Genomic DNA, 141964 nt, shown 5'->3' with positions numbered 1-141964 from the left:
GCGAGCGGTCAGATTGTCTATTTCATTTCCTCTCATAAGCGGAATAGTTTGTTAATGTGCTGGTGCTGTTAACGAGCTTCCGAGTAATTATGCCACCGCAAGGAAATTGGCAACACCAAAGGAGTGAGTAAAGGGTAGCAAGCCATCATCTGTTGGACGGCATTATGCTGTCAGTTCCAGCAAGGAAGTAAGACCTCTATCAACACATGTCAAAAAAGTATAATTAAGAACATGTAGAATGAGTCTATTGAGGGGGAGGCTTACCAACGCACTATCGGTGTCTAAGCACCCTTGAGAAGGAATTCCAATGAGAGAAATGGGAGATATTTTTCACTTCAAGGAATGTTATTCTTCTGAAGGATTTGAAGGTCCCAGCATAATCCAATTGCCTCAGTATTGGGACATAATGAGGAAGACAAACCCTCCCTGAACAGGCTGTTAACATGCTCAGCGTTGCACCTAAGCCAGCACTCCTCGGACAAGTATGCCTAAATTTACCCAAGTGGTCCTAGCAGTCATCTCAACTGATTGATTTTGACGGCGATATGATCTCACCGGTGCCGAGTGTTCTTAGCTCGATCTGCTCTCACACTCCACACACACACACACACACACACACACACACACACACACACACACACACACACACACACACACACACACACATGTGCAACACTCTCCAGTCCTTGCCACCTTAGGTTTGAGCCCCTTGCCTGAAAGAGAAATAGATAGACAGATCCAAAGAGAGCAAGAAAGTGAGTGAGACTAAGGGAGTGAGTGAAGGGAGGGGGAGACAGAGAGAGAGAGAGCGAGAGAAAAAGAGAGAGAAAGCAGAAGTGCAGCACAGAGCACAGGCTGCTCTATTACAGTTATTATAATGGGTGTCAGCGTGGCTCTTGAGCGTAATGGTGTGCCAATGTGACAGCTCCGATAATCCCCGCGAATGGCCTCTCCACGAGCGGCCACCGCCGACAAGGGCTCTCGCCGGCCCGCTCCCCGGGACGGCCACCGCGTGTCAAAATAAAAGCCTGGAAGATGAATAACCCCTGAGATGGAGTAGTGGCACTTACGGTTGGGCTGGAGAAAGCCCCACAAGTCGTGTGAAATAACACATTTTAAGAATTTTTGTGTGCTCTTGAGTGGAGCTTTTGCTTCTTTTTTTTTGGTCTTTATTTTTTAAGAGATCGCATCAAATTGGACATTAATCCTGTTTTTTTTTTCTCGCCTCCCTATTGGATTCATCTTGTTCATCTTTATATGAAGTCTTCTCTGAAGCCTCTTTGAACACACATCAGCTGCATCAACAGCAGGAGGTTCACATTGATGTGAACTGTGATGCTGTGTGAACACTATTTCTGTATCTTAAATAATTTGCTAAGTGTGCTCTGACAGCCAGTCTCCCCCATACACACACACACACACACACCCTCTCTCTCCTGCTCTCTCCTTCTCTGTCTGTCTTTCACTCTCCCTCACTCTCCCTCCCGCTTCCTGTTTCTGTTTCTGTTTCATTCACTCTCCTCACACACTCTCTCACACTCTTTCTCTCCTTCTCCCTCTTGTTCATTCCCTCTCTCCCTATATCACTCTCTCTCTCACTCTAACACTATCTCTCTCCTCTCTATCTCTCTCTCTCTCTCTCTCTCTCTCTCTCTCTCTCTCTCTCTGTCTTGACTCTTGACATTGGGCAGGAGAGACAGAAAGGCGAGGACAATGGCATGGGTATCGTTGCGCAGCGCGGCATGGCGCTTACGAGCGCTTCAGTGGGAAAAACACCAAGCCGAGCAGCAGCCTGGCAGCCAGGGCCATTATTTAAGCGCCGGCCGAGCCGAGCCGAGCCGAGCCGAGCCGAGCGATCCGCCCGCCAGCCTCACGGCTCATTCGGCTCTGCCGCCTCTCCGCCGCGTAGAAATTCACCCACTTTATTAGATGTTTGCAAAGAAGAGGACGAGTGTCCTTGGCGCAGCATCGGGGAATTTCGAGCTGTCTGATTAGATATTGGGAGTTCAACTGAATTAGAGCGCAATTACTGTGGCATCGGACTGTCCCTTTTGCCTTAAAAAGCCAGCAGATTGGCTCCATTAGGCCTTGATTTGAAGCCTAGTACAGAGAGGGCCCTCGGTGGATCCCTGGATTGCATTGATAAGAATGGGGAGGGGAGGAGAGAAAGGGAGGGAGAAAGAGAGAGAGAGAGAGAGAGAGAGAGAGAGCTAAGCAAGGCACTCAATATTGCAAATACAGCAGCTACCCCTGGCTGTCTAAGCATCTATTACACCTTACTAATGTTGTAATCAGCTGAAATGACCTGTAATGGGGGACTGTTGAGCCATGTGTTTATGGAGGAAAGGGGACCATTGGTGGGCTATCGATTTAATGTTGGTGCGGTGCAGGTGAAACTTTTTAACCGAGGCTAAAGAAGAGAGGCAAATGAGAAGATAAGTATTATAGCCTCAGCCTCCCATCACCGCTCCCCCCTGCAGAGGAGAGCTGATTCATTCGCTCATTGATTATAGCTGACTGTAAAGCACAGAGGCGTAATCGTCCCTAAAGGGCATTCTGCTCCAATGCACACACTCAGCTAAGCTTCTCCAGGGCTTCATGTGTTGGTGGTGGCAGTGATAGGGCCAACACCAGCTAGCACACTGTATGGTGGTGTATCTCCCTATATGTTGTGTGAACCTATATGTTGTTATTATTATCGAGTAGTCCCTAGCAACCCCAGGAATTTGAGCACCTAGCAACCTCAACAAATAGATAGAAAGTATGTGAACTAGCACTACATTAAAAAACAGTTACCACATTGTGGTAAAAAAAAGTTAAATTCGCTGTAGGTATTAATGATGTCAGAAGTCAGTGACCAGGCTTTGTTGGAAATATAAGCTTTAGATATATTGGAAGTCGGAAGTCAGCTACCCAATTGTGGAAAAAAATGACATTAGCTTTAAATACAGTGAAAGTTGGAGGTTCACTGTCTCTTCACTCAATCTAATAGCGAAAGGCATAAGTGTGTAATAAGGCTGTGTGGCTCCCTGTTAGACCCCTGTGTGAGAGGGGGCCTCCTGGGCTTCCTGACAGACCCTCCGGCGGACGCTCGGCCAGGCCTCCCCAGGACTGATTGCCAATCAAGCGCTGACAATGGCCACCAGGAGCAGGGCACGGGGGGGGCATGGAATCACTTAGACTAAAGGAAATGAGAGAGACGGCTCTGCCACACACCACCCGTCTCTACTGACACCGGACACACACACACACACACACACACACACACACACACACACTCTCTCTCTCTGTCTCTCTCTCTCAAACACATACACACACACACACACACACACACACACACACACACACACACACACACAATCTCTCTCTCTGTCTCTCTCTCTCACACACATACACACACACACACACACACACACACAGACACATACTCTCTCTCTCTCTCTCTCTCTCTCTCTCACACACACACACACACACTCACAGGTCAGAAGGAGAGGAGGTGGACACTAGTTCTCTCCTGGTCCACCCCTCACCTCTATCTGTGACCAGGTGAGCCTCACAGCTCTCTCTCTCTCTCTCTCTCTCTCTCTCTCTCTCTCTCTCTCTCTTTCTCTTACATTAAGCTCTGCTTTTTTTCAAGAGGCTTTAACTGAAGTCGTAGTCCGAACTCTGTTTTTTTCCTATAGAACTGAAACGGCGAGCCAGAATAGCTCTATTGAGGAAACAAATGAGCTGGTGCTGCTGCAGGGCGGCCATGCTCTGCTTCCGCCGCCCCCCCCCCCTCCTCCTCCTCCTCCTCCTCCTCAGCTGATGAAGCATAGCTTTAAGTTGAGGGAGCGCGGGGCGCGTGCCGGGCCCAAGGCCGGGGAGTTTTTATTACCGTGGGGATGAAGTACTGAAAACATTTTATCGCTCCGGATGTCTCTCTCACACCCAGAGCGATAGTTTTCTGGGGGGAGCTTAAATGATGGTGGCACCTCAGTTTTATCCTGTCAGGTGCTGTCTGCACCAAGGACATTTCCCAGTGTGCGGGAGCCCTCTCTGTTGGACACTGGTGTAACTCACTGTAGATGACGCTTACATTTCTGTGAGTCTCTTCCACTGGGAGTGGATGCCTCAGGGACAAAGAGTGATCATCCACCCTCTAGCAGATGAGTTTTATACCATACTGATGTGTATTCATACTACCATATTATTACACAAAATATACATTCATTTATAAATATCTTCAGTAATTAATTTATTCAGTGAGTCCACATCTAAAATGTGCATGTATATTTTCCTGACCTCCGTGTTGTAAAAATCATGTTCCCATACATAATCTATATGCAGTATTTCTGGGTAGGCAAATTAAACAATAGCTTAGGCTGATGTGCAGTTGGTCGGGGGACAGATAGATATGTAATGGTGGGACCTCCTTCCCCCACTCCTCGCTTCATACCATAACGTCTGACAGAAAGGCCACCGCACCCATGTTAACACTATGTCATAATGTTATGTAGTGTGCCGACAACCAACACTGCCAGGCCCTTTGCTAATAGTCCTCAGTGAAGACTCTGTCACTGCAGTGAACCAATCCTAATCACACACTGAATCTCCATATGATCCAACCAGGCTTCTTTCCTATAACTCATGATATCTGCCTCTGCATATCCATATCTCACAAATGTTCTGAGAGCCCTTATTATAGACTAAGACTTATTATAGTGCTATAGTTCCTCCAGACCTGTGTGAGCAGACGTGTGAATGCATGTGTGTGCGTGCGTGTGTGTGTGGATTGTTTGTATATGTTGGCTGGAACGTGTTGCAAGTATATGTGTCTGTATTTTATACGCGTGTGTGTGTGTGCGCGCATTCGTCAGGGGCTGGTATGGCAACGGTAGGCCCACACGCTGGCATGCTGCACTAACAAACAAAATTCACATCTACACCCGTCGTAACTGCCAGCAAAAACGGAGGAGGAGCCAATTGTGTTAATATCAGGACTACTCACAATGTGCTTAGTTTCAACCCTGAAGTCCGCGCCCAAAACTGCGTTATTCATGTGGTTGTGTCTATCAGCACAATGTTTGTCAGGTGAATCATAACAGGATATTTGGATGCCGTGTTGTTTTAATCAGTATTGGTCATTCCAAATAAAATAATCATGTGTGTGTGTGTGGGGGGGGGGGGGGGGGGGTGAGTGACTGCATTAACTGCATGGTAGTGAATCATTGAATCTAGCATTGGGAAACAGTCGGTGAGCAAATTAGAGTTTCTCTCTCTCTCTCTTTCTCTCTCTCTCACACTCACTCTCTTTCTCTCTCTCTCTCATACTCACTCTCTCTCTGTCTTGCTCTCTTTCTCTCTCCTGCCTTCAGTCAGTGCTGAGAGGTGGGAAAAGATGGCTCACAGCAGAGCCAAGAAACCTCAGGAGAGGCTCCACTCGCCCGCAGGCATACTACAAGAGCCCGTCTCCAAAGAGCAGTTCAGACTGGCTTTAATGAAAAACTCACCTCGCCGCTTACTGTGCTTAAAGAAAGATTCACTTCACTTCAGCACTGCAGAGAGGGGAGAGAGGGAGAAAGAGAGAGAGAGAGAGAGGGAGAGGGAGAGAGATGGGAAAAGAAATACAGCCGCTGGAATGTTTCAGGTCTCTAAAGCTTGCAAATCAAATGTGTCATCCGGCTTATTCAAGTGATTGTAATGTGTTTGCATGGAATTTTCCTGGAGAGCACGGAAGAAAGTTTCACCTGCCGGAAAGTAGGCCGGTGATTGAGCCTCATCATAATCATGTAGAATAAAAATGTGAACAGTCTATAATTTGCTGTCGCCTTAAGAGGTCATTTATAACAACGGTGCCACTATGTCCTCCACCAGCTCTGAACTGTATACATACAGACACACATAAAGTAATAATACTATAATCACTGGCATTGCATTGCATTGCACTGTTGTTTGGTCATATGTATAATACCATATGAAGATTGTAGTTGCTGCCATTTTTGGAATAGTCATGTAGAGTTTCTGGCACTCACGTAATCACAGTGCAGTTCATCTGTGTGTAGACTTCAGAATTGACTATTAGCATGCACAGTCATGAATGGGTCCTTTATTTAGAAAGCATGGTCTCATAAGGATGTGTTCAGTTGGAATTCATTGTGGCTTATAGCAGACAAGATATCCTTAAAAAGGGCTACAATTCGCTTAACCTTCTTGAAGCCTCTTTCTACCGGTAGGCACATAGACACACACACACACACACAAACACATACACACACACACTTCACCACCGAGAATTTTGATTCTCTCAGTTCGCTCAGTAAAACTCCTGAAACGAAAGTGTTTGAGCGCTGGTGCGGACGCTCCAGCAGTGAGAGTGTTTCAGGCCCGTGCTGGTGCTCTTTGAAGGCCCGTTATACCGCAGCTCACCCGACCTCAGCAGCTCAGTGGAGAGGGAGAACCACTCTCCTTCAACTCCATCCTCTGCTCTTCATCTCTCTCTCTCTCTCTCTCTCTCTCTCTCTCTCTCTCTTTGTCACTCTCTCTCTCTCTCGGTCAGACTCACCTTTATCTATCTGTCTCTTTCCATCTCTCTCTCTCTCTCTCTCTCTCTCTCTCTCTCGGTCAGACTCTCACCCCCTGTATCTATCTGTCTCTTTCCATCTCTCTCTCTCTCTCTCTCTCTCTCTCTCTCTCTCTTGACCAGTCTTTCACCCTGTGTATCTATCTGACTCTTTCCAGCTCTCTCTCTCTCTCTCTCTCTCTCTCCCTCTCTCATTCATAAAAGAGCTTGCCTTTACGATAATATCCCGATGGACTGCAAGGACTTTTCCATAAAGCAATTTCACGGGTGTAAATTACTGACTTTTTTATATGACGTTGACACCCCGCCACACACACCCCACTACTCTCACCCCCACCCACCCGCCACCACCACCCCCTTTTCCCCCGTTCGTCACCAAACGGGGGGCACTTTGGGTAAAGGGTATCTGAAAGGTAGGCGCCATTATGGAAGGGATCCAAGTGATTAAAACAAACTGAAGGACGGGGTTGGAGGAGGGGTGGAGGTAGAAGAGATGGAGGGGTTGGAGGAGGGGGGGAGGTAGAAGAGATGGAGGGGTTGGAGGAGGGGGTGGAGGTAGAAGAGATGGAGGGGTTGGAGGAGGGGTGGAGGTAGAAGAGATGGAGGGGTTGGAGGAGGGGGGGGAGGTAGAAGAGATGGAGGGGTTGGAGGAGGGGTGGAGGTAGAAGAGATGGAGGGGTTGGAGGAGGGGGGGGAGGTAGAAGAGATGGAGGGGTTGGAGGAGGGGTGGAGGTAGAAGAGATGGAGGGGTTGGAGGAGGGGTGGAGGTAGAAGAGATGGAGGGGGTGGAGGAGGGGGTGGAGGTAGAAGAGATGGAGGGGTTGGAGGAGGGGGTGGAGGTAGAAGAGATGGAGGGGTTGGAGGAGGGGGGGGTGGAGGTAGAAGAGATGGAGGGGTGGAAGTAGAAGAGATGGAGGGGTGGAGGTAGAAGAGATGGAGGGGTTGGGTTGGGTGTACGTCAGGGAGGGAAGCCGTGCTCCAGGCTCGCCTGCGGCTGCTTCACCCATCGCCAGATTAAAGGGGCCGTATTCCTTTTTAAGCCCTGGTAGAAAAAAAACACACACACACACAGAGCACCTCTCCCCCCAAACACACACAGACACGCATACACACATACACACACACACACACACACATGCACACACACACACACACACACACACACACACACACATACACACATACATGCATACATACATACAATACACACATGCACACAATACACACGTACACACACACACACACACACACACACACACACACACACACACACACACACACACACAAACACACACACACACACACACACACACAAACACAAGTTGTGCATGAGGAAGAGACACGAGGGGAAGAGCAAGATGGGAAGAGCAGTGAGATGGTGGAAGGAGGAATGGAGAAGATTGGAACAGAGAAAGAGCGAACAAGATCAAGCGTCACGTAGACAGGATTAGGAGACAAGACAAGAGAGAGTGAGACAGCACGAGAATGAGAACAAGAGAGAGTGAGACAGCACGAGAATGAGAACGAGAGAGAGTGAGACAGCACGAGAATGAGAACGAGAGAGAGTGAGACAGCACGAGAATGAGAACGAGAGACAGACAGGAAGGAGAGAAAGCGAGAGAAAGACTGGAATGCGAATGCGAGACAGAGAGAGAGAGCAGGGAGGATGAAACATTAACACTTCATTAACACGAAATCAATAGCGCAAACAGGGCCTTGATTGATTAAATGGCACGGTAAGTGAGAGGGGTTAAAAAATAAGGCACACCTGCAAAGGCCCAGCGTTGGGGGAAGAGGCCGCGGTGGAGGGGTATTGATGGCAGTGCGGATGCGAGGCTCGTCTGACAGTGGGGAGATGGAGGGCTTTGACTGCTGGATCTATAGAGCCCTGGCTAAGGCAGCCAGACAAGCCAAAGGCCCACAGAAAATAGGCAGAGCCAGAATTCATCAAGATCTTTCAACCAGACCGCACTCAGTTTCCAGGGAAATACATACAAATCTCTTACTGCACTTGTCTTATCATTTGAGTGTATATATATTATACAATATTATACAATTTGCTCGGTTATATACATGACATTTAAGTATATGTTTTGGTAACTTTTCTTTATTATGTCCCAGTTATGTGTTTATAATTTAGGGGTCAGAAAAAAATATAATGTAAATATTTTTGCCCATTTAATGCAAGTTTAAACAGCTAAAATGACTAGTCTTTCAAGAAAATGATTTTGAAATAACCCAGTCTAAAATCCAACAGTAAATAAAAAGTCTGCTGGCCTCTGAGAAACCAGATGCACTTCTGCATTTATTTTCAGTGCTTTATGCCAATTTAGTAATATTATATTTTTTCCATAAAGAAAGCAAGCCAGTAAACTACAGTCAATTATTTTAGCCCTTGGGACGTCTCCTTAAACAATGCTATTAGTCCCTAATAGTTTTAATTACTGGACTTCTTTTTCTATAAATCACACTGCTCGTAGAGCTCTTTTTTATGGAAAGTGCTATTTGTAGCCGTAATTAAACTAAGAATTTGAATTTACTACCTCGTTTGGACTCTGACTGTTTCTGTTTTAGCACACAATGATTAATGCAGATACATATTGGTTGAGATAGCCGTTTAGCTGTTAATTTAGCCAAATTTATTGCAGCCGCTGATGTGTCTTCACTCCAGTGGACCCGCACAAGGGCATTCCACAGAGGCTGAGGGGGGGGGGGGGGGGGGCACAGACATGGCACACAGGCACAGTGCCCTTTGCTGGTGTGTTGTGGCCACTGCACCAGACCTCATGCAGCTGGCCACGACAGTGTCTCTCTCGGGCTGCCCGGAGTGGGGTGACACACATTGATGCAGCTTACTTGAGGCCTTTTAGTTAGTCCTCATATGATGCTCTGAATCCACACTGAGATGCATTTGAAGATTAGAAAGCCATACTTTTGTCCATATCAACAGTAGAAGTATATTGTATAAGGTATAATAAATATTATCAGGTATCGGGTAGTAGAGAGAGGGAGAGAGAAAGGCAGTTCTCTGTGCTTTGGGGCAGGAGGGCTGCAGATGGCAACTCGCCTGCGTAATGTATTTTGACTTGACGTATCCCATCAGCGTTGTGCATATCACCTTTTAACCAGGATTAGCACCTTGGTCTGACTCCCCTTCTCTCCTCCTCTCCCTCCTTCAGTGATTAACAAAGGCCAGTGTGTGACCAAGTACTATCGCTGGATCCAGAAGAACGGCGGCTACATCTGGATCCAGTCCAGCGCCACCATCTCCATCAACGCCAAGAACGCCAACGAGAAGAACATCATCTGGGTCAACTATGTGCTCAGGTAAACACTCCAGACTTACCCAACATGAACTCATGTTTGACAGATCTGTGTGTGTGTTGTTTGTGTGTGTGTGTGTGTGTGTGTGTGTGTGTGTGTGTGTGTGTGTGTGTGTGTGTGTGTGTTTGTCAGCTGCTGAGGAATCCTCTAGCATTTAGCAGAACGGCGGCAGCCGATATATTTATCTCCTCCTTCCCCCTAACCTCCCTTCCTCCTCCCAAGTCCTTTGCTTAATTTCCTCAACCTTTCCTGCACTGAGCAACGGCTTTGTCAGAGATCATTAGAGAGGGGATGTTCTTTTGGGAGCGGCGGATCAATCCCAGTGTGAGGAGAATAAAGAGTCTGTCATGTGCTTCACACCGCTGCCCACAATCTCCCGTAAATGATTTTCTATCGGCAGCGCCAAAGACCCCCTCGTCTCCCCCTCATTTGTGTGTGTGTGTGTGTGTTATTTGCTTTTGTGTTTGTTTGGGGTTTTTTAACTCTGGTTAATTGTGTTTTTCTTGCTTTTCCCCCTCCATTTTCTTAACATCTTGCAGCAATCCGGAGTACAAAGACGTGCCCATGGATATCGCACAGCTCCCAAACCTCCCGGAGAAAGCATCCGAGTCTTCCGAGACCTCCGACTCCGAATCCGACTTCAAGGATAACTCTGGTACCATAAGCCTCTCTCTTCCTGTCACCCTGGCAACCCCCAAACTCTAAACAACTCTATGCCCTTTTTAATACACACACTGCAAAAAAAAAAACCCAGTGTTGCGCATGGGAACGCGGCATTTACCAAACAAGCGTCAACGACAGCTGTGCAGGGCGTGAAGGCTCTAATCGGCTCCCCGTGTTGAATCAGCAGGTATTAGTGGGCGATAGCTCCAGAAGCTGGGTGAAGACGTCTTTTTTTTCTTCTTCTCCGGGTACACCTGTGGGGAAGGTGCCAGCGCATTGTCCACTGGCATCGTTGGCACATGGCCTTCCGTTCCTTCATGCCGCCGCGACTCCGTGCCAGTCCGTGTCAGGAAGAGTGCGGAGAGTGTGTGTGTGTGTGTGTGCGTGTGTGCGTGTGTGTGTGTGTGTGTGTGTGTGTGTGGCGGTGCCAGCTGCAGCCTGGCCAGAACGATGTGTCTCTGCGCACAGCGGTAGACTGGCAGCCTGGCAGAGCTGCGCGCTCCCGGGGGGCACGAGTTGCCAGCGCCCAAATGAAGCTGTACAATTAGTTCCTGATGAAAAGCGCAACAGTGCACTACAGCCCTGCAGTGTTACTTCCAGGGGCACCGAGAACGGGGGGTGATGGAGGGAGGGGGGTGGATATAACTGTGCACACTCCACTCCACTCCACTGATACAGGCAGATAGAGATAAGGATGGCACTCAGAGATCTTTAAGATTACAATTAACGCAAAGAATGGCATATATATTGGTCTGTTAATAAAAACAAAAATAATGAATTTGTTTCTGTGTTACTAAAAAATACATGATTAAAATCTGAACACAGTAACAATATGTGTTTTTAAGTTGACTCATTTGAGCCAGTTTTGTTGATATTCCATTTCAGCCATTCATTCCTAACGTTCTCCCTCCTGTTCTTGTTTCCAGAGGACAACGAGAACTCCAAGTCGGACGGCAAGGGCAACCAGTCGTCGGAGAACTCTGAGGACCCCGAGCCGGAGAGCAAGAAGCAACCGCGGCAGCCGTCGCAGGAGATGCGGCGCCAGGAGGAGGGCGACAGCTCCAGCAACCCGGAGAGCCAGGACAGCGAGGACAGCCTGGAGCCGTCCGACTGCGAGGCCGACAGCAAGGAAGGCCGCCTGGGCCGTCTGGGCGGTCTCCACATCAAGGTGGAGCACTACGGCGACCCCGAGGCTTTGGAGCTGCACGACTCCAACTCCTCGTCGTCTGAGGAGGAGGAGGAGGACGAGGAAGACGACGATGACGACGAGGAGGAGGAGGACGACGACGAGGATCCCCACACGGGGCTGAGCCCAAAGGATTGTGGGATGGGCGTGACGGAGCTGGCCGGCTCGGCCGCCAGCAAGCACCAGAAGCGCAAGAAGCGGCGGAAAAAGCAGAAGTGGAACGGCGGCGGCCGGAGGCAGCGGCTGAGGCTGACGTCCGACGACCCGGCGAGCCCGGCGGTCATGGAGCCCGGCGCGCTGGGCGAGCAGCCGCCTCTGCTGCCCCCGCCGTCGCCCACCAGCGCCTCGGTGCTCAAGATCAAGACGGAGATGTCGGAGCCCATCAACTTCGACAACGACAGCAGCATCTGGAACTACCCGCCCAACCGGGAGATCTCGCGCAACGAGTCGCCCTACAGCATGACCAAGCCTCCCGCCCCTGGCGCCAGCGCCACCGAGCCCTTCCCCTCCCCGCAGGGCTCCACGGGGCTCCAGGTGACCATCCCCGACTCGGTACTGACCCCGCCGGGGACGGACGGCAGCGGTGGCGCTCGGAAACAGGGCTTCGGTGGCAGCGGCGCCAACGGCGGCACCCCCAACTCCACCTCCAGCGTCGGCTCCAACTTGGCACCGCCGTCCAGCTCCTCTTCCTCCGACCCGCTCTCCCCACCGCTGTCGGCGTCTCCGCGGGACAAGCAGCAGGGCGGCACTCCCACCACCTCCTCCTCATCCTCCTCTGGTGCCGGCAACGGCTCCCTGCTCTACAGCGGCGACCTCGAGGCCCTACAGCGACTGCAGGCGGGCAACATGGTCCTGCCGCTGGTGCACCGCGTCACGGGCACCCTGGCCGCCGCCGCCACTAGCACCGCGGCCGTGTCCGGCGCGCCGCGCGTCTACACCACCGGCACCATCCGCTACGCGCCCGCAGACGTCACGCTGGCCATGCAGGGCGCCAACCTGCTGGCTGCGGCCACGCCCAACGCGGCGCACACCATGAACTTCGTGGACGTCAACGGCCCCGGCTTCGCCATCGACCCCAAGACGCCCATGGAGATGCTGTACCACCACGTGCACCGGCTCAACATGTCGGGCCCGTTTGGCGGCGCCGTCACTGGCGCCAGCCTCTCGCAGATGCCCGCCGCCAACGTCTTCACCACGGCCGAGGGCCTGTTCTCCACGCTCCCCTTCCCCGTCTACAGCAACGGCATCCATGCCACGCAGACTCTCGACCGCAAGGAGGACTGAAGCCCGCCCTTCCGAGACCACCTTACTGTGTTAACGTTACTATTGACTGTGTTACCAGACTCTTTTTCCAGAGAGAGAAAAAAACGAATACAAAATGAAAACACGAACAAAAAATAAAAGACGCAAAACTGTGTTTTGAAGCGGGAGACTGTGAGAACTGTAAAAGAACATTTGAAATCATTTTAGCACTTTGAATTTCGAGCAATTGCGCTTGTGGAATTGAAATGTATGGTCCCACTCCACCCTCTCCCTCCTCTCCTCTCTTCTACTCACTTCACATCTTTTTCTATCTTTCTATCTCCCATCTTTTCTCTCTTTCTAGACCTTCTCTTTCTATCTCTTTCTTACCTCCCTGATCTCTAGGTGTCAGTGACATTTCCTCTGAATGGACTAAACTGACCCTTCCTTTCTGACTTCAGAGAACTCTCTGTAGGACTTCTCTGTAGGCAGAATGAGGTGTACTTTTTATTTGAGTCGATTTTGTTGCATCTTTATTCAGATGCCTTGTATATTTAAAGGTGACTGAAGTGGATCAGCAGAAAAAAAAGAACACGAAACTGTGATTGTTTCAGAACCATATCTTGATGTGATCAAGGTTGATGATGACAAAAAGGATGTTGCCCTATTTGACCTAGTTGAAGGGGTTTATGATTCTTTCTAAGTGAGGGAATTAGTATTTTAGAAATTAATGTTTCCTTTTCCTTTTTTTATAGTTCTGATTTAACTTGCAAATCATACATTTACTAAAAAAAAAAAGCAATTACAGCCGGGTATTGACCTGTGAATAGAATGTTACTGCAACAACAACAACAACAATTACAACAAAAAAATCCCAGGACTTTGGAACAGGTCAGTACATGATATCGTATCTCTCAGTTCCATTTCCTCCTTTGCAGATCCATGGTGCTACCATCCAATGACCCTTCACTCATCTGACCGGTGTAGGCACTGTTCCAGGGCTAGAGATGTAAGGAGTTTTAGGGAATGATTAAATAGTACAGTCTAAACCTCTTGACCCCGATATTTTTGTTTTCGATCCCTGCTACCTATCCCAACATTAATCTCATACCCATTCCAAGTTGATTGTCAGCTGAGCTCAATGTTATCAGGCATTAGAAAGACAAAAGGAGCAGGTTAGGGTTTTTTTCTTTTTTGTTTAACGTTTGAAGTGAATCACTTTCTCTCTCAGTCTAACTGAGGCTAATGAGAATCATAGACTTGAAAACGAAAAATGAATGTTAAATATAAATAAGGCTTTTTTCCCCCTTCTATAATTAAGATTCGAGTATTTTTTGCCTTTTATCAAACTCTCCCTTCATTATCTAAATCTTAGCATCTCTGCCAACGTCCCAACCAAGCCGTTTACTTCCACTGTACCCTCAGACTCTCTGAAATCACATATCAAGGATGTTGATACAAGGACATGCATTTCAGTCAGAAATGTAAAAAAAAAATCTTTGATTTTGTTTTTGAAAAAAATATATCACATTCCTATTTTTTCCCACCGTTGCCAAAAAATATATGATTTTTTTCACAGATTGGTGTTAAAACACTGTGATTTTTTGTCGTTTAAGAGAAAAAAAAAGAAATGATAGTAATAAAATTTAAAATACTGTCACTTCATCCTTTGGCAGCCATCCATCCAGTCATCTATTACCAAGCGTGAAATCCGTAAACGTGTACAATGTGTAAGTGTCACTGGCTGTCAGTTTCCATAGCGATTTCAGTGTGTGTTACTATATGCAGTATATACCGAGCTGATGTAGCTGTTTCGTCCTTTGTCTTCTCTGTGCTTTCTCTAGTCTGGGGCTGGCCACGGGGGTCAGGCGGGACCGCACTGGTCCCCCTGCCCTCTCCATTCCCCTCTGCAGTCTTAGTGAACCAGTTGAGGTTAGTGGATTTTGTGTGGTGGCCTTCCCAAATGTAGTGTCACCTTTTTTGCTGCTTTTTCTTTCCTCTGTACTCCCTTTCTTCTGTTCCTGCTATTGCTTTGCTGTCGTGTAGTCTTACAGACCTCTCTTTCTCTCAGAGAAAAAAGACTCTTAACTAGCTCAAAGGTTTATGGAGCCATTTTTTGCCACTGAGGAATTCTGGGATTGCAGTTTCCAGCTTGCATTTATTCTGAAAAATTATGACAAAAAAGTAGCATTTAGATTTAACGACTAGACTGGAACCATACAAGCCTCAGTTGCGAACACATTCCCAGAGTCCCTTGTGCTTCTTGTATGCATTGGGTGTATTTCATTGGTTTCCACCAAACCTGTTGACTTCAAGGACCCTGCAACTCACAGGAATTAATAAAAAAAAGTTCATGGTAGTATTTCAGGACAATAAACAATTTTAAAGATTTCTAAAGAGATGAAAAAAAATATTTCGCACTATAAATCTATTTTTATAGGTGTTTTGAAATTGCATGTTTACTAAGTTGACTGTTTGGTTTACTTGATTTTGTTCGGTCCAGCAGCTTTGTCAAAGTTAAGTGTTTTTTAGTCTGTCCAGCAAAGGGAGGGGATCCTTCGTCTTTTTAACCGAATCAGGCTTTGCTCATCAGGAATAAAAAATTGTCTGTGGTTTGTTTCTGTAAAGGTGTTGCTGTTAACTCAAACCCAGGTCGTGAAATAAATGTTTTTTGACAAAAAAACGTTAAAAAAATGTCAGGGTGGATTGTTACTTTACAGAACGGTTGCAGGAGGGCTTTGGTGTCACCAGACCAGAACGAAAAAAGGGATCCTATAGCGTTCTAGAATTTTCTACGTGGCAAAGCAATGAGGGGTGTTGGGAGATGAGAGAGGGGGGCAGCTCCGAAAACAGACATAGTGGGCCAGGAAATACACCCATATGTTACAAACAGAGCAGCCGGACGAGCTGCTTCAATGTTTTTCTGTGTTGTGTCAAAAATGATTGCTGGTGATTTAATCTTAAACTAATCTCAGCTGCTGTCAGATAAATAGTGTTTAAAAATGACAATATGAAAAATCACTTCATTACCTGTGACGAAATGTGTCTGTGTTTTTAACTATTTCTTGTACAATTATACAGATTCTTTTATGAGGAACTTGGTGCCAAGTAGGAAAAAAAACTATGGGAGAAAAGGGGTTTCTCTTAGTCTCAATGTTAACAGTGTTATAAATTCTAAAAAGCGAACAAATTAAAATATTAAAAAAGAGAAAAAAAACTATGGTACATTTTTATTTTATTTTTTATTTTTTTGTTTTCAGAGGAAAACATGAACTAACTGAAGCTAACTTTGAGTGCCTGGCTTATTTTTTGAGAAACATCTTTTTTTGTTTTCTTTTTTCGTTTGTTTTTCATTGACCATAAATAATGCTGCAACTCAGAATTGTACATACTTCATTTTACAACAGGGTTATTTTATACTTTTGTAGGTTTTCATTCAGTTTCAAAAGAAACATGTCATACATGGTTGTCTTTCTGTAACACGGTTTTTTACCATCTTACAGGTGCCATATTCATAATAAACTTCTCTTGGATTTGTCAAACTGGCATCCTTTCTTTTGCATTCAACCATCCCAGGCAAACGCCACACACTCTTGTGACTGGCAATATTTTTCTTTCTTTCCTACTTTCTTTACCTCTTGCTTTCCCTCCTTTCTGGTTTCATTCTTTCCTTTTCAATTTATTTAAATGTTATGCGTTTCAAGAGGAACTGTACTCCTCCTGATTTCTCTGTATCCAACGCCCTGGCGTTTTTTTTGTTTTGTTTTATTTTGCTGTCCTTCCATGGTGGGGCAAACATTGAGACATATCCTCTCTTTTAGGTACAGTTTGATTACTATGGACAGACAGAGGGAGGAAGTCTGAAGTCTGTGGCTGACCTCAGTGATGCCTCTCCTCTGGTCTCTACTGGTTGAGGTTCACCAATGTCTGTCTGGGTGTCCACTGGCCCCCTCGCCTCCCACTCGTAGTGGTGGGGATGTGTATATGGAGGGGAGAGGATGTCACAGCGACCAAGGGGGTGAGAACTTCAGTGAGGGAAGCACGGGTATCTCTAATGCTACACCATACCTCTTGATAATCTTAGCTAGATTTTTTTTTTTAAAAAGACACTGTGCTAATCCGCCATGCGATGTGCACCGTCATCCCGTCACCATATCATACTGACTCCACTGTAACTCTTGCGGCAAAGCTAAATAAACGGGGAGAAAGAAAACATACCATTTTAGAAGTGTTTTATTTTAAATATTTCATGTTTGTCTGTAGGCTGTATTTGAAGTACACGCACGCACACATGTAAAATCTATACATATTTTACAGGTGATATTCCTCCATTGGTTGCTTTGAAAACCAGATTCCTGCCCATTTCAGGATTTCTCCATACCTTTGAACAGTGGATTGTGTCTTTGTTCAAAGGCATACAGCCTTACCCACCAAATCTTTTTGCTCTTTATTCTGCCTCTTCTCCTCCTTCCTCCCCTGTCAAATTCAGTGCAGCCTCTCTCTCGTTCCATCCTCTCCCCTGGCTCAGAGCGTGGAGGGGAGGTCACCGCCGAAGCCGAATTCAACCAACTTTAAATATTTTACGCAATTTTAAATGAAGCCCATGAATGATAGATCACAGGACAGAGGAGGAGGGAGAGAGAGGAGGAAAGAGAGAGAGAAAGAGAGAAAAAAACACTCAAACCTGGAGCCGGTCTAATGACCTCCAGCTGTCTATCTCCAGCTCTGTGTCCATATTTGGAAGGCGAGAGAGGTGTTTACGGACCACAAGGCAAACTCATTAGGTCAGCTCTGTTTTTTTCTCTCTCCTGGGTCCTCACCGGAGTCATCATGTGAATACATGAGCACCTGGAGATTTTCTAGAAAAATATTCAGAAATGTTTCATATACACTTGTGCGATCAGAGGGATTTTGTGGTATATGCCGGTAGTTTGAGTGTAAATTGTCAATCATTTCATGTCAGCCCCCATGGCATTTTAAGATTACATTTATGACAAGATTAAATTATGTCATGCTTTTTTATTACACTTGCTACAAATACAAAACAATGAAATTACCTTAAAGGTCAAGTTTGATATTTCTGTTGCCAAAATATGTACACTTATTACACACATATATACCCAAACAATGACAGTTATGCTGAAGTTATTTTGAAAAATATGTCTCCTTCTGTTCTTGGTCATTTGACTAAATTAGACACAAGCTGCATGAATGCACATGAATACTGGTCGATTTTTCAGCCAGGCCTTCATAGGTAAAATCCTCAATGTATAGCTAGATGCATTTATGCAAATATTCTGCAGCAAGGACTGAAAACAGTGAGTTTTAAAAAACAAAAATTCCAAAACATACATAAAGTTTTTTTAAAACCTCCATATCTCCGATCTATCGTATCGTAATCGTATTAACCAAAGACTTTTACATGCGTCACCTTCAAGGTTCCAATAAAGTTCCTGCACATCCAGAAACATTTTATAGCCAGAGAACCCTGTCATCTACAAGCTGAGGCAGTTCTGAAAGTCAGGCTCTCCTCGGAACTGGTTGATGAAATTCCAAAATTTTTGATAGAGAGGGAGTGACACCTAGTGTAGCAGTTTGGAACACACAGCAATATATATATCCCTTTTCCTTGAAGTAGGCTATAAAACTGCCACATTTTAACCTGTTTCCTATTTATTTAAACTATGAGGAAGTAGATGCTAATAATTTTATTTAATATAGATTTTATTAAACGAAGAGATAAATGCATTTCTTGCATTTGTAAATATTCAGTAATCAAACAAAATATTCTTAGTTGAACTCTACATTTCCTTATTACCTGAATTGTTATTATCTATACAGTGTTATTTATGAAAACCTATGTGTACATTTGTCTGTGTGTGCCATTTGTCTCAGCCTCATAATGCAGTGTGTGTGTGTGTGTGTGTGTGTGTCTGTGTGTGTCTGTGTATTTGTGTCTGTGTGTGTTTGTCAACAAGCGATGTTGTGTTTAATTGTCTTTTTTCACATTTCTTATTTGTATTTGATAACACATATTAGACACACAATAGGCACATTTTTCCCAAACACTACTTTTATTTGTCAAATGCAGAAAAACACACACACCCAAACACCAAACAAGCCAAACACCAGCACAGCATTGCTGACCTGCATGCAAGCTGACTCCTGGAGCCTCAGTGCATTATCAACCATGGACGATAGCGGTAGGAAGCAGTGTCTCTCTCTCTCTCTCTCTCTCACACACACACACACACACACACACACACACACACACACATATACACACACACACACACGCACACACACACACACACACACACACACACACACACACAGATTTTGAACAATATCAGTGGTGGTTATGACAACAGCTTTCCGTAACACACAGTGGAGGGCTGAGGGATTACATGATTATAATATCTAACCCCTACGTAGGCAAATCATGTCAATTAGGTAAACAGTAAACAGAGCTGGTCACTTAAACCAGTGATTTATCAACAATCATCATGGACTGCACTGCCAGACAGTGAGAAAAACAAAGCAACAGAACAAAATCAAATAGGCAATACCGGTATTAATATGTCCTAATGCTTACGTGTCATTTTGACACTTTGATTTTGCAGGCTGCATTAACAGACGCCATTACAAACTTGCAGTGCTTATACTAGATATACATATTACATATCAAACAGGACAAACATAAGTAAAAATCCGGGAGATAGAGGGCATTATCTCAGAGTTGATGCAAAATATAATTATTCAACATTAATAAAAGTATACACTTTAATCTAAATAGTGTTCCTTTGGTGTCAACAAATAACTGATAAAAAGCTAAATAGCATGGTTATGTTATTTAATGTGACCTTAATAACGGTCTATTTCATTAGAATAGACATTATGTACTCTTAATGTCCTTCATAAATAAACATTACATTACTGGAAAATTTTTCAAGGCTGTTTTTAGGTGCAGTGCACCATTTGTCATTCAGAGGGAGGTTTCATCAGCTCTGTTTTTTCAGAGCTTCAATCGAACAGTTCGACATGAAGCAAAACTTACAGTTTCAATTTGTTAAATCCCAATAGATATCACTGTTTAATGTAAAATTGAATGGCATGCTAATACATACAAGACAAAAAGTAAGTGCCAGTCACTTTTTGCAGAGTAAGTATACTATTAATAAAAAAAAAAAATGAATACCCTGTTTGAAAATGTATGTGTGTCATTCCTTTCGCTCCTTCCTGGGGGAGGAAGGTGTTTGTACCATAATGGGGGTGGGACAGAGCACAGAGATCAGGACAGACTGGGGGAAGAAAACTGAGGGTCTCAAAGACCCTCGCTGACTTTCCCCACTTTCTGATCCAGAGAACAGTTGCACATGTGGCCACTTCAGTCCACACCGGCATCTGTGGATCAGGGTGTGATGCCATCCTGCCCAGACGAGCCTGGAGGAAGAGGTATCCATAACGCAGAAGTTCAGTAAAGGAAGATCGAACACTCTACAAGTCCATCACAGGAAATGAATCAAATCAACAGGGCCATCACAGGAAATGAATCAAATACATTTGACAAAAGCTAGAAAAATAGAACAGCAGCATCAAGGGAAGTTGGAGAACAATGCAACGATTGCAGCTTAATTTGTTGCATTGTTGCAAAACATTAACATTCTGATATTTATCCAAGTATTATTTTAGATTTAAGCTCATTTAAGCATTCGGCGAATGATCAAAGTCACTCAGTCATACCTGTTAAGTCTCTGAATCTTCTTTTTGCTGCAGCCCTTTCTTCGGAGTCAAAATACCACACAGTGATTGCATACCTGTGAAAGAAAACATACACATGTTTGACATACACTCTATTTTCAAGCCATTATTTACAAGCACTGATATGAAAAACATTTAGTGTAATTATTTTGAAAATAAATACATATATATATATATATATATATACATAGATATACGACATAGGCTACTGCTTATGAAAACTAGATATTTCATTGGTTCTCTACTGTAAGTTCAGATATGGATATACCACTTCATCAATGTCAATTTCAATGTTATATGTGTCTCTGTTAGAATATTAAGGATTAATGCTATATATGTTCATAATATTTTGGTGCATTGTTTCAACCACTTCCTAAAAATAAATAAGACAATAAAAGTGTTGACACCAACGTATGAAAAGTACGACGGAGTATTAGGGCCACATATGAAGAAAAAAAATATTTTTGCCATGGTGAGATTAAACTCGACATATTGACTTTAAAGTCGACATGTCGACATTAAACTCGACATTTCGAGAATAAAGTTGAAATGTAATGTCGACTTTAATCTCGACGTGTCGACTTTAAAGTCGCCATGTCGACATTTCGAGAATAAAGTTGAAATATCATATCTAGCCTACTTTAATCTCGACGTGTCGACTTTAAAGTCGACATGCTGACATTAAACTCGCAATAGGCCCTACCGTTTAAACATAGCCTAAGCTATGTAGCCTACACTAATAAACAATAGCCTATGTTACATGAAAAATGTATTATTTCAGATAGATTGCTAGATTGCAGATATTCAGATAGATTGCGTCTTGTCTGTTAACTCATTGCTGTCATCGTGAAGTGCTGTCTCGTGGTTATGGAAATACCATGCACTATGCCGTTTAGGCTAAATAGCTAGACAAATATATGTATCCAATGATATAATGTTTCTATACAAAATGTTATTTCACTCTGTTTTTACGTGGGTAAGGCCACTGCACATCCAAATAACTGCCCTTCATGACCCACAGGCCATCACTCTCCATAGGATAACATGGCAAAACTCATTTTTCTAAAACTGCTTTTCCATGTCTCACCTGCAATACGTAGCCTATAGGAGGCTAGAAACACAGGTATAGCCTAAGCATATATACTATTTTGATCCCGGGAGAGAATATGTGTGCATGCACTTTATTTATGCACTAGGCTGTGCATATGTGTGCATGTAGGGTACTAGCCTACATGGGGTGGTCGGGAGGACAGCTTCATTCGTCCCTCCATAGACATTCAGCAATAGGCTGTTTTGCATCCATTACAAACAAGCAACGTGAAAGTCTAGGATTGGGGAGAGCGCCTAGTATGCAGTTGAACCTTTAGATGAAAAACAACACTTTAATAATGGGCCTACAATAAATAAATAAACCGCTAATGACGTTTAGGCTACTTTTGACCATCGCATGTATCGCCTGTAACTCCGTGATAGGACCTAACAGCAAAGTAGCCTATTTGGCTGAGCAAAGTAGGTTAATATGTTTTGTCCACATGATATAGTCCTATGTCTAATCATTGTTGCACTCGAACACTCTGAATCATTGTTGCACTAGTTGCATGTTTCATTCGTCCTCCCTTTCAATCGTCTCGAGCGGTCGTTCTCTCTCCAAACTAACTTTATACTCGAGATTACGTCGAGATTAAAGTCGACATGATATTTCAACTTTATTCTCGAAATGTTGAGTTTAATGTCGACATGGCGACATTAAAGTCGATACGTCGAGATTAAAGTCGATCTTACATTTCAATTTTTTTCTCGAAAAGTCGAGTTTAATGTCGACATGGCGACTTTAAAATCGACATGTCGAGTTTAATCTCGTCATAACAATTTTTTTTCCCCTTCATGTGTGGCCCTAATACTCCGTCGTAGAAAAGAGGGTAAACAACCAGTGGTGACATAAAAATGGATGCTATCTGTAATGCCACCAAAACGTCACTAAGGGGCAGTATACATACAAATAACAACTAAAATGGAACAGGTTGTGCACTGAAGGTTACCCCTATGATTCCAGTTGTTTCACTGTATTTTTGCAAAGGTGAGTCCAATATAGATAATGCATTTAATAAGTATAATAATAATGTCCTATAAAATAGTGCAGCGTTGTGATTCCATTAAAATACATTTACAATTTGCAAGTACTGTATATTGAACATCTTTTGTCAACAGGTAGGGACCAGCTTTTCATATCTATAAATACCAATGAAAACAGTGTTATGCAGTCTCATCTTTCACCTGTTAATGTGCATTTACAGCATAACAACTTCCCTGTACTGATATCCACTATGTTTCTTTGAAGAATTTATGTGTTTATGATTTTGGCTGCCCACGCCAACACTGACACAAAACAAGGGTCATGTTGGCTTTGTTTACTAGTGGCCACACCTGCTTTAGGTAAATTATACAAACACACCTATCAACAACCTATACACTGGCCAGCATGATTGTCAGACAATAACTAAAATACTGCAGAATGCAACTAAGATTTCAAGATGACCATGAGAAGCCATTCAGTGAATCTGATCTGCCCTAAAGTGTATTGGATGAGAATCACAGACTCTACCTTTAATGTATTATATTTATACCACCCAAAATAAATAAATATCAAACATGGGAAAGTGCTTAAACAAATCCTTAGAGAGAGCACCCCAATCTGTGTCAATAACGTCTGGCAAGGAAGCTAATTATAATCTCCAGCCTTGACTTTTAAGATGAAAGATGTAACATTATCGATGAGCTTACAAAATTCTTAACACATTATGAAAACATGCTAAATCTTTCAAGTGATTCTTGAACTGGGAATGATTTAAGGAGCACAGGTAAACTTAAGACCATAAATTATTCTGGACTTGGGAGTGATATATGTTTTTGTGCGAGTCCCTTCTAACCTTACTAATTGAATATTATAGCAGAAATATAGTACAGCACAATTAATGTAAAATTATAAAGTATTTTAGTTTTAGTAGATTCTGAACACCAATGTCAAGGCTTGATTGACATCTTGAGCATTGAGTAAATACAGGTGAGTCACAGGTGAGATCCATACCTTTGAGCATAGGACGGCTGGACCTCGTGAGGGTTTCGGCGGTCTGACCAGAATAGAAGCAGCCGATCAAACAGGGGCTCAATGTCTGCCACGTGGGATTTGCCTTCTGGAAAGATCCGCAGGATTCCGCCATGCTCCTGAGGGGAAAAAAAGGCACATTGGCTCATTGTTCTAAAGCTTTGATATACTGTACACCAGTGTTTCTCAAACTTTTTCAGACGAAGGACCACTTAACCAATAAAAAACAAACGGATGGACCACCTAGCTAAAAAAAAAAAAAGATTAGACCTACTTCAACAGTATATTAGCCTACACAATAGGCCTACTCACTGAACCACCTTGCTTATTGTCTTTGCACTTTGCTTATTGTGTCAGAGGATTCATATGATTTAAACTGGCATATCTTACATAGACAGTGTTACAGAACTGTTTGAATTTACATTCAAGTTGGTTCAATATTGTAAACAAGTCATCTATATTATATTTTACCACGTCTGCTCGCGGACCACTTTGGATAGCTTGCGGACCACCCTTTGAGAAACACTGCTGTACACTATCATTCAAACGTTTGGGGTCACTTAGAAATGTTCTTGTTGTCCATAAAACATGAAATTAGTTGTTTTAATGTTCGATACAAATGTTTGTTTATGGATGTCAAAATAGAGGTTTTAAACATTACAGCAATCATGATTGGCCATTTTCATTGGAAAAATCAATGCAAACACACCAGAATAGTCGAGGGAAGAACTCAGAAATCTGAAATAGAGGTCATAGCTACCCACCTTGGCATTCCAGTTTTTATTCAGGTAGTAGATACAGGTAATACAGCGGCCGTCACCATTGGGGTTATCTACATGCTTCACATAACCAGAGCCATTTCCTGGATAGCAGGCAACCATTGCCTAAAGAACACAGAGAAACAGACATGGGAGTTTTTGAGTTTGTTTAGCGTACTTCATGCATAATCTTACATGTGGACCTAATGAAAGTGGTCCTAGTATCAGTTCCAAAAAAAAAAAAAACATTTGCAATGTGTCACAACACTGTAACTACTGTGAGTAGTTCAATACACAAACAAATGCCATATTGCCATTCTAATATTCTCATTTCTCATGTATAAAAAAAATGACGTGATCAACCATAATACTGTTTTTAATGTCATTAAATGGATTTAGCTAATGAAACCAGAAATGTTACTATGCAATGACATCCACATTCTTTACTTATCTTAACCCTTTTTAGATGCCACTTTACTCTCACTGTCTAGACTATATTAGTATTTTCTCATTCATTCACAGCAGAGCTTCAAATGAAGCCTGTGTGACTGTTACTCAAACAGAAAGGGAAGAGAAAGTAAAAGCAGTGAGAGGCAGTGAGAGCTCTTTTGGCTTTAGTGGTCTGAAAAAGAGGAAGACTGAGACTCACTCCAGTGACTCAAACAGAGAGCTCTATTGTATCTGGCACATGATGCAATGCATGTCATGAAAAACTGCACTGGGAACACAAATATCTGCACGTACACATTTCTCCTGGTTAAACACCGTGGGTTCCTAGGAAAGGAAAGCCAGGAAAACAACCGACCACATCATCATAAATCAATGTTTCAACAAAGAGAATATCAAACTGATAGTGCTAAACCATACAGGTCCCTGCATAAGACAAAAAACACTAAAACAAGCTTTGCTCTTATCCTTCACACTGATGAGAGTGCATGTGAAATAAACCGAGGGTCTTGTCTCCTGAGTCTCTAGCATCATGTACTGAAGGTCCCAGTCATATCCAGTCAAGCACTTAATATGATGACAATGTATGTGGGGTTAAACTGGCTAACCTGTGAACTGCCCCTTTAACTGGATTAGATAGTAAACTACACTCTCCAAGAAGACCCAGCTCTTCAGAGAGTATCTCCTCTTGTAGCACTACCTACAACTAGACTTACCACCTGACTAGAACTGACACTTGACTGTATGGAAGTAGCACTAACTTCTGCTCACTGCTGCACTAACTTGTCCTTATCGCACTCTGCCTTGATTGTTTCCCTTGCCGAAGTCGCTTTGTAGTCGGCCAAATGTAATGTAAAACCTTCCATATAAATGATACTTCCTCCCACATAGACCCATGATGAGGCCTATCCCATGTGCAATAACTAATCAGCACCTTTCATTTATTTTTCTCTCTCTCACACACACACACATACAAACAGGAAACAGAACTTCCTTTTCCGCACACCGGTTTGCAAGCTTTTTAACCGGTCCCCTCCCCACTGGGCCAGGGTCGGAGGGCATCAGATTAGCCGAAACCCACATCACTAACACGGCAGGGGCCGACACGAGACGTGCCTCATAAATCTGAGCCGGAATCTGGGCCTCTCGCCGTGATTCACAGGTATTTCCTTATCTGCCGACACAGCACAAAGCCGGAGACAAATGTCAGAGGGTTTGCTGTGCTCCTCTCCCATACAAAGAAAAAATTTAAAAAAGAATCTATTGTTAACTCTGTTCAGACCCGAGTGCTGTCAGCATACTGGAAATCATCTGAAATAAACATGGAGCAGAACAGGGACATGAACATGCATGTTAATCCTGCAACACACTCCAGTGCACTAAATGAATAACAAGCTGTTCTGTTGTCAGCTGTACACTGCACAGTAAACATAGCATGTCTTAACCCTTGCAGGAACTGAGATGTTTGCTTATTCTTATTCAAGCACACAACAAATATAAAATTGTCTAAACTTTGTCAATGATTTTGTCAACAATTTGACTTTGCTGACACAGAAGCAGTGATATTGGATTGGTGATTTGGAATAATATTCCAAACTAAATCCCTGGAGAATGTTGTGCTTCCACTCATCATTACTGTAACCCTACAATACAAAATTGGGCCATATTTACATAGCAAGCTGTCAATATATCTCATACATAATTGCATGAGACAATTTGTGAGATGATTTGTCTGACTATTTGTCTGCATTTATCTGACTACTTGTTTTACATCTACTGTGATAGATTAGAGGATCCGAGGGCAGGGTATAATGTGCTCAATTTGCACAACCCACGGTAGTCTTACAATGAACTGTGCAGACTTGCACGCAACCACCCCATAAACTCCCCAGATGTTCACGTCACTAGATGCAACATGGGACCGAGCGTGCGTTCGCCATTCAATTGTTCTCCTGTTTACATTTGTGAGAGGGGGGGATACACCACAAATCACACATCCACAATGAAGGCTGCATACGTGTGTGCTGTCGTCATGTCAGATTGTAAACTTGATGGGGGAGGGACTACAGAGAGAGGGAAAGAAACAGAGTAAAGGAGTAAAGGATAACAAAACAGAGAAGAGGCTAAAAGACGGTCCATTGAGAGAGAGAGAGAGAGAGAGAGAGAGTGGGAATAAGTGATAAAGATCAAGAAAAGCAAAAAAGATAAAGGCTGACAGAGAGAGAGAAGAGGGGTACAGGAAGAGAGTGGGAGGAGGTCTGGCTCATGGCCAGACAGATGAAGGTTTAATGACAGTGCTACGTGTTGAGCGTGACAGACTGTGGCTCTGAGCACATGCTCAACAGCAAGCCCTCTCATCACAGTTTTTTAAGCTGTTGTTTTTTTCACCATTTTCATCGTGGGATCTGTGTGTGTGAGTAAAATGGTGAACAATGAGTTATACCCAAAGCATCACAAACATTCATTTTAGCTGGATGTCATCCGTTGTAGACATGTGAACCGTAGATAGGCTAACTTTTTAGCGAAATTTAATGATCCGAGTGTGTAAAAAAAACTATGTTTTTCTAATTCTCCATCAGCTCTCAGGACTTGAGGTCACTGTGGCAAATTACTTTTAGTTTCTTTTTTGGGTCTTTTACATCAAGTAGGCTGTTCAGGCAGTCCAATGCTAACTGGCTTATTATTTGGATGTCCATAACAGTACGTATCTATTAATTAAAGTGATTTTCAGGGCAGTTAAATTGATGTAGCGAGAAACATGACACACTACTGCCAAATACATCTATATGTTACAGAAGTCAAAAGTAGGCTACTTTCTCACCCTCCATGACTTCAGATACACAATGTTTTGCCATTTTGTATTTCCTCCTTGCAAATAACTATTATACATATCTTCAAATAGAAGCTGATTCTATGATATCAGTATTTCCTTAAAGAAACGGAGATAACAGGCAATCGCCAAGAGATTGTTGAAGGATGTAAACACATTCAGCTCTGATGTTGATGTTATGGCCTATGAGGAAATACCCTGCAACTCATACTGAGAGAGAGAAACTCAAGATCTTCCTACTCCTGCCATAATTTGGACTTCCAGATCTCGTCTGTTTAGGAAGTCATGTAGGACTCTGAGGTCTGTTGTTCGTGGTTTGACAGGTCTTCATCCACATGCATCAACAACATGCTGTTTTTCTCAGCAGCACAGCTTTCATATCATGTATGGATCATGACACCCAAAGGCTGGATATGCCAGAGATATTAATGTGTCTCACTTCATATGGCTAGACAGGCCACTTCAGAATGCCTGTAGGCTACTTAATTGAATACAAACATGAGAAAAGAAAAGAGTGAACCCATGACAGGAGAGCAAAACAGTTTGGTAACATGAAACATGAGGCCAAATAAAACAGTAGCCTGCATGTGTGTGCCACTGTAGGCTAAACCAGACCATATTAACTTATATCACAAACAATTCCAAAAGTAGGCTTTCAGTATTTCTGTTCAAGTCAGTTGGCATAGTCGCAGAGATGATGCTCAGTGGCTTACCTTCGACCGCTCGCGAATTTTTATTCCAAGCTGTCTAATGCAAAGAGAAATTAAATTGTCGATTAACGTCAGAAGAAAATTGACAGCCTCGCATCCCTTTTCAGCTCCAGTAAGCCACGCAATCTTGTCTCCCCTTAAGTTTCTCTTGGAAACTCCGAAGCCTCGACGAGCAAGCTGTCCGTCTTTCAGAAGACCTGCGTGGTGGATGTTCTTCACTTGACCCAAAACAATGTGTCCAACGAACTCTCCCAAAAAGTTGTTAACGAAAAAGAAACCTTGGTCCAACAGCGATGGTACAATCTGGTCCACAACCAACTGCTCCAAATCTGAGTGCAACCTTTGTTGAAGAAATGGCATTTTCAGTCTGTTCTGTGATTCGGCGTCTGTAGTGTTGTTAACGTTGCATATACTGAGCATCATCTGCTACAATTGTATGCTATTAACAAATCTGCATGCAGTGCATAGCTAAGGCTCAAATTGAACCCAGTACAGAATGTTGCTGGACTTGAACGCGTAGAGATGTAGACTAATTATCAAAACACAAAGACCACCCATGGAGGATGCGAACACCTGCAAATCGGTGGAACGTGCGGGATGTGTAGTAGGCTAGTCTACTTCCAAAGAGGCGTGTTTAGAAACTCTTGCCAGAGCCGCGAAAGTGTGTTGAATGCAAGAATAGATTAGATATAAAATAGATTCAGAGCGAAAGTCTCACAAGCAAAATGTCTTGTGAGTTTCTGTCCACATAATCACAATAAAAATCACCTGAAAATCTATATGCGCATAACGTGCAAGTGTCCCGCCTGCACGCTGTAACACAAAGCTTACACTTTGTATTGTGTGTGGATGACTTGACAACAGTTTTACTCCCCTATAGTCTAAGCGTAGGCTATCATCACTGTAGTTGTTGTGCAATAGGAACCATGCTCAATTCTTCTGTAGCCATGGTAGATGAAAATAGCATAATGGTTGTGTCAAAAGCGCAAGGCGTGCCCACCGCCATTGAGGACTCCACTAGACGCATGTACTCCTCGCAGCATGCACGTAGCCTACTGTATGGCGTTTCAACATGAGCGCGGCACACTGCCAGAAATGCAGAAAAGAGTGGGTCCCACCGTTGTTTAATAGCCTATAATAGTCGGACAAGCAATTACGATTAACTTTATGCAGACCTATAACCTACAGTAAAAAAAAATCATATGATTTACACATCTCTGAAGGAGAAATGGGAAAGGATAGTCAAAATTAAATAATGACGTAGTTTCTGAACTGAACTCTGAAATACAATACTATTTATGCTAACAAAGCCTTCATAAAAAGTTAGTCGTACAAACAATCAACAAATAAAGAAGATTTTAGAGAAGCTTTTATATACAATACAATCCATACTGACCTTGTGTCTCCCTGTAATTTTGTAATTTCCCAGTCTGCCGTTGGCGTGCATGATAATCTTGTCCATTCTTGTTAGAAGAAACCCTATATTTTCGCATCCTTCTTCATTCCCCCCCACCCATGTAATTGTATCCCCTCGAATAGATTTGTTTTTGCGTTGAGTCTGACAAACTAATTCTCCATCTTGCATTTTCCCACCATGGTGAATGTTTTTGACTTCTTGTAGAATACGATCACCAATTTTGTTCCCGAGAAAGTTGTCCACCTTACAGAGGCCATAGGTGTTCATATAAGGTCCTATATAATGCAAAACTAATTTGTGGGTGTTAAGACGTTTGTGCTCCTTGGATTTTGGCCTGTGCTTGTAATGTCTCCTAAAGGGGCAATTTTTAACCCCACTCCAAACGTCTTCAGCAGCAGCAGGTTTCTCTGCACTCGCCGAGGTCAGGTCCCGGCCCCTGCTGTATCCTCTGCCTGTGACATCTCCACCTGGGTCAACTACACTTTCGTTCGATTTTGTGGTAACCCACCCTTCAAAGCCACGTCTTGTACACATTGTTTTATCTTCAGCAGCATATTCTGCGTTGTCTTTTCCACGGTTGTCGTCCATTTGGCTGTGGTGTTGGGATCAGCACGGCAGACTACTTTTTGGCAAGATAGCCCAACTTAAACTGAGTGCCTCCTGCGCAGCGCTACGTGAAAAGTGCCATGTTTTCTAGGCTGAGGACATTCAAACGCGCGCGCATCGCCAGTCGAGAATGCGCTCGCTGCTCGTTCAAGATGTGTAGTTATTAAGCTTACGAGTAGATTTCTGAAGATTATGTGTTTCATAATATCGGACCTTATGGAGTCATATTTACGTAGGTCTATGGCATTGCGAAAAGCTTACTCATCACTGCTGTTGACATCGGAAGGATAGCCTAACCCATCTTTATTGTTTCTAACCGTTAGACCTAGGATATTTTTTTTTTTTTTAGGTCTAGGAGAGACCACAAAGAGAGATTTTCTCTGTTAGGCTAAATGTAAAGATATACATTGTTGGCCAACTTGCAGTGTTGCCACTGCATAATGTAGGCTAATCTGAAATAGGCTACTGTAACAACTCAAGATATTCTGCCGAATCTTCAATAACGTTAAAATCCTTTCGGGGTCTTATCAGACATTACTAACAAAGCATATAGCCTATCCTATCTATGCTTTATGTAATAGCCCCATAGGCTAGGCCTACCTGATGTTAATTAGGTCGCGCGTGATAAACTACCACTTAATGAAGCCCAACAGTTAAATTATTGAACCAAAAGCTCCCTTTATTACTTCTGATGGACATATAATCTGAAAATCCTACTCACTCCATGGGCCATGTCGTCATCCACCATGAACAGACTGATCAATTTAAGATAAGTTTTATTCAGGGAAATAGAACGGATGTAGGCCTGGGCTATGTATACGTGAGGCACGCTACATTGTCCGCCTCATGGAGCAACTCAAAGGAAGCCGTCAGTCTACTGTTAAACATGACCGCTTGTAGCTGGGTGTTCCCGATGATAATGAGTAGAGCAGTGCTTTGCGATATTGGAACTGGCCAAAACATAAAACATCTAGGCTATGTTGTGTGTGTTTAGATATGACTTTACAAACATGATTATTAATCAAAATGTCGACATGATGCTTATGTCACTAACAATGTCTTGAAACCAACTGCAGAAAATGTTATAAAATAAAAGTAGCCAAAGAGATAATCAAAAGAAAACTAGAAACATTTATGTAAAGGCAATCCCTTCAGATAAGGACTAATTTAAATGACGTTGCCCTAGGAAACTATTTTTTTTTTTTTTTTCCTGGAGCAAATTCCAAGGCAGTCCTGTACATGAGCATACGTGAGCACATCCTCATCCCAGAGTTTAAAAATATCCAGCTGTTGGTTCAGTTTAGATCCAATGCCAGTGACGGTAGGTGTATCATAATACCTTTCCCTACCCCCTCCCAGCCAAATGCCAGTACAGATGGCAGTGTATAAGCAAGTATAAAGGAGGCATGGAGGTATATATGTAAGATTGTATACAGTGTTTATTGTAAAAAAAAAAAAGAAAAACGAAAAAAAAAGACCACTGTAAAACAAAACAAAAAAAAAGTTCTTCTCTGGAATGCATTGTCAGAAGGGGGTCTTTGCTGTAGTGCAACCAACTATTTGTGACAATAAACAATAAATATTTCTAAGGAAAGAAAGATACCTGCGTCTCCATATTCAACTTCTGGTCACAGCCTCAAACTGAAAGGTGATGGACAATACCCCTCATAACTGGGTATTTTAAATGAACAATAGGTCAACATTTTACACAATACACCTGAGAGAGTTTTAACAGTCTAGTTTGAAACAGACACATATTTTGTTTACATTATATATATATATTTGGGTGTACAGAGAGTGGGCATTAAACAAACAAAACAAATTCAATTAATAGTGACATTAAAACATGGTTATTTGACTGATAGCATCAAGGATGAAAAAAGAAAACATTTTCTTTCCAAAGTCACTATAAAACTTTACAATATGTATACAATTGTATATACACATATATATCAGGAAAAAATATCTGCCATCTTAACATATCGCTGCCAAAATAAACATCTTATACTCCATGAAAAAAAAAAATATTTAAAGACATTTGCGCAGTTAAAGTCACAGGTAAAGGGAAGGTGAATTGCAGCAAGACCACAATTTAAGCAGGACTGGATGGTCGGCCACAAGGCTGTGCTTGTTTCACCTTCTTCCTCCCGGCCACCCAAAATGACCATGCTCCCAATCATCACAGGTCCAGTGTTTATGACATAGTCCTCAGAACCACTCCTCTTTTGTAGCCGCAAGACAATGGCAGCAAGCACATCCACAAAGGCACAGAACAGACATCACTAAATCACTTCAAAGTAGTGCAGAATGGCCATGATGTGTTGGGGCATGAACACATACCCTGTGTACACTGCCATTCCTGCTACAGAGATCAAGAGCGAATCTGAGACATTGTTAAGGACAACACAGTGCCACAGAATAAAGCACATGCCACTGTTGTTTGTCCCAGGTAGAAGTGAGCATTGTCTGTGCACTTATTTGAGAAACAAAGAAAAGGCCTTCCAGTAAGTTGGAATAAAAGAATTGTGTAGGTAAATTGTTTTCAGATACGTAAACATGTCTCACCAACCAATAACTATAAATGTATTAGTAAGTAGCAGCCTAGCAAGCGCTTGTCCTTCACACAAACCGGTTTGACACCTGAATAAACATTTTACCTTTAATGGCCTATGCAGATTACACGATGTTTTTGTCTCCCACCATGGTCTTTCACGATTGACCGCGTCAGACTAGGCGATCATGGTGTGATCTTCATAGGCCAAGGCCATTAAAATTACATGAACAGGTGACGGCAGGAACAGGTGATTCTTTTGGGGCAGGGTGATGTAACACGAAACTAAAATTACGTTTGTTGGGCCCATTATTGAGCCATGTGTTATTATTTCTATGATGAGCTCTAACGACGGTTAACAAAGTAATTTAAAGGAACTCAGCTGGTTAACCTCACCGGATTTGTTTCTCCTCCCACAGACTGAAGGGGCCGGAGTAAAGCCGTGAGCTTTGCTCTCGCATGATTTAAAGAGCTAGATTCTATGTAAATATCAGGTAAATATGCAGTAGCCTATGAGGATAGCTATACCTTTGCTGATAAGCTAGTAGGCTAATGACGGAATTGTGGCAACAGTGAACTAAGCTTCACGAATGTGTTTATGCTACTCTATTATATTCTTCCGTCAGTATTAAATGATGGAGCAGCAGACGCAATTCAGATTTATTAGGTACCCTTTCTCAAGAAATCATGTTTGTCAGCGATAGTTGTTTATCGTGGTGAATCTAGCGCTAAATTAGACTTACTAGTAGTCGGATACCCAACATAGCCAGATAGCTTACGTTTACACGTTTAGAAGCGATCAATATTCACAGCATTATTCGGGTATCTTTAGTTTTTCAATGTGGGTAACGTTATAGAATAAATATACTGGTAAGCCTTTCACTGAACAAACAATCTTAATTGTTTGGCTAACTATTCTTGAAAGTCTAACAAGATAGCAAATTAGCAAGTACGAGTAGCGTTACATTCATTGCTTAACAATCCTGGAATACAGAAATACCGGTTTAAGGTTTTAAAGGATACTGAAGATTGTCCTCTCCCAGGGCTCCAGCATATACAACGCTGTGACGAGTAAATACTGGTAATAAAACCAAGAAATCTGTTTCCAGGCATCCCCAAGCGCCATGATTATGTTCGAGGTAGCCTTTCGTCTTGTGCTGTGCTCGGCTCCTCCTCAGCAGCTTCTTCCGGACTATTTCCTGGTAACAATGACGATACGCCTAGCGTCAGCCAATGCTGGCTCGCCTCAGGGGTGTGGCAGGACACGGGTTATGACCTCGCAGTTCAGGTGGTTCAAAGGTAGATCAGAATGTAGAAAATGCTTAAAATAATAGGGTCCCATCACAATATTATAATCAGAGGTGGAAGAGTCCAGCTTCAGAAACTAAAAGTCCAACCATGTATTGGTTCTACCTGTGCACTTAACACAGGTGATTTCACCCATTAGCTGATCCACCTGGCTGAAGAGAACTGCTCATTAGAATCAGCTGGACTTTTCCACCTCTTTATTATCGTTATAATATCAGTACTGCAATTCATAGGAATAAAAGTGTAGGGTTAATAAACCAAATGATTTAGTGCACATGTTGCTGGTATATGAAAATATGGGAATCAAAACTAAATACAAAGTCAACATGATCTCTGGGATTCAATTCAGGGATTCAATTTTATATCACATAAAAATGTACAGTACACTGCAGACAATGTTTTAAAAATCATTAGAATAACTAAACCTCTGATATTGCCCAATAGAAAAAAAAAACAGTCCAGCAAAAAAAAAACTTTCAACAAACTAAATGTTTTGCAACTCACCTCTATTAGAGGTAGTCTTAACAGACTGTTATGGTTTCAGCCTGTGAAAATCAGTTACTATGAGTTGTGACTGGTCCATGTACTGCTTTCCATTACCATTTTCACAAAACAGTCTTTCGGTGACACAGTTGTTCAAACCAGTGTTGTGATTTGATTGCAAGGGTATGAATTACATGACCAGACCTCAGCAAGTCAATGACTCATGAAGAAGTGTTCCAAATAGAAGTGCTCAACTGTGACTAGCCAGTATGTTGAAGAAATGGTAAACCTCATCCTTGTCGTACACAGCCACCTCCGTGGAACACTCTGTACACAACACTGGGTGGTAGATCTCGTCCTCATCCATCCCTCCCAAACGACTGTCTGTGGTTCCTGGCTGGGCAGCCTCAGGCTCTGTATCTGTCTGATTATGTTTACGTTTCTTCCTGGTTTGTTTCTGCTTCTTCTGTGGTGCTTTGTACCTCAGAATCTCCTCTTTGTTGACATCACAGTTCATTACAAACATTGCTCTGTACTGTGTCCTGTATTTTTCATGTCTGTGGTCAGAATAAGAGGGCATTTTTCAACAGGCTGATTTTAAACACCACATTGATATAATATGATATAAAAGTAAAATTACAAATATCTAATTGATTCAATAACACCAAGTTATCATATAATTGTTTTTAGTATCAGTGTTCCGATCACTAATAGAATATTCTATTAAGGTATAGAATATGAATCTTTAAGTATCAAGTATGTCTAGACACAAAACATAAATTAAGTAATGCAATCCAAACTGCTTCAAGTACATTAACAAACAGTAAGTTCAATATCAATTTCTTTAGACTTGTTGCTGGTATTAAATTAAAAATGTGCTTATATTTTCCATGAAATAGTCATATTTGTCATTTTCAAGTTGTCTAGCTCTCTTTTGCAGCTAAATGAGTTTATGAGGTTTGCAGATTATCACATTCTGTATTTATTTGCACATCGTCCCAACTTTTTTGGAAGTGGGGTTGTAATATAATTTACATATGTAAGTCACTTTGGATAGAAGCGTCTGTTAAATTAATACATCTAATATAAAGTAAGTAAAAAGTTCCAATTCTGATTAAAGATCTGTCATCTTTCACTTATCCTCTCACCTCTGACAGTCCAGACATAGTGTGGTCATGCATGAGGGGCAGTTCAGTACAGCATCACTGGAGGGGAGAGCCTGCGACCGCATCCTGTTCCTTCCCACGGTTGCTTGGCATCGGCTGTACCTGTTGGGAGGGTGTAAATGATTGGATTCATTTTAAGTTTGTGTGACTATAGGTGTGCATCTTACGCATGTGTGATAAGTTTCATGTTTATGTAGGCTGACCTTCTCCTCTTGGCATCTGCCCAAGCTTGATCACGGTCATCTTCATCTGGATCGTACAATAGCTCGTCATTTGTAGGGATGACATGCTGTTTCTTTCTCTGAGACTTGGAGCTTCCTGGGGACAGTCAACACACACTTACTAGTACCACAAAATAGTTGTGGGGTAGTGTAGAGGAATACGCTTGGATTCAGGGGAAAATAGGGCGGGGGGGAATGTCTCTGATTTCGAACAAAGCTTTTTTCAATAGCCAATCGCGGAGAGGTGGCAGACCTTGTGAGTATGCACATGTACTGGGTGTTTCATGAAAATACCGCCGACAGCAGACTAACAACCAAAACTATGGCGTTTAGTTTGCCTTTGTAGCCATCTCTGGCTAGCCTTTGTTTAGGCAAATGAGACATAACTTCTGCAGAGGTTTAAAGCAAATGTTTCTTCAAAAATCGGCTCTAAACACAGTTCAGTATATATACTATTTTGATCCCTTGAGGGAAATTTGGTCTCTGCATTTATCCCAATCCGTGAATTAGTGAAACACACACAGTACACAGTGTACACACAGTGAGGTGAAGCACACTAATCCTGGCGCAGTGAGCTGCCTGCTTCAACAGCGGCGCTCGGGGAGCAGTGAGGGGTTAGGTGCCTTGCTCAAGGGCACTTCAGCCGTGCCTACTGGTCGGGGTTCGAACCGGCAGCCCTCTGGTTACAGGTCCGAAGTGCTAACCAGTAGGCCACGGCTGCCCAAAAAAGTTATGCTTGTATCGCCAGCCATTTTTTACTGGTTTCGGTAGGAACTTTTCCCCATGAACACAACGGAAGTGAGATCAGTGGGCGTCTCTGAAAGTAGCTGTTTTCCTGTTGTGAAAGTTTTGGCCCAGATGTTCGTTCAGCATGATGCGAGCTTCTGGGTACCCAGATTAGTTGTGGGGTAGAAAGGCTACTGGCCCACTGGTTAGCACTCTGGATTTGCAACCGGAGGGTTGCCGGTTCGAGCCCCGACCAGTGGGCCGCGGCTGAAGTGCCCTTGAGCAAGGCACCTAACCCCTCACTGCTCCCCGAGCGCCGCCGTTGAAGCAGGCAGCTCACTGCGCTGGGATTAGTGTGTGCTTCACCTCACTGCGTGTTCACTGTGTGCTGTTTGTGTTTCACTAATTCACCGATTGGGTTAATGCAGAGACCAAATTTCCCTCACGGGATCAAAAAATGATATATACTTATACTTCCTGGAATGTCCAAGCAGTCATGTTGTAAATGACCTAACAAATGAAATTAACTGTGAATACACATACCTGCTTTTCCCTCCTGATCTGAATCAGAGTCAGAGTCAAAGTAGATGCTGTCATACACCTGTTGTGGCTGTGTGCCAGATGGATCGGAGCCTCCACTTGTTCCTGTGGACACACCAGCTGCACAGCATAATCACTGGTTAGTAACTATTGAAGGCAGTCTACATCTGAATAAAGGCACTCTTGGTTGGCTTAGGGCTTATTTCCACATGAGGTAATATTTACTTTAGCTCATGAGAAAAATTCTCGACCACTCTCTTATCTGTGTATGAGTGTGTGTCAACCTTGTCCAAGAGGAGCTGCCCAGTTGCCTTCGATAGAGTTCATGGTAGTAGTGAGCTCTGCTTCCATCTCTTTCTCGAATTCGTCACAACTGGAAGACTCGCTCTCCCCTGTAAGATATTCTCGAAGGAGCTTCTTCTTCTGTTCTGGAGTTCCATTGAGGAGAATGTCAAGTTCATCTTCAGAGCTGGAGAGACAAGACACATCATTCCTTGAGACGAACTCCATGCTTAACTCATATGGTGGGCTAATGATAAGATCTACTGACACCACAGCGTCGTTTTAGTGGTTGCGATTTCTCTTTAACCTTATCAAACGAATAACGTTACTACTGATAATGTATTTTTGCTCGTTGCAGTATACCATCAACCACAATAAATTAAATTGTTAATACAGTCTAACTTACTCAACCAGTAACTAGCTAGCTAGCCAGCTAGCTGGTGAGCTCGAAATCAAAACAAGTGCCCCATACCTGCTACTAGCTCTCTCCTCGTCGCTTGGCTCCTCAATTTCGTAAGAGTCATAGTCCTCCTTTCGATTCATTTTGTCAGGCAAGCAACGTTTGACCTAAAAGTCGTGCAATCAACCTAAATAAATAAATAAAATAAAAAAACAAGAACCATCTACCATACTTCTACCATCTACCAAGTTGAACTCCAAAACGCGCACGATGTATATAATCGTTTCCGGGTTACCCAGTGTGACAAAATAAAAGTCGTTCTAAAAAGGAAAATGAAACATTTGAGACTCTAGACCAGAGTATTAAATTGGTATGTTTATCTTAATAATGAATGAATGACTCAAGGGTCATGTATTTACCACAATGAATTGATACTTACTGTTATTATTTTGTTACACGTCACATGCACAGCACAAAATTAACATTCTAAAATGTGGTCGTGAATGAATGACTTCAACACCAGCTGCAAAATGTATCAAACATGTGTCCTCTTACCATACCGTCTACTATTATCCATGGTCATTCCGTAGTCTCATCGTTTGCTGCTTTTATTTAGGTAGAGAAATCCCAAATATAAGCCTATGAGGCAAATATACCTAAGAGGCAAAAGAGGGATACCTGGGCATTCTGAAGTAAACACTATCAATTGTTGTTATTTTTTCTTTATTGTTACTGTTTGTATATCAGCATTCCTCCATTTCAATTAATGGAAGCTTTGGTCACATAGTGTGAAAAAAACATTCATATACAGTGCACTTTTAAAAATATCGGGGGACAACAGAACAAATTTATCCATTTATGATTTTTAAAAACAATATCTGATAGGGTTAAATCTACAATTTAAGGCAAACATAATAATGCATTACTGCTATGGAATGAAAATAAACAGAAGAGATACACTTTATATGAAAATTTACTTAAATGTATCAAAACTATTAGTGTGATTATGATGATCATGAACCGTACAGTGAAAACTAATACAACATATACAAGGCTTTTTAGTGACAATACACTTTTAATAATAGTAACAATCAGCTCAACTTTTTTCTTTTTTTCTTTCGTTCTTTCTTACAAGGTACATGAGCAGCATCACAGAGAGGATTACCAAAACTAACTGCTTTGATGATTACACTAAGCAAACATAAAAAATGAAACAACAAAAAAAAAAAGGACAAAAAAATGACACCACCCCCCCCCCCCCAAAAAAAAAAAAAAAAAGAATGAAGGTGACATTGAGAACCAACCCCATGAAGAAATGACATTTTATAACAACTTTAAAAACAGACGTGATTAGACTTTTTTTTTCCTTCCTTGATAGGTTCTTGTGCTGTGTGGGCAAGTGGAGACTTCTCACCAAGGGCCTCCGCACTTTGAATAGGGGAATAAGTGGAGGGATTATGGTGTCTCTGGTAGTGGTGACTAACAAGACATCCTTCAGGGAAGAAGTGCCCTCCCTTATAAGATATGCTCTCTCTCTCTCTTTCTCTCTCTTCCCTCATCTTCTGGAGGGAAGAAAAAGCCAAAAAGCGGGGAGGATGCCTGCACCATCAACCATCAGTTCAGTCTTTAAGTATCTCCTTTTAGGACCCCGAGACAGCTTTGCAACAGTTGAAGATTACCCTGGTGAGGGAAAGAAAAACAAGACAAAACAAAGACATGGGAGAGAGAAAAAGCGTCATCACTGAAATGGCTCATAGGGAGTAAAATCAATTCAGTGTGTTCCAGGAGATATCTGTGATGTTACCTTGGCGTGTTTCAGCTCCAGCTCTGCCAGCTCCACCAAATTCTTCCGGAAGGCTGCTACTCGTCTTGTCTTGAAATCTATCAATTCTGAGTTTTGAAGAAAAAATATACTTTGCATAAGCTTCCATACAACGCTAATCAAGGAATGTAGAAGTCAGTGGTGCTTGGAAGTGTTACATTTTTATTTATAGAAGCAAAATTGCACCTTGTTTGGCTGACTCGGAAATTTTCTCAAATTTCTGACAGCACAACTGCTGGGAGGTTTCTGCTTGAAGAACATCTTTGTTCTTAGCCCTTGCTTTGTCGAGAGCTTTGTTTGCGTTTTCGTAATCAACAAGTGCCCTCCCCCGTCTATACAAAAGGTCCTGAAAGGAAAGAAGAAATACAGCATATGTATCTCGTCATTCAACCACCTGACAGTGTATGGAGTTACTCAACAGTGTCCTCAAACACATCTGTGTTCCACCTTAAATGTTGCATTACAAATGAGATAGAAGGTTCTCTATGTTTGCCCCAGGCGCTAACTTGAAATGATTATCTAAATGAAATCTTAAATTTAAATAAAGAAAATATAAGACATTTTACCTTTGCAGCTTGTGACTCCCTGAGGTAGTACTTCAACAGGTCAGCAAGTTTCAGGTCCTCATCAGCTGCTACACGCGCCTCAATTTTCTGCACATGGAGGGGCAAGGGAATTAAAGGGTGCATTATAAGGGCAAAGTGATGACTTACTCTTATTCAGCTGACAGTTCTTTCAATGTGGTCATCAAAACATTTTACTGTAACAACCACTAACTCACTAAACAGTAATGGAATGACTAAGCTTCAAATATTCCTAGATAGGTATTGGACAAGGCACAGGTTGAGGGCAAAAAAGGAAAAAGAAATCATAAACTAACGAACTAAAAGGTCAAATTAGAGCAGACTGTAACTAACTTAACCTATTTGGTAATGAATTTATAGCCTACTTTGTACTTGTTCTGGACCTTTAGCGAAGGCATAGCCCCCCTAATTAATACAACAGACATGTGCCTAACATAAACCAATTAAGAGTGGAATGAATACAGCCAATTATACAACAGTATTTAAACCAGTCAGCTTTGACCAACGTTTAATAATGCCTAAAATAAAATAAAATATTAAAAAGTAAATAATAATTTTAATATTAAAATACAGTAGTTTGATTGGCTAATGAGAGGAAACTGAAAATGTTTAACCTTGTAGGTAGCCTGAAGTTTTTTTTTTTTTCAAATGTAGAAATAATGTTTAAAGACAAGTTATGCAACAGCTGATGGGCATCATTTTAACTATCAGTAGAAACAGGTAATAGGCTATATGATTGTTTAAATTTTTGCAATGAGGTGTGTAGGGGTGTAGGGGTTTCTTCTTGTTATCAAAGGGGTGCCTGCCATAAAAAGTTCAGGAGCGACTGGCGATGATTTGTAACAGTAGGAATATGAAATGTTTTACCCGTGTTTTCTCAAAGAGCTCCGACACCTTCAGGAAGAATCTACAAGTCAAACAACAAATAAAAATACAGTTTCAATAACAGAAACTTAAAATGCAAGAACACTCAAGATTTTTGCACGATGAACGCACTTGCACATGTCTGTTGAATCCTGGGTCCCAATGCTGTACATTGCGGAGGCAATTCTGTTGATGTCGTCTGCGGCGCCTGAAAGGATCCAGATCTGTGATCAAATGCCTCGGAACAGACACTACATTAACATAAACAAAACATACATACATCTCGCATCCAAGCCAGCCATACTACATGCACAGATGCACCTGCTTGACTCATCCAGCCAACTCAGTCAGTGTACAGATCCTGTTTATTTTACTTCACCCATCAGCAGGACCTTTTGGGTCAATGCATCCCAATTTTTGTTTTAGAGGCAGGTATCATGTTTTATTGTTGTGGGAATCTAATAAACAAGACTTCTCTTGGACAAGACCATGGTCTACACAGAAATGACAGTTGACTATACAGAGGGCTTGAAGCTTGGACATTATGCTGTGAGTTTGCTGTAACAGCAGGATCTTGTCAAAAATGAAAGGGCCCTGCTTGAGGCGGTGGTTCAACAAGTCACATGAATTTCATAGCATTAAACAACTGGACAGTCAACCATCACTTTCACTACATTCAAACAAGCAGCCAGCCTTCAACAATGCCTCAGACATGACCAGGCAACGCCTTCTCAGATAATGGGACTGGCAAAAACAAAATTTAACTCACCCATTTCCACAGCAGTCAGCAAATTAACGTGAAGAAAAGAGCAGACATAAAATACAGTGCACAGTGGCAGACACTAAAAGTACACTTGCTTCTGTCAGCAGTAAAACATGATACGTTTCTGCCGGGAAGAGGCCTGATTGGTTCCTGATCAAGCCAATGAGACCCAATGTTATGAGACATTTCAATGGTAATTCCCCCAACTGAGACCAATGCAAAATGACTTGAATTGGAGTATGAGCATCCGTTTGCTTACCCATAGCCTGCCAATGAGTCGTTGGAGAGAGGAGACTTACTTTTGTGAGATCTGATCATTCTATCTGATTTCACTGAGGCGTCTTTAACCCGGTTATGGTATTCTATAAGGAATGTCTTCTCGTGCTCGAAGAAGTCATCTACGTCCTGCAAGATAGAGTGGATGTTTTCAACCAAAACAAAAAAAAGGCACCACTTCATATACACAGGTGTATAACAAGTCTTTTTATTGACATATGGACATTTTTTTTACTGATTGCTGACATAAAACAACAAAGTACTTTTATATATAAAAAAATAGTTCACCTCCTGTTAACCCTGTTGCCCTTCCCTCCACTCTCCCCACCCCCACTCGTCCACTGAACTCTTGTTCCTCCACCGCTTACCAGCCACAGTGAGTCACATGACGGTCACATGGTCACATGGTGGTGGTGGACCTCGCACAGAGGCGCCAGCTCCACCCCAACCTCTGCTCACTCACCTTCACTCCGGCCACCAACACGCCGTCTGCTGACTTCACCACATTCTTGAAGAAGTCCTCCAGCTTCTCCTTCTTGTTCTTGCCTCGTACACTCAGCTGAGAGAGGCAGAGAGAGAGAGAGAGGAGAGAGAGAGAGAGAGAGAGAAAGATCACATACAAGATCAAAGTCGATAGGTATCAAATGTCATGATATTACATATTTGACACTCAAATTCAATGGGTTTTCCTTTGTGGTACCTTCAAGTGAGACGTCTACCTCTATACAAACATTGTGGAAATATTAAGACCATAAAAAAGTGAGATTTCACTTACATCTTGGTTATACTCTAAAAACACATGAAAATTCATGTCTTTGCGCAGGACGGGATGAGCAGCCACCCGACACAGAAACACCTCGTGCATAGCCACCGTCTTCTTGAAAATGGCCAGGTATTCACTGAGAAAGAGAAGTGACTGTCACTGCAGTGCAACTACAGCGGCAATAAACCGAACGTTAACAAACTCAAAATATGGAAAACAAACAAACAAAACAACAAACAACTCACGCCTCGAGCTCCTGCTTCATTTTGGTAAATTCCTCCTTTGTCATGGAGCCCTCCCCTTCGCCCAGCTTCTGAAGCTTTTCGCGGGAGGCGTCGAAGTCTGGTCGTGGTGGAGCTGGCGGAATCTGACGGTGACACATTAAGGGTTGAGAAGCGTACTTCACAGAGATTTGAGTTATTCCATGCCCACTCTTTAAAAGGTTTATTTTTGGGCTTTTCTGGCCTTTATTCATCGGACAGTGGACAGAGTAGACAGGAAAGTAGTGGCAGAAAGATGGGGAGAGAAATCAAGAAAATGACCTCAGGCCAGACATTGAACCTGGGTCCTCGTGGGCACTGGGATGCTACCAATATTGTATGGGATGCTACCACTTGCGCCACAGCTCCAGTTCCATGTCATTTCTGTAGATGACCACTAGCTGTCTGGGGTGGATGCAAATTCACACTGTGCTACATCTATGCCATTTCCAAAACAAATCACGGAAATGTACTGCAAGTGCTGCCTGCTCAGGCTGGCTTAAAACACACCCCAAATGGGACGTGATAAATCTCACAGTAATGCAGGGGAATATTTGATGTACAACTGTGTGTGTGTGTGTGTGTCCTGCTAGTCAACATCAAAATGGGAGCGGTTGAGTTGTCTGTGCCTAGTTTGAAATTCTAAATGAGGAGGGGCCCCCATCATCCTAATGTTGCTGTGTCTCTCTCCCAGTCTCAGCTATAAAAAAAACAATTATAAAATGGCTGGACTTCAGCCAGAGAAGATATTGTCCAAAATACATTGTGGCATCCCTAAGAGTCCTTAAAGAGACCTCTTTAATCAAAAGCAGAATGCTTCTCCCCCTGCTTTGGCCATCTCTGTAATGTTTTCATTTGAAAGCCAATACAAAGAGACTGCAGAGGAAAATAGTGAACATGACTGGCAAGAAAGACTGCTGTTTGAAAGTAGGAAGGAAGCAGGATGCAGAAACTGCTCACATACTATCTAGTGCTGATACACTTACAACATCATTGCATTAGAAATCATCACCATTTCAATATCATTCCCTGCCCACTGATAAGTTGGGCCATCTACCTTTGCATAAATTCCTAAAGGCAGGGCAGCTTGTGTGAATCTGACAATGAAAGCTTGCATTTCTCTGACTTGGGTGACATCTTGACAGACACTTTCCCATAAGCATAAAGCATTCAGCAGCTTCTATTGAAACCCATGTCAGACGTAAAGCATTTCCCTGGGTACCATAATCAGGAAATTGCATTACAGGCAAAATTGCTGACAACTGGTGAGGATGTTCACTTAACAAGACACCTCCTACTTTAACCCTTTACAACCACTACTGGCAGTGTCACTTTGACCTGTTTGGACCTGTTAGAACATTACCTTAGATATGATTTGAGATCTAGAGCAGCTACACTTAATATTGACACCATTACAATTAGCCAATTACAATCAAGTCTGAACAGCACCTTGCTCTTACAAGTAATGGCCACCTTACACCAAACAACTTTGACCAGATTGGGAAAGATTCTTGAAAGATTGTAGTCTTTTAACTAATGCCCCTCCCATTCAAGCTTTACTCAAAAGACTCAAATCTTTCAAGAATCTTTCCCAAATCTTGTCAAAGTTGTTTGGTGTAAGGAGGCCATAAGCCAACCAACTGAACCTTATAATCCTTACAAATGGCAAAAAAACTGCATTGAAGTCTCAATCCTGTTACAACCACAGTGCCCCATTTACCTGTATAAGGAGACCGTGTGACCTTGGAAGAGGTAGGTAGGTAGATAGATAGATAGATAGATAGATAGATAGATAGATAGATAGATAGATAGATAGATACTTTATTGATCCCCAGGGGAAATTCAAGATAGGTAAGCAAACTCACAATGTAACCCGCATATTCCTCATTCTCCACAAAGGAGTCGTGAAGCCAGATGAACTCTTCGTGCTGGCGTACAACAGAAAACTCATTCTGTTTGAAGTTGGGGAGAGTGGTCTGGGAAAGGAGAAGTGGATCAAATATTAACTCCAAATCATATTGACTTATATTGTATAAAGTCTCGGTAGAACATTGAGGCATGGATCTCGCTTTATTTCCTACACATACACACACACACATATACACCACACACACACCACTACGAGTGATCTAAAATTGCTTGTGCCCCATTATAAGTACTTAAGCATTTCAGTGTCAGACAGAGGCAATCCTATGAGACCCATTGACAAAAGTAAGTATGAGCTGTCATTAATTATTAAATGGTGGTTTAAAGCTGCTAATAGCTCTCAGTAATGAGCCATTTTATGCAATCAGCTAGAAGATGACAACAAAATAAACAAGGAACATGCATGGTGATCTTCAACTGCAAATGATAACGTCAAGATAATCACATATTATACCGCTACACTCTTTGTCAAAAGCCATCACATAAGATAAAAAACACACTCCTTGTAAACCAATTCAAGAAGACAGACCTATAGTGTACAAGGAAAGGTCACCATCATACCTTTGTATGAACTGTGAACTTGACCTTATCACGCTCACTAAGTGCATCGGAAATATCCACTTGTAAAGTTGCATCAGTTTGGAGATCCACGTTGACTGCCCTTGGCTAAAATGGAAGCAAATAAGCAACAAGAGTAAGTAATGTAAGAAACCCTTATCATGATTTCTTATTTGATAAAGTGACCATGCGTTTCTGAAGCAGGCCTGCTCTAGGCTGGTACGCTGGTGTAATAAACACATCACTAATGTCAAGCAAAATTGCACCTGTCTTAACAACAGCTGATTATCTTGTACCTGAGCGTTTCTCTGCCAAAACAGCAGAGAATATCCCTTGGTGTTTGATTACGACGCACCATTGCGAAGGGCACACTAACGTTACCTTGATTTGTCGTGTCAGTTTTAAGAATACGACAAACCCCCATTAACAAATCAAGAACCGATACTCTAAACAAAATTCTAAAACATTACCAATTCAATCTTTAAAATATCTGTGATGCTAAACTGAAGCAGTGATTCGCCATTGTGCGCCCTAAGCTAGAAACTGTTTTTTGTCTCGCTAGCGTATTATAGTTAGCAACAGCGTAAACTTTATTAACATGATTTAACACCAAACAAGGCACGTGTGACCTTTCTTCTCTCTTATTAAGCTGTGAAAACAATCACTGCGGTTATACATTTGGTCCTTTTCATTCAACTGGTTTATAATGTGATGATTAGCTAGCTAGCCAAGTTACATGTTGGAATTCCGTGCAGAATCCCGCTAGCAGATAGCACTAGCCACAGTAGGAAGTCAACTGACACTGTAGCAGCAACACTGAGCCAGGAAAGCTAGCTAGCTATCGTGAGTTACAACAGCGATTTCACACACCCAGGCAACGTTGCACATAAACACATTATAGATTGTATTTGACAACTGGTTTCGCAACACGATACTTAAAAAGAGGAATGAGTTTAATATAACGGAAAAGTGAGGAATTAAAGAAAAAACTTACACCCCTCTCCTCTTCAGAGAGGAAATCGGGACCGTCGTCCAGCCCTTCTTGCTGCGAACATAAAGTCAAAATGCACAGTATTGATCACCCGATCATCATCAACATGACAGGCGTCTTCGCAACTCGACAGAAACCTTTTGCACATTAAAAATCTAAACCAGGGCATGCAGTAATTGTGGATAAACCTACCATCATGGCTGCTACGGGTGGAGTACGAATCTGATGAAGTCGTGTGACGTGCGGCAGCAGGATTTGAAGGAGGAGCTTTCGATGTCTGGTAAAAACACTAGACTGTAGGTAGCCTGGTTCATGCAAGCCGAGTCAAGGTAAGCAGGCCTAACCTGTAATAAAGTAGTGTTATAACAGCTGTTAGCCTATTGGAATACAGATCTAGGTTTATTGTTTGTATACATCTAGCTCTCTGTCTCCGAGGTTTAGTGTTGACTAACGGCCAGGCTGGCTGTCAGTATTAGTTTACTGATGTAGCCTACATCAAGTTCCTGAAACAAAATAACCTAGTCCTAGTGAATATATCTAACATATCTGCTGAGCTTCGCAGTTACATTGTGTCTTGAAGCTCATTGGATGTTCTTTGACCTTTTCCCCCAGACTGATCGTCCTTTTTTTCGCCCAGTGTATCTGTCTATGATGGAAGTTTGATTAGAGTTGAGCCTTAAACGCCCCTTTGTATCTTTGACAGCATAAATAATAGGCCTATGAATATAAGTTATAAAAATTAATGCATGCCCATTATACTGTTATGACGGCATAAACATGCATTTAAGTTTTTTGTGACTTTTAAACGTTGGAAAGGCTAAAAATGTGATCTTAAGACCAGACCAGACTAGAAACCCACAATTGTTTTTTAAAGGAGAAACATCTATTTTGCAGCGTGTCATTTCTTCATTAAAGAGTAAAATATGAACAATCTCTCAGAAGTCTCTAATGAAGCGAGTGACTGTTATGCCATTTTTTTACCACAAGATGGCAGACAAACCTAAAAAAAAATATGTCCATGCTCAACTTCACAGACATATTGAAACAATGTATCCATGAGGTAAGTCTATTGTAATTTTACTGCCATTCATAAGGCATTTCTTTGGCCTCAACGGAAGCCTATACACAGGCCATTTAAGGTCGCTTAGCCTCCTAGACCTCCGACTGGAAATTATAAAAAAACAAACAAACATATGAACCTAGGCGAACTGAGCAACGATTAGATAGATAGATAGATAGATAAATAGATAGATAGCCTACTTGAGGGAAATTTTAGGCATCCAGTAGCTTATACAACCATAACACAACAAACACATACACACATAGGCTATCTCTCACATACATAAAAAACACTTACAGAAATGTATGAATTTAAAGGGGCATGTGAATTGATTACACAGCTCTATGGACTGACCATTTGATGCATTGACCATGTTAAGGTGCTGGTAGAGTGTGCAGTGGTGGTAGTGCAAAAGTGAACAGTGCAGGGATTGAACAGTGCAATAAATGTGCTTATTATTAAATATAAAATATGGAAAGACAAGACTGTAAACATATTAGAATAGCTTAAAAACAAGACAAATAATATACTTTAAGAACAATATAAAACAGGGAATAAGTTAAAAAGATGTATATTATGACCAGAGTGTAGATGGCTAATACAGCTTGTAAAACAGTCAGGTGGACAGCCGACAAAGTGTTATGTAGGGGCTGAAAGAGACATTAATCGTATGGACAATGCATTACTGTTTTATAAAGTTGAAACTTGGAGAACTTATCAGCTGTCAAATTGTCCCAGTTCAATGTATGAATAACAATGTTATTAACATCTTGTCATTAAAACGGTTCTGTTAAAAGTTACCTTAAAGAAACTTCAGTTGTAAAATATTGAATGATTTATGCATTATGTATTCTTTTATTTGTAAACATGCAAATCCTGTCCTTTCACATGTCATGTTGAATAGACATGATGTATTTGAACTTGTTTATTTATTACCATATGGCAATAACTCTTTGAATTATGGAATTAAAAGACACAAACAATGTGAGTGTAAAACAGAGTGAAGAGTCTCACATTAATAGTCTATAATTGTTTGAGACAACATGGTTGGTGTGGTTTCCAGAAAGTTTGGTCGTTTTGAATGCAGTGCACATCAATTCTGTTTCCTGAGACTTAAGTCATTTTTCAGTTGTTAATTCCTTTGCCTTTCCTGCTTCACATATATTGCATTTTGGAACAGGCCTACAATGTTATTTTTGCCCTCAGAGTTTGTGAAAAGCGGAATAAATATCCCAAAGTATTTCCTGTCACAACTCCCATAAACAATCAAAATGACTTTTAGCTGCAGTCCTCTGTTCATTTTCCTTGAGCAGAACTAGCCAGTCTGATAGGTCTAGATGTTTCCAAAGACACAGACCCATGTCTCTACTGGGGTTGGATTTACCAGCGTGTCACAGGAAACCTTGTGATGTTTTCGAGGTATAGAGACTTGTAGATGGCAATAGTTTGTCTTGTTGATTGCAGGCTTAGATAGGCACACGGCATGTAATGTATTTCTAAACAGAGCTCATGGGCTTTTAAAACGTAAACAGTGCTAGCTGTTTTCCACAGCTGATCCTGTGCTTGGGGAGAAGAGATTGAAAGACACCTAGTGACTGGAGCTCTATTGAGGTGTGTCATTATGTCGACATGTGACTAAGAACTAAATTGTGAAATATGTTTTGACCAAGTCCAAGGTTGCATCACGTTGTTCTATATTGTTTTCCATGAATAAACAGAACACTTCAAATAAAATCGGTCTGTTATTAATGGGTTTACTTCACATAGAAAATCTGATAATTAGCCTTTCATAGAAAAGGGGCTGTTTAATGAATACTCACAAAATATGATCACTGAATACACATGCTCGGAGTACATGAACCTTCATTTAATCTCTATCTCTAAGAACATATTGACTAAATCCAAGCTTTAGTTTTCTTTTGGCAGAAGCATGTTTATTACATTTAAAGTAGGCTAATGACAGTTTTTTGTCTGTGTTAAATGCTTTCAACTGGTGATCTGGACATCATTAACTCCAGTGGCATCAAGGTAGTCCAAGTTCACATGTACAGAAAGCAAATGATAAATACCCTGGATAAAAAAGTAAACAATCTGAGTCTGCATTGAAAACTTCACTGAAGTGAACTGAAAAGGTGTAAAAAAAAAAGTTTTGTCAAGGTTTGTCCCGACAACAATACTGATAAAGTCCTGAATGAGCTGGATACATTGCACCTTTCGCCAGCTGTTTGCTCTTCCCTGGTTCTGGGGGAAGTGACAGAGCTCTGGACAGTGCACCTTGAATGAATAGACAGTGCATATACAGCATTGACACCAATGAGCGATGAGCTGGGCTTTAGGATTCACAGGGTATAAGATAAATTCAGGCTCAATCTTTCTACTTCTAATGTTTTTTTTTTTTTTAATCAGATCATAAACCTCCATTCTTAAACACTGATGAGCAGATCAATAGCATCATTCTTGAATCACCAGTCTTAGGTTCTAAAAACCTTGTGCTGTCTAGACAGAAGCTCCTGCCCTCTTCTCCCTCGCCTTCTTGCTTGTCTGTGGGCGTGTGCTGTCCTTTGAGAGTGAGCGCAGTGTACGCTTCCATGTGTTTAAAAAAAACATTCACTGCTTGCGTCCTCTGCGGCTGCGCATGGGCTGCTTGGCGGGGGCTTCCCTTTCACTGCTCCTTTGGAGTCATGTCCAGTTTTGCCATTTGTGGACAGCGATGACAAGACACAAAAGCACGCTGGCCATAAATAGCTCTGACCAGCAGAGGATTGCTGCTCGCTGCCGGCAGATCAAATTCTCCAAAGGGAGAAGCAGCAGGAGAGGCAGGAGCGACGGCAGGAGCAGGCCCCTCTGGCCGCCTGCCCAGCTCCTCTGGAACACACACGGCTCTCGCTGCTCGCCGACAACCGCAGCCCATTGAAACTTTTTTAAAAGACCACGAAAAAAAGCCACCGTCCTGTTCCTATACGGGCAATCAATAATGATTCAAGAAGCCAACAGTCCTAGTGTAGTTCTTAAACGCGTCAAAGTACAGTTGTCTTGTGCGTGGCCTAACTTGCTGGTTAGTTATAAGAGTTCCTTCAGCACAGAGAAGGCAGTTGAGGAGAAGACTATACAGCATGTGCATACTGAATTTTAAGCAGTTTGTAAAAATATGTTTTCTTATATGATTTCAAATGTCAAACACTGACATGCATTAAGGTTTTTTCTTATTGAACTAATAGTAACATGATAAATGGAATCATTGAGAATTGTGATTTGCTTCAGTCAGTTGTGTTGCCTCTCAAAAATGACATTTTTCATTCACAGTCACTTCTCATTTCCCTGTCTGGTGGGTTTAATCTGTAACTTTCAAGAATAGCTCAGGTTTGAGATAAAAGGGATTCTCAAAGATTTAAATTAAATAAAAGACACTTTGTTGCTAAATGGGAAAATTCAATGAACTTGTTTGGCTCCTCAGTATGGCCAACAACAGAAAAAGCAGACTACTTTTTGCATGCACCTGGGGGAAAAAAATGTCTTGAGCAAAAGCAGAGGAACCATGCAAACAAGCCCTCAGAGACCATCTTAGTGTTGTCTGCCACAAAGTATTTTATTGCGAAGTGGCGAACTTCCTCGATCTCAAAAACAATGTTCCACTTAAGGCTGCAAATGCAGATACTGCCATCTTTACAGATAGTGTGTGTATGTGTTCTCTTTTCAGTGTTTATAAAAACTGTGAGCAGCACCCCCCTCTCCTCGGTATTCAGCGGTGTACTGTACATTCCAATGAAAGTAAGGCTGCAAACGGAACTGTCATATACCCATCTGTCCTTGTCCATATGCATAACAGGAATGGAAAACTGTGGTTCGTAAAACTTCAGTCCGGATGACAAACAAGATATTAAAATTTTCATTCTCTCTTTGAAACTTCCTACCTAAACTTGCAGTGTATACAAAAAAAGTGCGTTTTCTTTTTCTGCATAGTGTAAAACGTGTTTTGCCATGTCAAAATAAAGCCCAATTAGGTAGAGCCATCAATATATAAATACATTTCAAACTCAAGAGTGCAAAGTGCTCTGGATAGCAGCGAGCACCTGGGGAGTGAGTAATTGTCAAGGCATAAACAGATAGCATTGTCAGTTATGTCTTAAGCTTCGAAACGACACCGCAGCCATGGCAACAACAAAAAAAAAGATGCCAAAAGTGCCGTCTGTGATTTTTTTTTTTTTCATGTCTTAGTGTAGGGAGCGTTATTAGTTTCTGGTAGTGCCTCATCTTGCTTTTGGTTTGGCAAAACACACAATGTGCGAACATCCCATGAAGGTTTTATGGAAGGAAAAAAAAAATCTCCTACCAGGAATTGATAATATCAGCTGGTTATTAAGTAGTAGGACCTTCATTCTTTTTTTTTTTGCACATGTTAATGAGATCTCCTTCATTGTGGAAAAACAAAACAAAAATAAAGAAAACAAAACAAACAAAAAAAAGTTAATCTAATGCTACTCCTTCAGGATCAAATGATATAGACACAGCTGCTAAGATGAAAGCGCGCGGAATCCAGATGGCACATGTCTTTTTTTTCCTTTTACAATGGTCTCCCTTCAAGCGATACAACCACGTTGCCTCCCAGCTTTTCTGCCAGAGTTGAACGGTCCTGAATGTCATCTAAACCATTGACTTGCCATTCGTGCTTGATACCTGAGAAGAAAGAATTGTGTAAGCAAAGATTTTAACTGAGAAAGAATCAAGATGACCCATACTCTGAGAGCCAAATTGAACAAGAAACATGTAACATTGTTACAACACAAATCTTTGCAGAAGACAGAACTTTATGTTTATGTCCTCCCACCCCATCATTGACAGCCTTTTATTCTGCATTATTGCATCTTAATCTCTGTACAACATCAATCCTTATTACTGTTCACCCCTTCTAAATGTGGACCTAATATTAGGACTGATAGTGGCATTTACAGTGTATGGGGAGAAATACATCCAGAATGAAAGTGAACAGACCACTACTATAATGAAAATATAGGACTAAAAAGGGTTAACAAATCTGCACGACCACTGTCCCATCTGAACAATAGTCATTAACTGTATGTGAACTTGAACTCACCTGTAAACTTCTTTTTGATGGCATCTTTAGAACTAGCATATATCATTTTGCTCTTGAGAGGTGCCCCTTCTGGTGCCCTGTAATGGGACGACAAAACAGCTCAGTCAATGTGCATTTTCCAGTACAGGCCCATCCAGACCATCACCAAGCAACAACCTATACGCAAATGTGAGCAAAAGCCAAATGAAACACGGAGTGAAGCTACATACCAAAAAATAAATACGAGGTCCTCCTTCTTAGACTCTTTCGTCTCGTAGGTGGCATCGTATAAGCCATATCTGCAATCATTCAGAGGTAGGAGCTTGACAAAGCAAGCATAAGGGTCCTCCACGGTCTCCCCAATGTCACCCACCAGAATCTGCTTGCCCTCCTCCACAATGATTTTCTTCTTGTCGTCACTGAGACAGAAAAGGACAGCCTTCTTGCGCTTCTTTACCTCATCAGAGGATGAAGACTTACGCACTTTCATGTCATTGAAGACCTTGATGACTTCATCATTCACTGTGACACCTGAGGCCTACAATAGTGATGGGTTAAAAAACAAAAAGGGAATGGTCAAGCATGTCACTAGGATCAATACCAGCCAGATCAGTAGCAACAGAATCAAACCATAAAACTTGAATTATGGTCTCCGAGTCGACTCATGATTCCCTCCCTGTGTCTCAATGATCAATAAATTGATCTGGCTGAAGTGCCACCTCTGAGTCAGTAAGTGGCACCTATGAGTCAGGAAAATGCTCTGACTGGGTACATTTGAGTCAAGACACCACCGGCATCAGTACACGGAGCATGAGACAGCACCCGTGGAACGGATAGCACTGTAAGCACACCTAGCACCACTAACGACGGATTCATTTGCGTGCTGGACATAACCACGCTAGCTACCAACACTGGCCAGATGACCTGTGACTAAAGTTACACTGTGACTTCGCCTGAGAGGTAGCACCGTACTGCGGCTGTCTTGCATAAAAGTCTGTCAACCCGGCTAAACAAATCAAAGTTATAGATAAAGTTATATGAACACGGGCTCGTAATGTAATTACTCCCTAATAACAAACTTAAAAGGCGAGCTAAAAGTTGTGAAATAAAAGTCTACACAGTCAATGTTACGTAAAGGAAACTCGAAAGACAGCCCTGTATGCTAAAGCTAGTGTAGTTCGCTAGCAAGTTATTAACTCCAGCTAGCTTGCTAACTATCCCACTGGTGTCAGCGAGCTTGCATGCTAACTGTAACGGTACGGCTTAATACTGCTGACTAAATCCATAAGAAATGAAGCTAGCGAGGACACTGAAACAGCAGTATTCCAATTTCGCAAAGTCGGTGTTTCGCATACGACTAGAGGATACAACCTACTAGCCGATAGAAACCATATCTTCTACTATAAAACTAAATTGGTAAACTTGACGTCAACTTAACTAACTTATTCAAGTGTATCTTAAAGGCAATTAACGGTACCGCAAGGCACAAGCGGCTAAAATTAGGTTAAAATGGCCGCCTCGGGCCGTAGGCCCTGTGGCAATCCCCGAAGTGGAACTGGTTTTATTAGCCAACCACAGAAGTAACATTAGAACACTATTAATTTAAAATCAAAAACTTTTTCTAAATGTTAAAATCTGCTAAAACTTTCCAAAACTATAATTACAGATATAACGTTCAAACAGTTACTTACGGTACGGTGCGGACTGGAATAAGTTAGTTATCTGTGGCTGGCTAACGGTAAATTAACTCACAAATTAGAATTAAACAGCAATCAAATCCGCATTATTCTTGTGCTTACCATGTTGTCCTACTGTTGGTTCGGCGGTGCTTGAAAATAAATGTGGAAAAATTTCCAAGGGACTATGGTATCTGGGAATGTGGGCGACCGATCGTGGGTGAGGGAGCTAGAGAAGGGGGTGAGGCAAGGAATACGCGCGTTGGGACTGCTGCAGCAGCGGAACGACGGGCGGGATCAGGACAGGGATTGGTACGGTACTGGACGAATCGAATGCCTGACAGTGACAAGGGGTTAATCATGTGCGCCGACTCCTGAATCTGTAGTCATTCAAAGTTAGTACGGGAGTTGTTAATCTTTATATTAACATCGAATCAAAATGTGCAAGCACAGGTAGGCACATTAAATGAACCCCACAATCCAAACATTTAACAAAATGCATTTATTTTACATACAGAAAAATGTACACGATAAGCAGTAACATGACAGGAAAACAACGTACTTTACAACCCTTTGTAACTTTGTTTAAACTGAAAACCACTTCTGGTTATACTTTACAAAAGGTTCGCAAACACATCCTATAAAAACATTCTTATAAATAAAGCAAGTATTCGAATTCAAAATTAAATCCTAAATAAATAACCAATTGATACAAAAGGAGAAGTACAAGAAAGAAATTTGGAAGAGCACATTTTGGTTCCTATGTAGTGTTCAGCAGGGTAATAGGGACCAATAACGGTTGATTCAATAACGTTTCACAACTTACTACTATGAAACAAAACAATGTCTGTTGCTTCCAGCTGCAATACTTAATTTATTAACGATAATGTTGTAATGACTTAAGTAAAAGAAAAAGTATATATATACAGAGAAAAAAAAACAGTAGTCTAGAAATGCAGCTTAGGTAAAAAAATATACATGCACCGTAAAAAAAATATCAAATCACAGTGCTTTTTGTCCTGAGTGTGTGAATGGAGAGGACTTCAACACAGTGCAAATATTTTTTTTCACAGCACAGGGTTCATCTCCCCGTCTCCTCCCCCCCTGTCCTCTATGTCTCAGAAATGGAATGATATTTACATTTCTTCTGTTTTGGGAATTGTTCCACCAACATCTGGTGTGAATGCTCAGCAGTCTGTTACTTTAGTGAGAGTGAAAGAGACGAGCGTATCTCAGTGGTGGAAAAGAAGGAAAACAAAAAGAAGGGGAAAAAAAAACCTGATCGGAACACCTAGACATGAGATTTATTTTGCTTTCCTCTACACTCTGGGTCGTTTGGGCGGAGGTGGGATGCGGTCGCCCAGGCCCAGCTTCTGGAGTTCGGTGTGGAAAAAGGCCTGGAGTCTCATGCCGGCTTTGGCCTCGTTGGTGGTGCGGGGGTTGTACTCCAAGCAGTTGGTGAACATCAACTCCACATCCTCAATGTACTCCGCTGTTCAGGGACAAGAGCAAACTTACATAAGAGCCTGTTAAGATGAACATGTGATGCTAAATTAAATGATCTTAGAGACTCTAACTGCTCTAAACAAATTAAATAGGATTCCAGTGTTACACTGAAATTGAATTACAGGAAGGGTTAAGCTGTATTTGTTTACTAAACAATGTGATTCATATAAAAAAAAAAACTTACAGGCAGTTTTATATTCACAGTTGTTGACTTTCTCCCTGATTATGCTCAAAGCAATTGGTTTTTTGATTATGTCATAGTAGTCTGGCACCTGCAAAATAAAACAAAAAAAAAACAAAGTGAATTCTTTTTCAACTTAACAGTAAAATCAGCAAAACTATGGACTGGACTGGACTACAGTGGTAGCAGTAGTCAGTAGTGGTAGTAGTATATACTTAAATGCAAACATAGTCAATGTCTTCCATCACTGTTCCCCCTATGGGACTGGTTAAAACGCCAACCAGAGGATCTGTATGCTTTACCTGTGTCCTGGACACTAGCTTTTTAAAGGGCCAGCTGTCCTCATGCCTGACCAGGTCCACCGTCAGCTGCTCACAGGCAGACAGCTCATGGACCCCCAGGTTTCTGCCGGAGCTGCGGCGACTGGATGAGGAGGATGTCGACGATGGAGTCAACACCACTTTCGTTTTAGGGGACACCTCTGAAGGGGCAAAAAAAAAAGAGAGGGGTAAAAAAGAAAACAATGAAGACTGTAAGAGTAAAGACAGATGGGATAAAGTGGGAAGAGATGAAAATGGAAGCATAATTTAAAAAAAGTTAACAATGATCATTTTGATGTCGGGCATTGTGATGCCACTTTTACAAAGGCCAGGCACCTGTTGCAGGTCTTTTTTTGGCCTCCGCCTGGCCAGGGGCGGGGCTGCTGGTTTTACTGGAGGGGCCGTTGGTGGTCAGGATCTCCTGGCTCAGGCGGGAGCTGGTGCGACTGCCCGGCCGGGGAGGGGGCCTGCCGTTGGACACTGGGGTGGCTTTCTTCCCCGACCCCTTGGCGGCCCCTTTCCCAGCCGAGGCGTTCTGTTTCGGGGTGCTTTGCTGGCTACGGGGAGTGGAATGCACAGAGTCGTTCTGCTTGGCCGTAGATCGCCCCGATGATCGGCTCCCTTTTGTGGCGACAGGGAGTTTGACGGCATTCTTCTTGGGAGCACTACAGAGAGAGGTTTGAACTTGTAAAAATACATCTTAACCCACAATGTATGAAACGTTGTGAATGTAGCCAGAGGAAGATTACTACTTGATACGAGTTGATAAAGTAGTCAACTCTCAGTTCCTAAACATTGCTACAGTCCACAAAATTCCTAGAATGGAGAAAGCAGCAGATATGCATACATTTGCCATACATAATGCAAGTAGAGTGCACAGGGAACGGTGACTGATTTGATGATAAATTAACATACATCTCCTCCTCCTCCTCAGATTCCTCTTCCTCAGATTCTTCCTCCTCCACCTCAGACTCCTCCTCCTCATCTTCAGATTCCTCTTCCTCCTCCACCTCCTCTTCGGAGTCAATGGAGGAGCGTTGGCGGGAGTTGATGCGGTGGGAGCGCTGTTTGGGACGGCATTCGGGACAGAACCAGTCCTCCGAGGGAACGGCCTGGATGAGAACAAACGACAAAGCAGGGCTTTAGGCATGTACATGGTCTTTAGGTTACAGCCCTGACCGCACAGCAAAGTGGTGGCTAAAAGGCTTCAGAACCCATCAACTGGAAACGAATTTGAAAATGCGCAGTGAAATTTGGATTGGATTATAAAAGGAATCTGATGAGCTTTTTGAAATCAACATGCAGTCGAGTCAAGCTCAGTGCAAGATGATGCCAATTTGATATTTTTGAGGGAGACAAACGTTCAGACGTTTCCTTTTAAGTAAGAGCCCACACCTTGAGCTTGGGACGGACGCAGTGGATGTGGTGGCCGCGGTCGCAGCCGTCGCACAGCAGCATGTTCTCGGCGTCGCCCTTGCGCCGGCACACCTTGCAGCGTGCGTTGAGCAGTGACTTGGCCCAGACCACGCTGCGCTCCAGGGTGGACAGGTGCAGGAACACCTGTGAGAGGCTGGAGCAGGCCAGCAGCGACTCTCGCCACCGCTCCTGAATGGTCTTCACCTGACGGCCGCAATCACTGCCATCTAAACACAGAGGAGAGAGAGAGAGAGAGAGAGAGAGAGAGAGAGGGGGGGAGGGAGGGAGGGAGGGAGGGAGAGAGAGAGAGAGGGAGAGAGAGATAAAAGATAAGTGTTTTCCCCATCACTGAGAGTTGACGCAGATGTTCCTCCAGCTGCATTGAAAGCAGCACTGCAGATTGCAGATTCATGCTCAGCACCGCTCTTGAGCACAACCTATTTTTAGGAGTTTTGCCAACACATGAATTATTCAGATGCAAGATCATTCTTTTGCTCCTGCACAGAGAGATGCTGCCCACTTTAAAAACAAAGACTTCTCTGTGTACGTACCATCCTTCTCACTCGACTGATCGTCATCTTTCTTCTTGTCCTTTTTCTTTTTATCCTTTTGGTCCTTTTTCGAGTCATCATCGCCTGTCGATAGAGAGAGAGAGAGAGAGAGAGAGAGAGATAGAGAGAGACAGAGAGAGAGAGAGAGAGAAAGAGAGAGAGAGAGAGAGAGAGAGAAAGGAGTAAGAGACTGCTAAAGCTGACCGCTCTCAGCTGCTCCTAAAGCTCCTCGTTCGGGTCAAAATTATGCCGTAGCCTTTGCCAGCCTCCCCATTGTGTCTCCACAGAACTATAAAACCGCTATGAAGCAAATCTTCCATAATAGGGGGCATCGCCATGCTTCCCCTCCAATAACAGGATTATAAAACCGGAGGAGCATGACAGTAGGGGAAGAAGTGAGACACTACGGGATCACAGGTTTGCACTTTTCAGCACTATGCAGTGACCGGTGTAGGCCTAAGGTGCCTGTCTTACCCAGCGGGGCCTTGAGGAACTTGCGCTCGATGCCCTGCAAGATCTGCGCCAGAGCCTGGGCCAGGTAGTGCACGGTGTTATTGACGGGCTGCGGGGTGCTGGCGCTGGTGGAGGCTGTGCTGAGGGTCTCCGCCTTCAGCTCCTGGAGTCTGGGGGGAGGCCAGGATAATCAGACCATCAGTGGTATGATCAGGTCATAATACAGCACAACAGAATGCAATAGAACTCTAGAACAGAACCCAATAGAACTCTAGAACAGAACCCAATAGAACTCTGGCCATTTATTTTCAACGGAGGTTTGGCTGACTAATTCAGCAGTGGTCGCAATTCCAGCAGATGAAATTAGGGAATTCATGTGTTTACCATGCAAAACAAATGCTTCAGTACACTACACGACAACATCAAGTCTGTACTATTGAATTACCACTACATATGAATGTTCTAAACTGAAATATGAACCTTCTCATTAACACAAGAACGTTAAACAGTTCACTCGGGTCATGGTCATTCAATTGAAAAGAAACTCATGGTGCTGTGGAGGTGTGACAGACTGATGGATGTTGGGATAGACTGTGGTGCTCATACCGGTCTTTAGCGCTGACTCTCATGTGTGGGTCGTCCAGCTCCATGGCCTCCACGTCTCCGTTTTCACTCTTGTCCGAGCCGTTCTCCCGGGGCTCCGAGGCCAGCAGCTCGTAGTTGCCACTCTCCAGGGCTTCCCTCCAGGCACTCCTCTCCATCACCTGCTCAGGCCGGGGGCAACACAACAAACCCCCAGGTCAACAAACATACCCCCACATCAGCCAACAAACCCCCAGGTCAACAAACACACCCCCAGGTCAACAAACACACCCCCAGGTCAACAAACATACCCCCACATCAACCAACAAACCCCCAGGTCAACAAACACACCCCCACACCAACCAACAAACCCCCAGATAAACAAAAAACACAACAAACAAAGTTAACTGGAGGACTGCAGATTTCTTTCTTTTTTCACTCAAAACAGACATGTTTATTTCATTGCACCCTTATTTGCGCATGTCTGAGGTTTTCATTACACGGCGAGGAGTCATTACACGATGTTGTGAAACACACACCTACTGCACTTGGCCAATTAAAAGTTATCTGACTCTAGCAGTCACATGAGATTCATTTAACTTAAGTGTTGGTGGTTGATGGAAATTCATTTAACTACTCTCGACTGGGCCCTAATTTTGAGAACAATATGTATTTAAAAAGGGACATATCTTCCTTTATTTTTCATGTTTGCAAAGCGGTTTCTATCTCTTTTTGCACCCACACAGCAAAAGCGATGGAACACAGTCTGTACCTTAACGGCTCCTAGTGTGCCCTGGTAGATGCGGTCCTCGATGTCCAGCAGCAGGTCACGGAGACGGTTCTCCATGTGACGTTCAGCTGGGGCCGAGCTCTCTGAGGGGGCAGAGTTGCTCTTGACCTTCGTTGAGACAGCTTTTCCGTCAGTCTTATCTGAAAGGCAATACAATCATAAAGGCCCCTCCTAACAACGTAAGCAAGGCTGATTCATCAACCAACATCTCAGCAACGCATCAAAACTTAGATAAAACTTGATAGTTAAACAAACTGTATATTATGATGATTATGATTAATGTCGCTACAGTGAACCTGTGGGTTAAGATTGATCATGGCTCATAAATATCACAGTGTAGCAACCCAAACTCGCACCACTGAAAGATATACATTTGCCAATAAAATACTTGGGTTACTGGAGGAATAACAGTCAACAGCTCTATAAAATCACTGCCTACTGATTGTGATTTGCACAATCAAAAGCATTACTCCATGTGTATGACCTGAGCTTTAATCTTCTTAGTGCTACATGTTGGACTTCCAGATCCTAACAAGGGACACTCAAATGGCATGAAGAACATACATGGATTCCTTCCTGTTGTTCTCACCTGTGTAGTTGAGGCGTTGGCCCGTGGTGCCGTCCAGCAGCTGGGCGATGCGCTCCTTCTCCTGCTGCAGCGCCTCCTTCAGGCTGTTCTCCCGGTGGCCGCGCGGGTTTAGCGCCTCCAGCAGCTCCTCCACCTCTGCCATCGAGTTGTAGAAGGCCCACTGGTTGGGCCGGTTCACAGGGGGCCCGCAGCGGTGGGTCACAGCCTGGGCCTCCTCCTTGGGGGCTTTGGCTTCGCCCTCCTCGTCCTCAGCCTTCACCTCGTCCGTTTCCATCTCCTCCTCTTGGGGCTGCTGCTGCTGCTCCTGTTGTTGTTGTTGTTGTTGTTGTTGTTTGGGAGCCTCCTGGGTCTCGGGCTCCGGCTTCTGGGGCAGCAGCATGTCCTCGGTGACGCCGAAGAAGTCGTCCTCCACGAAGAGCGCCCCGGTGGCGGGGAAGAGCCAGTAGCGGCGGTAGTAGCGGTCGCGGCCCAGCGGCAGGATGTAGGTGCAGGCGGCCGCCTTCTGGATGCGCTCCAGGAGCTCGCGCTCGCGCTGCTGCTGCTGCTGAAGCTCCTCCGGCGTCAGAGACTCCTTCTCACGCACCTCCGCCGCCTTCTCCTTCTCCTTGGAGCCTTTACCTGGGAGAGGGGAGAGGGAGGGACAGACCAGAGGCGAGACCAGAACTGTTAGGCAGCAATCACACAGACAAGCTGCAATGGTAGCTTTGCTTCCATCCTGCTAGCAAGCTAGGAGCAGAGCACAATATTCAATATTTGGCAGAACCCCAGAACACTTAATCATGACATTACAGGCACTCTAACTAAATGCATCAGGGTCTAAACATTATGGGAAGTCCAAATTCATAGAAAGACCATTGATCATTGTGAAGCACAAATGAAATGCCTTTGCAGTCTGATTTTGTATTACATTTTTCACTGGCAGTTGCAGTGTGACCTCCACCTGAGGCCAGGCGGCTCAGAGGCCATTAAGTGCCAACAGCTAAAGGGTTCTTTTACGAAGGTTATTTCTGTATCGTGGTTTTATGTCCAAGGCGTACCTCCTCCAAAAATGAAAATTCTACAATTATCCACTTAAACTCATGCCAGTAGTCACCCATAAAAGGTTTGTTTATCAGTGCAAGGCTACATGTCTGAGACAGTGCAGAGCTCCTGGATAAAACCACACACACACACACACACACACACACACACACACACACACACACACACACACACACACACACACACACACACACACACACACACACACACACACACACACACACACACACACACACACACACACACACACACACACACACACACACACACACACACACACAACTTCCAAGGTACTTGAGGCAAATGTTAGGTGTGACTCCATGCAGAATACACTGCTGCTCTACCATATTATTTATTTTTTTATTTTAAGTCACTGACAAATCACTAGTGGTGCTTTGAGTTTACATTTAGTACTTAAAAACATTTGATGTGAAAAATGTGATTAATCGGGTGAAGTGGTTCTGTTACTTAGGAGTCATCACTCAAGTGCAGATATGAGCCAAATCGCCAGCTTTAAATATGCAGTGAACAGAAAACAGAACCTTTTTCCACTCTTCTTATTTTTGTTTTTCCCTTGGCCAATCAATGTCTGCTTGTTGCAGTTAAACACACAAACACACACACACACAGTCTCTACTGAACAAAGGGCAACTATTTGAAGCCATAAAGAGGGGCGTGTTCACAAACGCAACCTTGTGTTGTGACACCGGAGTATATCATCGGCTCAGTCAGTCTACCAGCACTGGAACTCACTGAGGTCTATACCTGACACCTCAGTGTACATTGACCAAATGCTGCAGTAGACCCTCTCCGAGATCAGAGTTCAGAGGCCACATCTAAAACACGCCCATACGCCTTATGGAGTATGTCTATAAAAGGTAAGGACTAGTGTTTAAGTCAGATACTAGTTGAACAGAGGATGAGTGAATGACACACACACACAGGTTGGAGGGTGGGGTGATGGCCAGTTACCTTTCTTGGCCTTGCTGTTGGGGGTTGGCTCCTCCTCATCCTCAGTGTTCCCCTGCGCTTCCTGACTCTCTGTGCTCGTGTCCAGCTCCTCTCTGCAACACAAACAACGACAAAACAATTAAACACTGTGCATGGACAAAAATGGTCTTTGTTGTGCAGTCATATGGTATTAATAGTGTGATTCACTACACATATTCCATCTTTGTGCTCTGGGAGAGTACTAGCACTCAGCTTTGTGGATCAGTTTCCCAAGACATGGATTAAGCCAAGTTCTAGAATAATAGAGAACCTGATGAATGAAAATTTCCACTAAAAGACAGAACGCCAGCAGCCAACTTTAGGCTGAAGGGCCAGACAGAGTTAGCAGAGCGCAGAGAGTCGTACCCAGCAGCCTGTGTTCCGTTCTTGGCCTCCTCCTTCAGCTTCTCCCTCAGTTTCAGTTCCTGCTCCTTCAGTTTCTCCTCCTTGCGCTTGCGAACTCTGAGAACAGCCGCCATATAACAATTTTAATCCCACAAGTTCATGTTTACATGGAGTAAATATTAGTTAATACATCTGTTTCAGTGATATGAGTGTGTGCAATTATGTGATGTTTGCCATTTACTACAGTCCTGTTCTGCCACTCCAGCCGAGGTGTGTGTGTGTGTGTGTGTGCACACTATACATACCTCTCAGCGGCCTCCTCTCTCTCCCTGCGGTGCTGCTCAGCCTTGAGCTCGCGCAGTTCCTGCTTGGCCTGTCGCTGCTCATCTGCACTGTCCTCAATGAAGTCCCGCGTGGACACCAGTGTCAGCAGCTTCCCACACAGAGCGTGAAGGATCTTCAACTTCTCACCTGCAACACACACACACACACTTTAGGACCTTCACAGATTAAATATATGCAAGTGTCCCTGCCTCAGGCCATTTACTGTAGAGCCATTGAGTCTGTGACTCATGTAGTGAGCCAAAACCATAATATAATCAATCTCTTTGATGCAAGAGGACTTGGTGATCTGATTGTTAATGGATTAGTGATTGCATGGCGGTGAGAGTGGGGCATGAAGCAGCCTGCCATTATTAAAGCAAACAAACACTACCAGTAGGCCTTAGGGAAGCTCTGCTCTGGCCAGCTGAGCCCCATACTAGATTACTCGACAAACTAAATTGAGGAACATCTTGCAAAAATAAATGCCTTTGATATAAAGTGAGTAGTTGGAAAGCCATTCAGTTATTGAACCATTAATTTCCTACAAGCTGACCACAAGGGGGGGGGGGGTCCTTGTGGAATTCTACTAGATTGCAATGAGGCTGATACATCACAATGGACTCAAAATGTGAAACAATGTCCTCATTTTAATGGTCGGGTGTTTAATTGGAAGAGAGGCAAAGTATAATTCTCAAAATTACTATTCTTGTTAGGGATGCACAATATCATCAGTACTGTACACCCAGTAACAGCACCTATCTACGAGGTCCTGTAGGGTTTCAGAAGCAGCATCATAGGAAATAAAAAAGATTTGTATATCGGTATCTGCCATCGGCCAAAATTAGTTGCCGAAAGTATCGGCAGAAATTCAATATCGTGCATTGCGAATTCTTTTTGAGAACATGGGCTCATTTCCAAAGGTAAAAGTTCAGGCTGGTGTTCGGAGCAGGCCAGAGTTGAACCCTGACAGCTTAGCACTGGCTCCAGGCTTACCGGGCAGCAGGTCGTAGACGGCGGTGCAGGCCAGCCGCTTGACCAGGCCTGGGTTGGAGAGACGCAGTTCCACGCAGGGGTCGTCGGTGGAGGCGAAGCCGCCCTGCTTCTGGTAGCGGAACTTGGCGTTGGTGGAGCTGCAGTCGGCCCCCGAGGCCAGGATGTGGAGGCGGAGGATCTCCGTCAGGGTGCAGCTGTCCAGATCTAACTGCTTCAGACTGCAGCCTGGGGGGAGGTGGGGAGAGGGACGACGGGAAGAAAGAATAGAAAGAAAAGGAGAAAGATCAGAGAATGGACAGAGTAAGGAAGAACGAGAGGAAGTAGGGGGAGGGAGGGAGGGGCACAAAGAAGGAGCACGGTAGAGAAACATGCAACACAGGGAAATTAACAAAGCAAAAAGGAAAACAGGACGTTGAGAGTGGGGTGAAGACAAGGAGGGTAAACAGAGAGGAAGAGAGAAAGATGAAAACAACGCCAGCTGTGCACCGACACTCTGTTGCGACGACTTCTATTCTCAGCCAGGTCCATTTTCGGCCTCTCAGATGGTATTTTCTTCACAAGAAAATTAGCCTATTAGCCTCCCAAACACTTGACGCGTCACATGTCTTACCCTGGTGAAGCTGAGGCCAGGCCGCAGCCAGGGCAGCCACTGCAGTGATGGCCGACTGCGTGGGGTCTGCGTCATCGTCCAGGGCCTCGCTCAAATCTGCAACCAAACACACAGAACTTCAATACTTCTGATTATTCATTTATAAGAATTAGCTGTTAGTTTAAAACACTCAACAACTCTTGCACTTAACCCTTAGAACCCTAAGCTGTTATTAGGGCATTTTCACTACCTTTATTCATAAGGATTTATTCTGGTCATTGTAAGTGCCACACACACATATTATATATTGTTTTTTTCAGCATGGTCTAGGCTATCCAGATCTGCAATCATTTCATGTATTATTGATTTTATTTTGATTTTTAAAGAATTAAAATATAAAAATCATATTATAAAAATTCTTATATTTTGACCTGTATCTCACCACAGCAAGCTCATAGCTCTACATGCATTTCATGTGTGTGTAGGGCAGACTGTCCTGAAACGGGCAATATGATTGCCATGTTGGAGGGATACTCTGGGGCTGAGCAATTTACAGAAATATGTGGTGTGTGATTTACGGAAATAAATGCCATTTTTTATTTAGCGATGAAAAAATGACCATTCTGCGCTCCATATCTGTGACACAACTGATCTGACCTGACTTGACCCAAGTTTGCCTGTTAGCATGTGTGACTATGGTGTATGCACTCATGATGATTCTCAACTTTTTACTGCATTGCCATGAACAAAGTAAAGGCAAAAAAGGTGTTTCTTTGTTGAACAAATCGGGATGCAATGTGAGCCTTGAATTGGATGCCATGCAGGAATTTGCTAGGATCTCAAAACCGGATTATGAACATGTTTTGCCATAGAGAAACACACGATAGCGTTGGATTATAAACATGCTTTGCCACAAAAACAGACAAAAACGTGGGGTAAGTCCAGCTATATGAAGTTATTATTTTGCTGTCACTTCGTCTGTTTTATAACCCAGAAGGATGTATTTGGTATCAAATGATAGCTCTGTGTCTCCTCTTTCATCTAACATACGTGGCATATATATCCGATCACGGGTCCGCGAGTAATTACTCCGAGAGTAATGGGTGTGCATCGTTGGTTTGTGTACATGACGTTAATATTTTGCAATCACTTCGTCTGTTTTTATAAGCCAGAAAGATCGATATCCATGGTACCAATGGATAGCCCTGTTTCTCCTCTTTCATTTGATATGCTTGCCATATCTATGCGATCACGGGTTCGCGAGTAATTCAAACGAAAGTAATGGGTGCGCAGGTGAACGCAGAGAAGTATAGACTGTAAATATGATGCAATTTGATTTAATTTCATGATTTTTTTTAATTTTCATACTTGATCGTACAGACAAGTGCGTAGTCTCTTTGGAAAGCCCCACTTATTCTCTGTCATGCAATAAAGGTTTTATCTCGTTGCGATAAACAGTCGCGGAGCAATGTAACAGAGAAGAAAGGGTGTGTTTTTTGACGCACTTTGCGTCAATCGGGTTCTAAGGGTTAAAGCGAGGCAGCATGTATGTACAATATGGCCTCCGCTGCTTTAAAATGTAAATATTTAATTGTCTGCTTCATGACAGACATCATGAGTTATGACAGATCAACAGACCATACATACATCAATATGATCTGTAATAAAATATACTAGCCAATACTAAAAGGAATAAATGTCAAAATGTACAAACACTAAAACACTACTAAAGCCAGTGTACCTCAATCTCAAACTATTCCCAGGCTGTGCAACTCAAAAAGAGGATGGTTCATTTTTTAAACACACAGATAAATATGCCTCAAGTCATAAATTTCGCTCACTGATGAGACCTGAGGGAAACAAGGGCCTATGGAATGTGTAAACACTGGCAGGCTGTACGTCATGACTGAGTCACACTGAGTCATACTGAGAACGTGAAGTCATTCTTTCAATTTCTTTCCTAGCACCTGGGTGGAATGTGACTGGAAGTTGTGGAAAGTTACTGGAAGCTACTTCAGTGCAAAACCAAGTCTGATACTCTAAGCAAACAAGACCTGGAAGACACTTGAAGTGCATTAAAAGAGCCCTACTGCATAAACAAAAAGAGAGGTGGAGATTCTCTAGAGCCTTTGATTTTTTTTTTGCCGTGGAACACCCTTATTCAAGAAACACTCCCAAAGAAGTGCTTCTACCATCTCAACATTTGCAAAACCCTTTTAGCCATTATATCTGACATAAGCTCTCCTAAGGACTGAAACAGGGGGGTGGGGTGGTGGGACAAGGCTTGGCGCCTGGAACATGGTGGACAGTGTCAACTTTAGAGATTTATTGCTATAGAGGCTGAGGTGGTGCGGCTGGCTTTCACAGTCAGTTTCATAGAAAACACAGAGGCTAGTATTTCCTCTGCCTATGGGAAGTAAAATGAGCCTGGTTCTGCAAGTCATCCCTTGCCCTGGCATGACCTCCTGACCTTTGGTGTCGGCCTCGGCAACTTGGTCCCGTGCCACCTCCTCCTGCTCCTCTGCCAGCGCTTGGAAGATGGCCGACAGGAAGAAGAAAAGCAGCTCGCACAGTGGGCCCTCTGGATCACAGCCCACCAGCGCCTCCTCCAGGATCTCTGTGGTAGCACACACACAGGTCAATAAAAACAGAAGCAAGATGCAGAGCTGTCTACAGATAAGAGGACAAACATACAGATAAAACCATGGACTAAACCCACGGATACATATTAAACACATGAGCAGGATGAACATAGTACGTCACTTGGCCAAAAATGTAGACTTTGTAAAACACAGCATAATCACCACAATCTAATAACAGGGTTCCTACACATTTTCCATTTCAGAATTTTATACTTTTTCCATATTCAAATTTCCAAACTTCCTAGTAGATTTTTCTGACCATATTCTCATCATTGCAGCCACTTCTGGTTTGGGATAACTCGGTGAAAACAAACGTATGGACAACTGAAGTGAATTTAAAAATTACACTTAATATTCACAGTGCCATCTCAGTTTCTCTTCCCTTCCCCAGAGGCAGTACTGTGGAGATTAAGAGAGGTGAGTGGCGAGTCTCACCCAGCGAGATGCCCTCTGGGAACTCGTCCTTGAGGTCAAAGAGCTCCCCGAAGGCCTGCAGGAACTCCAGCACCATCAGGGCGTCTCCGAACAGCTCTGCTGGCAAACGTGTCTTCACTGGGACAGGAGCGGGCAACTCCTAAGAGAGCATCAGTGCACAAATAATATGTCAGTTTCACTTAACATAGCCTCCACTTTAAGCTGAGACGACCTCACCCAACAAACCTAAAGTGATAATCACTAAACTATGCCACTACACTGCTGCATTATTGCTTGTGTACCATACATGATATGACTGAACGGTAATTTGTAGGAATTCTTATTAGTAGGAATTTTAAATGTCTTTTTTTTTTATACCCAAGATGAAGCCTTAATAATTCACTGCCTTTAATTAATTAATTAATTAATTAATTAATTAAAGGCCTCTCAGTGCATGTTGTTGATCATTCAATGGCAGTTGATTGTTAAAAATGTAGGCACATAAGGAAAATACATGCAAAGTACAATAACTTAATACTCCATTTAATCTCCTACGCCATCCTAAAACACAAATTTGACAGGGCAGCATGCAGATATCAAGGTATGTATTACACTAGTTTTGCATACTAACCACCTCTCAAGAATACACATAAATTTGATTATGAAAAGGAAAGTCCGTTTTTAGTACTATGGCACAAAGTCATTGACTACAATCTACAGACTGACATTGTTTCTAAAATAATGTGTAATGTCCAGGCTGCAGAAAACATCATGTTGTTCCCCATAATGGGCAGTCTGAACTTTTCTAGTGCAATACTTTTGCTTTGCTGTGACAGCTGTCTGTCTCTGTGTGTGTGTGTGTGTGTGTGTGTGTGTGTGTGTTCTGACCTTGAGGTCCTCACACTCCATGTCCTCCCTGGGTTTGTTCCACAGCTTCAGACGCTCTGCATATTTTTTCTTCTCCTCTCGCAGTTTCTCTCGCTCCTGAAGCCAGAGGGGTTTGAAAACAAAAATTAGCCTCTAATCAAATGCCTCACAACAGGCTTATTTCTGAGAACATTTTCTGTGCCTGACATTATTACAAATCTTTAACACCGCATAATGATCCATTTTAAAATCTTAAATGGCCTGGCTCTATCCTGAATTCAGGCACTGTACATGAGAACTTTAAGTCCTGCATTTGATAAAACATTCTCATTTTAAGCTGTAAAATGCACAATGTGTTTTTATTAGTCTATTAGAGAATAATATGTAAATAATATTAGACTCAATAAACACACATTACATGAGTAAAGAACAACTATTTCATACAAGTTCTATAGTAGATTGATAAGTTGCTCTGAACATTTAGAATTAGAACTACTGTACACATTCTCTTGTGCAATTAAGTGTCGCCACCAACGTCATAAACGCAAATTTCCGAATGTGCGCCATCTTGGAAGTATAGAATATTATTGCTGGTAGCTGTGCTCCATAGGGCAGCATTATATAGATGAAGATAATTTAAATATACTTGCCCAACTATATATTTGTTGGTTATAAGAATGAATAGGCCTACAAGACACACAGATGCTGCTTGTTGCTGTGATGCCGTCTTGATTTGGTGGACAGTATGCTACAATCCACAGGCTACTAAATTAAGCTGTCTTCATAAGGTACCTAAACGTAAATCAGACTTGCCAGACTTTCATTTGAAACTGTCTCTTACTGGAGTAGGAAGTAATCGGAATCACAGGTGGAGACGTGCTTTATAGACAACTGTAAGCCAAAGGCATAGTTTACTATTAGAAAAGTTTGCAAGTTGCCATCGGTTGATGCGAAGTAAAGTAAAAGTGTGGCACACTATGGCCACTGGCTAGCACGGGATGCTGATAAATTAGCTCTAACAACAATTTCGATTTGAAACATGCATAGACTACTTATTGTGTTCATTTGAGCCAGTTGTGGTTTATGTTACAATTAGATTTACAAGTTTGGCATACTGTAGCCTAGTCAATAGTTTTGTACACCATGGATGTGAAAGTTTGCTCTCCTTGATAATGAATAATCTGTAAAACTGCATATCTTTATTTTGTCTAGACTATTATGGCAACTGTGTAGGCCTATATGACAGTAACATACCATTTTTTATCAAAGAAAGTATTATTAATACAGAAGTTACCAGTATACTAAACCAGAAACTGACATTCTAATAGGGTTTACATTACGTTCTCTTTTGCATACTTCCAACATGGCCGCCACCCACTTTATGACATCAGGTGGCAACACCTAATAACATTCTCCTGCTGGTGCACCAATAGGCCAACACTTCACCTTCTCTTTCTCGATCTTCATTCGTTCTTTCTCCTCTTTCCTCTTCTGGCGTTCTTCCTCAATCATCTTCTTGATCTCCTCCCTCTTTCTCTCACGGTCTTCCTTTTCTTTCTTCTTGGCTTCCCACAGGTCTTCTCGCTCCTTCTTCATTCTGGCCTTCTCTTGGGCTAAGGAAGACAACATTCAGTTAAACCAAAGACTTCCTGGTTTTTGGGTAGTGAACTTTTCCATCTCTCCTGGACGCAACTGGAACCCAAAGACGTCAGAACAGAGTTGAAGCTGAGACTTTCTAATTAGGAGACACAGCACTCAAAAAATCCTCAATAGAAATACATGGGGTTAATTTGTAATGCCAATATGGCATTTGTCTAATTTGCTTACACATATCACACCCCTTCCGAGGCAAAACGTTGACATGTGAATACATTGAGCCAATCATGTGCTGTGTTGTGAATACATTGAGCCAATAATGTGGTGTGTTGTGAAGACATCGTGCCAATCATGTGTTGTGATCTCCCCGCTGGAGCAAGATTAGTGTCGTATTTTGAGAACAATAAAAAGCTGACAGCCAATCAGAAGCCATCACAATCATTAATATGAGAGACTTTACTTATCGTTGGTCAGTGTGGATGCTTTTATTGTTATAGTTATTGTTCCTGGTGTGAACAGCCCTTTACACTCCAGTTGGAATTGCAAATGATATTTGATATTTGATGATAAATGAAGTCTAGACATGCTGTTATGCCTGCAGAGGCCTTCATTTGTTGGTAAGGGCCTGTGTCCACCAATCACGTTTCTTACACTGATAGTGCCCTCAACCTCATTTTCAGAGCGCTTCAGTCAAGTGTTTATTGTTGCTTGGTTACAAAGTTTTGATTGGTCATTGAGAGAATGACATTGACGAACCCAGCGCCGTTCAGCGGCTGTCAGCGATCTGAGCGCTGCGGATTAAAAACGGTCAGCGCCGAGAGCTTTTTTCCACCAAGGGTCACAAGGCTGTGAGCTCTGAACTTCATAGGATTTGTATAGAAAAAAGCCGCCGCCGGCGTAAAAGACACAATTGGCGGACACAGGCCCTAAAGGAGCATCTCCTACCCATGCCGGCCATTTCCTCTCTCTGCTGCATGATCCTGAGCTTCTCCTCGGCTGCTCGCATCATGTCCTGACTCTGCGTTGCAAAGTTCACCTGCAGGTAATCACAACCACAGTCAATCTAAAAACATCCAAGACTCCTGACAGATGCAACAAATTACTCAGGAGAAAAATTGCAATCCTGAATCTAAAGACTAGAGAAGTCAGGTTATTATATTTATTGACTTGACATAAATTATGCCAGAAAACAACAGACCCCAAAAGAACTGAATTGAACACCAGGTTCTCACCTGCCCGGGTGAAGCATCATTTGGACGCCGTCCCCGGCCCTTTCCAGGTGGACTGAAGACAAACACTGGAGGCTCGTCGGGGAAGATCTGAGAGAAATTCTGTTCTGACAACTTATAATGTGCCACAGTGGACGCCTGCAAATAAGACAACATTTCAGGTTAACTGCCAATGAATTTTGTCTGGCACGCAGGTGCCATCAATATTGTATTAATTAAAGTGTAAGTCCCCCCTTAGCACTGGGCCTAAAGGGCCATTCGCACCAGAAACGATAACTATAAAAGACAACTATAACTGGAACTAGAACGATAAAAGCATCCATAATGACCAGTGATAAGGAAAGTCTCTCCTTGTAGTTGAATGTGACGGCTAAATTTGATGGATTAGGATTGGCTGTAAGCTTTTTATCGTTCTCAAAATCGCTGATCCCCAACAATATCGTTCTTCAGGTCATTGTAGTTATAGTTTATGCGTGGATTTTGTTGTTCATATTAGCTAGAGTGATAATTTTTGGTGTTATAGTTATCGTTCTTGGTGTGAATGGACCTTAACTCAAAAATACCAATGTGTAGGCAAGTGAGGGAGGTGGTGTAAACTCCTATAAATGATGAGTTTTGATTATAATTTTTCTTAACTCATTGAATGCCAAGCTGTTTTCGGAGTGCCAGCAATCTAGACCATTGTTGATGATTTTTGTACAGCCACAGCATATTCTGTGTTATAGCTATGAACACATACAATGGCTCGTTTAAAAAGGTGAGACTTAAAGCTCTCAGTGGGTACAAACCGTGTATTTCTACACGCCTCTGTTCCTCAGAAATCCCAAGCGAGCGAGATCAGCGAGACCTGGCGAGACTGCCACCTAGTGATAGACCCACGAAAATGGCCTGGTTTTGAGTTGACGTGCATGCGTCACTGATTCGACCCAAAGCGGCAACCGAGTTATGATAAAATGTACAGATAAAATGTCCAGATTGTGCGTTTTCATGAGTTTTCGATCGTCATATATTTAATTTCCATTCATCACAGAGTTCCCAAAATCAAATATAAGGTGTGTTAGAGTGTTTAGTTTCGTAATTTAAAAAGAAAAGCTAAAAACGTAATATTAAGTTTTTGGCACTCAATGAGTTAATGGGTGGCCAAAAAGTCAAGCCTACCTTCAGCCGTACAACTCCATTCTGGGGTTCACAGTGTTGCTTCAACAGAAGCTTCAGTCGGTCTCTGGTGAAGACGTTCTTTTTACGGCTACAAAGTGGAGAAAAAAAAAATCACAAGAGAGAACATCATGCAGGGCTGGATTTGCATCAATAATAATTCAATATAATAAAGAATGGCGGGATGTTAAAAAGGAAAGGACAAATGAAATATACAGAGGACTCTGTGAGGCCTTACCAAAGCTGTGCGACTTTGACGAGTTGGGTTTCGCCATTCTCCGCTTTGACGAGGCGAATTTTGTATTTGAACACAGATGGGTTCAGGGAAGACTTCTTCTTTCTGCTTTTAGGATTGACAAATCATTACGGATGGTCACACAAAAGGGGTGGAAAAAGATGGATTGTACAAATGTTCATCTATTGATATCAACCAACCCATTAGGCATCGTTTTCGGGGTCTTGGGAGAGACTGGTGTAGGGTCTTCATCACTGTCACTGATGATAATGGAGTCACCCTCTACGTGGTTCGGAGTGTGCCCATTCAGAGCACCGTTAGAATGGGGAGAAATTACCTCCAGCACCTGACAGGGATGCCTATGGGGACACAGAACGGGGCTTTTAGGCCTGAGATACTGTTACATAAGCACTACCATATCAATGCATAATGGCAGAGCAGTCTTGGAAAAAATCTGGGTTTTCATAACAAATGATATGAGGTCCAAGGTTAGACCTCAAACACCAACCCTGGAAATAATCCAAGGACAAGCATTTACATCAAACTCAACACTCAAACAAGTTCATACAGAAGGGGCACTTCGAAGTAGGGCTTCAACTAATGATTATTTTCATAGTTGATTAATCTGTTGACTATTTTCTCTATTAATTTATTAGCTGTGATTGATAAAATGATCCAAAAAAAAATTTGTGTTTCCTAAAACCCAACATTATGTCCTCAAATGTCTTGTTTTGTTCACACGCCAAAGACATTTAGATTACTGTAATAGAAAAGTAAGTAAAGATGAAGAATATTCAAGTTTAAGAGCCTCAATTCAGAGCATTTTTAGGCGTCTTAAAAATGATACAAATCCATTAATCAACTAGGTCTACAGAAATAACTGGCAATTTATTTAGAAGTTGACAATCAAATAATGAATTAATTGTTGCAGCCCTATTTCAAACACAATATTAATCTGTTATAACTTACACCTTATATCTTAATACTTCACTGTGGCGATACGATTCAAAGCTGTCATCACCACATTTGTTTGATATAGAAATTCCAGTAAAAAAAAGTTTTTCATACTAGCCTATTACATGGTCATGCTAGAACAAGAGATCCAGATAATATGGGTTTTTCATAGTATTAGCTGAATGTATCCTACTACAATCCAAAGTACCCATGAAACAGAAACACTGTTGTATCCCATAGATACAGTGAGCGTATCCGAATCCCACAAGTAACGGCCTGCTCAAACTGACACCAGAGACAATGGGAACAAAGCTCGCTTTTGACCACTGGGGTGTGAAATCGCTAATGATCACCTCCCACAAAAGCAGCCACCTGTTCGCACTCAGGTGCGGTAGGCATGGCCGCCTTTACCTACGCAACACGTGAGAAGCTCCGCTTTCTATCACCCCCCTCTTTCCCCCCCATCAGGCACGCACAAACACAGAGTGACACACCCCAAATCTGCCCAGCAGTCCCCCCCCCTCACTGCCCCAAAACGATCCCATCTCCCCTGCTGCGGCACAGTCGTGCCTGCTGTCTGCCTGACACAGTTCAGCCCCTGATGATGTGATGTCTGGGACTACTCCTTGTGCTGGGGGCTGGCCAATCGGAGTGCCCGCTTTGGCTCCACCCACAGCCTTGTGTTATCTCCAAATGGCAAGGTCAGCTCATGATGGCTGCCTCTGATCTGCTGCTTTGGGCAGGAAGGAGGGACAGGGGAAAGGAGTCCCGATATGGACTCGCCTGTTAATTAATTTGGTGGAAGGCTTGGCCCAGCTGTGTGTCCTCAGCTGGTGATTAAGACATGTGGAGCTCTTGTCTTTCTCTCCCTCGCTCTCTTTCTTTGGCTGATAAGTTCGAGCTGTGGAAGGTGGAACAACTCCAGTCCAGTATGCGCAATTCAAGGCTTGTAGCTGGCTTGCGAATACAGGAGTTTTGTCTCAGGGAAACATGCAGGCACTTGACACACCCATCCCTATCTCTACACTTCTCCCCCAAATTGCTCAACGGCCCCACTTTAAGCAAGACCTAACTGCAAAGAGGTTGTTGTTTTCTGCCTAGACAGTTCTGCAAGAATCAGCAAGAAATGACAATTCCAGAGACAATGCCTCTCTGGAATTCAGGAAACTATATTCTGAGCACATTTGATTGTACAATGAAAGAAATAATTGCTTTGCTGAAATGTGAGTGATACATTAATGTAGGCCAAGCCTATATCAAGTCGATACATCTTCAAAAAGATGATGACACACAGGCAATAAATATTTCCACTCATATTTGCAGACAAATATTGCACTCTTGAAAACTATCCTGTTTATACATCCAATGAACTCTTCCATAACAGACCTGAACTTGAGGAATAATACTCATTGCTTAACACAAACAGTTTAGTTCATTTCAGTTATTTTTGTCCTCCCTTTAACTAAAGTACATCCCCACAACTTTGGCAAAGGCAACAGACATATGGCTTTAACATAATTACAAGTCTAAAGAGAAACTCACTGAATCAGCACTTCTACTGTTGATGGGTGGCATGAACATGGCATGAACACAACACACACATACAAAAACAGTCACTCCATAAATCAACACACCAACAATAACAGCAACAACAATGACACGACCACCCTCTACAAACACATTTTCTTAATCACACTACTTAGGACAGACACATCCATACACCTCAACACATATATTGTGATAATGGGGCAAATATTAAAAACACAAACACACTCACAAACCAACACACATCACAATCCACACCAACCTGGCTCCTGAGCGGGCCACCATGTCCACCATCTCTCCCGGGAAGAAGCGCTCCTTGACGTAGGAGTAGACGTCATCGCAGACCTCATGCAGGCGTGTGCGGTGTGTGAGAGCGGTGAGGTGCAGCAGGGGCACCACCAGACTGCTGGGGAAGTTCTGCAGACTCTGCCTGGCCCTCCGTTCACTGTCCAGGGCCTCCTGGTAGGTCAGGCCAGGCTTGCCCGTCACGGCGCAGCTCCACACTAAGCTGTTACACAGGATGGTCCTCTCAAAGAATTCACTGCAAGACATACACAAACATCAATGAGTTAACATTATGAGGTTGAGTTGTAAGGGGGAGACCACCATGATGTGTTCAAATCACGTGTTATTAGAGAGCAAACACCGTCCCAGCATCATTCTTCAGTGCTCAAATTACAAAAATGACATAAAAAACAGTATAAAACCAAAGTTGAAGAATGTAACCAATTTGTACATTAATACAATTTCTGAGATATTAAAAATGTATTCAGTTTTGATCTATTAGTTCAAAGGAAGAAGCAGGATAAAATGATCATGAACCAACCTCTTCCCTACACTTCATGAATCATTCCCACCATCATTACATTCGACATAGATTTAAGGCTCACAGTCATTATCCCAACTGGCCTTGAAGAAAAGTTGAGGAGAAAAGTTGAGGAGAAAAAAAAACGTCTGAGATTGTACCATATTCTGTGGATGCATGAGGGATAGCAACATGCCTTTGTTTTGGATCAGGGGCATCTGATAGGCTTAGGACCACGTTGAAAAACGTAACTGCTTTTAGGAGAACGCCTGCCTCCATCAAGGTTCTGAGTTCGGGTCGGTGAAGAGAGGCTGAGCACTATCAAAGTGGGTTGTTCAACATGTTAGAAAGTCATCAACGGCCAGCTCGTTGTCGATAGGAGTAATGTACAGAAACTTTTAAGACCACTAGTTATATCGCTTAACTCTGTGCCAGTGAAACCTCTACTACTGACACGACTTTCGCCAGACGTCACTAACGAATTAATTTTGCATGGAGTATGACTGACACAGACACAATGGCCTTAGCAAGCTACCACGTTTCTCACAACATCCTGCCCGGAGCTTAGCTAACTTCGTTAATCGACATTCAACGTTACGGTTAGCGAGGGCTGATAACGTTAGCTTGCATCTCGGCTCCTTATGTTATGATCCAAGATCGAAACAGAAAACTCTTACAAGAAACACATAATCGTTACTCTAAAATTTACAAAATAAGTTGTTTGCATTGGTTAACTTAACGATAATCTGTTGACGAGTTAGCAATAGCTCCATACTAGCCATTCAAGGCCTCATGTTGAGTTCTGAGTTGTTGGGCTAGCTAGTTTAATCGCAGCTACCATAGCCAACCAGCTAGCGACTTAACGTTGTGTTACACCTGCTACAACAACCAACGATAATGAGAATATGGTTATACAAGCATGTTTGCCAGATATCAAACTCATAACTTTAAATTAAATACTGGCAATATAAATAACAAAACTTATCGTGCCACACAATGAGTTGATAACCATAAATGAAACTTTGTTTCGGGGGTCACATCTCGACTGTCACTTCTGTTGTTCTCCAGGACAGTTTCCATTTGGTGTCTAGCAAGTTCAGCTTACATCAATCAATAATAAAGAAAATATCGTCTTACTCATAAGTTCTGAAGATTTCATGTGTGACTTTACAAAGAAAAACTTCTTCCTCTGGCTTTAGATCAACTGGAGGTTTCTGTCGGATGAACGGCTTTTTGTGAAGAAGCGGCATCTTTCTTTATCACTTCGTGTCCTCTGGTCTGTCCTCTTCGGGACTTTCAAAAAAAGGAGGGAAAGGAAGTCAGAAGTGTTTATTTCAAGGACAATATTCCGTCATTAAACACTACAGTTAACCATGTTGATGGATGAAAGACAGCGATCTCTATAATGTGCGGAATGAAAGTGATAATTTACGAGAATTTTCAAGAGGAAATCCAGCCTTTGTTAGTGACACACGCTTCCCAGTCCCACTCAGTCATACACAAAAGTGACGTTAGCTAGCTAAATCCAGCCCACATGAAATGTGCTCAAAGACCCACTTTCGCGGTTTATCATTTATTCGTTAATAATATAATCTCCCAAGAGGTTATATCAATTAGATATAAAACGATATTTCACCTATTTACCAGTTGTATGGAGAAAAGATAATCCGCTTCAGAGAAAAAACACGAAACTCCACGGTTTGCCCCACTTCTCCAAGCGGGCTGAGCGTGACGACAAGTTTTGATCCGCTCTAGTTCACTGATGAGGAAGCGCGTAGGGGCGGTGTTTGCCATAGTACAAGCCTATCCTTCTACTGGTTCGTCATCCCGCCACTCGTGGGCTTGACCAATTATGTTTGCGTAAATTGCATAGTTAAGGATCAAAGGCCTGGAACTGGGGATTTCACAAACAAGCAGCATCAGACAATTCTATATATTCTTATAAGACGTAACGGTGTGGCTAATAAACCTGAAAGTGCTAACTCAAAAACTGCACTTGCTTAAATATCACTCTCATTCACACGGGTGTGTGTGTGTGGCGGTATGCCAGTCATTCTGCACGATTCTGCTAAGTATAAGTATACTCTTTTGATCCCGTGAGGGAAATTTGGTCTCTGCATTTATCCCAATCCGTGAATTAGTGAAACACACACAGCACACAGTGTACACACAGTGAGGTGAAGCACACACTAATCCCGGCGCAGTGAGCTGCCTGCATCAACAGCGGCGCTCGGGGAGCAGTGAGGGGTTAGGTGCCTTGCTCAGGGGCAATTCAGCCGCGCCTACTGGTCGGGGCCGGCAACCCTCCGGTTACAGGTCCGAAGTGCTAACCAGTAGGCCACGGCTGCCAAAGTAAAGCATTTTGTAAATGGAAATATATATCACCCTCTTCCTGTCACAGCAGCTTAAGGGAAATCACTGTAAACCTAAACAATCATTCATTTTTAACAAAGTTGATTCATGTGGAGTGTCATTGTTTGCATCTGTACTTACATAAAAGTGGACAACTATTTTGAAACAAGTCAATAAACCCAGCAACCGAGATGGAGCACAGAGTAGTCATAAACATACTGCAGAAAACTCAAGTTTGCACATGTATCAAAGATCCTTTAGTTTAGACAACATCCTCTGATTGTATGTGGGATGCCACTTCCTCGAGTAAGTTGGCACAACATACATCGTATGCTGGCAAGGGATGCCACTTCCTGTCTAATTATGCACAACATGTTTCTGTTTCAGCTCTGCTTAACACTGGAGCATGTAACTGAACAAAACGCAGAGACAAACCAGAATAAAACAGACCAGAAACCAGAGTTAAGAACATAATTCATTATTTTGTATTGGCTTTCAGTGTTATATAAAAGCATTGGAAGGAGTATAGGACAGTATAGATAGTAAAGAATATAGAAATTACAGATTTTGGGTGTAGTAACAAACCAGGACAATTTAAGTTATAAACATACCATATAGAGTACACAAGGTATTTACGCTGTAAGTTATTTACACTGTTAGTTATGACAATAATCTAATTTTATTATGTGTTGTTTGGGAGGTTCACTCCCATTTGCAATCTTAAAAGAGTCTATATCACTCCCATTTGCAATCTTAAAAGAGTCTATGTCTTTTTTGGAGTCTTTTGTGAATGTGCACGTGTCTGAGTATGCAAGTGTGTGAAAGGAAGTGAGTCACATGGCAAAATGACGTATGTCAAAGCACTTTATAGAGGTGAATTTGTTTGAATGAATCTGGATCGCAATCTTTGCTGAGGTATGCATCACAATTGACAGGAATTTCCTCAATCCACTGGCTAACATCAACCACCCCCTGCAATGAAAAAAGAGCAAAAATGAGTCACAAAGCAGTTCATGGAACATCAAAAACACTTTAAATGATGAAAAAGTAGTGAAAAAACAACCCTGATGCTGCAAGTGAACTTGCACCAGGTGTCATGGACAACCCAGGGGGGGGGGGGGGGGTCAAGAAATGTCTGTTATTTATCTATATCAAATTATAATTGCGATACGTATTCACATCTTATTGCACAGCAATTGTAGGTTTGTGTTTCAGGAATTCCATAAGAGACTGCATAAGCTAATTGGGCTAGCATACACATGTGCTCGTACTGTAACATCCTACAAGTCACAATGCTCAACCATGCCATCAGTCACATCACATGCACTTTTCCTAGATCTGACCATCCAGCCAACTTTTGTTAAAGGCAACAAGGACAGTGGTTAAGGGAAACCAACTGACAGAGTCATCATAGTATGCCTGGAGAGTCATCATAGTGTGCCTGGAGAGTCATCATAGTGTACCTGGAGTATGGTTACAGGGCTCAGAAACTCTAGCCTGGAGAAGAAAAAATTAAACACTCCAGGCACTAAAAGCACAATCTGTGATACTAATCCAATTCTAATCCAACATTTGTCAAATTTATGCCCAAAACTAGGGCTGCATGATTTGAGGTAAATATCTAATAGTGATATTGCAATTGTGATTTGATTTGCTATATTTATTTTTATTTTTTAAAGTCAAACTTCAGTTCAATTTTCCAAATTTCACTTTGTTGGGCCACTTCGATTTGGTAAGCATGCCCAGTGCATGAGAAGCACATGACTCATGTTAGGTAAGCTTCACTGTCTGTCACACAAGGAGGATGACATGAATATAAAAATCATAGATGTGACAAGATCAACCATTGGTACAGAGTTGAGAGCTGCACAATAAATTGCAGTCTTTGCAATAGTTGCACTTTCGGGGGGAAAAAATTCGATTAATTGTGCAGCCCTACTCAAAGCCCAATACATCAACTAACGCCATAAAAGTCCTTGAAAAATGTTTGACCTTTCAATTTAGTCATGTAAACACAAGTGAATACTTACACAATTTCCCTTGAGTTTAGTAAGAGCTTCTTGAATACTTGGAACAGTCACCAACAGACTATTTTTCTTACAGAAATTCTGACAAATACACTGCCATGCTCTGTGGAAAAAGGAAATCATATACTGTACCTTAACATGAATCAATGTATTTTATGAATATGAATGTTTTAATTATTTCTGAACTTACATCATTTGCCCATTGAGGTCCAAAAAATATTCAAACACATTGTTCATAATGAGAACATCAGCTTCTTTGAGAAGTGCTGCTTGAGAGCAGATATTGGCATGGATAACCTATTCACATAATTCAAAGATGTATAGCAATGGGTGCCTCATTTCAGGGTGTACACTGTGTGAATTGGTTGAGAATAGCTATATTTTCATTTAAATGTTAACATGTTAGCTTTTCTAAATTTTTAATTTTACCTGAATTCTATCACTGAATCCATACTTCTCTGCTGCCATTGATTGGAGCTGAACAAATTCCGCACTAATCTCCACTCCCACCAGCCTTGAAGCTGAGCTGTACAGATAACCCTGGAATTAACATTATACAGAGCACCTGGAGTCAAGGGAGTTGCATACACCAGACTTAGTTCTAGTTCTAGCGATTTGTGATACGATTTGAATGTCAATGAATTGATTCTGTTCAATATTCCAAATGTCTCTTTAATTTGTGCCACCCCTGATCGGTGAGCATGCCTAGTGCACAAGAAGCACAGCACCCCTGACCGACTGTGAAGCTCAACAATCAGAATTTCTGTGCCCCTTACACACTACGCAAACCCACCAACCAGAAGTGGCAGAGTATAGGTGCATGACATGAATAGGAAAGACATGAATGTGACAAAATTAACTGTACACAATTATTTGTATCTTTTGCAATTAGGTAATTGTGTTCATATTGCAATTGTGATTGCGATAATTGTGCAGCTCTAGTTAAGGCCCCATACCAATGTTTTGTGTGTGTAAGTGTGTATAGGTGTAACATACAATGCTAACTGGTGACTATGTGAACATTTGGATTCTAATTAGGATGTTATGGATATAATATTCTAATGTAATATTAGTGAAAAGTAGTCATACCCCATAAAGTACAGCTCCAAGCCTTGAGCCCACATCCACCAAAACTTTCCCAGATAGATCCGGAAGAACATGATGAAACAGAAACTTGAGCTCCAAAATGGAGAAAGAGTGGGATATAAATTCTGTAAACAAGAGAATGGGTGATTGGAATCAATACAGTATGTTCTCACGGCGACAACATGGACTAGCCCTTGACACATTCATCCAGTTGAGTGCCCTTGTGTTGTGTGAACCCACCAAGAGGAGCTGTCCTTTGGGAGCTACAGCCAAGGCAGTAGTGTCTACTCATCTTGCCCTCCTCACAGAGCAAATCCACAGCTTCATCGTCATACAGGAATGCATCAACGTGAATAGTAGGCTTGGGATTCTGTTGAGTCTAAAACAAAAAATTGCAGTGAGTGGTAGCACAGTGCCTTAACACTCACTGGCTGTGAACAATGTATTAGAATACATCTATCGGAATACAACCATAGGTTGGGTTGGGTTAGTGTTACCAGAGAATGTCTAATAAGGGCTCTGGTGTTACCTTCTGAATTGCCAGTGTCTCTGAGGAAAACATAGCCTCCAGAGGCAGACAGGTTCTGAGGTCCTCTGCAATACTCTGAAGTATCACTTTTTGATTATCGATTAAACAGTCATCCAAGTCATCTGTAGAGAAATATTATATTATATTATATTATATATTGCAGTGATGGCCAAAAGTATTGGCACCCATGCTAAAGTTGACTGAAAAGAGGAATATAAAATCATATTTTGGAAATTGATCTTAATGCCTTAAGTGAAAAATGAGGAAATATCTAACCTTTAAGGACACCAATTTTCTTAGTGAATGAATAATGTATCATAAATAAATAAATGTTCTTCCTTAAAATACAGGGGTCATAAGTATTGACACCCCTATGTTAAATTCCCATAGAGACAGGAAGATTTTTTATTTTTAAAGGCCAGTTATTTCATGGATCCAGAATACTGTGCATCCTGATAAAGTTACCTTGGCCTTTGGAATTAAAATAGCCCCACATCATCACATACCCTTCACCATACCTAGAGATTGGCATGGGTGTTATTTCAGTTAGCCTATTAGCTGGTTTGATGCTCATTGAGCTCAATGCAAATCAAACCAGCTAATAGGCTAACTGAAATAATAAAAAATTTCCATTCCACTCCATTATAGACAAAATACCAGCTGAGATCAGTTGCATTGTGTCCATCTTGGACACTTCAGCAGGATTTTAAGTGCATCATTATATACCATAAACCACCTTAATCTTGTTAAGCTTTACTAGCTACACAGCAGTGTAAAAAGAGCTGTGACTTCTTCAGTGCACATGTATACAAATGTGCGTGCCAGGATATTTGTTTGTGCATATAATTTACAGCACTGCTTGACATGATTGGGTTTTAGGGTTTAGGTTTAAAGCATAGGCTAATGTCAAGACATGATAGCAATTAGATGCAAAGCGTTTGTAGACTTTACCTGAGTTCTTCATCCAGTCGATTAACTTGGGTAACTCCTGAGGCTCTACCTGGGCTATTATCCGTAGAATTTCGGTTTTCGCGTCTGAACAGTTCATTGTGGAAGATTCGTGGATCTCAATTCCTTTAACCAAAACTCATGCTTTCCAAACAGAGTGGTGGAATCAAACAGCGACGAGGGCACGTGGATGTTTTAAGGGTCCTCTTGTTAATTCATAATATCAATAACAGTTCAACGTTCGTCTGATGCCATTAATCCTCTTTTCTTTGCAAAACACTAGATCACAATAAAGCAATCGTCATATGCATTACTCTTTCTTCATGATAAACATCTAGAAAAACACTTATGAGATCTGAGATTTCAGCTCCACCTTAAACGAGTATGACTTCATATGAAATCATTTCAATGTAAAAGTACCAAGAAGCAGATTTCTCTGAATAATGATCTGGTATCTGGTACACTGATTTAAAGTAATGTTGCAATTTTAGTAACTTGACTACCAGTATTTTCCCATGTCATTGCGTGTGTACCACTGAGGTCAGCAGCCTGTTTCCTTTAACCCGGAAGTTAAAAGAGGTTTGTGGGATTTTTTTTTTCCCATTTCGATGACGTTTATGATTGCCCGATACTGTTAGCTGCTGTGAACAGCCTAGGGAAAAGGTATGTGTCGTTTTCACAGTTTTGATTAAAAACAACAACTTTTCACGTTTATAAAAATGTCGCCATATATCTTAGGTGATGGGAAAGGGTGATTTTTCTGATTTAGTGGAGTCTGATTATTGTAGCTCGCTTAAAAACCAGCTAACGTTAGCTAACAGAAATAGTAGCTAGCGAATGCTAGCGAATGAAGTAGCTCGTCTACCGTTTCAGCGTATTCGGTGTGTCAACATCTTTGCTAGTTAGCGGGCCAAAGTGGCCGTGTTTACTCAGTTTGCAGCGTGTAACAGCTGTGCCTTGTGATTGTCAACGACCGAGACACTTGTCTTCTGCAGGAGTATGTTAATCGTCGTGTTCAATGTCATGGAGCACTTGTTTACCTTAAGTTTCTGTTCTTGTTTCCTCTGTGTAGTTAACGTATTTTCAGGATTGTTCTACCCAAGACCTTTGCTTCGTTTCCCCGTTGACAGCAGGTGACTGTTAAGCGCAACAGGGGGTATCCCCCTCTACGAGGCCACTTCCTTGTCTTGTCTTGTAAGTTGTGGTAAATTCAGATTCACATCTAAGCAACATTGTCATAACACCCTATGGTCAAACATTTGCCTTCCTTTGTCTTCTGAATCATCTGTGCACGTGTCATTGACGCCAGTGCATTGTTTTATTTACATATCGTTGGAAAGAAGAATAAAAACAAACATTAACGTTTGGCAACACAGCTCTGTAAGGAAGATGCCAAGTAGTCCTTGAGCAGAGCAAGGATCTCAAACGGCACTTTCACACACCCCTCTCTCTCTCTCTCTCTCTCTCTCTCTCTCTCTCTCTCTCTCTCTCTCTCTCTCTCTCTCTCTCTCTTTGTGTAGGTACCAGCTGAGTCGCAAACATGGTGTTGGCCGACTTGGGCAGAAAGATAACCTCGGCGCTGAGGTCTCTCAGCAATGCCACCATAATCAACGAGGAGGTAACATTAGAAATGGTCTAACGTTATGAATAGAACAAATGTATGATTAGAGTATCTGCAGTAGAAAATCTTTAGAAACACATGTAATAATAAAATGGTTATTAAACCCCTAGGAGTCAAGTGCATAATATTGATGTTTCTTGCCCCCCAGGTTCTAAATGCTATGTTAAAAGATGTATGTGCTGCTTTACTGGAAGCTGATGTCAACATCAGGCTAGTTAAGACGCTCAGAGAAAATGTCAAGTAAGTTATATCATCAGATATGGGCTGTTTGTATAAGGTTCTGTTTGTTTCCTGGCTCCCTATAATATGCTGTGTGATATTTTCTAGAGCTGCCATCGACCTGGAGGAAATGGCCTCTGGTTTGAACAAGAGACGAATGATTCAGCATGCCGTTTTTAAAGAGCTTGTTAAGGTTGGTTTTGTGCATTGTTAAAACACATCAGAGAGTTTTCTTTATGGATAGATTTTCAGGATAATGATATGTATGCAAGCACTAGTCAGTATGGAGCTGTTATTTCACAGTTGTTACATTCCATAGATACAGATATATCCATACATATCCTACAGATATTTCTCCATTACTCTGTCGGTACAGATATTTATCCATTATACTCAATTGTCATTAGATTTCCACTATGTCATTGACAAGTATGGTCTAATTGTGTGGAAATTAAGCCTTGTTTTCTCTGTTATACTCCCAGCTTGTGGATCCTGGAGTCAAGGCCTGGACACCAACAAAGGGAAAAAACAACGTCATCATGTTTGTAGGCCTTCAGGGCAGTGGGAAAACTACAACATGTTCAAAGGTACTCCATGCCAAACTTGTGTCCAGGGATAGACTTAGTGATGTGGTGATTTTAATACCACATGCTTTTGTCACATATAACTATTATTTTTGTAGTTTTGTCATGTGTAAATGTAGGCGAAAATGTTAATTGTGGTCAGTTTAGTTGAAAGCAATGAGCCAGGTAGATTGCATTAAGGCCTAATGTACCATATAGTTTCTTTCCAAAAGTGTTAAGTCTTTACATTTGACTTATTGAAATATTGGGAGGGTTTGAACTGAAGCAGGAAGCAAAATCTGGGAATTTGAGGACCACAATCTGTATAACTGAAAGAGTTTGGAATGTTGTTGAGATCAGCAAATGTTACAATGTTTGTGTAAAAAATCTTTGTTGAAAGCTCATTTGTAACTTCCATGCACTTCTCTGATATTTCTTAGCTGGCATATTACTACCAAAGAAAAGGATGGAAAACATGTCTGATCTGTGCCGACACATTCAGAGCAGGTAATGCAGGAAATGTATGTTGTCAGATATAACATACCATTTTTCAGAAGTAAAACAGAATGATTAAAAAGAAATGTGTTTGTTTTACAGGTGCCTTTGACCAGTTGAAGCAGAATGCTACAAAAGCCAGAATTCCTTTCTATGGGAGGTGAGAAAGCATTTTATTGGTATTCACACACTGAACTTTCTCATGCACCTACATTCATGTACCTTCCTTTAATACAGTGGCTGGACTGTCATCCCCTCCATAATCTCTCATTCCCTCCATTACCATTTGGCCATTTAATATTCTAAAACAATTGACTTTTGAAAATGATTTCATTCAGTGTACAGTGATGGCTGATCATCGTTTTTCTCCACAGCTACACAGAGATGGATCCAGTTGTCATAGCTGCTGAGGGTGTCGAGAAATTCAAGGTCGAGAACTTTGAAATCATCATTGTAGACACAAGCGGTCGACATAAACAGGAGGACTCTCTCTTTGAGGAGATGTTGCAAGTCGCCAATGCTGTGGTGAGTGTCATGCGATGATAGTTACCAAGCAAGAATAAATGATTGGAAGGTGGGAACTACAGGTATCGAGTCAGGCTTGGAAAATCAATATGTAATCTTGTGTGTGTTCCTTACTCTTGCCTTTTAGCAACCGGATAATATTGTGTACGTGATGGATGCCTCCATCGGTCAGGCTTGCGAGGCCCAAGCCAAAGCTTTCAAAGATAAGGTAGATGTGGCATCTGTGATTGTGACAAAGTTGGACGGTCATGCCAAAGGAGGTGGTGCGCTTAGTGCGTAAGTGAAATCCAGTTTAAGTCATCAGTTTAAGTCATTTTAAATATTCATTTTTTTTTACTTACAGTTTCAGTATAATACAATTATTTCACTGGATAATTGCTCACGTTAAATTTAGAAATTATTACTTGCATTATAACTGCAGCAAATGACTATTTCCAACGGAGATCTATGTGAAAAAAATTCACCAGATTTCTCCTTTAATTAAAAAAATTATTTAATTAAAATCTATTTGTTTTGACATCAACAGTGTGGCAGCTACGAAGAGTCCCATCATTTTCATTGGAACTGGAGAGCATATTGATGACTTGGAACCTTTCAAAACGCAACCTTTTATCAGTAAACTTTTGGGTAAGTTTGATCAAACACTCAATTTATGAATTCAATAGTAGTAAATAAATGAGTGGAATATAATATTATATAAGAACACTGTGAATGTGAATACATTATTAAACTATGTATACTGCATGTGACTGTTTTACACAGGTATGGGAGACATTGAGGGTTTGATAGACAAAGTGAATGAGCTGAAGCTGGATGACAATGAAGAGCTCATTGACAAACTTAAACACGGTGAGGATAACAATCCAATAATCACGCTCTGACATCTCGCTGATACAATAATTTGCATGTTGTGGAAAGATCTAGGTCAGTGTTTCTTAACTGGTGAGTCGTGGAACCATCCTGGGTGGGTCGCTTGTGGTTAAAAACAAACAAAAACAAAAACACCCATTTAAAATGCTACCTCAGATTTAATGTTGGACCTTTATTTTGATAGACATTTGTATGTCAGTCATTGCCACGGACATAGACAATATTTATGTGACTGGTCATGTTAGACATCATTTTAGCAGTAGCATGTAGGCTATGACCCTGAATATTTGAAGTAGGATATGGTTTCCCGTTAAATTGAGACAAAATGGGACCTAAAACCTAGTGTGCAGTGTTCACTGAATTGCTGGCACATGAGAGAAAATGCCACATGGAAACAAAGCACCCCTGTAGAAGACAAACCTGTTGAGTACTTTGAAAGGTGACATCAGGAGTTAAAGACTTGTACAAATGGAATGCCAAACACCAGCATGTTCCAAATGGAATGCCAAACACCAGCCTGTTCCAAACAAGTAAGCCTACAGGCACTTCACATGTCTCATGTACTGTAGTTCACCGTATCCGTTGCCTTAATCAGTAAAAAAATAAATGGGTTACGACTTAATGAACATGGGAAACTGTGGGTCCCAAAGCAAAACCAGTTAAGAACCACTGATCTAGATGCTTAATCTCAAATTGGTACTGCCTATGCTAAATGCATTAAGCAGAAGTGGAAATCCAAAACTGAGTGTTGATCTCTCCAAACCAGGTCAGTTCACCCTTAGAGACATGTATGAACAGTTCCAGAACATCATGAAGATGGGTCCCTTTGGACAGATTATGGTAAGGATGAGGATGACTTGTCAATGCAATTTTATATCTCAGATTTTATGAAATATATAGAAAAACGTTTCATCTGTACTGGTCGATCTTTATTATTTGTGATTTAAACTATCGGTATGTATATTTACAGGGCATGATTCCAGGATTTGGAACTGATTTCATGAGCAAAGGTAATGAGCAAGAGTCGATGGCCAGGTTAAAGAAGCTGATGACCATTATGGACAGCATGAATGACCAAGGTAAAAAAAAATCCTCATGTTACATATAATAAATAGAGTATATCATTACCTCTTTCCAAAATTGAGTTGACGTATGAATTTAATTAAATGAAAATTCTCTGACTCATGTAGAAGGATTCGATTCCAATCCGTAATGGATTAGAAAATGGATATAAAATCTGTTGTGTGTGTGTGTATAGTTTATTATATTTATTATTGTTTTCCACAGAGCTGGACAACAAAGATGGTGCCAAGCTTTTCAGCAAACAGCCCAACAGAATTCAGAGGGTTGCCCGTGGTGCAGGTGTAGCCACCAGAGATGTTCAGGAGCTGCTCACCCAATACACTAAATTTGCCCAGATGGTGAAAAAGATGGGTGGCATCAAAGGCTTGTTCAAAGGTAGATTATCAGGTTAACTAATCTGCAAATTTGATTTTGTCATTGTCACTGTCGTTATGAAAATAATTCTCTGGACCAAAATTGGTACACTAGTACATCTATTTATACGCAAAGTGCTGAGGGGTCAGCCTCTGAAATACTCTAAATGTAAAAACCTTTCATTTTAAAGTCTGCTTAATATTGTTGTTGTCCTTTTTAGGTGGTGATATGTCCAAGAATGTCAACCCATCACAGATGGCAAAATTGAACCAACAGATGGCCAAGATGATGGATCCCAGAGTTCTGCACCACATGGGTATGCTAACCAACAGCCTTCTCACCCTGAGACTGTATAAGTATAAGTATATATACTGTTTTGATCCCGTGAGGGAAATTTGGTCTCTGCATTTATCCCAATCCGTGAATTAGTGAAACACACACAGCACACACACAGTGAGGTGAAGCACACACTAATCCCGGCGCAGTGAGCTGCCTGCAACAACAGCAGCGCTCGGGGAGCAGTGAGGGATTAGGTGCCTTGCACCTTCAGCCGTGCCTACTGGTAGGGGTTCGAACCGGCAACCTTCCAGTTACAAGTCCGAAGCGCCAACCTGTAGGCCACAACTGCTGTTCAGTATTACCATTTGCTAGTTAACTGATGCCAATATACACTTGTACACAGAGTGTAGAGGGTAGTGTGCGTCCTTTGACGACTCAATGGTATTTTAAGCCCCCACCGTCGACTTCATGGCAGCGCTGCGACTGTCGACTTCAAGGCACCTAACCCTAACCCTTGCCTAACCCTAGTGCCTTCCATGCAGCGCTGCCTGGAAGACAACGTTGGGGGTTTAAAACACCAAACACCCCTTTGATGATACTTTTCAAGTGCAGCCAGTGGTGACTATTACTCCACTGCAGACAGTACACCTTAGTACTGATAGTATACTTAGTATCTTGATAGTACTACTCAAGATTACTTTTGGCCAGTTAACACGTACATTCATATACACTTGCAGTCCGAATACTAAGGCAATAGATTTTCAAAGCAAAGCTACGATTCTTTATTTCCCTAGAGATAGGTTGACAGTGTTTTGTTTTTTCCCCCCAGTAAACTCAACCTTTACTCTTCCTCCCTGTTCAGGTGGTATGGCAGGATTGCAGTCCATGATGCGGCAGTTTCAGCAAGGTGCGGCTGGCAACATGAAAGGAATGATGGGATTCAACAACATGTGAACCTCAGAGCCTTAAATAAAGATGTACAAATGAAAATGAAGATATTTTCATTTTAGAGAGTAAAGCAAGGGCAAGGCAGACGGACGTATTTCTTTATTTTTTTTTCTTCTCTGTTTTTGTTCTTTATTTGCCTCACGTAATATAATTCATAACTTGTAAAAAATAATGCAGAGGCATATGTACTTGTAACAAATGAAAATTCTGTGATTTTACAGTAATTACATTGGAAGACCAGTAGTCCAGAAAGCTAAGTATAGTCGATCATGGTACATCATCAGGGCATCCTTTTGTTTGCAAACAGACAGCTTTCATAATTGTGTTTTGAGTCAGAACCCATGGCAAATTATTAGTATGTGGCAAGATTTTTGTCATATGTTCTAATAAAATTTTATGGCAATATTTTTAACCGTGATTGTTTTGTATGGCTTTTATGTCTGTGATGAGCTTTGGAGAACCTGATGTTATTTTTTTTAAAAAAGAAAAAAGAATGCTATCAATCTGTAAATGGGGATTCATCTAGGTTTGATACCAAAACCATATAATGTGTTCTATACAATTAATAACCAAAATATGGTGAAATGTGGGTTATATTTATATTTTAGTTAATCCACGGAAGAGTATTAACTTCCCACTCACTGCGTAGGTGTTCTTTATATTGCTAACCCAACTTGAACTTGAAATTACTCGATATTATGAAACTACAACGTGGATGTGATTGGACGGAGCATGCCCCAGAATTTATTTTGGGAAAGGACCATTTTCAAGGCACCACCCCTCGACGTGGCAAATGTTTCATGCAGCCATGTTGACTGCTGCTACGTAAGCACTTCGGCGTAAGTTCGCTGGGAAGTGTATGGGCCCCTTCGCTGTCAGTGAAAGCGGTGTTGAAAAAGTAAGGTATGTGTGTCATATTTTTTTATATAAGAAAATGAATGGTTCTTACGTACTCCCCATTATGCATGGTTTCTCGTTATACTATTTCTGAATGAAATGTGTTCCAATTATTCGTATCCTCAATGTTTTTGTCAAATTCTAGTATAATATTTTAACGTACTGGCTTAACGTTATACCGGTTGGATGCAGCATTGGTTCAACATTGACAGACTGGCTCTGGTTGCTATTACACGTAAGCTAGATACTATGATGTCGAAGGCTATCTTTGTTTAGGATGTGAGGCATTTGTAGCCAACACTTTGCCATGATGACTGTAGTTCAACTTATTAGATTTGTATTAATAAAGTGTTGGCATTTTGCTCCTGATACCAATAGCTAGTAAGCTAGGTAGCTAGCCAGCTACGTTAACGTTAGCTATCGAAGTTAGCCTGTCCCTCTCTAGAAGCTATCTGTAAACATAATTACGTTGTCGTTCCTCGGGATGATTAGCGACTTGGCTTCAATAAGGTTGGTGGTATCACCATTAGCTATAATGTGACTAACAGCCAAACAAAAGTAAGTTGGCACTGACGTTACTTGTCACAGTTAGCTGGTTCTCAACTTATTAGGACCCCAACCCTTTTTGTCATCCTCATGTTATTTCACATAGGTCAGCATCCCGTCATTGAAGTTTCAGAAATATTTGCAGATATTTCGTTTGCTGTAGTGAAAATAATATAATCAAATGTTTTTTTTTAATACACCAGGGGTTTTCCAAGGCAATAGGCTTCTCACGAATCTTAATATGTTGTAGACGTGGCTTAATCAGACATTTATGGTTTGATGGTATAGTGTAATAGTACCATTGCACTGGCCAAAAAGTCCAAAGGGTATACGAGGTAAATAAGGCAGACAAGTAATCTGGTGCCCTTTGGTTCTCTTTCCCCCTCTTACCCTCGCTATGCCTGATGCCTCATTTCTATTCAAAGTAACACTTATTAGGGAGGCTTTACTGGCTATTAAACTACCTGACCAGTACTGCTGTAGATACTGCAACGTTTGCTTTCCTCTTCAACCACCAGCCTAGTTCCCAGAGGGTGCCATGGCTACCTTCCAGGAGTTCATCCAGCAGAATGAGGACCGGGATGGTGTGCGCTTCAGCTGGAACGTCTGGCCCTCTAGCCGCCTTGAGGCCACCCGCATGGTGGTCCCTGTTGCTTCTCTCTTCACGCCTCTGAAGGAACGGCCGGACCTCCCCCCCATTCAGTATGAGCCAGTGCTCTGTAGTCGTGCCACCTGTCGCGCTGTGCTCAACCCCTTGTGGTAAGCCCAGAGAGAACAACCTGATCAGGGCACGGGCCAAATACTTTGACATTCACCTAACACACACTGTCACAAAATGTATCCGACAGGAAGGGCCTATATTAACAGATGACCGATAAGAAACTGATTATGATCACTGTACCCATAGTTTTTATTCCTCTTTGGACAGGCAAAGGTGACATAGTGTGCAATACTGTCTTGTGTATGATTTATACAGTCAAAGTAATGTTTTTTGCACACTGTTTACTTGTACAGTTTTTCCTTTTTAAACTTACACATCTGTCTTTCCTTTTTAAAACAGTCAAGTGGATTATAGAGCCAAATTGTGGGCTTGCAACTTCTGTTACCAAAGAAACCAGGTAATTCCATCCTAAAATGTTATCATTTATTAAATATTCCTGGCATATATTCATGTTAAATACTGTTACATGTTCACACATTATATATATTTCAGGAATAGGCCTATTGGTTCACAAATGTTCATGTACATGTTGCTTGTATGACTTAATTCCAGTTTCCCCCAACCTATGCTGGAATCTCAGAAGTGAACCAACCAGCTGAGCTCCTTCCCCAGTTCTCTACTATTGAATATGTTGTTCAGGTACAGAATGTACACTTTTTTCAACCAGTGATAATATCCACTGTGGGAGAAAGGAAACTATATATTTCTACCTGGATACTGAGTATTTTGGGATAATTGAATGTACTTAATTGTGTTAATGTTGTACTGTTGTATGTTATGTTTTTTTCACCATTCTCATTTCAAGAAGTAGAAACCAGAGATTTGTTATTCTCATATCACCTAATGATACTGTACCTTTGAAGATATGCAGTTTCCCTAGTTCACTCCTAGTTCACTTTGACCCCTCTCCATATTTTCATTACAGAGAGGTCCCCAAATGCCCCTGAACTTCCTGTATGTGGTGGACACGTGCATGGAGGATGAGGACCTGCAGGCCTTGAAGGAGTCTCTGCAGATGTCTCTGAGTCTGCTGCCCCCCACTGCCCTGGTTGGCCTCATCACCTTCGGACGCATGATCCAGGTGCACGAGCTGGGATGCGAGGGTATCTCCAAGAGCTACGTCTTCAGAGGCACCAAAGATCTCAATGCCAAGCAGCTACAGGTGAGGCGTTACTGCATAGGTTTGCTCTTTGGCTCATTACAAATGTCCTTGTAATACTTTTTAGCTGGGCAGAAATGAAAAAGCCAAAATAATTCAAATGAAGACTGCAGATGTTACTTTAAAAGTTGCAACACTTTACTTGACAGTATCGACATAAGAGCAGACACTTTCTAATGAGGTGACACAGCACTCAAAAAATCCTCCATAGAAATGCATGGGGTTAGTTTGTAATGCCAATATGGCAGTTGTATATACATATCACACCCCTTCTGCGGCAACTGAGCCAATCATGTGCTGTGTTGTGAATACATTGAGCCAATAATGTGGTGTGTTGTGAAGACATCGTGCCAATCATGTGTTGTGATCTCGCCGCTGGAGCAAGATTGGTATTGTGAAGCCTTGCGCACGCACATTTCTGCCGAATTAGATGCCCGATACGTGCCCAAAAAGCGTTGCAATATGGCCGCTGAGTGGAGGGACTTGCCTAAAAGGACTTTGATAAGAGTAACATGACACTGTCATGACACATGAACCCTAATCCTAACCTCTACCCCCTAACCCTAACCCTATTCACCATGGGTGTGTGCAGTACCAATGGGCCAGTGCACTGATGGCCAAAGGTCCAATATAAACTTTCATTCCCCTACACCTAAAGCTAATCCTAACTCTAACTTGTTATGACAAAAACCAAATGTCACTTAATAACAGAAGCGTTATGTCATAAACGTTTATGACTTGTTTATGACACGTTCTTGACAGTGTCATGTCACTCTTATGTCGATACTGTCAAGTAAATTGTCCGTATTTTGTAACCTGACTGCCGCAGTAAAAGTTGCATCATTTTGTTTCTGAAAATACTGCATATTGTTACTCTACACTTGCAATAATTTAGATGCATTTCAGAAGCGGACAGAGTACACAGCTTCATTACTTGAGTAAAAGTACAGATACCCTTTGCTAAATTTTACTCAAGTACAAGTAAAAGTACAACAGTCAGATGTCTACTTAAGTAAAAGTACTGAAGTACTTGTTTTTAAAAGTACTTGAGTATCAAGAGTACAAGAGTAGCCTACATTTTCTAAATATTGCATTACTACTGCCACAGTGCTTACATTTATGTACAGAAACGTCCTACATGGAGTTATGAAAAATGTTAATGTTAATACCTTGGAGAATGTAAAATGAATTGGAAGTAAAATCAAGTCATTTTCATCTTTTTACCATGTTGCCAGGGATGGGCAGTATTTCTAATACATGTATTTAAAATATGTATTTCAAATACAAAATACTATTTTGTAATTGAAAGACTTGAAGTGAAAACTATCATTAACTTTTGAAAATTGAAATAGTCTGGCGAGGTGGGGCCACAGGTTGGCACATTCCCAGGATGGACCTGCTGCGTCTTCATCCATTGTTTCGTCCATGGTTTCATCTCTTATCTAAATCTGACCATGGAGTTGACTTTGGCGGAAAGCTGAAAGGGATTGCTGGCTGTCCCAATCAGTGGTGCCTGCACAATCCAATCACGTTTGAGAGGGAAACAACAAATTGAGGGTTTCCGAGATTTTTCTTTTTTCCTTTTTTTTTTTAGAAGTAGTAATGGGTACTCACGGTTATGGATAGAAATGTAGTGGAGTAAGGAGTACAATATTTGCCTTTCAAATGTACTTGAGTAAAGTCATGAGTACTCCCCAAAAATGATACTCGAGTAAAGTACAGATACCTCAAAATTGTACTCAAGTAAATGTACTCCGTTACTGTCCGGCTCTGATGCATTTACAGATAACTGATTGTGTTATGAAATGTATAATCTGACTGTGAATGCTGTTTTTCAGGAGATGCTCGGGTTGACCAAGCCAGCAGCACAGCAGGCAGGAAGAGGACCCCAAGGCCCACAGGTTCCTCTGTCTAACAGGTACTCCATATAGCATATACAGTTTGTTTGGCATATTGCCATCTATCTAATGCCTTGGTTGCTGTGTGAGCTTTTAGAATTTAAATGAGCATTAGTGATCCAGACTCACTTGGTTGGGAGAAATAATGATATACACTCTAAAATGTGGATAAGATAAACCTTTAGCCCACATATCTTGATGTCATGGGCACGCTGGCGACTACGCCGCTTCATCCGGCATCTTTTGTCTTGTTGTTATGGGAATTGTTTGTGCAAGTGTAACTCTGCATGTTAAATGCGCTTTAAAAATAAAACTGACTTGACTTGACATCTCGAAAGACAAACTTTTACTGTTCACAAAGTGTAGCATTATTAGTGCAGGGATTAGGACTGCCTTAACAACATGGGCTGTTGATGTGCTCAGGTTCTTGCAGCCAGTCCAGAAGGTCGACATGAACTTGACTGACCTCCTCGGGGAGCTGCAGAGGGATCCCTGGCCTGTGACTCAGGGCAAGAGGCCGCTGCGCTCCCTGGGCGTAGCGCTTTCCATTGCTGTGGGCCTGCTAGAGGTGAGGGTGAAAACACTCAAACAAGTACATCAAGGCCAAGCTGGGCACAGGTGCAGGCTAAAAATAGCACATTTCAGTAGAGCAGCAGAAGATGCCTTCTGCTAAATTTGATAAACTCCTAAGATAAATGTCTCTTCTACCTGGCGTACGTCTGACTATTTCTGTCCCAGAAGACATTGTCACAGTGCTCTGACCTATTTTTTGTGTGTGTTCACTGAAACCTCTTTTAAAGTGAAATGATTAGTGTTGGCACTTCCAGGTGTATTGGAATTGATGTGGTGGAACTACTGTAGTAGCACTGATGTTGCTAGTAGTGTTAATATTGCAAGCAGTGAAAGCAGTTAAGCTTTTAGTACTACATAAATGTAATAATAATAATAATAATAATAATAATAATAATGTGTCACATTTTTATATTTTGTGATTTCTAATCTCACCTCTCTTCATCGCTTCATGGCAGTGTACTTTCCCCAACACTGGCGCACGCATCATGACCTTCATTGGTGGGCCAGCCACCCAGGGCCCTGGCATGGTGGTGGGCGACGAACTGAAGACGCCCATCCGCTCCTGGCACGACATTGAGAAGGACAATGCCAAGTTCATGAAGAAGGCCACAAAAGTAAGCAAAATTTGACTGTAGTCACCATCTCATAGCCTGAATGTCTCACACTGAACTGATTAACTGACCACTCGATCACATGTTTAGTAACCCACAATAGTATGAAAAGGAAAACCTTTTTGTTGGTATGAGAGAGTTTTTTTATTGCCTTAGACCTAATATTAGGTATTTTGCCTATTCATAGTGGTCATTATGTGCGGAATTCTTAAATCCAGAATTCTTAAATGACACTGTGGATGAATGAGTCATTGCTTATGTAACATGTGTACAGTACTCACTCTAACAGGCTTATAGGCTTTAGTGTGTAAATTAAGTGGCTCTATTATGCACTGCATCTAAATCGGCCCCTCAACGCATTCCAGCATTACGAGGCGCTGGCTAACCGAGCAGCGGCCAACGGGCACATCGTCGACATCTACGCCTGTGCCCTGGACCAGACGGGACTTGCCGAGATGAAGTGTTGCCCCAATTACACAGGGTGAGCGGCAGACTCCCGTCACATCCGCTGCGCTGCACCTGAGCAGTGCCAGTCCCAGTCCCTTCCTGTTGTTACCCAAATTACAGATCAAGTCACAGTTGTGGCCAAATTCATAATGATGAGAAAGGGATTGTACTGTAGACAGCCTACAGCTGTTGTTTCTACTTGGTCTAACATTAGGTAGATTGAGAATTGAAGCTGGGTTGGTTACATCAAAATAGATGTTTCTATTACTAGGGTTTTAAAGAAGTATAACATATCTGAAAGTATTTACATACTGCTTTTGTTTATTTCCAACTAACTTAAAATAAAGACAAATACATTTGTAAAATCAGTGGAATGGTACTCCACAAGTTTTTTAATGTTGGTGTTATCACACCTGTTTTGAGGGGCCTGAGGAGCCGTTGTACAGTGATAGTGTGTTTTCTGATATTTAATTATGGGTAAACCCTTTATTTGGGCAGTGGTTACATGGTGATGGCAGATTCCTTCAACACGTCACTTTTCAAGCAGACTTTCCAGAGAGTCTTTACAAAAGATGTGCAAGGATCCTTCAAGATGGCCTTCGCTAGCACTTTAGAAATTAAGGTATATTTATGTTTATATTTTGCTTTCAGTTTAAAAGGTAAAGAACCATTATCATGTATGACACAGTATTACCCCATCTCTATACATTACAAATTATGTGAAAACATGACTCACTTTGACATTGCATCACTGGAGGAAAAAGTGCTAAAAGTTGTCAAACCTGTCGGACTTCCTTTCAGACTTCGAGAGAGGTCAAGATTTCCGGAGCGATTGGCCCATGTGTTTCCCTCAATGCCAAAGGGCCGTGTGTGTCTGAAAATGTGAGTACACACACTGCTCTCACACATCACACTGCTTTCACACCTGCTTATACCTGGTTCATGTGTAACATGTGACACCTTATCACCGGGCGTCTTCCTTTACTCCATCTGCCGAAATGGCAAACAGCTGAAATCATGCACTTCTGTTTCCTATCTAAATGTTCCGTAAAGCTGAATTCTATGATCAGGGTGTCCGCGGGGTTGTAAAAAGTATTAAAAGGTAGTAAATGAAATAAGCCAAATTTAAGGCCATTTAAAAGTATTAAAAAGTAATAAACGTCATCTGATGAGGTATTACATTTTTGAACCACTAACTATGAGGTTTTCCATTTGTGTTAACTGCAGGCCTATCTCCTAAAATTCGTGTGAATTTATTTATATTATATTAATTATATGTGCGAGTAGGACCTGAGCGATATGTCAGTGTGCGTTCGCGGTAAAAACTTTTAGCGACCCCTCAAACTCTATGCTCAAAGTTCCCCAAACTGTATATATGGCTGGCTTACTGCCAAACTTGTTGCCAAAAGTTTGCTACCATTGACGAAGTCATGGGAAAATGTAATTTTTCGGACATTTGGTTAGAGGACTCAAAATTCAAAGGTTAGGCTAGTTGGCAACAGCCAAGAGGCTTATTGCCACGTCTGTAAAAAGACAATAAATGTCACCTGGATGGGAGTGAATGCCGTCAGGTCACATATGGAGTCTACTAGCCAGCAAACAAGAATGTGTGGACGTAGTCAGAGGTGGAAGAGTCGACTGCCTGGCTCAGTGGCTCATCGGCTACCAGCTACGCTACCAGCTGTCATTGTCATCCAAAAAAGTAATCATTTGCGCCATCGCGTTTTCAATCACACAGGCTGTATGAGCAGCAGACATAAACTAGGCCTTAAGACCTTAAAAGTCCCCATAAAGGCAGAAGGCCTTTTCATTCAAACAAATATATAATTAAATGAAAGGGAAAAAAACAAGAATATAACATGTAAACATATGCACATGTTATAAGGGTTATTTGCAATGAGCTACCCCTGCCTTGACTACAGAATAGAGGTTAAATATAGGCCTGACAGTGTTGCTTTGTTTAGGCTATAAGATTTAACATTTTCTTCCCTCAGTAAATGTCATGTTAAGGTTAGTTTAACAGGTGTTACCTTTACATTATTCAAAGCTTGCTCAGGAGCTATAGGATTACTCCCTTGATGTAGTATGTGATGAGATCAAAGTCCCAATAGACTTGCTTAAAATTAGTTGAATATAACAACCTGTGTAGGTTTGTATAGGCTGTATTGTAATATGCTATCAATATATTATAATATAATATATTTTAAGTCAATTTGTCCATTAGTTTCCACAAAATTCCCCAGAAGTCACCATTTAAGGGGTTATTTTTCAAAAATTTCGTCACGAGGAGCATGCAGGCCCAAAAGTATTTTTATCACATGGGGCCCACATTCTCCAGCAGCACCCAATTAATAATTAGTATTTTTGTAAAATGTGACCACCTATATTTGAATGTGATGCCTTGACTGGCAAATTATATGAGACAGCAAGGGTGTGTGTGTGTGTACTGCGTATGGTCGTGGGCCTTTTTGGAAGAAAGTCCAGTAAACCTTTTCTGATTTTCATTTGTCATTTTGTCTTGATTGAGATAGAATGATAGTGCAAGAAAGAGTGTAGTGCTGGAGATGTGGTGTGTGCTCTTCCTACACATAACAATGAAATAACTTTTTATCTTGGGTTAGGATTAAATAACAAATAATTGTGTATAGGCCAGTGTTTTTATTGAAGCAAAAAAGGAACAAAGTATCCAGTAACTGTAATAATAGATACTTGATTTGAATTGTAAGCATTGCTACACTTTCTTACTCAGAAAGTTAAGTAACAAAATGACAGTAATCCATTACTTTATAATTAGTTACCCCCAACACTGAATTTCGAAAGGTTGCCGCTAGTTGCAGCTCGAAGTCGTGTTGGTATTAAAAAATATTGTGAAGGTATTAAAAACGGTATTAAAAGGTATTAAATTCAACTTAAGAATTTCTGTATATACCCTGATGATGCTAAACGTGCTCTTTTGGGAAGATTTGTGGTACTATGTAGTAATAATTCTGTTAATAAAGGATAATTCTGGTATTTAGCACTTTGAGTCCCTTTTCTGGTTTGTTTTGGATGAGCTAGAGTGGTGGACACCGAAATTTTGACGATGGGTCCTGTCTCGGCTTTCTGACTCGTTTTGAAACGCCTCTGACTGTTTCAGAGTGGCTGGCTATGGGCATGCATAAACATGTCCTTAAAACAACCCTTAACGTTCGTTTTCAAAACTGTGCAACTCACCGAGTGGTGATAGTGTGTTTATTTAATTGGTAATTAAGTGTTAAATCCCCAATTAGACATTCATGTTCCTCACTCTATCCATGCTTCACACCCTCACAGGAGATTGGCACTGGTGGCACATGCCAGTGGAAGATCTGTGGCTTGGATCCCACCACCACTCTGGCTATCTACTTCGAAGTGGTCAATCAGGTAAGGGTGTGTGTGTTTGTGTGGTTGCCTCTTAGATCTGTCTCAGCTGAGCCATCATAGAGCAGAGTGGTCAGGGGTAATTTACACAGACCCGAGGGGGATAGCCATGTGAAACCACTCAATCGTTACCTCTCCTTTCACGTCTGCAGAGGAAGGCTGGCCACCCAGATTGATGGGATCTAATTTAGAGGCGTTAAAGTGGATGAGGAACCTGTCAGTGGTGCTCATGACCGTGGTGTAATAGCTAGAACTAATGGCACAATCGCATACACAAAAACTGGTGTACTTAGTTTGTGTAATAATATTAGATGCAGACAACAGTCTTTTGCTGCATGGTCTAATGGTCAAATTACATCATGTCCCTCACAAGGTCTTTGGATGTTTGTATTGTCACACACACACACACACACACACAAATGTTTGTATCATGGGACAGATGACACAGCACTCAATGTTTCTGCATGTTGAGTCAATGCCATAGATGTCATGATAAATAGACTACGCCAGCTTTTAGCTCTACATATTGACTCAGTCGAGTTTCATCACCTAACCTCTCAGCCTTACAACTTCTCACTGGAGATGAGACTGATCTGTCCTTGAAGCTGAGTCATCTCCAGCAGTCATTTTGAGCTGGCACCATTCCCAGAGTTTTAGCCACCTCACGAAAAGATTGGGAGTGTTACTTATTTTAACCACTAGAGGGTGCAAGGTCTTCAGAAATGCACTGTTAAAACTGGATCTCTTGATACTTAGTAATACCAGAGTGTTAAGGCGGAGCTAGTAATCAAGGATCTTTGGTAATACTTCTGCATAATATTTGATGTCTAAATGCGTAATATATGAGGTAAACGAGATGACTGTAGAGAATTTCCATTTTAGTTTGGATTGTTAAAGACATCCCAAATGTGACATGTTAACAGTATTACTGCTGCTCAAGTAGTGAGTTACTCTGTCTGAATTACTCTTACTGACCAGAAAGAGTAAGGACAACATTTAACATTGCTTCATGGTAGTAGCATGTCTTTTTTTATTTTATTTTAATAAATAATAAAAAATAATGTAGCCATGGTTTGAAAACATCCCGAATCCTTTGTTGTGTTTGGCGCAGTGTGAGTCGTGCCCACTGATGGCATTGAGAGTGCACGTGTTGGCAAGCGAGTGAGCTGTTGTTTTTTAACTTAAGCGGCTAGAGGAGGTCCTTTAGTGGTCCCCGCAGTGGCATTGACACAGTGGTGTGCAGACAAGCAGTCCTTTTGTAGAAAGAGAAGTCTTTAGTGCACTGCTGTCTCCTCACTCCTCCTCACTCTCACTCACATGTCACTGCTGCGTCCACACTTGGCTTGAAAAGCGCTGGAAAAATGCAAACGTCTCTTAAGTCATTTTGTGGCCTCCATGTGGCATGTTGCTTTGCGTTTTCTTTTTTTTGTTTTGTTGTTATTTTGTTGTTTTTCTGACCCGTTGATGTGCACTCTGGGATTGGCTCGGCCCTGCACTGTGCTAGCTACTTGGCTCATGCTCATGCTCATGCTCATGTGCTGGGTGCTGATTTGTGCTGATGCTCATGCCCCGTGGGATGCTGGGAAGGGCCTGCGGGCGCTCGTGGTTGGCCGGCGAGGGGCGGTGGTGGTGCGGACGAGCAGCTCTCTCTAGCGCTGGCCGGCTGGGTGGTCGTTACCTGAGACAGGGAGGTCTTGCGGCGCTGCTGGAACGTCTGGCGCAGCTTGGTCAGACTAAGCCACAGGGCCGCCCGGTAGCGTCTGAGAGAGAGAGGGGGGGGGGGGATTTAAGTAATTTGTCCACTCATGAAAGTAGACTTAAATTGCAAACTCTGTAATTCTACGTTTAACTCGTCTCTTAGGCACATCAGAAAATTGCCCTTTAGCCTGACAGATGCTTGGCGACATAACAGATAGCCCCCAAAGATGTCATTGAATATTGATTCTGCTGGTACAGTATGTTAAAATGCAATGCAAGGATGCCTGTTGCAATCAGTAATGGAAGTAAAAGGATGTATCCGTAGATTGGAAAGTCTCTCCTTTGATTGATAGACTGTATTTGTGTGTGTGTGTGTGTGTGTGTGTGCGTGCTGTAGTGTAGTTTACGTTTGAGTCATTGAGTTGATCCAGGGGTTCAGTGCGGAGGTGAAGAGCATCAGCCATGTGGCCACAGCAGAGACAGGCTCAGGGCTCTCCCTCCCCGTTAGTGATTCGTAGAAACAGATCACGATGTAGGGCATCCAGCACACCAACAGACACACTTTACACACACACACACAAACACACACAAATTCAGAATGACACATTGTGGTTCATTGAAAATACACATACATAAACATTTATTTACAAACACAGTATGTAATGTATCTTGTGAATACATGCATCTACAGACAAACATAAATACAGAGCAGGTCATGTAGCTATCGTATTCGGTTTGGTGTTATTGAATTCATTCTCATGTTTGTGTAACAGCTGTTTTCATTGCTGAGGCTGCTGTGTAATATCGGGTTTCCATGGTTTCATGGTTACTGAAAATTCTGAAAGTTTTTGAATTGTAAAATGCCATTTTCCAGGCCAGTGAAAGTTATGACATTCAGGAAATTCTTTGAAAACATAGTGGGAAATAATTCACATATGAAGGTATAATGAAATCGAAATGTAGGTATAATGAAATGTTACTGCTCTGGGGATAATGTTTCGTTGTGCACATTTCTGTAGTGTGATACAGTTTCCACTTGAATTGACTAAACTCAATAATATTATAGACTTATAAATATGTAGTTTTTATAAAAATGTTTTATTTTTTGTATTCAATAATTAGGCCAAAACTGTGGAGTGAAGTATGCAATTTTGTGCACTTTATGAAGGTTATGAAAGGTAAAAAATTAAGGATCCTTGAAAAGTCGGTGAAAAAAAAAAAGGCTTTCAGAAAACACAGCAAGCTTGAGTTGAACTGACCAGCTCCAGCACTGTATATTTTGATTCTGTCGCAGCCATTTTACACAAACCACTTTGAGATGTGACCATCTCTCAGATCATCACATAAGCAAAATTCTATGGCAGTAGAGAGGTATCAAAAAGATTAATTTTATAACACCACACTTTTAGAATTTATATACACTTTAATGTAACTGGTATGTTACATTAACTGGTAATTGACTATGGATGTATTTGAGAGTGTATTTTTAATAATGTGGTAGTGTAAAGTAATATGTCCATCAAGTAAATAGTGTGATAGTGTTAGTAAGTAATTTATGTTCATTAATGTCAGGATATGAACAGCATGGGAAAAACACTGTGTACCTTTCAATACCAATTCTAAGCTGTTAAGTCATTGCAAATAACAAACAGCTGTAGAATTACTCTTATCAGTAAACCAACAGCTGTAAAATTACTACTCCTAGTAAACCTCTACTGCTTTGATTTACCTTACTGTTATGATATTTTTGCTTCAAGGCAGCAATAGCCTAGATCAACAAACACTGCTATTTCAGATAATTACCTGGCCTGGCTGAGGTGATGAGCTGTACCCAAACACAGTTCCTTCACATTCCTACTCGAAAAAATGAGGCATGTCACTGCATGTTGTCACGGACACAGGGAGTGCCTGTGTCCCCAGCCCCTGCTGCGGTCTTACCTACGGTGGCAATCATGACGACGGAGCTGCGGAGGTAGTTGTTGGCGGGCACGTAGAAGCAGTGCTGCTCGTTGCAGACGAAGGTGCCGCGGCGGGCCTGCTTCTTGGCCACGTAGACGATGTAGCCGTACAGGCAGCACATGGCCAGGATGGGCGCGATGATGCCCAGGCCGACGAAGAGCACGTTGAAGCCCATGCACGAGCTGTGGAAGCTGGGCGCGCACACGTAGCGTCCGGCGCTGTAGCCGTAGCTGCCGAAGCCCACCAGCGGCAGCGCGCCGATGAGCAGGCAGTAGCTCCAGACGGCGGCGAGCACGGCCCAGACGCGGCGCGCGGTGAAGACGCGGGCGTAGCTCAGCGCGAAGCAGATCTCGGTGAACTTGTCCACGGTGACCCAGGTAAGCGAGTGGACAGAGGCCAGCTGGAGCAGGACAAATATGAAGGCAGAGGCCTGGCAGAGCGTGCCCTCACTAGGGTAGCCCTCGGTGGGCCGCAATATGCTGGTGTGGGCGCTCAAGGGCATGATGGACAGGCCCAGGGCCAGGTCGCACAGGCAGAAGCTGCAGGTGAGCGGCCAGGTGTCCGTGCGCAGGTTCTTGTTGAGGAGCGCCACCAGGAGAAGCATGGAATTGCCGCACACCGAGCAGGCGCTGGAGCCGATCATGAGCGCAGCGTACGCCACTGCACTGGACGCCATACCCACATGTGTGTGTCTCTGTGCGTGTGTGTGTGTGCGCGACGCGTGTTTTTGTTTGGTAAGTGTAAAGCTGGGAAGATTTTCCTCAAAGCACTTTCTCCTCTTCGCTCTGCCCTGGCGTGCGTTTGCGTTCAGTACGTTTCCAAACAAAAATCAGAAGTTCATGAATGCATAGTCCACAGTCCAGAATGTCATAGTCCAGGTAGAGCTCCTACAGTCAAGTTAAGCCATGAGAAGAGACTGGCGACGCAGATAGATGTGGTCACCTTTTCATGGTTGTGTGTGGAGCATCTGTCACTCTCAGGAGACTTCTGCTGCTATGGATCTGCCAGTCTCCTGCTGTGTTTGAAGATCCTTCTCTCTCTCATTCACTCACTCACTCACTCACTTACTCACTCACACACACTCAGTCTTTCCCTCTCTCTCTCTCACACTCTCTCTCTTTCTCACTCACACACACACACACACACACACACACACACACACACACACACACACACCAAATCTCTCTCCATGGGGACCTGAGCAGTACACCCCTCACCTGCCTCGCCTCATGCTGCCAACCCCCACCTCACCTGCCACTGTAAAAAGACAAACACGCCACTTTCCAGCGACACAACTATGCAACAGTCTCTCTCTCGCTCTCTCTCACACTCTTTGCTCTCTGTCTCTCACTCGCTCTGTTGCTGGTGCAAATAAAGTGGCTAACATTTGGAGAGCCCAGAGTTGTGTGGACATAGCGCTCGCTGAGGAAGGCTGTAACAGGGCCTCTGTGCAAACAGCCGAACCCGCATTCAATATCCTCTCCCGTAATGGCTGCTGCTAGCCAGGTTAATAAGGCCTTTTGTGCCCGAGTGTTGTTGTGGTAATTGGCAAGAAGCACGAGAGTAATTCACTTTAAGCCCTAATCATTAATGATCATGGGGCCTTGTCTGCCTTGTGTTAAGCTCTTTGGTCACCAATTAAAGGTGCTTGTTTTTCTGCTCTGTGTTGAGGAAGCTGTTCATCAGCACCATCTTCTCTGTGAGCTAATGTACAGTCTCTCCCTTCTCTTGTTTTTTTTTTCTTCTTTTAAAAACATGGCCATATTTGTTTGAAATTAATTGCCATAGTATCATATGATAATCCACATCACCCAGGGTCTGTAAGCCCCTAATCAGATGCTTGTGGATCTGACATAACAACAGAACATAATTAATATTGTTAGTGAGATCATTTCAGTGTGGGGATTGGAAATTACATGACTGGAAAAATCATCTACGACCCCCAAACAGAAAAAGTTGGGACGTTGTGTAAAATGTGAATAAAAACAGAATGTAATAATCTGCAAATCTCTTAAACTCATATTTAGCTGCAAAAAGGACACAGACAATATATCAAATGTTGAAAATGACAAATTTGACTGTTTCATGGAAAATATATGTTAATTTTGGATTTGATACCAACAACTTGATACAACAACAAAAAAAGTTGGGACGGGGGTAACAAAATGCTGGAAAAGTGTAATGATAAAGAAAACAAAAGGAGGAATGTTTCAGAACTAATTAGGGTAACTGGCAACACGATTGGGTATGAAAAAGAGCATCCTAGAGAGGCAGGGTCTCTTAGAAGTAAAGATGTAGGGGTATTCATCACTCTGGGTAAACCTGTGTGCACAAATGATGAAACAATGTAATTTTAATGCTTCTTAACATGATATTGTGAAGGAGATTGTTGGGGAGTTCATCATCTACAGGACATAATATTATTAAAACATTCAGAGAATCCAGAGAAATCTTTGCAAACAAGGGAAAGAGCTGAAAAACAAATTGGATGGCCGTGGTCTTTTGGACCTCAAATGGCACTGCATCAACACCCAACCTGTTTCCAGACCTGTCATTGTATGGGCTCAATAAAAAACTTTTGATAACTATTGTTTTTTATGTGCACAGTTTGATACACATTTCAAAAACAAAACAGCTAAAATTGTATTGAGATATCATACAGAAAATACCACCGTCTTATCTGGGCCTGAGTTTGTTTAAAATGGACTGAGGTAACATGGAAAAAGGTCCTGTGGTTAGACCAATCAAAATGTGCCGTTCTTTTTGGAAATCATGGACTCATCTGGGCTAAAGAGGAGAGGGGCTATCCAACCTATCCAACTTGTTTTAGTGCTCAGTTCGGAACCCAACATCTATGTCGATGTGGAGGAGCATTAGTGCCTACAGCATGGGCATCTTACACATTTGGCAAAGCACAATCAATTCTGAATGATGTATACAGGTTTTGAGCAACATATACTGCCATCCAGGCAATGTCTTTTTCCAGGGAAGACCTTGAATATTTCATACATGCTCCCGTCCTAACTTTTTTTGAAACATGTTGCTGGCATCAAATTAAAATTAACATATATTTTCCATGAAGTAGTCCAAATTTTTATTTTAAACATTTGGTATGTTGTCTATGTCCTATTTGCTGCTAAATACTGTATGGGTTTACGAGACTTGTATACTATCACATTTTGTTTTTATTTGCATTTTACGAAACGTCCCAACTTTTTCTGTTTTGGGGTTGTATGTAAATCAGGACTAACCATAGAAATTATGTTATGATTATTGTTATGGTTACTTAGCAGATGCTTTTGTCCAAGTCGACTTACAATAAGAATATAACATAACAAAAGAATATAACATTTCAATATTTAAAAATGGACAGTTTTGTTAAAAAAAATTGGTACGCCCATGTTAAGCAAAATAGTATCAGTTTATCTGTACTATGAATATGCATGTATAATAAGGCTGTACTTAACTGGTGGAGAGCCGTGGGGGTCGAATCGCTCTCATGTGCAGTCATCTGATGTGTGTCTGTTGGTCTGTGTTCTGTTCCAGCACAACGCACCAATCCCTCAGGGCGGCCGGGGGGCAGTCCAGTTCGTCACGCAGTACCAACACTCCAGCGGCCAGAGACGCATCCGAGTTTCCACCATCGCCAGGAAGTTAGTACCACATCTCTATATCTCTGCGTGTGTGTGTGTGTGTGTGTTATTGTGCTCCCCCACATCAATGTGTGTCTTATTGTGTGGGCGCATGCTTCCCCAAGTTGTCAAAATGGCCACTTTCCTGAAATGTGTGTGTGTGTGTGTACATGTATAACATGTGACTAGGTGTCTTGTAACCTCTTTGCTCATGTCTAACATTTTTATGTTCTGTCTGTAGTATCTCCGCTCACCTAAAAACACAAGTGTATTTACTGACTAAAAGGTTGAACTAGGCTATGTTGTATGTGACATTGAATTCATAGACTCTCTATTTCTTCACAGACTTCACAGACTCATTTGAAGTGTTTTTCTGAGATTGCATGGTGGCTTCTTTTCCTCTCCGTCTTTCCAGATACTTTCTATCTTGTGGTGTCAAGTTTGTGCAGTTTCCATGACGACTCACAAAGGCAGAGACCAAGAAAGGAAGCCTCCATCCTGTTGGGAATGTGCTGCACTCTCAGTCTAAACAGCGAGCCAATGTTTATCAAAGCCATTTTGCCATACAAGTTACAAAACAAGACCCCTGGCTCCACCTCTTTACACTAGCAGGCTATTATGTAAACGCACAAAACCGATAATTCATACCTAAAAAGTGTATTAACTAAGGCAAGGAAGAAAAAGAGAAAAATGGAGACTAATCTTTCTCAAGGTTGTTCTCAGGCTTGCCATTGACTTAACAAATGCAATTAGTTGAAAGCAATGTTATTTTTTAATTGGCACTGATGCCACTGATTTCAGCTTAACTTCCTCATAGAGATTAGTCTGTTATCCCTCACCATCTAACTCCTGGTGCTATAATGGAAGTAAACCCTTCATAAAGCTCATGTGCTTATCAGTTTGCACTTAGTGTAGGTCTTGATCTGACAGGTCTTTTCAGAAGGGTTGGGGTTAATTCATTTTCCATTTTGTGATTCATGATTTGCATGCTCGGCTGCACTTTTTCATTTGCTATGCTTTCCCCGCAATTCTCATGTCTGCTCATTTTGCCTCAGTTCAGAGTTCTAGAATCAGAATAGGTTTGAGGTTTCATCAGGCAGGAGATCCTCAGGGGGTGTCTCCATCATCCTAGGAGGGCCAGAATGAGGACGTGTCCCCCAGTAGTGGAAGCCATGTCTCTTTTGGTCTGTGCGTCCTTTAGGACATGACCACACAGTCTGCCCTGGGCTTATTTTAGTAAAGGAGGTGATGTTACGGTAATGATCTAATTGCAGTGGCAAGAGTCACTCGGTTAATTCCAGATTTGTCACCCTTTTATGAAACTGCCCAACCCCCCCCCCCCCTGTGTCTCTCAGCTGGGCCGATGCACAGACTCAGATCCAGAGCATTGCAGCCTCATTTGACCAGGAGGCAGCGGCCATCCTGATGGCGCGTCTGGCTGTGTACCGGGCCGAGTCGGAGGAGGGACCGGACGTCTTGCGCTGGCTGGACCGACAGCTCATCCGCCTGGTAGGTCCACTGACTTAAGCCCGGACGCGGTCCCAGATGTGTCCAAATGTCCAAATCCGTTTAAACCCTCTGCACAAGAAGGGCAGAGGGTTTAAAATGTTTCTAAAAAGTTTTTCTTTTTTTGTTAGATTTTTTTTTTTTCACTGCTTACGTTACAGTGAAGCCAAAAGACCAAAATGTTCTCTTTAAATCACATAACTGGAACCTTGAAGTGTTCCTCAGTGGGCACAAGCACAGAACTCCTTTTCCTCTCAACAAGCACCCTTATAGAGATGTTCCTGCAGAGGTGTTAAAGCTGAGCTCACATTACACAGAACTTGCCAGACTGTGTTCGTGTCTTTCACGGACTTCTGCTCTGACAGTCATTTGGGGGGGGGGGGGGGGAGACCTCTGCTATAAATGATTTATTGCAAATGAGCACTCCCATCCCCATCCCCTGTGTCTGGGCTTGGGCTGCGTTAATGACTAATGAACTGGTGCATGAGTGTCCCATTCATAGGTCACAGCTTTCAATTCTGCAAAGGGCTGAACTACTCATAGCCCCATTCGATACATGTCTTTTTAGGAACTATATCATTTGAAGTCCATATTTGTAAATAGGTGTTATAGAACATCTCTGTCTTTGACTAAATATATAAAAAAAAAACACACATGATGCATGAAATTGAAAATCATAATTAGATGTGTGTTTTAACTTAACTCAAATGCTAAGTAAATAACAATCTCCCTACAAGGTTTGTCCTGTAGTCGATTTCATTATGCTCCTGTTGACTCTCTCACCTTGGAGCAGCTCGGGACACAGTTACCTGACTGTTGCCTGAATGTGATTGTTTTTAGGATGAGAGAGAGAGAGATGTATGTTTGTATGTTTTTAATGAACTATTCTCTTGGTCTGTTAATTTTTAGTGCCAGAAGTTTGGAGATTACCACAAGGATGACCCAAACTCATTCCGCTTCTCTGAGACCTTCTCCCTCTATCCACAGGTCAGTGTGTGCTTTTAAATGTTGCTTTGTAATGGAATCATTAGTGTGAAGCAAACTTAATAAACGCATCAAATGAGTTATTTGATGTTAACTGATACATAATTGTACTTTTTGTATGTGGATTCATTATCATTATTCATGTACCATAGTATAGTATATTAGTATAGTATATATACTCTTTTGATCCTGTGAGGGAAATTTGGTCTCTGCATTTATCCCAATCCATGAATTAGTGAAACACACTCAGCACACAGTGTAGTGAAGCACACACTAATCCCGGCGCAGCTGCCTGCATCAACAGCGGTGCTCGGGGAGCAGTGAGGGGTTAAGGGCACTTTCTCAAGGGCACTTCAGCCGTGCCTACTGGTCGGGGTTCGAACCGGCAACCCTCCGGTTACAGGTCCGAAGTGCTAACCAGTAGGCCACGGCTGCCCCAAACCAGACCTTTTATATTCACATATCTGTTTTCTGTTGTTTGTTTTTTCGTAGTTCATGTTCCATCTGCGGAGGTCTCCATTCCTGCAAGTCTTCAACAACAGCCCAGACGAAAGTTCCTACTACAGGCACCAGTTCATGAGACAGGACCTCACTCAGTCGCTTATCATGATTCAGCCCATCCTGTATGCGTACTCCTTCAGTGGACCTCCGGAGGTTAGTAGTTAAGAGGAGACTATTACCCTACCACCATCCCCACCAACGGTGACAGAAACACACATGCACAGATGCACCTACATTTACACTCACACTCACACAGCAAGCACAAAAGCACCAAGCACAAAAACACAGGGATGGATGATGTTGATGAGGCATCATGGTATCGTTCACTTTTTGAATACACCATTTTCACAGACCAAAAGGCACAGGCACAGTGAGATCCAGTCACTTATCCATTGTCTCCATCTGGCTGCAGGCCTCTGAGTGGTATTTGCACTTTCAAGAGGACATCTGATGTTAAAAGTAGACACATGACTAAACCACTGAATGTAAAACATGATGTGATCACACCGAAGCTATTGAACTCGTTATGAAGAGAGGTGTCGCTATAAATGGAAAAGAGAGAGCTGCAGGGCAGGGCCTTTTTTTCAACAGAGAATTAATTAGCAAGGACACGAATAACTGTTTGTGTAAGCGTGTCTGTGTGTGTGTGTGGGTGTTGCTGTGTGTTTGCTTTTACTATTTTTACGCCTTCTTTTATGACTTGACTGAACTGAATAGGTTACGCATGCACCCCTCTTCGTCAGGGGCTTGTTACCAGGAGACGCCTTGCGTTCAGGCCGTTTGTTATGCCCGTCCTTCCTGCGTCTGTTAGCAGAGCTAATGGCTCCTGCGCCCTCTAGAGCTCCAAATGGCTGCGGTTTTGTCTCAGGGCAGCCAAGCAGCTGCTGTTGTGGGGTGGAGAAAGATGCAGACCATAATGGAGGAATACGTCAGACTAGCTAATGTAGTTTCAGGGAACTTCAGGGAACTTGGCATCTTTGTCTCACTTCCTAGCAAATATTGTATAACTCAGGTTGAGGCACCCACCCCCGCAAAAAAGCTTTTCCAATTGTAGTTTTCATCTCTTCCATGTGTATCAGATTGATTGATTGATTTTGTCTTGTTGTTTTGTCTGTGTAGCCTGTGTTGCTGGACAGTAGCAGCATCCTGCCTGACCGGATCCTGCTCATGGACACCTTCTTCCAGATTCTCATCTACCACGGAGAGGTAAGCAAGGTTAAGACACTGTCCAAGCAGCTGTGAGGAGTGGAAAGTCAAACGCTTACCTGAATATCAGGTGTCTCCGCCTGAAACTAGATCCCAGGACTCCTGCGATCTTTGTGAAATCTCTCCAAATGAATACCCCTCTGGCTTCACTCATTTGTATATTAGGTTTGATAACTTTCAGATGAAGTGTTTGCAGTAAATATCAGAAAGCGCTTTCAGACATACGTGTAAGACCGGAGGTTCTGCCGATGTTAAACGGTGGGGCCGTATATCTGAACGACATAACCGGTCAGATGGAAGTCCGAATTCACCCGGTCTTTATACTACCCCCGACCTAGTATTTCCTCCGGACATTATGTAAATGTGCTGTGTCTGAACGAGGCGTAGAACATGCGGTTAAAATTCACACCTAGTGAGAGGGCGTGTTGGTGCGTCCATGTGGTTAAATCTGACTTAAATGCCAGTGTTATGATGGAGTGGCATAGTGCTGTCCAGAAAATCTCCAACATGGAAAGATGCAGACATCACAGAGCTACTGTCCATGAGGGCATACAACATTTTGATAAAACACATGAAGGGAATGGCACGTTGTAGCCTACAACTGCATGGCAAGGCCAAACGAATTCAAAAGACTGAATCATAAGCAGAAGGCGCTGAAAAGGCAGTAGCCTACAGCGACGTCGTTGACGACAATAACAGGAGTATTTAATAAATTGTTAGCCAACACGGTTTTCTGTTCATTGATAGCCTTAGGCAGAATTAGGCTACAGAAAAGAATACAGGATTTTTTTCTCTCCCGGCAGTAAAGACAGTAGATTCGTGTTTAAAAGTAAATGAAAACTAAAGGTAGGCTATAGGCTAATTATGCATATGACCCAGAGGAGGCTGGTGATCTGTCAAGAATGATGAAGATCGTAAGATACAGATGGTTTTATTGTTGCTGTCATTATTACCACAAACACGAATTGACAACGAAACCATGGCGATCGTGGGTTATATCTTGCCTGCTTATTAGGCCATGCACAGCCCTGTCAGAACTCCGTGTAGCATGCATAGCCTACTGGCAGTTTTCATAGACCATCACCAACTAGTTCGCACTTTGGATATATCGTTGGATTGTGAAAAGCCCAATTTCGAATAACTACAGTACAACAGATGAGGTAGGATGCATCTTTTGCAATTAGAATTTCGTGTTGGACCTGTTGCCTATCAGTAGACATGTCATCTCGAGTTCCACGACAGCTTAGCTAGTGCCACCGAAATATGACACTGAAATCCTTTCACTATTGGAGTCGCTCAGATAGAAACAGCTGTAACGTGGTTAGGACACTTTTGCTGTGGAATGGAGACGCCATAAGTTAGGTGTGGTTTTGACAATCAGAAAAGCAATATACTGAAATAGTTTAATGATGTAAAGTCAAGTGCTGGTCTGGTGTGTGTGCACGCAGTTTTTATTGATGAGTCGGAGTGGCAAGGGCATTATAAAACTTCTCGCTCTTAGGCCTACTCATACACCGCGTTGAAATGCTGTCTAAATTCAAATCATATCATGCTAGGGGAGAAATCGTTGGACATCCATTATTTTGTTATTCAGCACCCATGGTCAAAAATATGTTCCCGCGCACCTGCATGGGGATAGTATGCTTTTGGAAAAAAATAAATCATGAAAAAACTTCACTGTTATGTAGTATTTTGTTTGTTGCTTAAAAACGTTGTATGATGGCCTTGAAGTCTACAGTTAGCCTACTGAATTGGCTGGTAGCCTACCATAAAGTGTGTGCATGCTCTCTCTCTCCAACGCAAACCAGATTCTGGCACATAACGTTGAAAACAGATAAATGTGTTCACTCGAAGCACACATACAAATACTGTATGTGCGCACTTACGTGACTATCCTACCTCAAGTATTAGCCTACGCACAATAGATTTATCTTATTTAGCCTATAATGCATAGGCTACACTTTGTAAACAAAAAGCAGCTGTGACAGGCAGCGGCCGCATATATTCTGCGTCATATATCTCGCATCTTGTGAACTCTAAGCCCCCACCCCTCACTCGACAACCACACGGAGATTCTGTAATGTGCGTGAATGTCGTTCACACATACGTCCGAATAAGGTCAGTATTAGGTCCGCAGGTTAGCATCATATCTGAATCATCCGAAGGGTAGGACCTCTGTTTGACAAACCTCCGCATGTACTCCGGAGGTTATATCTGAAAGCGCTTAGAGAAAGAAATATTTCCCTACTGGTAATCCATTTGATTGCAGACACTGTTTCACTGGAATCCTGTGACTTGCACTAGCTTGAGGTGTGAGCGTGTTAGAGAGCTTTATTTGGTGCCATTCCACTGCCTTGAGTGATTTCTCTAAGGGTTCTGTGAGGTTACATCCAATATCTGACTGGTGGAGTAGAAGAGTGACTTTTGTTTTTGTGTTCCCGAACATCTCTGTAGTCTTTGGGTATCTACCTCCATGTTTGAGGGGATTAGGGATAATTGTAAAGCTTTACAAATGGAAATGAATAAGTGGGAACCTGAAATGCAGACTGAGATGCATGCAGTGCATATGACTAGCAGGGAACTCTGGACATACAGCTCTGGAAAAAATTGCAAAAATTGAGACCACTGCACATTTTTCTGATCTCATCCTAGGGTTGCTGAGTGACATTCGAATGAGTTGACGGTCATATTCAAATTAGCAGTGGTCTCTTGATTTTGAATATGAAGGTCAACTGTAGGATGGCATCAGAAAAATGTGCAGTGGTCTCTTTAGTCGTTTCCAGAGCTGTATATGATTATCTATGCATTATTTATTTTCGACCGGAAAATACCAGGCCGATCTTTAATCACTGGTTGCAATGCTATTGCAACAGTTTTACTGCATTTAGCAGCACAGGCCCTAGACAGGGTTTTTTGTATTTCAAATCCACTCCAGTGAGATGGTAAGGGCTGGGAACAGGACGTAACACCTGAGTGGAGTTAGTGCCTCTTTATCTGCCAGTAGTGGAGGGAAGTATGGAAGCTTTGGCAGTAAAGACAGGGGCCCACAGCAGTGCAAAAAGCTGAGAACATTATGGGATGGAACACATCACAGGAACAGCTTGATGTCATAGAAACAGAGCTCCTGTGTTGCAGTGGTTGTCCTCTGTCTCAGAGAAGGAAGGAGAGAGACCGTGTGGAACGGCTAGACAGAAGCTGCCCATGGGGTGAAAATGCCTTTATAGATTTTAGGAGGCTGAATTACGCTTGGTCAAATTTTTCATCAGTAAATGGTATTTTTTGCTTGGGTTCTCAGGCATTTCACACCATTATCAGAACTCTGTATTATCCACAAAATATTTTAGCTTTTTATTCTGGTGGAAAAATCAGTGTTTGGACCCGTGAGGGAAAAATAAAAACTGAATCTGCTGGCTCTGCGGTCTGCTCAAATGATACGTTTCAGAGTACCCTTTCTCTCTGCCTCTCGTTCTCTCTCTCTCTCTTTCTTTCTTTCTTTCTTTCTTTCTTTCTTCCTTCCTTCCTTCCTCTCATATTTCCCTCTTTGGTGTTGAATGAAATGCTTCTGAGTGCCCTGCCCTCTGTCTGTTTCTCTCTCTCTCTCTCTCTCTCTCTCTCTCACACTCTCTCTCTCTGTCTCTCTCTCTCTCACACACTCTCTCTCTGTGTCTCTCTCTATCTCTCTCTCTCTCTCTCTCTCTCATTTCCCATCTCTGGTGCCCTGTTTAACCTCCTTCACTCCCTCTTCCTGTCCCCCCCCCCCCCCAGACGGTGGCTCAGTGGAGGAAGGCTGGCTACCAGGAGATGCCCGAGTACGAGAACTTCCGGCACCTTCTGCAGGCCCCTGTGGACGACGCCCAGGAGATCCTGCACAGCCGCTTCCCCATGCCCCGCTACATCGACACGGAGCACGGAGGCAGCCAGGTCAGGCCCCACACACACACACACACACATGTAAACATGCTGAACACGCACACACACACACACAGGGTGTATGAAAACAACCAAGTCAGACATCCCCATCCATACAAACAAGCAATCACAGCCACACACATAGCACATGTCAACAATCAAGTCAGTTAGTACACACACACACACACACACACACACACACACACAAAAACACACACACAGCGAGTTAATGTGAAAGCATCTTGCTTAGGTCATAAAACAATCGCTGCACAACAAGCTCAGACACTTCTGATGTTTTTCGTGGGAGTACATAGTGTTGATGAAAAATGTCCTTATTACCCCCCTGCATAGCTCTTCATAAAGTGTGTCTGCCTTTGCCTGTCTGGCCTGCTGGATGGGCTCCAGGGCCTGCGTCCTGTCAGTGTGGAGGATGATGTTGCTCACAAGCTCCAGTGAGCTGATCCATTTCTCTTCTCTCCCGTCTCTCCACACAGGCTCGTTTCCTGCTCTCCAAAGTCAATCCATCTCAGACCCACAACAACATGTATGCCTGGGGCCAGGTAAGATGTGTGAAGCTGCTCTGTCTGTGTGTGTGTGTGTGTGTGTGTGTGTGTGTGTGTGTATGTATGTGTGGGTTGTAAGTATGGTTGTCAGTACTTCTAAATAATTCTAACATCCTGTGGTCTTCATATGTCTACACCTAGAAGTTACTGTGTTATTTATGTGTGTGTGTGTGTGTGTGTGTGTGTGTGTGTGTCGTTTTAAATAATAAATACCTCGTTACAACAACAAGCAACAAAACAACCTGACTCTTTCTTGCTTCAGGCTAGCATGTTTCATTAGCGACTCTGCCGAGAAGAAATTGAAATGTGTCCTATTAAACAAGGTGGCTGCCATGTCTAAACACTCTTTTCTGTCCCAACTTTGGGCAGGAGTCCGGAGCACCCATCCTGACGGACGATGTGAGCCTGCAAGTGTTCATGGACCACCTGAAGAAATTGGCCGTCTCCAGCGCAGCTTAAGGGGTTGGGGTTGATGATGGGTAGTCGGGGGGGGGTTGGGTTTGCTGCTTATTCAGCTCGCCACCCAACACGCTAAGAGACCCTCATTCACCCCAGCCCACCCCCTCAGCCCTGCCAATATGAACAGCCTCCATCCCAAAGGCCTGTGAGGTACAGGAACTATCAGTCTTGAGGAGACTCTTATCTGCTCCCAGAGATTACCATATTTTACCATTTGACCCCTCCCCCTTCTCTCTTCATATCACTTTATCTGTGCCTCAGTGTGTTCCTTTCATCCGTCTTTTCTTGATCGCATTTCTCTTTCATATTCTTTTTTCTTCTTTCCTCGTCTTTCCTCCTGCTGTTTTTTTTTATTGTGGAAACATTTACATAGGAAAGTTACTGCCAACCGAGTCTTGACACTTGAGCCTCACAATGTAACTATTGTCCTAAGGCAGTCTCCAATGATTGTTTGAAAAGACACAACGATTGTTACTGAATAGGAACGCATGAGGTGCTGTATATGTGGGTGGGTAAAAAAAAACGGCAGAGCAACTTGTCTCAGAAACACTAACTCGACTCCCTTCCGAACTGAGGATACTTTTTTTCTTTGACGTTCAATTTTTTTTTCTTACCCCCCCCCCCTCCCCCCATGTATCAAACCCTCTGAATAGTACATTTCTCAAACACTTCCCACAATAGCTTTTTGGATGGCTTATCTGGATAACTTTCTATTTAAAAGAGTGTGAAAAAATATGCTAAATCCAACAATAGCCTACCTTGTATCAACGCCGGTGGTGCCACTCTTGTTGGTTAGGCACAGAGATGAACAAACTGCCAGTGTGCCCAATTAAGCCTGAGTGCTTTTGTTCTCACCCCGGCCTTTGTGGCGGCAAAAACAATGAGTTATTTATAGAGCCCTTATTCCCCCCCCTCCTTTTTTCCCCTCTGTCTTTCATCAAATCTCTCTTGGTGGTTCTATATCACATTATGCTGGCGCATAAAGTACAAAGCTAACAGTAAATCCTAACACTCATGGACTTGCTGTATGCAAACGCTGCCTACCGTCTGGAAAGACTTGGATATTTATGCATAGTTTCTAACAGTATTAGTGGTATTTCTTAATAAAATGCTCCTCAGTCAAACATGAGCTGTGTGTGTTTTTTCTTGATGGTCTGATGAGCAAGCAGAATGATATCAGCAAGCTGATATTTAACTATCAAACTCTCAAGTTTTTTATTATTATTCTTTAAAAAGTCTTGCTGTGTTTTGGTAAACTCTTCACATTCTGCCAGCTAGCGATAATATGCACTTTGAAGAAGCAATATCATGATGGTGGCTGTAATGGAGCAATAACTTCCAAACCACAAATTGACAATGTGCCCTTTCTGCTGCAAAACAGTCAGTCAGAGCGCTGTCGAAGGAACTCTGAAAGGAGAAGTATTGAGTTAAATCTGTTTCAAAATTAAATTCAGTATCACAATGGTACCATTAAAAGCAGTTGAATGGTACTTCACTGTCGAGAGTGACAGAGCTTAATTATATGTTGAAGGAAGATATGTTTTTTTTTTTATTCTCACGATTCTTGTAGGCAACGTGGATAGAATGCTTCCATCAAAAAGGCAATCATTAAGTCTTCTCTGATGTGAAGACCATGGCAGACAGCTTCATGTGCTCTGATTGTAATGTGAATAGCACTTAAGTAACGCATCACAAAAGGATTTCTTTCTTTTTCTTTAGAGTGATGCTAATACCATAATAGCCACATCACTCTGATGGTCGCGGCTGTTCTCCATGACAACCACATGAGAGCAGCAACAGTCAGGCGAGACCTTCGTTGTTCTTTGCTGTGGTGATTAGTCTATTGAGTTTAGCATGTGCAAAAGAAGTGCCTTTTGAAATGACTGATCGGGCTGTACATCAGGGTCGTGCAAAATTCTAATTGCTATTCTGCTTCCTGTTTGCTACCTCAGTTGAAATGCAAGTGAAATTCAAGAACTAAAATGGAATTGAAGAGCCAGCTTCAATTCAATTCTGGAATGTTGCAGAACCCTGCTGTACATACACATAATGTTGTATTTCCATGATGTATCTGTAGAACGAGTTGCAAAACCCTGCTGTACATACACGTAATGTCGTATTTCCATGATGTATCTGTAGAACGAGTTGCAGAACCCTGCTGTACATACACATAATGTTGTATTTCCATGATGTATCTGTAGAACGAGTGCAGTAAATGGAGCAAAGAGTGTGTAAGCGCAGCCACATGCACCCGCCCTCTGCAGTCGGGTTCTATCAGAGCGCTACATTATCTGGAGCAGAGATGTGCAGAGCTCCTTTGGGGGTTGAATTCTCCATTCCCATCTTTCAACATATACATTCCCTACTCACAATCGCAAATCTAGATGTATTGAGCCCAACCTAAACACCCGTTTCACCAGGTTAAAAAAGGTGTGCGAGGTTGGGGGGGGGGGCTCTCTACTATTACAAGTGTGAAATATTCAGCTGCTTGACTGCCATTAACAGCCCGGCATTTGTTTTTTTTTTAGCTTCCACACATACAGTAACAGCATGTGTCATTGAACATTTTTTTCCAGTAGTTCTACACAAGCAAACTGGTTCTGAACATGTTGTGAAAATGAATGGCTGTGAGTGGTTGACAAAATTGGAAGTCCTTAGGATGAGGGATGGTTTATATGAGTACTACAATCCAGTTTGGAATGGAGCCTCAAACATGCATAATGTCCTTGAAGAAAAGTGAACAGCGTGTGGTGTGGTGGGTGAGGGAACAGACCTGGGCGGGTTGCCGTGGAGACAACATTTTTTGATGGGAGACAGCAGAGACAGAGAAACATACATCCATGCGGTCTTTTGATGAACAACAGCACAGCACAGACCTAGCTGTTCATACTGTACATCAGATTTTTTTTAAATCAAATCAGACAGAGTAGAGACCTAACACAAGGTCCTTAAAGGCTTATAACTTCTCTCTCCCTTATAGCGTCAGAGGACCTACAGTATCCAAACTGATTGCCATTAAATATAACACTTAACAATGACAATGACGTAGGTTATTTGGCCTAATAGTGTCGGTTATGGAAATTAATTTTTGCAGAGTGGCAGATGTGCGATGATGAAACATTTGAAAATGACACTTTTTTTTGTCATTACAGAATCTCAGTACTTGAATGGACAATGCTCAACAGCATTCTTCACACTCAGACCTTGTAAAATTAAACCAACCAAGCCTAGGTCCTATATGATAGTGAGAAAGAATTGCCTATCCAGTGGTGAGATCCTGCTTTGTTGCCAGAACAATTAGGAGTCTTTCCCCTTTGTTATGTTCTGAGTCCTGATAATGTGGTCGGTGGAAAGTGATCGATGCTGGGGCTCATCAGCTGTGATGGATCTACCTGAGAAATGCATGCAGGGTCAGGTTAATGGAGACATATGAGTCCTCCACCCTTTCACCCACCTGCATCCGTCACACCAAGCACCCAAGCCACACTCACAGGTATGGATGGAGCTGCTCGACGCAGTAAGCTGCTACAATTTCAAACGTGTCCATATTACCAAGACAAAAAACTGTGCACCAATAGTTTAACATGAGGGATACAACAAAACAAGGGTTTATTCCCCTTTTGACAGCTTTTTTTACATTTTGAAACAAACCAATAGCTTCAGGCAAGGCAGTTAAGGACATTGTGAAGACTTGAATGTTATGGTAATGTTTCACATCCTAGTGCAAGATGCAAAGCAACGCAACATGGCATGTACAACAGGATAACAGTACTTCCTTGACGTCAAACCCATAACACTGGTGTTAGCATCTTGATTGATGAGCTGAACAACATGAGGGGACACTGTGTTCAAGGAGAACTGAGCAGACAGCGATGGTAACTGATGATTATGTAACCAGTGAATCATTTCATAGGGACTTTTAAGGGCTATACCATTTCCATCTCTAAAGGCATGTGGAAGAGGACATTTATTTCTGGTGGAACATCATAGAGTTCTCTCTAGGTGTGTATGTGTGTGTGTGTGTGTGTGTGTGAATGAATGTAAATGCAGGTTAAGGCCATCATTCTCTGATCTTACCACTGCTCCAGGGGGGTCGGGGGGGTCAGGTTGGAGAGAGAAATGCCAGATCCTATTAATTTTCTATGTTTCCCTGCTGCTTTTTTCTGAACCCTATGACATTGTGTGCAGTAGGATTAAAAAGGTGCACTCAAGACTGTTCTTTGTGGCACTGCCGTTGGATAAAAAGGTGCCCTCAAGACTGTGTTCCCTGGAACTGCTGAAATACATACAGAGGTAGAGGATGTACCATCTGTAAAAACTTTGAATTCAAACGGTTTATTCACAATGAATGAGTTGAAAACGTATCGTTTTGTCACGTAAGGGCCCAGAACTTTCAATGAGATTTTGAGTCAGTTAAAGGATAATTCCGGTATTGAGCACTTTTGCACAGTTGCACAGTTTTGAAAACGAACGTTAAGGGTTGTTTTAAAGACATGTTTGTGCATGCCTGTAGGCAGCCACTCTGAAGTAGTCAAAGGTGATTCAAAACGAGTCAGAAAAGTCGAGACAGGACCCATCGTCAAAATTTCGGTGTCCACCACTCTAGTTCATCCAAAACAAACCAGAAAAGGGACTCGAAGTGCTAAATACTGGAATTATCCTTTAAGAGGCAAAAAAGGCACGTTTAGATAATGGCACAGACCTAGTAACCAGTACTAGCGATCTAACAATCCATGTAAAAATCATCCGGATTTCTCCTTTAAAAAGCTTTGTTTTATATGAAAACTACTGCCTTATGTTCACACTTAAGAGATAAATATCTGCCGGTATATATATTCACAAAATCCCTATGGAATCTTTAAATTTCACATTTTATAATAAAATATTGCAATCTTATTACAGAATACCGTAATGGTCATATCAGCCAAGTGGGGCTACAAGTCTGCCCCGTTTGACTGAACAGAGAGATGTGGTACCAAAGCAAAACAACAACAGTAAACATCAGTCTCTCTCTCTCTCTCTCTCTCTCTCTCTCTCATGCTTTTAAGTCAAATGTGCTGTAAGTATGTGTTACAGCAATATACTGTTCATCTTGCACACGGAGATTAACAAAATGGGTTCAGTGGATGTCATAAAATTCCCACATCCAACATCCCCAAGACCCAATCAGGACATGCAATAGGTGTGTATGGGCACAGTTGTTCTACATCCTTTCAGAGGAAAATGACAATACTTGAGATGAAGACCAACAACTATAGACAGTTTGGCGAGATACCGACACTAAAGACAACTGGTGTTGATGTTTCCATGGCAACCTTGCATCCTTGCTTTTTTTTCCTTCAGAGAGTTCGATTCCAGGGCTGTGTCTGAGTTAGTGTTAATTCTGTGTGTTCTAAGCAGGTAGCACATAATAAGATGTATGTTCTTGTCTCCATCTGACGTATATTCAGCATATTTAAACACCTCTAATGGCAACAACCAAAGCAACAAAGACACTTGCGGAATTTTGAAAGATACAAAAAGCAACACGAGGTAGAAAATGGACACAATTAGTGGTATTCTGCTGCTGCTGCATATCGTACGTCTCTCTCTGCTGTTGGAGGTTTTAACACTCCTCATTTGCACATTCATCCCACTTGCATGTACAGAGCCTGGGGCCTCTCAGCGTGGAGGCTTGATCATCAGATCATCAGGTTGGTGGGTTGGGGATCTCATCTGAGTGAAGGTGCATTCACTGACAAACACCCCTGAGTCTCACTTAACCCTCATTATTACTACTAACATATGCCAGAGCTTTGCCATTAGAAGTGGCAGGCTACAGCAGACTACAGCTCTGGAAAAAATGAAGAGACCACTGCACATTTTTCTGACGTCATCCTACGGGTTGCTGAGTGACATTCAAATGGGTCTCTTAATTTAAAATTAAGAGACCGCTGCAAAAATGACTATCAACTCATTCGAATGTCACTCAGCAAGCGTAGGATGACATCAGAAAAATGTGCAGTGGTTTCTTCATTTTTTACAGAACTGTATATTCCTACAGGGTTATCGCTCAGCAAATGCTTCAAAGAGAGAAGGACAGGCATAAACAGGTGGTGGTGCATTGGGCAGTCTGTTAATGACAAACCCTGTAGGGAAGGTTAATTGTGTTTCCCTTCCAGTAATCCTCTCAAAGTCACTGCAATCCTGCCAGGGACTTAATTCAGGGTTTAGTGTATTCATCATGACACAAAAGTGTAGATTCACAAAGGCAGTGGTCACCTATCTACTGTAGGTAAGCGGGTGGGAGAGGGCCAGGTGATGCCCAAGTGAGCTTCGTTTCTGTAATGTTCATTTTGTCTTTTTTTTTAATCTCAGGTGAATTAGTTCCCCTAAATAAGTAGTCTTGGATTGTTTTTTTTTATTATTTTTTTTATTATTTTCAATTCCACTATTCTTTGATTAAAAACACTTGTGTGGTGAAGTGCTGGGGACAGGAGAAGGGAATAACACTTGTGTGGTGAAGTGCTGGGGACAGGAGAAGGGAATAACACTTGTGTGGTGAAGTGCTGGGGACAGGAGAAGGGAATAACACTTGTGTGGTGAAGTGCTGGGGACAGGAGAAGGGAATAACACTTGTGTGGTGAAGTGCTGGGGACAGGAGAAGGGAATAACACTTGTGTGGTGAAGTGCTGGGGACAGGAGAAGGGAATAACACTTGTGTGGTGAAGTGCTGGGGACAGGAGAAGGGAATAACACTTGTGTGGTGAAGTGCTGGGGACAGGAGAAGGGAATAACACTTGTGTGGTGAAGTGCTGGGGACAGGAGAAGGGAATAACACTTGTGTGGTGAAGTGCTGGGGACAAGAGAAGGGAATGTCCGTTTTCTTTTCTTGGTTACGTCGGTTGACGAATCCCCTCTGCTTAAAAGGGTGACACAACACACCATTCACAGAGTCATAACGGCCATCTAGAAATAACTCTACTAAAGGTGCTGAACTTTAGCTGAGCTGAAATGTGTAGCCTGCTGTGAATTCCTTCAAAATAAGAGGCTAGACAATCTCTTTTCAAATAATTTCTTTAAGCCCTCAAAAAGGCTCAGACTTCTCTTTCGTCTCTTGGGTGAGGTTGTTGTGCCTCCTCAATGTCACAGTGACCGATAAAGACACACACTGGACAGATGATTTCATTGGAACCGATAAAGTCCGTCTCGACCTGATGATTCATCACCCGCTGATGGTATTGATGTGGATTTGCCTCAGGCATTGTGACCAATGTAAATATTTCCCTGGTGTATGACTTGCACTTTTTTTCATTAATGCACCTTCTCTCATTAATGCCCTTATTAGGATATTATGTATGTATGTGTGCACTAGTGAATATGTGCCTTTATGTGTACATGTATGTGTACAGTATGTATGTATATGTATGTACGTGTGTATGTATGTATGTATGTATATGTATGTAAAGTATGTATGTATGCATGTTTGCATGCATATGTGTGTGTGTATGTATTTTTGTATATGTAAGTATATGTAAGTTATATATTTGTTTGTTTTGGTGGCTTTTCTAAATATGGTTCTCTCTTCTTAATATCTTACCATACTGATCATGTGAATATGCTTTGGACAGTGATGGGACAGGCTGGGGTGGTTGGTTGTGAAGAAGAGCTTTAGTATGTGTGAGTGTGTTTTGTGTTACTCTGAGGACCCCCTCGAAAATGAGATGTCCATCTCAATGGGTTATCCTCTAATAAATGAATTTGAATTTGAAGCCCTCAAAAAGGCTCAGACTTCTCTTTCGTCTCTTGGGTGAGGTTGTTGTGCCTCCTCAATGTCACAGTGACCGATAAAGACACACACTGGACAGGTGATTTCATTGGAACCGATAAAGTCCGTCTCGACCTGATGATTCATCACCCTCTGATGGTATTGATGTGGATTTGCCTCAGGCATTGTGCAGGCACTTTAAAGGTCAAAGGTCACGGAAAGATTGTGAGTGTTGGGAAACAACATGGGCACAGTTTGTTTCTAATGCTTTTTGCTCAGTGCTGTTTGCTGCTCGCTGCTCTTAAATGGAAGAAAGGGTTACAATAACATAATATAGAATCCCTATTTAGTTCTGCCTGTTGTGTGACCCTTCTTGTCGATGTGAGTGTGACCACCCTCTGCGTGAATGGTACGTGTATTCTTGACTACCCTTGTGTGTACGGTGTATTGTTGTCTGTGTTCCCCGCTTCTGAATTAAGCTGTGATAGATACAAGCCTCGCTGCTTCAATCGCTACAGTATTATTCAGGCATCTACTGTTGTAATTTCCTAAATCAATAGTCTGATAATTCTCTGACATAGGTCCTATATTCAAACCAAAATATCGGCAACAATCCACTTTACTTATACGGTAAATAAATAATGAGTAGCCCAGCACCAACACAATCCAATACTGGGATGTCAAAAGAGATCAGTAACTCCACTGCCAAAAACCTGTATTTATTTCAGCGCGCCTCTAGTAAACCGGGGAAAGTAAAGAAAGGAGGCAGTTTACTATGATTACATCTTCAGGACGGGTGCAAGGTCATACAAAGAATGATTGACTGTTGCAATGTCAATATCAGCTGATGAGTTGATGTGGTTCAGTTCTCGGTGCATATCTCACAAACTGACAAACAGGTCTTTGTGAAGCCTCTACAAAATTGTCAGTTCAGCTGCAGCAAGCTCATATGGAGGGTTAAATCGTAGGTTTATGTGCTTGTGTGTGTGCATGTCCATGTGGAACTGCATGTGTTGTGTATATGTGTATAGCACATTCCTGTGGAAATATAATTTGTTTTGTGTGTGTGTGTGTGTGTGTGTGTGTGTGAGAGAGAGAGAGAGAGAGAGGTGTGTGTGTGTGTGAGAGAGATAGAGAGGTGTGTGTGTGTGTGCATGCATGCATGCACGTGCTATGGAAAAATGCTTCCTTGCTTTCACAGTCTGAATCAGTTCTCCACTCCTGAGTGTTTTTCAATCTGGTGTTTTGTGCAGTGCCCTACACCACAGCCTCCTGCCTCGCCTCGCCTCTCCTCTCATCTACTGGGACCAGTTGATCAGCGAATGAGCAGCACTATGCTTTCCCTGTGACTCTGAGCCTGTCAGAGTGTGACATACCTCCAAAATATGACCAACACAGAGGTCCAGGGCTGTATCAACAGATCCTCTTTTTTTGCATTTGTTTTGTTGTTGATGGTGGGGGTTGAATAAGCTCAGCACACATTCTGTATGCTGTTAAAAAAACAAACAAAAAAACAGAGTGTAAATAAAAGCGTGGCGTGATGTTATTAAACCCTCAGTCAGGTAGGTGACACATTTTGCATGGTACATCACAACTGCTGCCACCTTCCCCCGTACGTGCTGCTAATCATGGCTGGGGAGAGCCGCCTTGTCGCAGGTTAATTCTATCAGGGTTGTGGCTACAGGAAGAGAGGGGAAAGGGACAGATCTAAACTAAATTGTCTACCTGAATCCCAAAAGAAAACATTTTGTGATTAAAAGCCAGACACGTATCAACACATTGACTGCCCCTGTGCTGTAAATATTTTGACTAAATCTCAGCAATCCATCTCAGGGATCTAGACTGCCTGCAATGTCTGAGGACCCTTGTCCAGCGTTGGTTTACCCCCTTTGCTATTCCCTGGAAGATGATAGAGAACATAAGATGTGTATTTCAAGTCTAGGGATGAAGCCAATAGAGAGGACAGGCAGTGTCTCTCCAAGCTTTCTGTTTCAGGGCTGTGCTCAACGCTGGCTGTCATTCTTAATCTCCAGCTCGGAGGCTCTGCGCTGCCACCGTGCAGCAGTGCGGGGATTGATCTGAGCTCCACTTGGGCTGAGGAACATTCATATAAATGGGAAACCCACTCATCTCTATAAAAGGTCAACAACACCCAGAGACCATCAGATTTACTATTTTCCAATATGCATTTTTTTTTTTACTTTTACTTGCTGCAAAGATGTCTCTCCATCCCCAAATCCCCCCCCCCCCAAGGATGAGGCATCTGTTGAGTGAGTGGGTTCACATCTGCAGTATGTTTCAGATGTTTTGTTTGTTTTCCTCTATGATGGTGCCATTTCCTCTTTCCACTCACAGGCTCTTCGCTCTATACATCTGATGCAAATGCAGTATAGCCACATGAACCACTTCTTTCAACACATACACCTTGTGAAAGAAACAGATGTGGACAACATGTTAGTAATGCAGACGCTGTCTGTTGCCATCCTCTGTTTTTGAGGATGATATTTTATCCTGTATAAAAAATATACTGTCTTTATTGCATCCTTTCATTCTGATTGATGTGTAGACAACGTAGTACCTCAAAATGGTTGCAGATTCATCGCAGAAATGCCAACTTACAATACATCTGCTGAAATTTCTCTCTCTCTCCATCTCACTCACACACACACACACATGCAGAGAGACTTTAATTTTGTAATCATTTGGGTGCCAGAATTTTGTTCGTGTTGTATCCATAATCCTCTTCATCATTAGAGACAACAGCAAACTGGAGGAAGGCAAGCTCTAATTGTATCCATGAGGTCTGTTTGCAGACTACTTTCTTCCTGCATCCCAGTCCACAGCTCAGCGACACTGTGTTGAGTGTGTAGTGCTTTAGCAGAGACTTTCTAATGAGGAGACACAGCACTCAAAAAATCCTCCATAGAAATGCATGGGGCTAGTTTGTAACGCCAATATGGCAGTTACTACACATATCACACCTCTTCCCCGGCAAAACGTCGACATGTGAATACATTGAGCCAATCATGTGGTGTGATGTGAATACATTGAGCCAATCATATGGTGTGTTGTGAAGACATTGTGCCAATCATGTGTTGTGATCTCGCAGCTGGAGCAAGATTGGTGTCGTGAAGCCTTGAGCACACGCATTTCTGCCGAAATGGATGCCCGACGAGTGCCCAAAAAGCGTTGTCATATGGCCGCCGAGTGGAGGGACTTGCCTAAAAGGACTTTGGCTTTAGCCATACCTGTCACTAGTGTACACTTTCCGGTTCTCCCGTATTTCAAGGTCATCTCCCAGCACCCTCCCGTTTTGTTATTTCTCCCGGAAAACTCCCGTAATTTGCATGGCCATCAAACTTCATTTTAAAATCATTGATCCATTCATTTTTTCTGTTAGTCTGACATCTCCCAGGTTGCCAGATTGTGTATGAAAAACACCCTACACATACACGATCAGTTAGTTTCAATTTCAACCGTTTTGTCATAGGCTAAAACCTGGCAACCCAAAACCCAAATAAGGAAGCGGGTGCTGACTGCGCAGCCTGAGTCTCGTCGTAAGCAAAGCGGGCTAGTTGAGTAGGCTACTCCAGAACTAGCTGTTGTGAAATTGTTGGGAATTTAATTGATTAACACATCACATAAACTGAGTGTTGTTGATACACTGAACTTGTGTCCTCGGAACCAAATCTGACAGCAAGCAGCTTTGGAGTTTTGGAAGTAGGCTGCAGGCATGCCTAAGGTAATGGTAAAGTAAAAGCAACAACCGAAATGCAGTGTTGAAACACGTGTATGAAACGTATTCAATATGCAAACACAAATCTGGTATAAACACTGAATGTGGTGAATGCAAAATGATCATGCAAATGCAATGTGTAAATTCATCATATCACTTTTTGAGTGCTTCCGCATACAGTAATACAACATATCAAAAAGCTTCTCAATTTAGAATCAACAACATCTTGACATGATGTATACCATATTTGACGAATAAGATGAATCGTCTAGGAGAAGTACGTCGAAATTGATCATGTGTCACACAAAATCCCAAATATCACCTTCCAAATTTGGTGTGTGTAGCTAAAACTATATGCCAACCACAGTATATCAAAATTGTTCATGTGCACAATGCACAACATCCCAAATATCTCACTTCCTGTTGGGTGTGGATAATATGGGTGTGGGTGTACATATTAAAGTTGTTCGTCTTGGGGAGTTACACACACCTACCAAATTTGGTGTGCATCTGAAATATGTCAACCACAAGACTAAGTGACATAAGGTGGCGCTATGGAGTCCATAGGCCACACCCAGGGCCAAGCCTTTGTCCATGACAGCTTTATTGGGCACCTGTTGTGTGTGCCAAATTTCATGAGTTTTCGCTTATGGAAGCCACCTACACATCTCACACTACACATGCAAACACACCCAAAACCATGCAGCCGTTTCCATAACAACCAACACTGCTAGACCCAAATTTTACAATAAGAGTTCCCTTACTTCTTGCTCAGTGTGTGAGTAAGTTGTTTTTGTTAATTATGTGTACACAACAACAACATTTTGGGATACAATTAGGACCTCTGTGTTGTGATTGGATGCCTGAGATGTTTTCAAAATCAGCTGTTCAACAATACAAAAATGTATCCATGATCTATGAATATCATAGCAATGCACTCACTGTTCAAGGGAGGCCCAGTAAATCATTAATTGTTAAACATGAATGTGATCATGCAAACCACATGAAGAAACAAAATGCAAATACAAACACAATGATATTTGGACACAAGGCTGACAAGTGGACCTGCCACACCACCCCCCTCTGCCTACTCTGCTAGTCTTTCTATGCTTGCTTATTTTGTTTTTGCCACACACACAAAACCACCACCACACACACCCACACACACACACACACAATTCATTGACTCTGGTTTCTCGCTCGTTAGACAGGACTCTGTGCTCTGCATTCACAGACAGTATCTGTTGTTATGTGCACAACGTCACCTAAATACAATGGTGAGGTGTTTAATGTTCGAGTCAGCCAGGCACGTAACTCTGAGTGTCCACAATGAGAGCTGCCCTATCACCTCCTGGCACCAGAACAGACCAAACAACCAGCTGACCACTAACCTGTTGACCCTTAGAAAGCAAACAGACAGGAGAAAGGGAGACATAAAGATAGATGGTTGGAAGGGGGGAGCAGAAGCAGATGAGAAGGGAGAGAGGGAAGGAGAGAGCAATGGAGAGACAGAGAGAAAGAAGTTGACAAGAGAGACAGAGACAAAGGGATACATGAAGAGAAAGATTAAAAAAGAGTGAGAGAAAAAAAAAAGAAAGAAAAAAGACTGAAACGAGATTAAGATTTGGTTATGAGCTGTGTCTGTCAGAGAAACACACACACACACGTTATCTCTGGTGAACTGTGGTCCATTGTATCATGCTCAGGCAGGCTGTATGGTTTGGTGACAGGAGAGGAGTGTCATGGTGCGTGGGCAACCGGAGAGTGCCTGTGTTTATGGTCATTCCATCCGGAGAGTGACAGTGTTAAGGGTCATTTCAAGCCAGAGTACATGACTAAATCTGCCCATAAAAAAAACAGCCGCAGTGCACATCACACGGTGTAGAGCTCACAGTATCCGTCATGAATCTATGGGGCCCTTTTTTCTTATTTTTTTCTGAAGTGACAAAACCATAGATGTAAACAAAAGAACAAAACAGATATACATCTGTGGAGTCGCTTTACAGTATGTGGACAGATGATGTTCCAGACACTGGCTACTGTACATGTACAAAGCCATCATGAGTAAACTCCCACCCTACATCTCTTAACTGCTACTCTGGCAGTCACATGTCCACCATACCCGCTCTTCTAACCATCTCCAGCTCAGAGTTCCCAATGTTCACTCGTAAGGTCGACAGCCACTCGAACTTGGTAAGACAGCCTTTAGCTTTGATACCCCTAGAACCTGGAACTCAACCCAATAGTCCTTTGGTCTGAGCTCGCTCATCTCTTATGGCCAGTTTAAAGCTTTAATTTCAAATCTGCCCAGCCCAGTCTGTAATTGTTTTACAACGCTTTTACCTCATTGCCATTTATTGGACAAATTGTTATATTTTTATTGTATTTTATTTATCTATTTACTAATTATTTTATTGTGTGTTTTATTGATATTTTATGAATTGACCTACAATGATTTGTTAGTGGCCTACACTGGCCTTATATTTTGATTACTATGTATCTCGGCTACATTGGAAAAGAGGACTGCTCTCAACTGTATTTCCGAGCATGAAATAAAGGTTGAATGAATGAATGAATGACTGCTTCATCTATATACAAACTAAAAGCTTTCTCTCTCTCTCTCTCTCCCTCTCTTTCTCTCTCTCTCTCTCTCTCTCTCTCTCTCTGTGTGTAGATGTGTCTGATGAAACCAAGCTCAGAGCTACTAGAGTATAAATGACCTAATGAGCATATGCTGAGCAGTAACAGTAACAGCACTGTGTCAGAGTTATCCTTCATTTCCAGAGCTCCTTTCCTCCGAGTTGTACTCCAGACACAGAGAGATGTGCCCCCAGAGCGTTTGCCTCATTAACAGGCCAACTGTCTCCCAGATGGGCCCAGCTTTGCCTGTGGGATACGAGAGGGACAAAGGCTCATAAATAGAGAATGAAGTCCCTCTGAGGACATGCATGTAAATGTCCAGCTTCTGCAAGTCTGCATCGTAAGCAGGCAGATGTGAGGATTGGGGTTCGTTTGGAGAACTGAAGATGGAGAGAGAAGTGATAAAAGTGATGCAGGAGAGGAGGGGATAGAGGTAGACAATAAAGCACTGAGGGCCAGATGTATTAACGCTTTTGCGCGCACTTCAGGCGTATTTGTTTCGCAATGTGCGTGTAAAATCATTACGAGGTACACTCTAAAAACAGATTAGTTGGATTAACCATGAAATCAATCAATTTTAACCAATGTCATCGTGTAATATGTGTCCGAATAACAAATTAGTTAGATTGACAAATTGGACTTTAGTTAAGTTTTTAACCAATTTTCGTCAGTTGACAAATTAACCTATCTCACTAGGTTGCACTAACCAATGAGATTGTGTATTAAGTGTCCGACTAACTATTAGTCAAATTGACAAATCTGACTTAGTTAAATGTTAACCAATTTTCATTAGTTGACAAATTAACCAATCTAACTAGGTTGTTTTAACCATTAGATCGTGTAATATGTGTCCGACTAACATATTAGTCAAGTAGATTGGTTAAATTTTCAACCAATTTTCATTAGTTGACAAATTAACCAATCTAACTAGGTTGTTTTAACCATTAGATCGTGTAATATGTGTCCGACTAACATATTAGTCAAGTAGATTGGTTAAATTTTCAACCAATTTTCATTAGTTGACAAATTAACCAATCTAACTAGGTTGTTTTAACCATTAGATCGTGTAATATGTGTCCGACTAACATATTAGTCAAGTAGATTGGTTAAATTTTCAACCAATTTTCATTAATTGACAAATTAACCAATCTAACTAGGTGGTTTTAACCATTAGATCGTGTAATATGTGTCCGACTAACATATTAGTCAAGCAGATTGGTTACATTTTTAACCAATTTTTCTCAGTTGAAAAATTAACCAATATAACTACATTGTTTTAACCATTAGATCATGTAATATGTGTCCGACTAACATATTAGTCAAGCAGATTGGTTACATTTTCAACCAATCTTTCTCAGTTGTAAAATTAACCAATATAACTATGCTGTATTAACCAACTAACTGATAACTAAATAGTTTCTTGACAAATAACCAATGACTTAAGGTATTTTAAACAAGTTTACTGTTTAAAGACAACCAGCAACATAACAACCCACCCATACACATATTCACCCACCTAAAACGAAACAAAAAGCATACAGGCTAATATACATAAGCATACATACAGGTGTAGTCACATACATTTAAACGCATAAACATGATCAAACTGGCATGGTGTTGCCCTCATCTGATATGAACTCAACGGATTTACACACAAACACATACATTACAGCACACACCCATACATACTGTATATAAATATTCACCCACCTAAAACAAAACAAAAAGTGTACAGGCTAACACATAACCATGAGCAAATTGGTGCACAATCAGAGCACAAGTTGTACACACACACACACCCACCACTCATACACTCCCACACACATACATACTCACACGTATACCCTCACATACACACACAGGTAAACACGGTCACATACACTGCCGAGTTGTTCCTTGTTTCAGGCATTCCTCATTCTTGGATTTTAGAAGGCTGGCTATATCTGTTGCAGGCTGGAGCGACAGAAAAAAACAAAAAAACAAAACATGAATATAAAAGAAAGTAAGCATATATTACAATTGACCGTGTCCATGAATATAATTAAGGTGCTCTAAGCGATGTTTATAAGCGAAAAAAAATTTTGTCACATAAAACAAATATCACCTGACCATCCACTAGCTACCTGTCCCCTGAATACACTGTAAAAAAAGCACGGTCTCTGGACAGCCCAGGCTCCAAACACGGCCAACAAAAACAGCCTGGTCCAGCCTGGACCATAAAACATAACATATTGTTCCAGCCAACCACGGATGAGATGCACGTTCAGGAGAGTTTCAGTTGCATTGGAGCGAGGGGTGAGCTAGCTCTCTGTTTCCTTTGAATGTCAACAGAAGTGACGTTACCCAAAATCGCTTAGAGCACCTTTAATGCAAACTACTCAGCTTGTGTGACAAATAAAAGCAACCCCACACTAGCAGCTTAGAAGTCAGGTGCGATAGTTAGAAGTAATGCAGATGTGCACTATATACACACCACGAATATGTGACCCTGCAAGGGGAAACCAGTCGCTTTAGTAAAATTTACAAAATTAAGTTATTGTGCTTACATGAACAATCATAAACTAAGCTTTCCAACGATATGTATATCGATGGTATTGCAAAAAGTATCACTAAGATAACCGCATCCAAAGATGCCGTGGTTCTCCTGTCATGATACGCCAGAAGAGGAGAAAATCACCTTTTTAAGTAAATTGTCACGTGCGATAGTGTGAGGGCACAGCTAGTATTAGCCTTACGGTAGCGTGACTTTGAAGCGGATGACTGACTATGTGCAGTTTCATCAACCGAGTGAGTGTCTTTTTCTGCCCCCTAGTTAATACCTGAGACGGTCATAAGGTGTCACTATATAATATAATTCATGTATTTCGGGGGAAGTAAGGGGAGAGGAAGTCTGTGAGACACAGATTGTGTATAGGCCTACTTTTAAAATGTGCTAGGCCTACGTCAATGGAAAAACGTCCCTAAAATGACGCCAGGATATTTTTAAAAGTTCGTGCTTTTGACCGTTCGTGCCCTGAAAGGCAAGTCTTTCACATTCATATTCGGTTACATCTGCCAAGAATGATGGAGAGAGCTGACACATTGAGTAATGAGTAATGAGTAAATTTTAGCTATACCGTAAAACCTTATAGCGGCGTGGACAAAGAGAATAAGCTAATGTGTTGAATCTTCACCTAAATAAAGTCAGGGTTTAACAGTAAATGTATGTTCATCCGTGAAATTTGTTAACAATATGAAAGTGTAGACTGTATACTGTCGAATTATGTGAAAATGTGAAATTCAACATTTTAACCCGTACGTCTGTTTATCGTGGATTTTCTCAAAATAGCAATGTGCGCAAGACGACTGGTTTCGCCTTGCCGGGTCACAAATATCTCTTCATCAAAAGAAAAGCACCGGACATTTCTAAGTGTACCCCAAACTTTATATGTGACCCTGCAAGGCGAAACCAGTCACTTTGCGCACATTGCTATTTTGAGAAAATCCACGACAAACAAACGTACGGGTTAAAATGTTGAATTTCACGTTTTCGCATAATTTGACAGTATACAGTCTACACTTTCATATTGTGAACAAATTTCACGGATAAACATACGTTTTGACTGTTAAACCCTGACTTTATTTAGGTGAAGATTCAACACAGTTAGCAGCCATTCCATTTGTTCACACCGCTATAAGGTTTTACAGTAGAGCTAAAATGTACTCATTAGGCTACTCGTTACTCAATGTGTAAGCTCTCTATCGTTCTTGGCAGATGTAACCGAATATGAATGTGAAAGACTTGCCTTTCAGGGCACTAACGGTCAAAAGCACAAACTTTTAGAAATATCCTGGCGTCATTTTACGGACCAGGAAAAGTTTTCCATTAAAGTAGCACATTTTAAAAGTGGGCCTATAGCCTACACAATCTGTGTACACAGAACTTCTTCTCCCCTTACTTCCCCCAAAATACATTAATTCTATTCTATAGTGACACCGTATGACCGTCCCAGGTATTAACTAGGGGGCAGAAAAAGACACTCACTCGGTTGATAAAACTGGACATAGTCAGTCATCCGCTTCAAAGTCACGCTACCGTAAGGCTAATAATTGCTGTGTCCTCACACTATCGCACGTGACAATTTACTTAAAAAGGTGATTTTCTCTTCTTCTGGCGTATTGTGACAGGAGAACCATGCCAACTTTGGATGCGGTTATGTTAGCGATACTTTTTGCCATACCCTTGATATACATATCGTTGGAAAGCTTAGTCAATGGCCGTTCATGTGAGCACATTAACTTAATTTTGTAAATTTTATCAAAACGACTGGTTTTGCCTTGCAGGGTCACATTTCACAGTGACCCTACACTTCTGAGCAGTAGTATGTCTGTGTGATATCATACCTTATCGCAACATTGCCTGCAGCAGCACTTGCCTTCTTGCTTACAGGACCTTAACATAGATCATCCCCCATCGGACTTGCAAAAGCAGGCTGGGACTGCTGGGTGGCACCTAAAAAAAAATAAAACACCATTTGTCATACATCTGGTTATTGTTGATTAAGATAAAAATCATAGCATTAAAAAAAAAGGAAAGGTAAGTCAATCTGGTGTACAAAAATAAATTATAAATACCTTCTGAAGGCACACTTGCCACCATCACATATGTTAATTCTTGATATCAGTTTATTTGTGAGGACTCTGTCAATAAAAGATAGGATTAAACCAAATTATGTATGCTGTACAATAAATTGAGTTGCTGTACAATTTTTGAAATAATGATTATGATCAGTTTGGCAGATATTCACTGCTCACATTACCACCAACACAATGGTAAACGTGACTAAATTGCAAAATTCAAGACCATTTTAAGTAGCTGCAATAATCATGATTAGTTTCTGTATTAAAGGTTGTATCAGCGATAGCTAGCTCGCTACTCCCTCCCCCTCACTCCCTTTCAATTAAAACTCTCCTAAACGAGCATCTTGTCGGTTATTGGTTGAAATACTTTATTTTGCCTGAGAGTTTGCCAACCCTTGTTGGTAGCAATTGTTTTTGTGTACAGATCTCAGAGCCTAGGCTGCCTACAGAGACGCGTTTTTTTTGACGGCCTGCTTATGGGGCAGACAGCTAGCGGATCATTAGGAAAGATTAGATGAATGTGATAATTCATGTTTGGGCCTTTTTTGGGCCTGAAATCGCTGATACAACCTTTAATGCATTACATAGCACATATGTCAAACAAATTAGAGCATGCACAATAACATACCCCATAGCCCTCACCATGGAAAAAAAATATATTCAAAACACAAACTTGAAGGCAGCAGCGATGGCTACTAGACATCATCAAGTAGTAGGTAGTGCCATCAGGACAGACCAACTTTGACCTAGACAGTTGATGGTGCACACATAGCAACAGACACATAAACAAGGGATAAACTAAACACAGTTACAGACACAAATACATCCTCAAATATTATAATGTTATATGCGATTTAGGGCTGTAACGATACACCAACCACACGATTCGGTTTGCATTACGATTTTTGACCCACAGTTCGATCAAACCTCGACTTTTTTTTTTTTGAAGGGGGGGGGGGGGGGGGGTGCAATAGCCTACCTTGGAACACCAGAGGATTATAATATAATATACTATAATATAACATATCTGTATATATACATCCTGATATCTGTAAATGTATCCTGATATAAAAAGCGAGAATACTAAATTTGTCTAAATTTGTGACAGTACACTTTATGCAGATTAGCCTATAGCCTAGGCCTACTATTTCTATTACAACTCTACCTCTTTAATTCAGCTGTCTGGTTGAAGCCTGGAAATATTGTAAACAAAGTAGCATAGTTGGCTAGCTTATCATAGTCTACTGATTGGACTGTTCAGTTTCCCCATGTGTGTTTAAGTTTCAAGGTAATACTTGTTCTCCTTGGGACAGGCACTTTTGGGAAACATTGGTATTGGGATGCTCAGTCAACTTGAATGCAAGAGTTTCAAACAAATATGTGTAGCATAATGATGCTAAGCAGAGCATAAATTTAATAGTAATTACCTAGTCGTCAGTTAGTCTTTACAGTATGCATCCATGCTTTCACGATTGTGAATGCTTTATTTGGATTGTGCAGGCTGAGTCGCGCGTGTCCATTGAGAGAGAGCGGGGCAAGGAGAGGGGGAAGTTGCAAGCATAGTCTACAATAAAAGTAATGAGCGGTGCGAAATTATGATTTATTTATGTATTTTTGGACAAGGTAGGCTACCGGTAAGTAAAGCGGGAGATGTGTGTTGCTTATAAGCTGCAAAGCGCTGTGTGAAACACTAGAAAGGGTTTGTCGCGGTTCTGCCTTTTCACACCACGACACAAGTTTGTGGATATGAGTATCGCGATTTCGGTTTCAAATCGCATATCGTTACAGCCCTAATGCGATTCTACGTGTATGTGTGTGTGTGTCTCTACCTGATGAGTGAACTCTCTTGCGGGCGTCCGTATGGAGGTGGCACACATTTGGAATATTCCAGAATGCACTCAGCATTCTCAGGGAAGCAGTCCTCATAACACACAGTCTGTAAACAGAGGGAACAGAAGGAGACTAAGATTAATAAATGGAAAAACACACAGAACATGAAAAGACCATCACTGAAGCACTACTACACTCACATGCATGTTAAATAAACACATGCCCCCCCCCCCCCCCCCCCCCCCCCCCACACACACACACACACACACACACACACACACACACACACACACACACCCCAAGTTAGCAAGGTAACGTTAACAACTTTCATCAGTGTCTGGTGTCTGTAATGTTAGCCTTCATGGTAACAGACACTTTAAATGTAGCAGCTAGCTAAGTTAGCTAGCAGCTAGAGCTAACCTACTTGTGCCAGATATTTCATTCAAACTAAAACTCTACATTCATAACGACATCTCAGACAGAATTATTGCTAGATATGATATTAACTATCATTCCAGATATTCCACATAATGGTGAAGTTAGTTACTGGAAAAGCTAACATTCACAGCTAACATCGCTAACGTTAGCGATGTTAGCTCGCTAGCTAATTGCTAGCTTATTCTAACATATTTGGTTAACATTCCATTATGAAAACAATAAAAGCTATATTTCTAATAAATTCCCGTTTTCAATTGACATAAAAAGTACTGTAATTCTTACCTTGAATGATAAGGACAGGCAGAGTTTGTACAGCTTACACATGTAGTCAGCTGCTTGACAGAAAAGTGATGGTTGAAGTCACTGGAGTTGAAATGTCAATCAGAGGTGGGGGATGGGAATTACTGTGTGTGCGTGTGCTTATCAAGAACGTTAAAAACAATCTATGTGAAAATGATTAACTGTTGCCATTTTAGACTGTTACATTGAAATGGCTACTAAGGATTGATAGAAGTGTACAAACAATAGTAACATTAGCCTAGTGGGCTATTATTACTACTATTGTGATTATTATGATTCTCATATTATGGTGTGACATCAATTTCAGATCAATTTGACTGATTTAACATTAATCACATTGACCCAAGTTTTATAGTGACTAGGCTACATGTCCCTGTTGGACCTCTTTACAATCACAAGCAAGCCAGCTTGTAAAGCTAAAATAGTATGAAATTATGCTCAACATGGTGGTCAAAGCCTTGACTAATTCTTGACATCAAATTGACATCAAGGAGCCCGCTGGGTAGGGTATAGCCTACACTTTTTTAGGACTAGCCTATACAGGCTGCAACTTCACATGAAAAAAAGTTCACTTCCCCTCAAATAGAAGACACAATTCAAGCAAGTGGCATGGTCCGCACAAAATGCACCGCACTGGTGCATCTGCCAATTTAAGACCTAAATTAATATAGGCTATTTAATATAGGCTAGGCCTATTTGGTTTGTGAACCACTCCGCTTCAGTCAAGGGCTTGATGGGAGCACGACACAGTCCAAACTGCAGGGTCCCCCTGGGGAAGGGCTGAAGGCATTGAGCGCCTTTAAGAAAACTATGTATAAGTCTATGTGAATCAACAGTCAAATCATCCACTTTAACCTGCTATGCAGAAATGGCAGCCATGTACACAGGACCTATAGGCCTATACTTTCACAGAGGGGGCATTACCCTAATCAAGAAAATTCTGTAATAATTTCAATATAGCCTAACAAAGGTAAAGTGTAGACAAAACTCCTGAAGCTTCACAAATATAGGCTAGGCCTATTTTGTATTTTAAATGACTTCAAAGACCCCACGGAAACCCTGGATATGGTACATTCAATGTAAACCGATAACTCTTGGTTAAATTAACAGATAGCTGGTTAAACATATTAAAAATATTAGTTATTTCATTTTCTTAAAGTGAGTGCTGACCAATTTAATTGGTTGTTGAGAAAAAAAATCCATGAACAAATGAGATTGGTTAATGGATAGCCTATGTCTTAGTTAAATTAACCAATATTTGCTTAACTAATGATGTTGGTTAATGAATAACTAATGTATTGGTTTAATAATTACCAATATGTTTGTTAAATTAACTAATATATGCTTAACCAACGATATTAGTCGTTTTTTTAACCAATCTGTTTTTAGAGTGTATGTACAAACAGGCCGCAATGATGTAAAGGCGCAAACTGCCTGTCGCGAGAGCTGAAAGTGGCAGATTGCGTTTGACATGTCATGCATATGCATTCATGGGAGGATCCAGGGGAAAGTGGGAGTTTAGCGGAAAAAGATGGGAGGGGAAGAGTAAAGAGCGCCTAATTATGTATTCTGCGGTATGTACAAAGACTGCTCCTGAAAGCGCATGTCTATTCTGCGCCTAAATACTTCCGCCTTGTAAAAGCAGGTGTTAATCCAAATTGCAGTTTAATGCGTCAATAAGAGAACCTTTCAAAGACAACAGAATCGCTATTTAGAGCACCAGTTTGAAAATGTGAGAGTGAAAGTATTTGTACTACCAAAAGCAACCCTAACTTTCGTTGGCCTTTCGAATGTCTTACTTTCACTTTCACGTCATTCACATACTCGCTAGATTTGACCAATCTTCCATAGCCTACGTGCACAAGTAGTTTGAGTAGAACTACTGATATTTATTATCTCCCTGCTTGTTTACATCTTATCATGTATGGTATTATTTCATGATCGCTAAACGTTTGATTCTTTTTAATGTTGTCATCAGTTAACTTCATTCAATGGCGCTTGTATGTAGGCGCTGCCATTCAGTTGTGGACGTTCGTAAATTGCGTTTATGGGCGGAGAAAGGCAGAGAAAGGCTGCAGTTTACACTAAGGATTGAACGATTGATAAATACGACGGAAACTTGGGTCTGACAGCGTTCGCAATCTGCGGTGTGTCCATGACGCTGATAACGCTACGTTCACAAATGTACGTACATCTGGCCCTGAGAGAGAGAGAGAGAGAGAGAGAGAGAGAGAGAGCTCAGCCGAGGGAAAAACTGCCCCACACACGTGCATGGATTTGATTTAATCTTGTGGATATAGAATATAGAATATTAATTAACTGGGGCAAGAATCTTGCCAGGTCCATGCATCCTTGTCTACAAATTGTTACCGCTATAAATTCACCTGTATTGCAAAATCCAATTTTTCCAAAGGGAAATATTGCTGCTTACAACAGCCTTGCCTTTGCTGCATAGAAATCAAACAATATTACAGATGATTGAATTCTGCAGAAAATGTCATATCAGCTACACACACGCACACACAGGCACGCACACACACATAAACGCACGCACGCACGCACACACACACACACACACACACACGCATGCACACACACACACATAAACACACGCACACCCACACACACATAAAAACACACACAGATAAACACACATACACACACACAAGCGAACATACACACAAAAGCACATATGCACAAAAACAAACGTGTGATGTACTGACACAGAGTTACAGAGGCTAGAATATTTACTCTGAACACATACCCTAACCACATTTCAGCCCTCTAGGTCACTTACTGTAATATGATTAGAAACACAACTGGGGCCGTATTCACAAAGCCTTTTCTTACCACTAGGAGTACTCCTAAATCGCACTAAAAGATTTTAGCTAGGAGTTTTCTCTTAAAAGTTATTCACAAAGCCTTTCAGACCTACTCTTAGTAAGGAAAAATGACAACTCCTAAACTAAGAGTGAGTCTTCGTTGCTATGGATGACGTCATTACTCATGCACGAGCTTGACTGAAGTGACCACCTTGATTGGCTGATGATTGTAACGCAGGAATGATTCCAAAC

General features: G+C 42.0%; 11 protein-coding genes across 16 annotated transcripts in view; 3 read left to right on the top strand and 8 right to left on the bottom strand.

Moving 5' to 3' along the window:
- The window catches only part of npas3 (neuronal PAS domain protein 3), a 266023-nt gene extending 252989 nt beyond the window's left edge, over positions 1-13034 (top strand). Inside the window, exons 10-12 of the mRNA XM_076299897.1 lie at positions 9742-9889; positions 10426-10541; positions 11476-13034. Coding sequence (XP_076156012.1) covers positions 9742-9889; positions 10426-10541; positions 11476-13019 — 1808 coding nt within the window. The 3' untranslated portion in view covers positions 13020-13034. The remainder of the gene's footprint in view (positions 1-9741; positions 9890-10425; positions 10542-11475) is intronic.
- A 5994-nt stretch (positions 13035-19028) lies between these two features.
- Positions 19029-30766, bottom strand: egln3 (egl-9 family hypoxia-inducible factor 3). 2 transcript variants are annotated; one of them, XM_076300621.1, is made up of 5 exons: positions 29983-30766; positions 24606-24725; positions 23824-23960; positions 20721-20794; positions 19029-20420 (listed from the first exon to the last, which is right to left on the bottom strand). In XM_076300621.1, the coding sequence occupies exons 1-5, from the start codon at positions 30589-30591 to the stop codon at positions 20389-20391; spliced, it is 972 nt and encodes a 323-aa protein (XP_076156736.1). In that variant the 5' UTR covers positions 30592-30766; the 3' UTR covers positions 19029-20388. The 2 variants fall into 2 exon arrangements, with proteins under 2 accessions (XP_076156736.1, XP_076156737.1); XM_076300622.1 differs by lacking the exon at positions 29983-30766 and adding an exon at positions 28590-29348.
- Positions 30767-32030: 1264 nt separating this feature from the next.
- Positions 32031-34352, bottom strand: sptssa (serine palmitoyltransferase, small subunit A). Its single transcript, XM_076300620.1, has 2 exons — positions 34184-34352; positions 32031-32992 (listed from the first exon to the last, which is right to left on the bottom strand). Exons 1-2 carry the CDS (start codon positions 34284-34286, stop codon positions 32892-32894), a joined length of 204 nt encoding a protein of 67 aa, XP_076156735.1. The 5' UTR covers positions 34287-34352; the 3' UTR covers positions 32031-32891.
- Positions 34353-34807: 455 nt separating this feature from the next.
- On the bottom strand, positions 34808-38548 carry eapp (e2f-associated phosphoprotein). The gene is made up of 6 exons (XM_076300618.1): positions 38359-38548; positions 37889-38073; positions 37608-37724; positions 36321-36435; positions 36100-36219; positions 34808-35508 (listed from the first exon to the last, which is right to left on the bottom strand). The coding sequence occupies exons 1-6, from the start codon at positions 38427-38429 to the stop codon at positions 35202-35204; spliced, it is 915 nt and encodes a 304-aa protein (XP_076156733.1). The 5' UTR covers positions 38430-38548; the 3' UTR covers positions 34808-35201.
- A 444-nt stretch (positions 38549-38992) lies between these two features.
- On the bottom strand, positions 38993-47355 carry snx6 (sorting nexin 6). The gene is made up of 14 exons (XM_076300617.1): positions 47286-47355; positions 47097-47147; positions 46106-46210; positions 45484-45594; positions 43604-43725; positions 43371-43494; positions 43059-43154; positions 42619-42724; positions 41689-41764; positions 41560-41599; positions 40675-40761; positions 40295-40454; positions 40091-40176; positions 38993-39966 (listed from the first exon to the last, which is right to left on the bottom strand). Exons 1-14 carry the CDS (start codon positions 47289-47291, stop codon positions 39913-39915), a joined length of 1224 nt encoding a protein of 407 aa, XP_076156732.1. The 5' UTR covers positions 47292-47355; the 3' UTR covers positions 38993-39912.
- A 4359-nt stretch (positions 47356-51714) lies between these two features.
- cfl2 (cofilin 2 (muscle)) lies at positions 51715-55176 on the bottom strand. The gene is made up of 4 exons (XM_076300616.1): positions 55024-55176; positions 53455-53762; positions 53246-53322; positions 51715-52827 (listed from the first exon to the last, which is right to left on the bottom strand). The coding sequence occupies exons 1-4, from the start codon at positions 55024-55026 to the stop codon at positions 52715-52717; spliced, it is 501 nt and encodes a 166-aa protein (XP_076156731.1). The 5' UTR covers positions 55027-55176; the 3' UTR covers positions 51715-52714.
- A 207-nt stretch (positions 55177-55383) lies between these two features.
- Positions 55384-78753, bottom strand: baz1a (bromodomain adjacent to zinc finger domain, 1A). Of its 4 annotated transcripts, none has more exons than XM_076300613.1 (28): positions 78649-78753; positions 78150-78305; positions 76470-76748; positions 73909-74067; positions 73712-73816; positions 73477-73564; positions 72322-72456; positions 72035-72125; positions 70940-71106; positions 69515-69610; positions 68648-68786; positions 68041-68187; positions 65592-65687; positions 64982-65206; positions 63970-64135; positions 63686-63781; positions 63302-63393; positions 61289-61906; positions 60682-60839; positions 59934-60091; positions 59349-59497; positions 58875-58958; positions 58303-58550; positions 57823-58019; positions 57244-57572; positions 56890-57068; positions 56591-56678; positions 55384-56392 (listed from the first exon to the last, which is right to left on the bottom strand). In XM_076300613.1, exons 2-28 carry the CDS (start codon positions 78260-78262, stop codon positions 56220-56222), a joined length of 4575 nt encoding a protein of 1524 aa, XP_076156728.1. In that variant the 5' UTR covers positions 78263-78305; positions 78649-78753; the 3' UTR covers positions 55384-56219. The 4 variants fall into 4 exon arrangements, with proteins under 4 accessions (XP_076156728.1, XP_076156727.1, XP_076156730.1 ...); XM_076300612.1 differs by having other exon boundaries at positions 78657-78753; XM_076300615.1 differs by having other exon boundaries at positions 73712-73813; positions 78657-78753.
- A 1073-nt stretch (positions 78754-79826) lies between these two features.
- LOC143139823 (uncharacterized) lies at positions 79827-85076 on the bottom strand. The gene is made up of 9 exons (XM_076300611.1): positions 84995-85076; positions 83958-84233; positions 83007-83128; positions 82718-82856; positions 82481-82602; positions 81821-81931; positions 81582-81688; positions 81395-81494; positions 79827-80336 (listed from the first exon to the last, which is right to left on the bottom strand). The coding sequence occupies exons 2-9, from the start codon at positions 84052-84054 to the stop codon at positions 80220-80222; spliced, it is 915 nt and encodes a 304-aa protein (XP_076156726.1). The 5' UTR covers positions 84055-84233; positions 84995-85076; the 3' UTR covers positions 79827-80219.
- On the top strand, positions 85034-91329 carry srp54 (signal recognition particle 54). The gene is made up of 16 exons (XM_076300610.1): positions 85034-85148; positions 85475-85572; positions 85724-85815; positions 85903-85987; positions 86277-86381; positions 86798-86864; positions 86955-87012; positions 87227-87377; positions 87505-87653; positions 87904-88004; positions 88140-88226; positions 89014-89087; positions 89218-89326; positions 89535-89705; positions 89905-90000; positions 90826-91329. The coding sequence occupies exons 2-16, from the start codon at positions 85495-85497 to the stop codon at positions 90915-90917; spliced, it is 1515 nt and encodes a 504-aa protein (XP_076156725.1). The 5' UTR covers positions 85034-85148; positions 85475-85494; the 3' UTR covers positions 90918-91329.
- A 393-nt stretch (positions 91330-91722) lies between these two features.
- sec23a (Sec23 homolog A, coat complex II component) lies at positions 91723-118697 on the top strand. 2 transcript variants are annotated; one of them, XM_076300608.1, is made up of 20 exons: positions 91723-91814; positions 92873-93113; positions 93415-93472; positions 93628-93714; positions 94001-94237; positions 96073-96152; positions 96556-96700; positions 97161-97319; positions 97682-97797; positions 98262-98385; positions 98565-98645; positions 101076-101165; positions 108366-108472; positions 109807-109960; positions 110867-110944; positions 111434-111595; positions 112562-112648; positions 116414-116569; positions 117052-117117; positions 117490-118697. In XM_076300608.1, the coding sequence occupies exons 2-20, from the start codon at positions 92893-92895 to the stop codon at positions 117577-117579; spliced, it is 2298 nt and encodes a 765-aa protein (XP_076156723.1). In that variant the 5' UTR covers positions 91723-91814; positions 92873-92892; the 3' UTR covers positions 117580-118697. The 2 variants fall into 2 exon arrangements, with proteins under 2 accessions (XP_076156723.1, XP_076156724.1); XM_076300609.1 differs by having other exon boundaries at positions 91750-91809.
- Positions 103264-105585, bottom strand: LOC143139291 (adenosine receptor A3). Its single transcript, XM_076299895.1, has 2 exons — positions 104799-105585; positions 103264-103421 (listed from the first exon to the last, which is right to left on the bottom strand). Exons 1-2 carry the CDS (start codon positions 105493-105495, stop codon positions 103264-103266), a joined length of 855 nt encoding a protein of 284 aa, XP_076156010.1. The 5' UTR covers positions 105496-105585.
- Positions 118698-141964: the final 23267 nt, after the last annotated feature.

The sequence above is a fragment of the Alosa pseudoharengus genome, unplaced genomic scaffold (assembly GCF_046254945.1).
Source record: "Alosa pseudoharengus isolate Yale_2024_CS ecotype anadromous, Long Island Sound unplaced genomic scaffold, YU_APseudo_1.1 YU_APseudo_1.1_scf_22, whole genome shotgun sequence".
In the NCBI taxonomy this organism is placed as follows: Eukaryota; Metazoa; Chordata; class Actinopteri; order Clupeiformes; family Clupeidae; genus Alosa; species Alosa pseudoharengus.
This window is presented reverse-complemented; position numbering and strand designations above follow the sequence as displayed.

Bases quoted from the DNA above. Each gene is read 5' to 3' on its own strand.
- LOC143139291 (XM_076299895.1), bottom strand. From the start codon at position 105,495: ATGGCGTCCAGTGCAGTGGCGTACGCTGCGCTCATGATCGGCTCCAGC. The intron at 103,422-104,798 runs GTAAGACCGCAG...GTGTGTGTAAAG, and splicing joins CGTCATGATTGCCACCGTAG to TGTGTCTGTTGGTGTGCTGG.
- eapp (XM_076300618.1), bottom strand. From the start codon at position 38,429: ATGAATCGAAAGGAGGACTATGACTCTTACGAAATTGAGGAGCCAAGC. The intron at 37,725-37,888 runs GTTGACACACAC...TATGCTGTGCAG, and splicing joins GGCAGCTCCTCTTGGACAAG to CTGGTGTGTCCACAGGAACA. The intron at 36,220-36,320 runs GTCAGCCTACAT...CCCTCCCAACAG, and splicing joins GCAGATGCCAAGAGGAGAAG to GTACAGCCGATGCCAAGCAA.
- cfl2 (XM_076300616.1), bottom strand. The intron at 53,323-53,454 runs GTATGTAGCTTC...GTCCCATTACAG, and splicing joins GACCTCGTATTTATTTTTTG to GGCACCAGAAGGGGCACCTC. The intron at 52,828-53,245 runs GTGAGTTCAAGT...CTTTCTTCTCAG, and splicing joins CATCAAAAAGAAGTTTACAG to GTATCAAGCACGAATGGCAA.
- LOC143139823 (XM_076300611.1), bottom strand. From the start codon at position 84,054: ATGAACTGTTCAGACGCGAAAACCGAAATTCTACGGATAATAGCCCAG. The intron at 81,932-82,480 runs GTATGACTACTT...TGTTAATTCCAG, and splicing joins TTGGAGCTGTACTTTATGGG to GGTTATCTGTACAGCTCAGC. The intron at 80,337-81,394 runs GTAAGTATTCAC...TTTTCATTGCAG, and splicing joins CTAAACTCAAGGGAAATTGT to GGGGTGGTTGATGTTAGCCA.
- sptssa (XM_076300620.1), bottom strand. From the start codon at position 34,286: ATGGCGCTTGGGGATGCCTGGAAACAGATTTCTTGGTTTTATTACCAG. The intron at 32,993-34,183 runs GTATCCTTTAAA...ACAATGTCTCAG, and splicing joins CTGGGAGAGGACAATCTTCA to ATTCGCTCTTGATCTCTGTA.
- snx6 (XM_076300617.1), bottom strand. The intron at 45,595-46,105 runs GTATGATGGTGA...CTCCTTTCCCAG, and splicing joins AGTTCACAGTTCATACAAAG to ACCACTCTCCCCAACTTCAA. The intron at 43,155-43,370 runs GTAAGTGAAATC...TGCCTCTCTCAG, and splicing joins TTTTAGAGTATAACCAAGAT to CTGAGTGTACGAGGCAAGAA.
- baz1a (XM_076300613.1), bottom strand. From the start codon at position 78,262: ATGCCGCTTCTTCACAAAAAGCCGTTCATCCGACAGAAACCTCCAGTT. The intron at 72,126-72,321 runs GTGAGAACCTGG...GATTACCTGCAG, and splicing joins ATGATGCTTCACCCGGGCAG to GTGAACTTTGCAACGCAGAG. The intron at 65,207-65,591 runs GTAAGACATGTG...ACCTCCCCCCAG, and splicing joins CTGGCCTCAGCTTCACCAGG to GCTGCAGTCTGAAGCAGTTA.
- sec23a (XM_076300608.1), top strand. From the start codon at position 92,893: ATGGCTACCTTCCAGGAGTTCATCCAGCAGAATGAGGACCGGGATGGT. The intron at 96,153-96,555 runs GTACTCCATATA...TGATGTGCTCAG, and splicing joins CAGGTTCCTCTGTCTAACAG to GTTCTTGCAGCCAGTCCAGA. The intron at 96,701-97,160 runs GTGAGGGTGAAA...GCTTCATGGCAG, and splicing joins TTGCTGTGGGCCTGCTAGAG to TGTACTTTCCCCAACACTGG.
- egln3 (XM_076300621.1), bottom strand. From the start codon at position 30,591: ATGGACGACAACCGTGGAAAAGACAACGCAGAATATGCTGCTGAAGAT. The intron at 24,726-29,982 runs GTCAGTATGGAT...TGTGTTCTTTAG, and splicing joins AAATTACAGGGAGACACAAG to GCAATGGTTGCCTGCTATCC. The intron at 20,421-20,720 runs GTATGACTGAGT...CTCTTCCTCCAG, and splicing joins AAGATTCAGAGACTTAACAG to GCTCGTCTGGGCAGGATGGC.
- srp54 (XM_076300610.1), top strand. From the start codon at position 85,495: ATGGTGTTGGCCGACTTGGGCAGAAAGATAACCTCGGCGCTGAGGTCT. The intron at 85,988-86,276 runs GTTGGTTTTGTG...TTATACTCCCAG, and splicing joins TTTTTAAAGAGCTTGTTAAG to CTTGTGGATCCTGGAGTCAA. The intron at 89,706-89,904 runs GTAGATTATCAG...TGTCCTTTTTAG, and splicing joins CATCAAAGGCTTGTTCAAAG to GTGGTGATATGTCCAAGAAT.